This window comes from Macrotis lagotis, chromosome 5, assembly GCF_037893015.1.
Source record: "Macrotis lagotis isolate mMagLag1 chromosome 5, bilby.v1.9.chrom.fasta, whole genome shotgun sequence".
NCBI classification, from domain to species: Eukaryota; Metazoa; Chordata; class Mammalia; order Peramelemorphia; family Peramelidae; genus Macrotis; species Macrotis lagotis.
Genome location: NC_133662.1, coordinates 245,180,640 through 245,323,352, shown reverse-complemented (window position 1 = coordinate 245,323,352; position 142,713 = coordinate 245,180,640). Strand labels below are relative to the sequence as shown.

The 142,713-nt window shown below is 40.4% G+C and overlaps 2 protein-coding genes and 1 pseudogene across 5 annotated transcripts; 2 read left to right on the top strand and 1 right to left on the bottom strand.

Annotated features, from left to right (window-relative positions):
* Positions 1 to 23,389: 23,389 nt before the first annotated feature.
* On the top strand, positions 23,390 to 76,388 carry ALDH3A2 (aldehyde dehydrogenase 3 family member A2). Of its 4 annotated transcripts, XM_074189247.1 has the most exons (13): positions 23,390 to 23,490; positions 23,791 to 23,835; positions 23,908 to 24,048; positions 24,244 to 24,475; positions 25,732 to 25,817; positions 32,436 to 32,644; positions 50,888 to 51,005; positions 54,159 to 54,300; positions 57,293 to 57,459; positions 68,081 to 68,180; positions 70,608 to 70,843; positions 72,145 to 72,268; positions 74,370 to 76,388. In XM_074189247.1, exons 2-12 carry the CDS (start codon positions 23,824 to 23,826, stop codon positions 72,223 to 72,225), a joined length of 1,524 nt encoding a protein of 507 aa, XP_074045348.1. In that variant the 5' UTR covers positions 23,390 to 23,490; positions 23,791 to 23,823; the 3' UTR covers positions 72,226 to 72,268; positions 74,370 to 76,388. The 4 variants fall into 4 exon arrangements, 3 of the variants coding, with proteins under 3 accessions (XP_074045348.1, XP_074045346.1, XP_074045347.1); XM_074189245.1 differs by lacking the exons at positions 23,390 to 23,490; positions 23,791 to 23,835 and having other exon boundaries at positions 23,862 to 24,048; XR_012468804.1 differs by lacking the exons at positions 23,390 to 23,490; positions 23,791 to 23,835 and having other exon boundaries at positions 23,863 to 24,048; positions 72,201 to 72,268.
* LOC141488843 (charged multivesicular body protein 1B2-like) lies at positions 61,828 to 68,071 on the top strand (annotated as a pseudogene).
* A 958-nt stretch (positions 76,389 to 77,346) lies between the features above and the next one.
* On the bottom strand, positions 77,347 to 113,368 carry SLC47A2 (solute carrier family 47 member 2). Its single transcript, XM_074189244.1, has 17 exons — positions 112,940 to 113,368; positions 111,494 to 111,595; positions 110,622 to 110,690; positions 105,661 to 105,809; positions 99,499 to 99,541; positions 98,451 to 98,495; positions 97,390 to 97,487; positions 95,718 to 95,815; positions 93,774 to 93,887; positions 93,138 to 93,205; positions 87,851 to 87,959; positions 85,028 to 85,103; positions 83,020 to 83,089; positions 81,558 to 81,690; positions 81,384 to 81,478; positions 78,957 to 79,047; positions 77,347 to 77,944 (listed from the first exon to the last, which is right to left on the bottom strand). Exons 1-17 carry the CDS (start codon positions 113,087 to 113,089, stop codon positions 77,724 to 77,726), a joined length of 1,731 nt encoding a protein of 576 aa, XP_074045345.1. The 5' UTR covers positions 113,090 to 113,368; the 3' UTR covers positions 77,347 to 77,723.
* Between the last annotated feature and the right edge of the window lie 29,345 nt (positions 113,369 to 142,713).

The following is a 142,713-nucleotide window of genomic DNA, read 5'->3' as shown; positions in this document are numbered from 1 at the left end:
GCTGGGATTAAGACTCATTGTTTTTTTTTTTAATTAAATTTCTGTCCTATAATAAAATCTATTTCCTCTCTCCCCTACTCTAGATATTCACATAAAAGAAAGCAAACTCTTGCACCAAATTTGAGTAGTCTAAGTCCAAGTTTACTGTCCAAGTCCAAAAAAAAAATCTTTCAGTCTAACTGCTGAGTCTCTCTTTTCTCTCTCATGAGATGGTTTTAGTGTGCTTAAACACTGGCCTTCTAAAATTATGGTGGCACATTGTGTTGATCAAACATACTAAGTCTTTCAGAATTGATGATCTTTACAATAGTGTTATCGTATACATATACTTTATTTATAGGTCTTTCCAGGTTTCTCTGAATTCATCCCCTTCATGTTTCTTATAGCATAATAGTATTCCATCACATAACTAATTCAGCCATTCCTTACAGGATGGCTATACCCTCAATGTCTCCAGATAAGTAATTTTGTATAGAGAGATAATTTTCAACTAGATCTCAGTGTTCTTTCTAGGGCTGCCAAGATTGTCTCCAGAGTTATTTACTAGTAAAATGTTCTCCAAAGTGATATTTTCCTTGCAGCCATGAGAAAGGCCTTACTCCTTGGCCATCTGGGGGATAGCCATAGATGTAGAACTGAAGAGATGGCAAAGCAAAAAGTATAGTGAAAAGACTGTGGTACCTCCATTAGCACTGGCTTCTGCCATCTGGAGCTGTGTGACTTTAGAGAAACCCCTTGGCCTTCCAGTGTGGAATATCCTGGCCCTGCCCTCTTCATGGGGCAGTTGCCAGGATCAAATGAAGTCATGAATGTGAAATGACTTTGAAAATTGTAAAGTCCTTATATAAACATGAGTGGTTTTTGAATATCAACAACGCTGACACAGATATGTAGCCTAAGCACTAGTACTGGGGGAGGAGAAGGTGGAAGAAGGAGAGAAGAAGAGAAGATGAAACTTCTAGGATGGTCCCACCACTAGAGAGAAAAGTGAAAGTACTTGGATTTCTTCAGATATGGAGCCCACAAGTGATTTTGTATCTGGACCCTCAAGCAGTAGAAAGTGAAATGATGTTGGTGCTTGCCAGGCTCAGTTGAGGTTTTTCACTTGTTGGCGAATGAGTTTGGGGCCATGGGCAAGTGGTTTTCTCAGTCAATCAATAAGCATTGTGGGGTTCTGTGCTGAGTTTTGGGAATACAAAGACAAAAACAAAAGGCTCTGACCTCAAAGAGCTTACATTCTACATCACGTACAAAAATAGGTACAGGATATACAGGATTAAAACAAAATACACACAAGTGAAACGGGCCAGGAAAGAAGGGGTTGATACTAGATGCTGGAGGGAATAGGAAAGGTCTGTAGAAACCTGCACCTGAGCTGATTTGAGAAAGAAACCAAGGATTCCAGAAGGTACAGGAATGAGAGGGTGGGGGTGGGAGTCAGGGCGAGGGTTTGGAGATGGGAGTCAGGGTGAGGGTTTGGAGATGGGAGATGTGTGAGGAAAGTAGATAAATAGGGCTGAATCCCAGGGTTTGTGGAGGGAATAAATTTTAAGAAGAATGGAAAGGAAGGAAGGGTCTTCCCTACTCCATCCCCACAGCTCCATCCACTATGATGCCTAGGGCCTCTTCAGCAGGGGGATGCCAAGGTCAGAGCTGTACTTTAGGAGCATCATTTTAGAATCTCTGGAGGATGAATTAGAGAAGGGAAGAAACCTGAATGCTTTCCTTACAAGATTGTTGTAAAGACTATATCAATGTTGGGGTGGCTAGGTGGCACAGTGAATAGAGCATCAGCCTTGGAGTCAGGAATACCTGGGTTCAAATCCGACCTCGGACACTTAATAATTACCTAGCTGTGTGGCCTTGGGCAAGCCACTTAACCCCATTGCCTTGAAAAATCTAAAAAAATATTAAAAAAAAAAGACTATATCAATGCAAGTGAGCATTGATGATGATGATGATGATGGAGAAAGCATGAGGAAGATGTGGCTGCCCTGTGGTTTGCAGATAGTAATTTCTAAGAGCTGTTGCCATGGGGATTTTGCTCTTGGTCAGGTGTGCTAAACATATTTTGAATGGGGAGAGAGAAGCCAACTTCATTATTACAGAGGGAGATGCATCCTTCTACCCATCTGGAAAGGATTCTTTATGAGTTCAGCTAGGCTCACAGAGTTATCCTAAAGGCTCTAAAGAGAGGGGCTTGGTTTTTTTCCTGTCTGGTTTTGTTTTGTTTTTTGTTCTTTGTACATTTAATTTTTTCCATGTTATTTCCACCCCCTTTTTAAAAAAATACTCAAAATAAATGGGATAGATAAGATGACTACCTCCATCATCAGGGCTTTATAAATTAGCTCTTTCCCAATAACCCTTTCTAAGCAAAGCTCTTTGAATCATTTAAGTGATTTTATGTATTTTTAGGGGTAGCCAGGTGACAGTAGATAGAGCACCTGATCTGGAGTCAGGAAGACTGAACTTCCTGAGTTCAAATCTGGCCTCCGACACTGACTAGTAGTGTGTGGCAAGTCAAATGACCCTGTTTGCCTCTGTTAAATGAATGGGAAAAGGAAATGGTAAACCACTTTATCTTCCAAGAAAACCCCAAATGGGGTCATGAAGAGTTGAACATGCCTGAAAAATGACTGAACAGCAACAAAATATGTTGGCCGATAGTACTTTGTATATTTAATAGAAACCAAGATCTTCTCAAAGGATAGGAGTGATGGTTTTTCTGAGAGTAGAAGGGGGTTGAAGAAGGAAAAAAGAACAGTTTCTTGGTTCACGGGCAAATCAGGTTCCAAGAAGAAAAATTATGGCTAAGCCCAGGGAGAGGGCTTGGAGGAAGGGATGATGCAGGGTGGCAGTGACAGTACAGTGGGATTGAGAGATTCTGGTTTAATCCCAGATTTTGGATCCGATTGAGATCAGATGCTTTTAGAATCTAGAACTTTGTGAATTGAAGGGTGGAGAGGAAGAAGCAGATAGCCCAGTCCAAGACCTCTTGAGGTTAAATATATGACAACCCTTTTCTCTGAAGGTTTCCTGACTAGCAGTGAATACTCTGCTTTGTAGAATAGAAGCTCACATTCTCTATTATTATCATATTTTTAAAATGCCATCCTTTGTCTTCTGATTCAAGGCCTATTTCACACTCTTGCAAGCTGGGTGACCTTGATCCAGAAGAAGTGATCATTGTTTAGCATCTTTGTGAAGAGAGCCACAAATAAGCGCCCCTCTCAGTAAACCACCTCCAGTATAGATAACTCCTCTGCTTTGCCAAAGAGTCTCTCTAGAAACTCCTAAGGACAGCTGATGATGCCAGCCCTCAGATATAAGAATCTGAAGCAAGTTCCACTGTGGGACTCTCCCCTCATCCCTCGAGGGGTTGCTGGGGTCAGAGTGATGTTGGGATGTTTCTGTCAGGCTCACCATACCAAGTACAAGGGTCCTTGGCACAGTGCCCTGCTTATGGGGCATACTTAATAAATGCTGGATGATAGAGGTCTAAAGAACCCATATGGAGCATTGTGCCAAATGAGGGATACATATATGTATATGCAGAAAGAATACAAGATTGTCCCGGGAAGGAAGGGTTGCAACAGCAAGAAGAGATCTAGGAGGACTTCATGTGAAAGTGGCAAATAGGGCCCCACCCCACCCCAGGGGCAGAGAGCCTTGGGCCTGGAGTCAGGAAAACTCTAGATCAAATCCATTCTCAGACTTTCACTAGCTGTGTAGGTGACCCTGGGCAAATCACTTAGCCTCTCTTGGCCTCAGTTCCTCATCTGAAAAATGTAAATGATAAGGATGCCCATCTCTGAGGGTTGTTATGAAGAACAGATGAGATAATATTTGTAAAGCCCCTGGCATATTTAAATATTATATAATGTTAGCTATTATGATAATTATTATGAGAAAGTGGCATGTGAGGGGGCAGCTAAGTGGTGAAGTGGATAGAACACTGGCTCTGGATCAGGAGGACCTGAGTTCAGATCTATTGGACAAGTCACTTCACTCCATTCTCTTGCCAAAAAAAAAAGTGGCACATAAGAGGTGAATAGGAGAAAAGGATGCATTCCAGATATGGGATGGGGCTGGGGTTAAAGGGCAAAACACAGAACTGACAATCATTTAGGTAGTTAAAATTCCCAATCACATGACTCACTTTCCAAATTCATTGTTCATTTCTATTCTTTTGATATGGTGGGCTATGGTACAGGCCGATTTTCATGCACTTGTTTTTGACTCCTTTGGTCTCCACACAAATGTTCTCTACCAGGCTTCTCATACATTTTCTCAAGTGAAGAGGTTATTCATTTATTATGCTAATCTTCTACCCCTTTTATCTAATTGGTTTGCTTCTTTTGATGAAGGTACACTCATCCATAATTATAATGCAGTTATTAGTCACAGCCTACCTAGTCTCATAGGTACCATTTTCTACTAAAATTTCTAAGTTTCTGTTTTACTACCCATAAACTGTGCAAACATCTGAAAATAATGAACTTCTATTAATTTTTCTCTTCTGGGATAGTGGCTCCTTAGAATCACTTGGTATGTGGATCATATCTTCTACTCTGTGGTATCTGGAGAGGGGGGAGAGAGAGAGAGAGAGAGAGAGAGAGAGAGAGAGAGAGAGAGAGAGAGAGAGAGAGAGAGAGAGAGAGAGAAGAGAAGAGAAGAGAAGAGAAGAGAAGAGAAGAGAAGAGAAGAGAAGAGAAGAGAAGAGAAGAGAAGAGAAGAGAAGAGAAGAGAAGAGAAGAGAAGAGAAGAGAGGAGAGAGAGAGACAGAGAGAGACAGAAAGACAGAGTTGGGGCAGACTACCTCCTCCATTTTTAATAACCTGTCTTTCATGTTTTGCTTTGCAAGTCTTTTGGCAAATATTTTTTCCTGGTCCTTATCAAATGCACTCTGTCTCTAGCCAAACTCTCATCATTCCTATAATTTAAATTATGGTTTAGAAATCTATCTCCTATTTTCGGGCACATCTCCTTAACCTGTTTTTACTTTCTTAATTTTATTTCTCTTCTGTATATCATGAGAAAGGCTTATATTATCATGGTCTTGAGTTCCTGTCTACAATTCCATACTCCATAGTAGTGCTTTCTAAGTTTCTTCTAGTAGTGGTATTGTCTTTGCATAAAACATTAGAAATGAACATTGCTCATAAAATTTTCTAGGTCTCAGGAGACTGTCACCCCCCAAATATACACGCTGGAGAAATCACCTACTTCTCTGTGATTTAGTCTAGATCATTAAATTGCCATTTCATACCCCTGCATGGAGTTGCCTAAGGCCACAGCTTATCTCTTAACTTGTACTGAAGGGCTTCCTCAAAACACAAGAAGTTGCTTTCTCCCTCAGAGAACCCAGGTCCGTCCTCTATTGGGAGAACTCATACCCGTTATATCTTTTCTATCTTTTTTCTCTTCTTTTCTGTGTCATGTTCCCCCTTCCCCCGCCAAACTTCTCCCTTTTTAGATTCTTTTTCTTCTTTTCTTTCCTTTTGCAATATTTCTTTTATTCTTTCAAGAAATACTTTAGGGGGCAGAACGAAGATGCTGGCAGGAGAAGAGGCTCTCTTAGGTGCTCTCTCCAAAATATTTCAAAAACCTTAAAATTATGACTCTAACTAAATTTTTGAGAGACAGAACCTATAGAAGATCCAGTGAGGCAATTCTCCAGCCCAAGGTATCCTGGAAAATAGTGGGAAAATTGTGTTCCACAGGGTTGGAGGAGTGGCACCAGGCCAGAGCACGGAACTTCAGCCTCTAGGGAACAGCCCCAGGGCATCTGAGAGCACTGGCTCCTGGCAGCAGAAGCAGTTTCCTGACCTGCACCCCAGGGAGCACCAAACACAGCTTGGTAACTCAGGGAGACCTCTGCCACAGCAAGTGCAAAGCCCAGGCCCTCAGTGCAGTCGCAGCACTCTGCACATCCCCGGCCCTCAGCATGGCTGGCCCTCAGCACAGCCCATATCCCAGGAAATGCAAGCAAGCCCATGGAGCAGCCCAGCAGGAGCCTCCAGGCAGCTGTGCCCTGAGTGCTTAGCCCACAGAAAGTAAGGAAGTGGAGGGAGACTTCCAAGCTCTGTCCTCTGTCCATGGAACAGGACTCTGGGGCTATGACCACATTCAGACCTTGGTCTCAGTCTAGGCCCTCCATAGAGCAGGGATGCCCCCCCCCCCCAACAGCCTCTGTGGCAGAGGGGTGCGCTTGTGGTCATTCACAGACCTGGAGAGCAGTCAGATCCTCACACACTGAGGTCCTTGGGGGGGGTCCCAATAATACTCAAAAACTCAGGAAGCTCCCCCAAACCAGGCACAGGCAAGGGAAATGCATAAACAGAAAAAAAAGGAACCTGACCATAAACAATTACTTTGGTCCCATGGAAGACTAAACCATACAATCAGAAGATGAGAAAGTCCAAGCTCCTGCCTCTAAAGACTCCAAGAAATATAGAAGTTGGACTCAGGTTTTGAAAGAGCTCAAAAAAGTTTTTGAAAATCAAGTAAGGGAGATAGAAGGAAAATTGGGAAAAGAAATGAGAGAGATGCAGGAAAAACATGAAAATGAAGTCAGCAGCTTAGTGAAGGAGATCCAAAAAAATGCTGAAGAAAATATGTTAAAAACCAGCTTAGGTCAAATGGATAAAGCAGTTAAAAGTTATTGAGAAGAATGCTTTAAAAAGCAGAATTGTCCAGATGGAAAAGGAGATAAAAAAGTTCTCCGAGGAAAACAAATCCTTCAGATGTAGAATGGAGTTAAAGGAAGCTGATGACTTTGTGAGAACTCAAGATACAATACTTCAACACCAAAAGAATGAAAAATTAGAAAACATGAAATATCTCATTGAAAAAACAATTGATCTGGAAAACAGATTCAGGAACGATAATTTAAAAATTATGATCAGGAAAAGAGTCTTGACTTCATTTTATTTTTTAGGCTTTTGCAAGGCAAATGGGGTTAAGTGGTTTGGCCAAGGCCACACAGCTAGGTCATTATTAAGTGTCTGAGACCAGATTTGAACTCAGGTACTCCTGACTCCAGGGCCGGTGCTTTATCCACTACACCACCTAGCCGCCCCCTTGACCTCATTTTTAAAGAATTTCTACAGGAAAATTGCTGATATCCTAGAAGCAGAGGGCAAAATAGAAATTGAGAGAATCCATCAATCTCCCTTGGAAAGAGATCACAAAAAAAAAAAAAACCAACCCCCAGGAATATTATAGCCAAGTTCCAGAACTCCCAAGTCAAAGAGAAAATATTACAAGCAGCCAGAAGGACACAATTCAAATATCATGGAGCTGCAGTTAGGATCACACAGGACTTAGCAGCAACTACATTAAGGGCTCTTAGGGCTTGGAATATAATATTCTGGAAGGCAAAAGAGCAACCGAGAATTAACTACCCAGCAAAACTGAACATCCTTTTCCAGGGGAAAAGATGGACTTTAAATGAAAAGGGAAATTTCAGATGTTCCTGTTGAAATGACCAGAGCTGAACAGAAAGTGTGACCTTCAAATGCAGGGTTCAGGTGAAGAGTAGAGGAGAAGGGTAAAGTATGAGGGACTTAATGATGATGAATTGCATGTATTCCTGCATGGAAAGATGATACTGATAATACTCATATGAACCTTCTTATTTAATAGAGTAGGTAGAAGGAGCTTTTATAGATGAGGCACAGGAGAGAGCTGAATTTAAAGGTATAATATTTGGCAAAAATGGAGTCAATGGGTGAAAGGGAAATATACTGGGAGAAAGAGAAAGGAGAGGTAGAATCGGCTAAGATAGTTCATATAAAAGATATTTCATGTAGCTTTTGCAATGGTATGGAAGCGGGGGAAGGTGAGGGAAATGAGGGAGTCTACATTTTCATTGGAAATGGCTCAGAGAGGAAACAGCATACACACCAATAGGGTATAGACATCCAAAGAAAAAAGGAGAGAAAGGGGACAGGGGAGGGGAGGGGGGCTGTGGGTGATAGAGGAGAGGGTAGATCATAGGAGAGGATAGTCAGCTATAACACATTTTCTCTTTTTTAAAATTTTTTGCAAGGTGGTGGGATTGGGTGGTTTGACCACATGGCTGGGTCGTTGCTAGTTCTTTGGGGTGGGATGTGGGCTTGGGGCATCTTGACCCCAGGGCTAGTGCTCTGTCTGCTGCACCACTCAGATGCCCCACAGCACATTTTTGAAAAGGGACAGAGTGAAAGGAAAGTGAAAATATAATAGATGGTAGTGGGGAGGAATGGATGAAGGGAATAACAACCAGCAACAGCAACTGTAGAAAAATTGGAAGTAACTACTGCTACACATTGGAATGACCCAATCAGGGTCATTATAATAAAGAATGTGATCCACCCGAGACAGAACTGATGGTATTAGAATACAGACTGAAACACATTTTTTCTCTTTCTTTTACTTTATTTCTCATAAGGTTTTAAATTTTTGTGGGGGAGGGGGTATTATGTTTACTCTTAAACAAGAATAAATTAAAGAAAAATAAAAATTATGAAAAAAAGAAACACTTTATTCTTTGACAACATTCTTTCTGCATGTCTCAATAGACTTTTATATGCCTATATCCCAAAGAAAACTCCTGATCTTTTGCCTAAATTTCTACCTTCTTTTTAACTTCCCTTTTTCTGTTGAGAGGTCACTCCAGTTCACAAACATTGGAGACTTCCTCTATTCTAGAGCCTTTCAATCCAAGATCCCATTAAGCCCTTTTCAACACTCACAGATAGTGTTGGCCTTTGTTGGCCCTTGTTGGCCTTTGTTGGCCCTTGTTGGCCCTTGTTGTCTCTTGCCTATGTGCTACAATAGCTTCCTAGCATCCTTTCCTTTTTTGTTTATCTTCTATCTAGATTTCCTAAAGCAAAAGTCTAAACTGTAATGATTCTTTCTTGTCTCTGACTCTTTCAGCTCTGGCACTTCTGCAGGCCTAGCCAAGAGGTTTGTTTTCTGTTCCTTGTGGATTTATATTATTTATATTTTTGTATATTCTCAATGTGGGGCCTTTGTACAGGCCATCTTCCAGATCTGAAAGTTCATCTTATCTGGAAGTTCATCTAATTTGGAAGTTTATCTCTGTTCAAGCCTGTTCCAGTCCTCTAACTGCTAATAACTTCTTCCCTTTCCACTGAAATTATATGATAAAGATTTGCATTTAATTTTTATGCCAATGTTGCCTTTCCCCCTTATGATGGAAGCTGCTTGAGGGAAGGGACTCTTTGATTTTGTATCCTGGCCCAATCTTTGACCAGGCTCTTAAATAATATCTTGTTGAACCTGAAGAACACAAAGGCATTTCTCCAGCTCTACACTCAGAGAAGAGGAAGGGTGATCTATCTGTACACCTTGGTAGGATCATATATACAGCACATTTTACAGGTCACTGGAAAGTCGCCCTTGCCTCGAATATTTACTGGAACTATTATACTCAGTTCCGTACCATTCTTGCCTGGGTGTTTATAGCTACAAGATGACCTGCCAAGACAAGCTGCCTTTTTTCTCTGTGGGGTTTGTAGGTCCTTGAGGAGAGAATATGCCAATATCAAACTTTTCTTGCCTTTTATGCAGGGATTTTCTTTTCCTTCTTTCACTGTTTGAAGCTACTTGCCCTTTTACTCAGCTGGATTAGCTACCCATTTTGTTCTACACAATTCAAAATCCTAATAAAATCAGAAGCTGGCTTCAGTCATTGTTTAAGAAAGTCTTATATAAGAAACCTAGCTTCTGACTTCTCATCTCTTCCTTTCTTTTCCCTCCTCAGAGCTGGTTAGACTTCTGGATGTCTGCCTGAACCTTATTCCAGATTGCCTCTTAGTATATGTCTCAAGCTGCCCCTTGTTCTGAGTTTGAGAGTTTCTTTGTCTGTAGTCTGGAACACTGCAGACTGAGGTTGGAAGGAAAGACTCCATCTCTATTTCTCATTCTAATGGTGGTGCCAGATTGTGAGGGTGAGCAAGGGATGCCAGTTCTGCAAGGAGTAGTGAGGAGGGTTAGGAAGTCCCCAGAACACTGGTTCATCTGTTTTGAAGTCTGGTTGGGCTGCTACACTTGTGGCTGTGTGGAAGGAGGGGTGGTCTACAGTTAGACATAGGGGTGAATATTTATCAAAGAGGTGTCATTGATTTGGAACCTGTCAGTGTTCTAAGTGGAACCAAAAAAGGTGAAAATTTTTGGAGTAGCCTTTGAATGAGAGTCAGTATGGATGAAGGGGAGGTTTCAAGTTCCAGAGAAATGTACACATGGGAATGACCCAATCAGGGAAGGAAAAGGTAAATGCAGAGGTTTGGGACCTATTGGACCTAAAAACATTGCTATGGAATGCTTTCCCTGTAATGGGTATCATAGTGTTTCTGCCCATGGTAAATTAAAGTTTGTGGCCTGGGTGTAAATTACCCTGCTTTCTTCTCTGCCTTTTCCTACCTAGCATATACCTATATGAAATGAATAATGATGAAAGAGCAGAGTTTAGCTAACCTAACCTAACTTTTATGAACTGTGTATAGCTGCGCATACCTCTGGCTTTCCATTTTGGAAATAAATATAAAATGTCCTGAATGGAACCAGCCTTTAAAAAATTTTTTTTATTTTTATTTAAGGCAATGGGGTTAAGTGACTTGCCCAAGCTCACCCAGCTAGGCAATTATTGTCTGAGGCCATATTTGAACTCAGATCCTCCTGACTCCAGGGTCAGTGCTCTATTCACTGTGCCATCTAGCTGCCCATGCCTTTTTTTTAGTCAGCAAGCATTTATTAAGTGCCTATTGAATATCGGCCATCACAAAATCAATCATTTACATTTATACAAGTAAAGCCAGGATTTGGGCCCAATCTGATTATGAGGCCGATGATCTGTCTACTATCCCACTCCAAGTCCCTTGTCATCAGCCAAGTGCAGGTCATGAATCAATCCAGGCTGTTGAGAATAAATCTTTAATAGGAATCTATTACAATAATCCCTTGAATATCTACCTTTTCAAAGGGAGAAGCAGAGGCAAAGGTATTGCCATGTCGAATAGTTGAGGGTTCCTCTGGGTAATGTCAACAAATAATATCTCTTTCCACAGCTATTTTTGACTTCATGACTCCATTTATAGCTCAAATATTTGTTGATCAGAGAGGCCAGCCCAGATTTATACAGCTTTCTTTTTTTTTAAATTTATTTTTTATTCTCATTTTGTACAAATGTTTTTTTTACATTAATAAAATATTCTTGTTTACAAGTAAACCAAATACCCCTCCTCCCCCATGAATATAGATAGACTTGCTTGGGCCATGGCTTTTTTTTAAAAAAAGTAAATTTTATTGATACCTTTTTAAAAAAAATTCATAACTTCTGGATTTGTGCCATGTTCTCCTGTCCCCAGGTTCTGGGATTAAATCTTCCCTTTCACTAAGGAGATATAATTAAAACAGCTTATATAGTGACTGTATCTGTGATACCTTACTTCTCTATTGAAAGGAGGGAAGTGTAGATTTCCTTTCTTGTTTTGGTTTCTTTTTAGTGACTTTTTTTTTGAATTGCTGTAGTTGTATATTTGTTTTGCTAATGCTTATGGCTCTGTTTCTTTTCTTCATATTTATCAATTTGCATGGCGTCATATTAAAGTACATTCTCAGAATCACAGAATTTGAGAGGCAGCTGGGACCTCTGAAGCCCTCAAGTCTACCCTATACGCAAAAGGAACCCCTACTCTCACATGTTCTCTAAGGATAAGGAAGGAGAGCCCATTGCTTCTCACAGCATTCCATTCCACTTCTGAAAAGCAATACCTTGCACTAGTTTGTCCCGGAGGCTTGGGAAAACTTGTTCACAAGGAGCAGGTTGGGGAGTTTATGGAAAAGAATCCTGGTAACAGTTTTCTTTACTGAAAGGATTAATTTAAAACAAGATTATTTCATTTTCAACATTTTTTTTACAAGTCAGTGGGATTAAGTGACTTGCCCAAGGTCATACAGCTAGGTACTTATTAAGTGTCTGAGGCCAAATTGTCTGAGGTCCTCCTGAGTTCAGGGCTGGTACTCTATCCAGTTTGCCACCTAGCTGCTCCTCTTTTCAACATTTTCACCTAGGTTTCCTTATTTTTGAAGGACAAGGGCCAAAGGTGGATCTCTATCTCCTCCATAGGCAGTATACCTACACTTTTCCAAGGTTCTGCTTTTCTAGGATGAAGCTTCAAATGCTTAAGCTTTAATCAGGGCTTTTTTCTTTTTTTTTTTATAGAAAGATTTTATTTTGAGTTTTATAATTTTCCCCCTATTCTTGCTTCCCTCCCCCCAACCCCCACAGAAGGCAATCTGATAGTCTTTACATTGTTTCCATGGTATACATTGATCTCAGTTGAATGTGATGAGGGAGAAATCATATCCTTAAGGAAGAAAAAATAAAGTATGAGATAGCAAAATTACATAAGATAACAGTTTTTTTTTTCTAATTTGAAAGTAATAGTCTTTGGTCTTTGTTCAAACTCCACAGTTCTTTCTCTGGATACAGATGGTATTCTCCATTGCAGATAGCCCAAAATTGTCCCTGGTTGTTGTACTGATGGAATGAGCAAGTCCATCAAGGTTGATCATCACTTCCATATTGCTGTTAGGGTGTACAGTGTTTTTCTGGTTCTGCTCATCTCACTCAGCATCAGTTCATGCAAAATCTTTCCAGGCTTCCTTGAATTCCCATCCTTCCTGGTTTCTAATAGAACAATAGTGTTCCTTGACATACATATACTACAGATTGTTAAGCCATTCCCCAATTGAAGGACATTCACTTAATTTCCAATTCTTTGCCACCAAAAACAGGGCTGCTCTGGGTATTTTTGTACAAGTGATGTTATTACCATTTTTCATAATCTCTTCAGGGTATAGACCCAGTAGTGGTATTGCTGGGTCAAAGGGTATACACATTTTTGTTGCCTTTTGGGAAAAATTCCAAATTGCTTTCCAGAAAGGTTGGATGAGTTCACAGCTCCACCAACAATGTATTTAATCAGTGCTTTTTTCCACTCTAGGATATAATAGCCTTCCACTTAGAATATTTGGGAAGTCCTTTAAATTGCTAGAGTTTTAATCTGGGTCAAGTTCATTCATGCATTGGAAAAATATTGACTCAACCCACCTGGAAAAGGAATAGACAAGAGTTCTTTGGTTTTGTTCTCCTTTTTATAAAGAGGTATTCTTTTGAACATTTTATTTTTTTCCAATCACATGTAAAAACAATTTTTAACATTTATTTGTTTTAAAAAATTTTGAATTCTAAATCCTCTCCTTCCATCTTCTGTCTCTTCCTTGAGGAGGCAAGCAATTTGATATAGATTATACATGTGCAGTTGTCCAAAACACGTTTCCATATATTATTCATGTTGCAAAAGAAAACAGATAAAAAACTTTGAAAAAATAAATTTAAAAAAGTATGCTGAACTCCATCAGCGCTTTCTCTAGAGATAATAACATTTTTTCAATATAAAAATTCTTTGGAATTTTTCAGGGATCATTGTAATATGGAGAAGAGCTAAGTTATTCCCAGTTGATCATCATACAATATAACTGTTACTGTACACAATAACAGTTCTGAAGATCTATTTTTGGACATTTTTCTTCATCTAGATCCAATGTTGAATTCTAGTTGTAACCAATCCACTCATCCCTATTTGGAGCCTTTATCTAAGCCATGTTATGGATATTTGATGACTTTTCATCTTTTAGCTTTTGTAAATCATTCAATATGCATTTTTTGTTTTTAATATTTTATTCATTTTCCCAATTATATGCAAAGATAGTTTTCAACAGTCATTTTTTACAAGGTTTTGAGTTTTACATTTTTCTTCCTTCCTCCCTTCCCTGTCCCTTCCCCTTGATGGAAAACAGTCTAATATGGGTCATATATGTATAACTATGTTAAACATAAATCCATATTAATCTTGTTGTGAAAGAAGAATCAAATCTAAATAGGAAAAAACCACAATACTTAAGGCAACTTTTAAAATTTTTAAGATTGAAGCTTTGGTTTGCATTTAAACTCCATAGTTCCTTCTCTGGATATGAATGGCATTTTCTATCACAAGTCTTTTAGCATTGTCTCTGATTATTGTGCTGCTGAAACAAACAAGTCCATCATAACTGATTATCATCCAATGTTGCTGTTAGTGTGCACAATGTTCTTCTGGTTCTGCTCAATTCATGCAACATCAGTTTATGAGAATCTTTCCAGGCTATTCTGAAGTCCTGTCCCTCATTATTTCTAATAGAACAATGTGTTCATATACCACAATTTGTTCAGCCATTCTCCAATTGATGGGTATCCCCTCAATTTCCAATTCTTTGTCGCTATGAAAGGAGCTGCTATAAATATTTTTGTATATATGGGTTTTTTACCCCTTTTTGCTATATTTTTGGGATATAGATCTAATAGTAGTATTGCTGGGTCAAAGGGTATGCACCATTTTATTGCTTTTTCAGCATAATTCCAAATTGTTCTCTGGAATGGTTGGATCTACCCACAATACATTATTGTCCCAGGCCACATCCCCTCCAACTTTGATCATTTTCCTTTTTTAGACATATTGGCCAATCTGATAGGTGTGAGGTGGTTTAAATTTGCATTTCTCTAATCAGTAATATTTTAAACCATTTTTTGATATGCTATAGATAGCTTTAATTTCTTCATCTGAGAATTGCCTTTTCTTCTCTTGTGACCATTTATAAATTGAGTAATGGCTCATATTCTTATAAATTTGACTCAGTTCTCCATCTATTTTAAAAATGAGTCCTTTATCAGAAACCCTAGTGTTATCTATAAAAGAAACAAATCTGCTGAAGTGAGAGAAGAATTGAACACTTTATTCATGGATCTTGCAAGACAAAGGTGTCCCCCTAGTGTGAAGCACTATAATACTGTCTGCTATTATATAGTTTTTAGAGACTCTTTCCCCTCCTACCTGATTTTTCATAGGCTCTTACCATTCAAGTCACAGTCTAAGAAGTCCACCCATCCCATGACATGTCTCTAATATGACACCCCCCATCATATAATGCATGTCATGTTGATGAACCTCAATCTTCATAGGGGGTGTGCAGGATAATATTTAAGTACCTAACTGCACAAACTCAGTTGCATTAGGCCAAAACCTCTAGGTCACCCTTGACTGGTTGGGGACTGGTTTCTTATAATCTTGGCCTGTCATCTCTGGGATGAGATTAGATCTCTCCCAGTTTTGTGATTGTCTGGGACCAATTCCCCATTTTCCCTTTGTAATGTATTTCTTAGGCAGCCCCCACCCTCTGGAGATAACTACACCCCACATTCCTCACAACTAGCATTACAAATTATTTCCCAACTTACTGCCTTCCTTTTAATCTTGGTTGCATTTGTTTTATTTGTGCAAAGAACTTTTCAATTTAATGTTATTAAAATTATCCATTTTTCATTTTATAATGTTCTCTTCTTTGATAATAAGCTGCTCCTCTTTTACATAGATCTAACAGATAAACTATTCCTTCTCCTAATTGGTTTATGATATCACTTATGTCTAAACCTGTACTCATTCAGACCATATCTTGGTAGAGGGTATGAGATGTTGATCTATGCATAGTTTCAACCATATCATTTTCCAGTTTTCATCAGTTTTTAGCAGAGTAAGTTCTTATCTTAGAAACTGGAGTCTTTGGATTTATTAAATAGCAGATTACTATATTTACTATTGTTTCTTTTGCACCTAATCTATTCCACTGATAGAGCTCTCTATTTCTTAGCCAATGCTAAACAGTTTTGATGACTGATGTTTTTATAATATAATTTTAGATCTGATATGACTAGATTTCCTTCAATAATTCCCTTGATATTCTTGATCTTTTGTTCCTCTACATACATTTGTATGAAAAAAAGTTTTGTGGTTGTTTTTTATATAGTTTTTATTTATAGTTTCTGAGTTTTCCTTGGCAGGTAGACTCCCAAGTATTTTTATATTGTCTACAGTTACTTTAAATGAAATATCTCTATCTCTTGCTGTTGTGACTTACTGAAATATATAGAAATGCTGATGATTTATGTGGGTTTAGTTTATATCCTGCAACTTTGCTAAAGTTGTTAATTGTTTCAAGTAGTTTTTTAGATAATTTTCTAGGATTCTGTCAGCATACCATCATATCAACTGCAATGAGTAAAGTTTTGTTTATTACCTATTCTAATTCCTTTAATTTCTTTTTCTTCTCATAGTACTATAGCTAATATTTCTAAAACCATATTGAATAATAGTGGTTTAATATGCATTTGTTAGACATCCTCTGTGTAATAAGTGCTGGGGAGAGAAGTACAAAAACAAAACAATTCCTACACTTTTGGAGGCCCCAGACTTGTAGCATCAACAGAAGTATGAACTGAGCACTTCATTTCCAACAAATACCACAAGATGGCGGTCAAAGCCCACTTACTTGAAGTCTTAGGTCTTCCTCCCCCCCGCCCCCCCACCCCATATAGATCATTTTACATGAGATTCTTTCATTTAACTTTTCCTCAGCCACCATATAGTTTAAGAAAATGTAAAGTCCTTAGTAAATATTTTTGTTGCTTTGATCACAGATGAAAGTGGATTTTATTTAAATATTTGTTTCATTTGGTTCCATAAAACAGAATAGATGGGAAACTACTTAGGAGTGTTAGGAGGACTTTCCAAACTAGTAGAGTTGCCTGAAAATAGAATGAGTTTCCTTGAAAGGTAGTGAGTTACTTGATTATTTAAGGTGTTCAAGTGGAGATGGTATATTACTTGTTGGATGTTGTCCAGAGAATTCATGCTTCAGATGGGAAGGGTTAAATGACTTTTGAGGTCCATTAAACAGCAGATAAATTGAAATAAATTTCAGCATCTCCACTCTTAAGCTGTCTAGCATTATACATTTATTTTTAAAATACCAGGTCCAGGTTCACATTCCCAGGTTTTTCCAGAATCTATTTATTTAAAAACTTATATTCTGAAAATCAGATTGTCACTTATTTATTCAGTCAATATTTATTAAATAGTTGTTACTGGTAGAGCCAAGATGGTGGCATGAGAGCAGCCTTTCTGAGTAGCCCTATCTAAAATATTTCAAAAACCTTGAAATTATGATGCTAACTAAATTTTCAAGAGACAGAACCCACAGAAAGATCCAGTGAGTCAATTCTCCAGGTCAAGGTAACCTAGAAGATCATGGGAAGGCTGTTTCATGGGGTTGGAAGGGGTGGCAGTGCAGCCAGGATCATCATGCTGGAACAGCCTGCAGGGCTCCTGGGTCCCTGGGAGCACCGGCTGCTGACAGCAGAAGCAGTTTCCTGACCTCCCAACCCAGGGACCACCAAGCACAACTTGGAAGATCAGTGGGGAAACCTCTGCCAGAGTAAGTGGGAGTCAGCATGACCTTTATCACAGCCACAGCCCTCAGGGCAGCCTAGATCCCAGGAAATGGAAGCAGGCCTACAGAGTAGCCCAGCAGGGGCTGCCCGGCAGCTGCTCTCATCCCACAGAAGGTATGGGGGTGGGAGAGACTGTTTGTCTCTGGGACCAGATTCTTGTGCTTTGTCCACATTCAGACCCTGGTTCTAGTCTGGGGCTCCCCATTGCCATAGAGCAGGGACACTCCTCACAACTCAAGGGCAGAGGGGGTGTGCTTGTAGTCATCCACAGACCAAAGCACAGGCTAGGAGAGCAGACCTTGAAGGAACGGAGGTCTTTGTGGGGGTGTCCCAACAATACTAAAAAGCTCAGGAAGCAGGCAGTTAGGTGGTACAGTGGATAGAGCACCGGCCTTGGAGTCAGGAGTACCTGGGTTCAAATCTGACCTCAGACACTTAATAATTATCTAGCCGTGTGGCCTTGGGCAAGCCACTTTAACCCCATTGCCTTGAAAAGAAAAATCTAAAAAAAAACTCAGGAAGCACCCCAAAACAAGGGCACAGTTTGAGGAAATGAGTAAACAGGAAAAAAAAAGGAACTTGACCATGACAATTACTTTTATCTCAGGGAGGATCAATACACAGACTCAGAAGATAACAAAGTCAAAGCTTCTGTATCCAAAACCTCCAAGAAAAATAGTTGGACTCAGGTTATGGCAGAGCTCAAAAAAGATTTTGAAAATCAAGTGGGGGGGGCAGCTAGGTGGCATTGGATAGAGCACCAGCCCTGGAGTCAGGAGTACCTGAGTTCAAATCTGGCCTCAGACACTTAATAATTACCTAGCCGTGTGGCCTTGGGCAAACCACTTAACGCCATTGTCTTGCAAAAAAGAATAAAAGAAAATCAAGTAAGGGAGGTAAAGGAAAAATTGGGAAGAGGAAAGAGAGAGATGCAGGAAAAACATGAAAACCAAGTCAGCAGTTAGTCAAGGAGATCCCAAAAATGCTGAAGAAAACATTAAAAACCTGTTTGGGTCTAATGGAAAAAGGCAGTCCAAAAAGTTAATGGGGAGAAGAATGCCTTAAAAAGCAGACTTGGCCAGATGGAAAAGGAGGTTAAGAAAGCTCTCTGAAGAAAGCAAATCCTTCAAATGTAGAATGTAACTAAAGGAAGCTGATGACTCTAAGAGGAAACAAGAAACAATAAAACAATACCAAAAGAATGAAAAATTAGAAGAAAACATGAAATATCTCATTGAAAAAACAACTGACCTGGAAAACAGATCCGGAAGAGACAATTTAAAAATTATTGAGCTACCTGAAAGTCATGATCAGGAAAAGAACCTTGACCTCATTTTTAAAGGATTTCTACAGAAATTGCCCTGATATCCTAGAAGCAGAGTGCAAAATAGAAATTGAGAGAATCCACCCATCTCCTCCTGAAAGAGATCCCAAAACCCCCCTCAGGAATATTGTAGCCAAGTTCCAGAATGCCCAAGTCAAAGAGAAAATACTGCAAGCAGCCAGGACAAAACAATTCTAATATGATGGAGCTGCAGTCAGTATCACACAAGACTTAGTAGCAGCTACATTAAAGGCTCAGAGGGTTTGGAATATAATATTCCAGAAGGCAAAAGAACTTGGAATGCATCCAAGAATAAAGTACCCAGCAAAACTGAACATCCTCCTCCAGGCGAAAAGATGGACTTTAGATGAAACAGGGAAATTTCAGATGTTCCTTATTAAATACTACTATATGTACATGTTCTAAGAGTAGTGGTCTGGCCAGGGAACTTGGCCTCCTCAAGATTCTTTGGAAGTCAGGTGGTTGATAATGGAATCCTAATCTTCTTCCAGATGAATTAAAATAGCCTTGATTGACTGAAATTCATAAGGATGATTTTATTATATATATTTTGTTTTACAATTATATACAGTAGTAGTTTCTCCCTATTGTTTTTAGTTTTAGTTTTTTGAGTTTTACATTTCCCCCCTTCCCTTTCTTCTGCTCCCCCTGCCACAGACAGCAATCTGATAATCTTTATATTGTTTTCATGCTATGCATTGATCAAAATTGAATGTGTTGAGAGAAAAAACATCCTTGAGGAAAAAATAAAATATTAGAGATAGCAAAATTATGTAGTACATAAGACAACTTTTAAAAAAAATTGAAGGTAATAATAGTCATTGGTCTTTGTTTAAACTCCATAGTTCTTTCTCTGGATACAGATGGTATTCTCCATCACAGATACCCTAAAATTATTCCTGATTTTTGGACTGATGGAATGAGCAAGTCCATCAAGCTTGATCACCCCATATTGCTGTTAGGGTATACAATATTTTTTTGGTTCTGCTTATCAGCTCAGCATCAGTTCATGCAAGTCTTTCCAGGCTTCTCTGAAATCCCATCCCTCCTGGTTTCTAATAGAACAAGTGTTCCATAACATACACATACCACAATTCTCCAGTTGTTGGACATCCTCTTGATTTCCAATTCTTTGCCACCACAGACAGATGCTATGAATATTTTTGTACAAGTGATGTTTTTACCCTTTTTCATGATCTCTTCAGGGTATAGACCCAGTAGAGGTACTGCTGGATCAAAGGACATGCACATTTTTATTGTCCTTTGGGCATAATTCCAATATCTCTCCAGAAAAGTTGGATCAGTTCACAGCTTCACCAACAATACATTGATGTCCCAGATTTCCCACATCCCTTCCAACATTGATCATTGTCCTTTCTGGTCATATTGGTCAATCTAAGAGGTATGAGGTAGTACCTCAAGAGATGCTTTAATTTGCATTTCTCTAATCAGTAATGTTTTAGAGCAATTTTTCATATGACTATGAATAGCTTTGATTTCCTCATCTGCAAATTGCCTTTACATATCCCTTAACTATTTGTCAATTGGGGAATGGCTTTTTTTTTTTATAAATTTGTCTCAGTTCCCTATATATTTTATAAATGAGTCGCAAGGATGATTTTAAATTTGAGAATCAGCACAGGATCCAATGAGAAAGAGAAGCAAAGGTCAAATTGAAATGTCTTAAATGACCTCAGGCTGCTAGGCAGGAGGAGGCAGGAGCTACTGCCAATTTCTGCTCCTGGCCTGTAAATCATGTGATGGCATTTAGACACATTCTTCCTGGCATCCAGACTTGTACTTGTCTTTCCTACACATTAAGGTGTAAACTCCTTGAGAGAAGGAATCACAGAATAACATCTGCTAGATCTAAAACTAAGTGAGTCAGAGGGATACAGAATTAAAAAAAAAACAAAAGCATCTTGGCAGCTTTTGCCTTAATCCTAAATCTGAACATAGAATCATAAGATCAGAAAGTTAGAAATGGAAGGAATACTATCTTGTCCAATCTCCTCTTTTTTCCAGAAAGGATGCCTTCCTGGGGGGCTTAGGGTCTTAACTCAGGTCATTCAAATAGTAAACATTCTAAATGCTTACCTAAGATCCATTCATCCCAAATGGAAATTGTGGACCTACATGACTTTTGAACCTGACCTATCTACAGAGTAAATAAATTATTAGGTTGATGGTGATGAGATAATTAGAGGATGTTTGTGCTGATGCCAGATGGAAGGCTGGGTTGGTGGTTCCAACAGAGAAACATCGTAAATAGCTACAATGGCTTGTACCCTAGAATCCACAAGGAGAAGGAACTAGGAAAGGAAGAGCTAAAGAAGGCTCAAGTTTGGGGGAATAGTCAACATAACCTTGCCAACTACTAGACTCAGTGAATGTTTGCAGATTTGATGTTCTGGAGAACCAAACAGAAGAGAGAATGCCTTGGCAAGCAGAGATGAAAAGGCTCTACCATCTTATCAGAAGAATACGGTACAAAGGTCTTGGGCTTGGGTCCAACTTTCCTGGGAGAGCCTTTATATTAATGCTAAAGCAGAAGAACTTCATTTTGTGTTCCCTGTGGCTGTCAGCTTGACTGGGAAAATCTGTTGAAGGTAATTCCTTTTTCTGATTTTTTTTCTAAGACTTGGTATTGTTGTTAGTCCTTTAAATGAATTCATCGATGTTTGTTTCCTTCCAACAACGTCTGTCTAAAACTTGCCTCCTTCAACTTAAAAGGTCATGAAACAGGAGGTGGTTTTTAATCTAGTTGTGTTCAAACGAGTCCATCCATCCCCTGGATCTTTAACTTCTGTAAGGAGGGAAATGTTGGATGCTTTGCTACAATTATGCTTGCTATCTTGTCATTAGGCTTAAAAATAATGCTGGAAATATTACATAACAGCTGTTGTTTCCAGAATTCCAGAATTCAGGGCTGTCCTTAGATTTTGTTTCCTTGTATGGAATTCTAAGAAAAGTCAGACCTAAGACCTAAGTCTTTTTCATGATATTCTCTGAACACTGTCCTAATTCCTGAAATCTTTTGTAAAGATCAGTGAATTTTCAGTGTATCAGAATCAATCAGTTGATGAACATAGTAGTGGGTTGGGAATAAGAGGTCCAGGGTCCAAATGCCACCTCTGACATTTCTTCTGTACTTAGACAACTCAAATTCTCTGGGCCTCAGTTTCTTTCTCTGTAAAATGGGTTAGACTTAATGACCCTCCCACCTCTAAATCTGTGATCTTGTACTAATTCCAAATCTTTGTTGCTGAAAACAAATATATTCTTCATCCTTTAGTCTCCTGGCTAGACAAAGGAGGTCATTTGCTGCAGTAGGATAGAATTCCTACTTTTGAGACCCTGGTGAAGCCATTTTATCCTTCAAAACCTACTTTTTCTCATCTGTAAAATGAGAGGGTTATCCATTAGAGCTCTGACATCCTTCTTGCTCTAAATTTATGATCTTATGATTTATATAGATGTGCCCTAGCATGAAGCAGTTTGGCATTTATTCATTCAGTAAATATTTATTAAGCACCTCTTACATGTTAGACACCATGCTCTGTATATATCTGTTTGTATATTGTCTCCTCCATTAGATTGTAAGCTCCTTGAGAACAGGGACTGCTTTTTGCCGTTTTTTTTTATCCCCCAGAACCTGGCATGGCAGAGTTGGGGAGTAGGGGAAGATTGGGGAACAGCTGGTCATACTGGAATCTGAAGGGCATCTGTTCTCTCCCAGAAGTTCCCTTTGTATTACATTATCACACAGGGTGTGATGGCTCGGTTATTCCCTTAAGTCACTGATTAGTATCTCCAAATTTCACTTCATTTGTCCCATACCTTCCCCAATCCCTCCTAAGTGACTTAAGGGAATAACCGAGCCTACTCCCCAACTCTGCCTTCCCCAGCCCCAGGGTGCTGATCGTCCTGCAGGTCCAGCGCTAGGGGCAATATCACCAGGAGCCTCCCACCACCCTCTGGCCGTTGTGGGGGGTTCTTTCCCTCCATGTCCACGGCACATCCTCCAGCAAAACAGGCTTCTGGACCTCAGCGGCCGAGTAGTCCGGTGGAAAGGGTCTGAACTCAAATTCTGCTTTCCCACCCTGGCCCCTTTTTCCTGTCTTGAGCAAGGCCCTGAGTGGTCTGCGGGCCGCGGCTTCTCTGAAATGGGCCGGTCCTGCCTTGGGGCCCTTCTGGGCCCGAGGTCCCCGGCTTTGCGTGTGTGCCCAGGAGCCCTGTGAATACGGGGCACAGTTGGCACCTCGCACGCGGAGCCGGTGGCGGAGAGGCCGAATCGCCGGGTGGCTCTGCCTGGGCGTCCCGGGCCGGCCTGGCCGCTGGGGCCCCGCGGGCCGGGCCCAGGGGCAGAGGCGGGGTCCTCGGGGCACGGCGGACCCCCGGGGTCTTGCCGGTGGGGGCTCCGAACCCCAGTTGGGCCTTTCCTCGCCGCGGCATTAGCCGTTAGGCGGCCTGGGGCCTCCCCGGGGGCGCATCTCCGAGAGCGCCGGGCAGGGCTGGGGGGCCACGTCCCCAGAGGCGGGGACCCCGGCCCGAGGTCCGGCCCGCCGCGCGGGGGGGAGGGGCGGCGGGGGTGTGGCCGCTGGGCCACGTGGCCGCGCGCGGCCGGAAGTGGGGGGTGACGAGGCCGGTGCCCCTCCGAGCCGGAAGGGCCTCGGCGTGTCCGGCAAGGGCGCCTCCAGGCGGGGGCACCGCAGCGGGGGGCGCAGCCGGCTCTCCCCCTCCCCAGGTGAGCGTCCTCGGGGGGTGCGGCGGGCGGGGCCCGGGAGGCCGGGGGGCGGGGGCCGGGCGGGGCCCCGGAGGCCGGGGGGCGGGGGCGAGCCCAGCGCCCCGCCCCCACCTCTGGACGGCGCCCAGGGCCGGCGCGCAGGGCGGGGCCGGCGGACTCGCTCGGCACGTGGCCCCCGTGGCCAATAGGAAGGCGCGCCGAGGGCCCGCCCTTGCCTCGCCCCTGCGGCCCGGGCCCGCCCCGCGGGAGCGCGCGGAGGAAGCGGCCCCGCCCTGACGCGGCCGGCTCTGGTCCGTGCAGGGCGGCGCCAGGGAGCCGCAGGTGCAGCGCGGCATGGAGCCGCAGGTGCAGCGCGGCATGGAGCCGCAGGTGCAGCGCGGCATGGAGCCGCAGGTGCAGCGCGGCATGGAGCCGCAGGTGCAGCGGGCCCGGGCCGCCTTCCAGACGGGCCGCTCGCGGCCGCTGGCCTTCCGCCTGCAGCAGCTGCGGGCGCTGCAGAAGATGGTGCAGGAGCGGCAGAAGGAGATCCTGGCGGTGCTGGGCCAGGACCTGCACAAGGTGCGCGGCGGGGCGGGGCGGGGGCCGCGGGGCGGGGCGGGGGGGGCCGCCGGGCGGGGCGGGGGCCGCGGGGCGGGGGGCCGGGCGGGGCGGGGGCTGCGGGGCGGGGGGCCGCGGGGCGGGGGGCCGCGGGGCGGGGGGCCGCGGGGCGGGGGCGCCGGGCCCTGAAGCCCACCTGCCGCTCTGCCCTGGCAGAGCGAGTTCAACGCCTACAGCCAAGAAGTGGTGACGGTCCTGGGGGAGCTGGACCACGTGCTGGAGAAGCTCCCGGGGTGGGTGGCGGCCGAGCCCGCCAAGAAGACCCTCCTGACCATGATGGACGAGGCCTACGTCCACGCCGAGCCCCTGGGCCTGGTCTTGATCATTGGGGCTTGGAACTACCCATTTGTCCTGACGATCCAGCCCTTAATAGGAGCCATCGCAGCAGGTACGGGCTCCCGTAGCTTTTTTTATTTTTTAAACATTTATTCTTTTCTGTTCTTTTGGTTTTTGCAAGACTTTGGTTTAAAGTGACTTGCCCAAGGTCTCACAGCTAGGTGATAATTAAGTGTCTGAAGCTGAATTTGAACTCGGGTCCTCCTGACTCCAGGGCTGGTGCTCTATTCATTGAGCCACCTAGCTGCCCCAATTTTTTAAATTAATTTGTGGATTGAAGGTAAAAGTCATTCAGCAATTTCAAGTTGAATCATTTCTTTCCAGTGACTTTCTCAGGAAGGACTTGGGGAATACAAACACTGATTTAGACCAATGGGATTTGAAAAGTCCCCAAAGGTCAGTCCACACATTAGGAGTGAGCAATCATCAGCCTTGAACACTCAATTCTGGTCCCTTTGGTATACAAGTTATTTCATTAGACATTGTACCATGGTCCAAAAGTACTGATTAATAAACACCAAGAACTTTATGCTGCATTTACATGATATCTCTAAAAAACAACTTACCTATTTAGTGTCAACCAGATCTATTTGGTTGGTATTGTTTGAAAATTCCAGGTCAGAGAGGAAAGTTCACAATCAAGGAGAATGACATCAGAAAAGGAAATTAGGCAAAAACATACTTGTTAGCATCCCTTCTGTCTCCGACAGGCCATATTTACAAAGGAAGTTAATTGGGAATTTATTAGAACTTGTTCCCAGGGAGCATTTTGTAAAAATTGATGAAAAGGCCTGAGGAGCAGAAACAAAAGTTACCTGCCTCTGAAATGACTCCAAGGTTCTCTTAGCAGCCATATTAGAAACATTATCTATAAAGTCAGGTTTGGTAGATAGAAAAGCTGAAATAGGTTAAGTGAACCCACAGCTGAAGGAAAAGCACAGGAAGCTGATTTTTCTGCAGGGAATAGTCAGTATATGTTGCTTGGAGAATTAGAACTTTTCCTAGAAAAGTACCAAAGAAGAAGGAACTAGAATATTACCTTCTCATATTCCTCTTTCCCCCAAACACACACACATATTGGAACCTCTAAACAAGTCTGCATCTACCCTCCAATCCAGGAATGGGAAGGGTCAAGGAAGTAAAAGGGAAAAGGGGGCTTTCTGAAGAATTTGTACTATTTCAGAAAGTGAGTTAGTGAGTGAATAACAGTTACCAAAAAGACAATTGGAGTCTGTCCCCTTTCAACATTGAACTGTAGCTGTTGAAGTTACTCAGGTATTCCATATGATTCTTCCATGCTTTGTCCAGGAAATGCTGTCATAGTCAAACCATCAGAATTATGTGAAAAGACAGCCACATTCTTGGCCAAGATCCTTCCTCAATATTTGGATAAAGTAAGTATTTCTTCCTTGGGTTTTTTTTTTTTTTGGCAAGGCAATGGGGTAAAGTGGCTTGCCCAAGGCCACACAGCTAGGTCATTATTAAGTGTCTGAGGCCGGATTTGAACCCAGGTCCTCCTGACTCCAGGGCGGGTGCTCTATCCACTGCGCCACCTAGCCACCCTTGAACTGAGTTTTAAAGAACAGAGATTCCATGTTAGAAATGAGAAAGGAGGGCATTCTGGGTGTGGGAGACAACTTGTACAAACCCTTGAGACTAGCTGTGTGTGTGTGTGTGTGTGTGTGTGTGTGTGTGTTTTTAAGAAGAAAAGACCCAGCACACAGTCTTGGGGGCTGCCACAGACAGAGATGTATATGAAAATCAAGCAAAGCAGACTGAGAAGGTGTGGAACCAGGAGAGAGCAGTGTCATGAAGACTCCCTAGTCCAGATTTTTTGGGTTTTGCTAGGCTGTGGGATTAAGTGACTTTTCCAAGATCACACAGCTAGGTCATTATTAAATGTCTGAGGAATGGGCGGCTAGGTGGCGTAATGGATAGAGCACCCGCCCTGGAGTCAGGAGTACCTGGGTTCAAATCCGGTCTCAGACACTTAATAATGACCTAGCTGTGTGGCCTTGGGCAAGCCACTTAACCCCATTTGCCTTGCAAAAAAAAAAAACAAACCTAAAAAAAAAGTCTGAGGCTGGATTCTCATGACTCTTGAGCTGATGATCTATTCACTGAGCCACCTTGCTGCCCCTTAAGAGTTATGTTTCTTTTTTTTATTATTTATTATTTTATTTATTTTTTTAGGTTTTTGCAAGGCAAATGGGGTTAAGTAGCTTGCCCAAGGTCACACAGCTAGGTCATTATTAAGTGTCTGAGACCGGATTTGAACCCAGGTACTCCTGACTCCAGGGCCGGTGCTCTATCCACTACGCCACCTAGCTGCCCCGTTATGTTGCTTTTTTTAAGAACTGAGAAGACTTGATGTGTTTATAGACAGCAGAAAAGGAACCAGTAGATAGAAGGGAATGATTAATGGGAGGCAGACTGGAGAAGATGGAAAGGGATAGGATTAAGAATTCACATAGAAGGATTGTTTTTGGCAAACTTCAACAGAGATTGGATTCAAGATGGTGCAAGTTTGAGGAGAAGCAAAATCTCAGCAAAGTGAGAAGTAAGATCCTCATCTGAGAGGGTGAGGGAAAGGAGTGCTGGGGGAAGCTTGAGAAAAGATTTGGTACAGTTTTTGAGATGAGTGATCTAGGGAATCAAGGATAAAAGGCTTGTCTTGATGCATTGAGGACTCAGTTTAGATTAGATAATATAAATTTGTAATGGACCTAGCCAATATTGCTGCTTGATATTGGGTAGCTGTTTAACAGTGTAGGTTAATAGGAATGGAAGGAGGTAGAGGATGATGGGGATAGGGTTTGGCAGAACATAATTGTCATTAGGACAGCAGAGCAAGACGTCAGAGTAGGTGAAAGTGAATGTTCACTAAGGGGTTGAGTGTACAAAGAGTGTAGGCAGAACAGTGGCAGTGACCCAGGCCAAGAACTGAGGAGATGGAGGCTTGGAGGTGAGAATAAAGAACAGGTGTAGAAGGAGGAAAGTGTGGAATGGGGGAATGATGAAACATAAAGGGAGTTCAGAGTTCTTGATCTGAGAAGTGGAACTCTGAATGTAGATGAGGCAGGATGGAGGGGGAAGTCATGGGAATCTAGCAGATTGAAGAAATGGGAGGCTGTATTACTTTAGGTAGAGGGAGACTGAATTAGGCACAGAACTCATTGAGAAAAGGATTTGTCCTGGGATTTGGTAGATAACATCAAAAAGGATCTGAATATTTTGAATGAAGGGAATCTTACAAGAGAGAAAAGTTTAGGGAGAGGTGGCAACCATGAAGGAGTCTAGAACTGACCATGTGCAGCAAGGAGGGATCCTGCTTTCCATCCAGTCCAGGAGTGGGCATCTGAGAGAAGGGACAATGAGTACCCAAAGGATGGACAGGAATGTTATGTCACATTAGGTGTCAGTGAGAACCAGAAGATAGAAGGAGCATGTGAGGAAGTCTTGTCAACCGAAAGGAAGTTTGTTCATCTTGAAGTGGGGTGGTGTAGAGGGTGTGTCAGGGTGCATGGGGATGAACCTAGAGAGGGGGGATTGTTCTGTAAATCATAGGGGTTTGCTAACTCCTGGAAAATTTGACCAGATAGAGGATTGGGGGGTAGAAAGAGCTAAGCTGAGAAATTCAGCCTCATGGTCTCACATTGCTCTTTAGGATTGACTCATCTGCCCTCTGTGTAGCAGAATTATTTTAGAGTAATCTAAATTCTAGATGACACAATTTCAACTTAGCATCCATACCATGAGCTCTTAGAGTCATTTATGTAGTTTGTTCTTACTGATAATTTTAAATATTGTATCCACAGAAATAGAAGCAGTTGGTTGTAGTGGATGAAGGGCTGGCCTGAAAGCCAGGAGGACCTGGGTTCATATTCTACTTCTGGCACATATTTGCAGTGTGTTTTTATGTAAATTGTAGAGAATATGTTATTCTTTAGTAAGAGTTTTATCACCTGGAAAGTAAAATCCATTAGCTCATGTACTCCTTGAGGGCACTGCTGACTTTTGCCCCTTTTTGTAGTCCTGGCACTAAGTCCAGTGCTGGTACTAGTAAGTGCTGAATAATTGTTGACTGATTGATTGGTTGACTGGGAATTCTATATACCAGTGAAATCCCAGATCCTGTCCCTATCCACACTGAGGTAGAAAGGGACTGGACAAAGATTTTTATTTTAGCACTTTTTGTGATATCAAAGAACTAGAATCAAAGAAGATGCCTATTGACTGAGGACCAGTATATGAACATAAGGGAATCTTACTGTGCTATTAAAAAATCCAGATAAGATCTCTATGTGAATTGATGCGGGGTGAAATCAGCAGAATCAGGACAGTAGAAAACAGATGATTATAACAGTATAAATGGACAGAACAATCCTAAATTAGCCCCGAGAGAATATTGTGAGATCACAAAGAAGCCTGGACCCAGAGAAGAGATTGGAGAAGAGACCCTTACCACCCTCTGTGGTTGAGGGAGGGGGATCTACAAGTGTGGAAGGACAACTGCAGATCTTTTCAGACTTGATTTTACTGATCAGCTTTGCTGACTTACTTTATTCTTTAGTCTTTTCAGTCATGTCTGATGCTTTATGAACCTATTTGGGGTTTTCTTGGCAGAGGTACTAGAGCAATTTGCCATTCCTTTTGCCAACTCATTTTACAGATGAGAAAAGGAGGCAAACAGGGTAAGGTGACTTGCCCAGGTCATTCAGCTATTAAGTATCTGAGGACAGATTTGCCCTTGACTTTTTTTACTTCCTCTTTTTTCCTTGAAAAAATATCTGTTAGGGGCAGCTAGGTGGTGCAGTGGATAGAGCACGGGCCTTGGAGTCAGGAGTACCTGAGTTCAAATCTGGCCTCAGACACTTAATAATTACCTAGCCGTGTGGCCTTGGGCAAACCACTTAACCCCATTACCTTGAAAAATCTAAAAAAAAAATCTGTTATATGGAATGACTCTGGGAGAAGGAGAAGGAGCAATACTGGCAGAAACTCTGGCCATGTAAAGGTATAGCTATCAATAAAAATTCATTTTAAGAATTAAAAAAAAAAGAAAAAGCAGTGGAGAACTTCCCTAGTCTAATGAGGTTGAAGCTCACTTTCATTTGGCTCTTGGAAATAATCTCATTGCTCCCTTTGATTGGACTGCCATGCAGAGACCAGGCTTGGTGAGCCCCTTTGAGCCTGCTATTCAGAGGGAACCAGCTTATCGCCAACTCTTTAAATATGGCACCAGTGAAGAGTTGCCATAGATAAGAAACCTGTTATAGGAGCTGACTGATAGTAAATCTCTAAAGTCCATGGGACAAGTGATAGGATTCTGTGAGGTCAAAGCCTGTTGAACCTTACCTTGTCCTTTTCCCTTTCTTTCCCTGGTCCCTGCTGCCTTTGATTTTTGACTTTGTCCCTCCTCTTTCCCTAAACCAGTCATAAAATAGAGACTTAGAGTTGGTTATATTTATGAAATAAGCAGGAAAGTTAAACATCTGATCTCTTTCTTGAAAGGCACAAAGCTTCATTATTGAGATGTTTTTGCTTTTGTTTTGCGTGTTTGAAACTGATCCTTATCCCTGGTCTAGAATAACACTAGCTGGCCTGCACCTAGCCAGTCCTTTGTACCGTTCTTTTCCTTTCAGGACCCCAGAGTTCTTACCACTTCTCTAGGGAATCACTTAATTTTGTTTGTTTCTTACCACAAGGATAATTCCTATTGAACCTGGAGGATTCCACTCATGGAATTTTCCTCCTTATAGTTCTGTAGCTGACTTTTTTGGAAATATCTTTTTAAGAAAGCTTGTATTTAATTAGTGCTATTTTCTAGTATTTTTTGTTTGTTTTTTAAAACTACCCCAGTTTTCCAGAGCCCAGCTTTCTTTTCTCTCCCTCCCAAGCTCAGCTTGGGGACATATAACAATTGTCAGGAGGTCCACTTTTTCCACTTCTGTATAGGCTTTGCTACCACTCCCATACTCTGAAGTACATCTGCCATGGAATAGACCAGTAGACTCTGGCAATTTCTGTGCTTTGACCCAGGCCAGGTTTTTAAAAAATGGTTCCCTTATAAAAATGACTTTTTTGCTCCATACCTTTACATAAGGCACCAGGTAATCCAGTGCCATGATGTCTGAATTTCTGGTTCTTAGTGAATTTCTTTTTTTTTGTTTTTTGGTTTGTTTGGGTCTTTTTGCAAGGCAATGGGGTTAAGTGACTTGCCCAAGGTCACACAGATAGGTAATTATTAAGTGTCTGAGTGCAGATTTGAACTCAATTCTCCTGACTCCAGGGCCAGTGCTCTATCCATTGCACCACCTAGCTGCTCCTGTAAATTTCTTAAAGGAGACTCCCAGAAACATTAGCCTCTCCTTGGCAAGGTTTGCTGCCAGCTTAAGAATCTTCTGACATAGTAGATGCAATCTTGACTGAACCAGAAATAATCAGTTCCATCAGATATGTACATAAGCAACAGAATTTTCAGAGTATCTGGAAGAAGTCTAAATCTCCTCTTGTATCAGGGGCCTCCTCTGCTCTTTTATGAATCTCAGGTAGCCAGGAAGAGTTGGACCCAGATATTAGTTTTCTGGTCCAGGGTGCTTTTTACTACTCACCTATACTGCATCTTGACTTTTTTGTCTCTCATAGCATAATCTGTCTCCATAGCATCACCTTGGAGCAGTGAAAAAGCGTTTTGTAAGGCTCAGAAGAAGATATCTTTATGCACATACTAATGCCGAGGGAAGTGAGCACATTGTACACATTAACAGCAATATTGTGTAATGCTCAACTATTACAGATTTTGATCCTCTTAGCAGTTCAGTGACCAAGGACAACTAAAACATTTTTTAAAACATTTATTTATTTATTTTGAATTTTACAATTTTCCCTTTAATCTTACTTCCCTCCCCCCAACCCCCCCCCCCCCAGAAGGAAGTCTGTTAGTCTTTACATTGTTTCCATGGTATACATTGATCTCAGTTGAATGTGATGAGAGAGAAACTATATCCTTAAGGAAAAAATAAAGTATAAGAGATAGCAAAATTACATAATAAGATATTTTTTTAAATTAAAGGTAATAGTTTTTGGTCTTTGTTCAAACTCCACAATTCTTTCTATGGATACAGTTGGTATTCTCCATTGCAGATAGCCCAAAATTGTCCCTGAATGTTGCACTGATGGAATGAGCAAGTCCATCAAGGTTGATCATCACCCCCATGTTGCTGTTAGGGTGTACAGTGTTTTTCTGGTTCTGCTCATCTCACTCAGCATCAGTTCACGCAAATCCCTCCAGACTTCCCTGAATTCCTGCCCCTCCTGGTTTCTAATAGAACAATAGTGTTCCATGATATACATGTACTACAGTTCATTAAGCCATTCCCCAATTGATGGACATTCACTCAATTTTCAATTCTTCCAAAGGATTTTTTTTGATGAAAAATGTCATTTACATTCAGAGAAAAAAACTGGAGTCTGAATGTATCTAAGCATACTATTTTCACTTTTTAAGGTTTGTTTTGTATTTTTTATTTACTTTCTCATGGTTTTTTACCTCCTTTCATTCTGATTCTAATTTCACAATAACGACTGATATAGAAATATGTTAAACTTGATTGTACATGTATAAACTATATCAGATTACCCGCTGTTGTGGGGATGGAGGAGGGAAGAGAGGGAGAAAAATGTGAAACTCAAAATCTTAAAAAAAAGATAAATGTTGTGGGGTGGCTAGGTGGCACAGTGGATAGAGCACCAGCTCTAAAGTCAGGAGTACCTGAGTTCAAATCCAGCCTCAGACACGTAATAATAACCTAGCTGTGTGGCCTTGGGCAAGCCACTTAACCCCATTTGCCTTGCAAAAACCTTAAAGAGAGAGATAAATGTTGAAAACTTAGTTTGCATGTAATTGGAAAAAATTAAATAACTTTTATTTTTTAAAAAAGGAATGAATGTGGGAATCTTAATGATCATTTTGTAACCCAAGTTTATTCTGCCTTACCTCTTCCTATAAGGAACTGTACTGTGTTATTAATGGTGGCGTTAAGGAGACCACAGAACTCCTGAAGCAAAGATTTGATCATATTCTCTATACTGGAAGCACTGGTGTTGGGAAGATTGTCATGGAAGCTGCTGCCAAGCATTTGACCCCTGTGACTCTGGAGCTTGGAGGGAAGAGTCCATGTTATATTGATAAAGATTGTAATCTTGATGTTGCTTGCAGGTGAGAGTGCATTCTCATTTATTTTCCATCAAGGGAAGTTTGCTCCTCTCTGTGCAGTATATATACTTTGTTCCTAGAATCTTGATCACTGATGAGCTTGGAATTTCACTGCTTACCTGTGAGTATTTCACTACATGAAGAGTATCCGGAGTTCAAAAAAGTTTTCCCTTGCAATTTCTTTTAAATGTATTATATCATTTAGATAAGCATTCAGAAGATATAACAGGTAATATATGGTCTACCTGAAAAATAATCTGTTCTATAGGATTCTTGACAAATGGCCATGAAGTCTCCACATGAAGCCCTCTGGTAAAGGGGAATATATTCCTTCCTGAGCATGTATATATTCAAAAGCTTAAATTTCCTTTTCTCACATTTCTGCCCTTTGATCTTAGAACTAAGCATAACGTTCTTAATTCCTTACCTGTGGCATCTCTCTGCATCCTTAAGGATAACCATTCTGTCTCCCTTGGCTGCCCATAGGGTATAGTTTCAAGCATCCCGGTTGGCCTCCCCTGGACTCTGCAGTGTGTGCCCAGGTTCTGTTTTTTTTCTCCCTCTTTTTTTTTAATAAATTTTGAGATCTAAATTCTCTCTCTTTCATTCCTTCTCTTCCCATTGAGAAGGCAAGAAATGTGATATCAATTATATATGTAAAATTGTGCTAAATAGATTCCCAAATTAGCCATGTTGCAAAAAAAAAAGGCAAGAAAAATAACATGAAAATTTTTTCTTTAATCTGTACTCAGATTCCATCACTTCTTTCTCTGGAGGGGGATATTTTCATCATGTACTTTGGAATTTTCTTAGAATATTGTATTGCTTAGAATGACTAAGGAATTTACAGTTGATTATCATGCAATATTGATGTCACTGTGTACACATTTCTGTTCTACTCATTTCACTTTATAACAGTTCATATAGGTCTTCACATAATTTTCATGTCTTCTAGTACAATAATATTCCATCAAATCATATTCTGTAATTTGTTCAACCATTCTACTGCTTACGGGCACCCCTTCAATTTCCATTTCTTTGCCAACCTAAGAGTTGCTATAAATATTATTGTATATATGGGTCCTTTTTCTTTTTCCTTTGATCTCTTTGGGATACAGACCTAAAAGTAGTATTGCTGGGTCAAAGAATGTGCACATTCCAGAATGGTTGGATTAATTCATAGCTCCACTACCAGTGCATTAGTGTCCCAGTTTTCCCACATCTCTGCAACATATGTCATTTTTCTTTTCTGTTATACTACCAATCTGATAGATTTGAAGTTGTGCCAGAGATTATTTTTAATTTGCATTTCTCTAATCAATAGTGATTTAGAGCATTTTTTCACATACCTATAGTTTTGATTTCTTCATCTGCAGACTGCCTCTTCATCCCCTTCAATCATTTATTAATTGAGGAATGACTTGAATTCTTATAAATTTGGCTCAGTTCTCATATATTTGAGAAATGAGACTTTTATTAGAGACAGCTGCTGCAAAACATTTTTTCCATATTCCTGCATTTTAATTTTGACTGCATTGTTTTTGTTTCTGCAGAAATATTTAATTTAATGTAATCAAAATTATCCATTTTAATTCTCATGATTTTATCTCTTGAATGGTTATAAAGTCTTCCCTATGTGCATAGATCTGACAGGTATATTTTTCTATGCTCCTTTAATTTGCTTATGGTATCACTCTTTTTGTTTAAATCATATACCTATTTTTTCCTCTTGTCTTGGTATATAGAATGAGTTATTGTTCTCCATCTAGTTTCTATTAAATTGCTTTCCAGTTTTCCCAGCATTTTTTGTCAAATAGTGGGTTCTTATCCCAAAAGCTTGGGTCTTTGACTTTATCAAACACTAGATTACTATGATCATTTACTACTTAGTGTTGTGTACCTGATCTATTCCACTGATCCACCACTATTTCTTAGTACCACATTGTTTTGGTGATTAACACTTTGTAGTATAATTTATGTATGACCTGATTCTGCTAAACCACTGTCCTTCACATTTTTTCATTGATTCCACTGATATTCTTGACTTTAGTTTTTCCAGATGAAATTGTAATTATTTTCTCTAGCTCTATAAAATATTTTTTGATAGTTTGATTGGCATGGTACTAAATAAGTAAATTAATTCTGGTAGAATTGTCATTTTTATTTTATTGATTCAGCATACTGATGACTAATTGATATTTTTTCAGTTGATTTGTGTGAAATGTGTGTGTTCATATAGCTTTTGGGTTTGTCGTGGCAGATAAAACTTGCTTAAATGGAATTTTTCTTTCTATCCCTTGCCTTTGGACTTTGTTATAATATATATAAATGCTGGTGATTCATGTGGATTTATATTGTACCCTATAGCTTTGCTATTGCTTTTTGTTTTTAAGTCGATTCTCTAGGTTTCTTTAAGTATACCATCATATTATCTGCAAAGATTGGTAGTTTTATTTCCTCATTGCCTATGCTGATTCCTTCAATTTCTTTCTTATGTCATTGCTGTAGTTAGCATATCTACAATGTTGAATAATAGTGGTGATTAATGGACATCCTTGTTTCACCTCTGATCTTATTGGAAATGCTTCTAGCTTATTCCCATTATAGATAATGCTTGTGAAAATTTTAGATATTGCTTATTTTTTTTAAAAAGCTCCATTTATTCCCGTATTCTTTATTGTTTATTAGGAATGAATGTTGTATTTTGTCAAGAGCTTTTTCTGCAGCTATTGAGATAATCATTTGATTTCTGTTGGTTGTATATTGCTAGTCAGTTATGTTTGAAAGTTTTCCTAATCTTAAACCAACTTTGCATTTCTGATATAAATCCCATAATCATAGCATACAGTACTAATCTCCTTGCAAGTATTCTATTTAAAATTTTTACATCTGTGTCATTAAGGAGATTGGTCTCTGTTATAGTTTGTTTTTTCTGGTTTTTTCCTCTTCCTAGTTTAGGTAACAGCCACATATTTGTGATATAAAGAGGAATTTGGTAGAACTCCATTGCCTTTTTTTCTTTAAACATTTTATATAGTATTTTAATTAATTATTCTTTAAATGTTTAGTAGAGTTTGCTTGGTTTTTTTTTTTTTTAGGTTTTTGCAAGGCAAATGGGGTTAAGTGGCTTGCCCAAGGCCACACAGCTAGGTAATTATTAAGTGTCTGAGACTGGATTTGAACCCAGGTACTCCTGATTCCAATGCCACTGCTTTATCCACTACGCCACCTAGCCGCTCCTAGAGTTTGCTTGTGATACCATCTGGTCTTTAGGGATTCTTTCTTGGGAAGCTAATTCATGGTTAGTTCAATTTCTTTTTCTAAGATAGGTTTATTTAAGTATACTATTTCCTTTTTTTAAATCTAGACATTTTATATTTTTGTTAAGTTTTTATTTCACTTAGACTGTTAGATTTATTAGCATATAATCAGATAAAAAAAGTTCCTAAAAATGCCTTAGTTTCATCTTTGTTGATGATACATTTACCTTTTTGATATTGGTAATTTGGTTTTCTTTTTCCACAAAAATTATCTCTTAGTGGGTTTTTTTAACTTTTAGTTTTATTAATCTCTCCTTTGATTTTCACTATTTTTCAATTTGGTGTTTAATTGGGTATTTAAAATTTTGTTTTTTTTTAATTTGCATACCCTTGCCCTTGTTCTAAAATTGGTTCTTTGAACTGAACACAGTGTCTGATAGAGATATAATCTGATACTGGCAGAGTACAACAAGCGTAATATCTCCTGTGTTTTCGGTGTTATGCCTCTCATTATACATTGTACTCAAGTTTCAATGCCATTTAAAATTGCAATAGCTGAAAACAGATGCCACACAGAGCTCAGAAGGAGAGTATATACATGTTGGTGGAAAAGGTCCACATTCAAAGCATAGAGGTTTGGACTAGCTAAATTTAGGGGCTAATTTAATCAGTTAGTCTTTTAATCACTTAAAACTTCATGAAGACTTAGGACACCCTGTGTAATCCAAGATCACATTAACTGTGCAGTCTACTCTTCATATTGAAGAGAGCATCTGCTAGGACCCCTGCCCCCCCCCCCAACTCAGTTTCAGGAGTAGAGGGCACAGACTGTCCTTTGTCTTGGTGTCCTGAGAGCTTAGCATAGGAGCTGGCACATAGCAGGTGCTTGTGGATTGACTGTTTCTCATTTGTATCAGTGAAGTTGATTATTGAACTTCAGTATACAACTTCAGTATCTTTAAAGTTCCATCTTAATAAATCAGTCCATTATTCTAGTTTGTCCTAATTCTTGAAAGCTGTCTTTTCCCACTAGTATTTGGTCTCCTTCCTAGCTTTGTATGATCTGCATGTTTGATAAGTATACTCTCTACTTAAAATCAATTATCAAAATGTTTCCTAAAACAAAGGCAAAGACAGATCTTTAAGGCACTCCAAGAGACTTACTTCCAAGTTGGCATCCATCCATTGACTCTGAATCTGCTTAACTCTACCACTGTCTCATCCAGGGCTCTGTCTTGTCAAGGAGCACAGGAGAACTTGATCAGATACTTTTTGGGAATTTAGTTAGACTTTGTTTAGAGCATTACCCAGATCTACCTGTCCAAAGACCCTCTCAAAAAGGGTTTATAACTGACTACCTGATAGCCTCCTTCCCAGCTCTCTGATTTCACCCCTGTATCTCAGCCTCCTCATACCCTGAAAGGTCCCCCTCCTCCCATTGACAAGTTTCTCCTGGAGTCCCCAGCCAAGCATCCTGACCTGGCCTGATTCTCTTGGCTTGGCCAGTGTTGTCTTTGATGCAGGCCTTATCTTCCCCTATCCCTTTCACTGAAATCTCCTTGAGGTCTGGCACTGTTTTTCTTTCTTTTCCTTAATATTTATATTTCATGTTCTTAGCACAGTGCTTGGTCCATACACCCTTAATGAATGACCAGTGTGACATGACCTATTCTTTTTTAAAAAATTTATTGACTATTTTATTTTTCCCCAATTACATGTAAAAACAATTTTAACATTCATTTTTAAAATTTTTCCAAATTTTCTCCCGTCTTCCTTCTCCACTCCCTTCATTGAGAAGGCAAGTTATTTGAAATAAGTTGTATATGTGTAAGCATATGAAATATTTCCATAGTAGTTATGTTGTGAAAGAAAACAGACCCCCCCCCAAAAAAAGAAACAAACTCAAGAAAATTACAGAAAGTTAAAAAAGTCTGCTTCAAACTGTATTCAGATACCATCAGTTCTTTGGGGGGGGGGGGGGTGCATAGCATTTTTCATCATGAGTCCTTCAGAGCTGTCTTGGATCTTTGTATTGCTGAGAAAAGCTGAGTCATTCACAGCTAATTATCTTACAGTCTTGTTACTTTGTAGACAGAACATTCACTTTGCATCAGTTCATGGAAGTCATTCCAGGTTTTTGTGAGAGCATTCTGTTCATCATTTCCTATATAGCACAATAGTATTCCATTGCATTCATGAATCGCAGCTTTGTTCAGTTATTCCCCAGTAGTGGCATCCCCTCAATTGCCAATTCTTTGCCACTGGAAAAGAATACTAGAAACAGGTTTGTACATACATTTAAGTCCTTTTACCTTTTGTTAGGAAGCCTAGTTATAAGTTATATCCTCTTTGCTGTGTTATTTCTTTTTCTCTGAGCATTGAACAAAATAACAGTAATGTGCTGTTAAATTCTTTGTCCCTTTCTGATTTCTTCCTTTATCTACTTTATTGGATTTCATTACACTTATTATTTTTCTATAGTCATAGACAGTGTCATGGTATTATTCTCATCATGCTTTTCTCACTACGACATTTCTTTATAAACCTTTACAAATAAATTTCTACGTCTTCTTCATATTTACCATGTTCCGTCAGCCATGCCCATGTCATCGGACATATTCCTACATCTTTTTTTTGGTAAGACAGTGCGGTAAAGTGACTTGTCCAAGGTCACACAGCTAGGTAATTATTAAGTGTCTGAGTTCAGATTTGAACTCAGGTCCTCCTGACTCCAGGGCCAGTACTTTATCCACTGGGCCATCCAGCTGCCCCCTCTTTACCTCTTTTAAATGAATGTGCAGAAGCCACAATTCCTAGTTGAGTAAATATTCTCTGGTGCACTCTTTTCCCTTGATTTTTCTTTTAAATTATCACTGTTCTTTGGTTTGAAATAAAGCGAATTACTTTGAAGAGGGAAAAGAAGTAGGTCTTTAATGTGTAGCTTGGATTGTTGTATTCTTTGGAAAATTTTCCTACTTGAACTATTTTCTGAAGACATTTCACAAAGGTAGAAATAAGCCCATTGCTGATTACATAATCCTCTTACAGGGTGCTAACTAAAAGAATGTAGATTCTTTTGTTTTCCTGTGTCTCTTTTTCCAGGCTAGTAATTGTGCCATCCAGTAAAGTAGCTATTTGGGGTGTGGTTTGACCTCCTAATGTGAAATAGTTTTTGCTTCTTCCTCACCACAAAGAGCATCCCTTGGGTTACTTTTGTCTCTCCATACTTCCGGAAGTTCCCAGTTGCACAGGTCAGTTTCTGTAGAAGATTGGATTAAGTAGGAGGAGACTGCACCCTCAGAGGACCAGCCTGATCTGTGAGTCCAGAGAGCAATGCTGATCTTGCCGCACCTAAAGGAGCCTTGGAGAGAGCAAGGTGGCTTTGCTGTAGTCTTGTCCTGTTGCCTTATTGCTCCCAGGGAGCTAAGAAAGCCATTTCTCTGGGGGCTCTACCTATCTGCCCAAGCAAAACTTCAGCACACTGTACTTTGGAGGGAGTGAAGGGAAAATCCCGGAAGCAGAAACTCACTTTACTTGAATTTGAACTCAGGTACTCCTGACTCCAGGACTGTGCCACCTAGCTGCCCCCCATCTGTAAAGTTTTTAGAAAAGGAAGCCATTAGATTCTTTCCTCAAGCTAGAGGTTTGAGAGCATCTAGTTGTGACATTACCTGGCTCATAGCAAAGCAATGATTTGGAGTATCCTCAGACCAAGTAGGATATACAGTAGACACAACCCCATATAGGCAGCCTGTAAGTCATTTTGTGCCTTTCCCAATGGTTATCCACACTCTGAAGCCAGCTCTCTGATTCTAATTATTCAATCAAAAACAGCATGGTGGAGAGCGGTGGCATCAATCTTAAATAGAAATGGAAGCCACTAAGCTGTATATAAGATACCTCCTAATCTTCTTGAACTTATTATTATCTTAGAGAATAACTGTCCTTCCTTAAAAATTGCCTTGGAATCAGAGAGAAGGTCAGGGCCTAGGTGAGCCCTTAGGGCTTAACATTATGACTCTTGTTGTGAAAGTTGGTTTTTTCCTACTATGTTTGAGAGTCATTTGATTCAGCTGCTCTATTCTGAGCACCCTGTGAGACCTTTATCCAGGAATGTATTTAACATTCTTATTTGCTTAGGGCTTGTCTCTTTGACTCAGTTTCATCAGTTCTCTCTTTAGGATGCAAAATACTTTGCTTTCTTTGACTTTTTACATGATCACCTTCTCTGACTGCTCATTTCTCTTGACATGATCATTATAATGTCAGTTGACTCTTCCTATGTTAAAAATGCTACCTAGATGACTTGGCAGCTAAAAAAATTAATATTATTTTTGGCAACATTTTAATTAGCATGTTATGGAAAAGCACAGACTAGTCTGACAAAAGAGCCAGCTTTGGCTCAGAGTGTAGCCCAGTAATGTCAGATTCTATAGAAAATTATACTGAGGGGCAGCTAGGTAGCGTAGTGGATAAAGCACCGGCCTTGGAGTCAGGAGTACCTGGGTTCAAATCCAGTCTCAGACACTTAATAATTACCTAGCTGTGTGGCCTTGGGCAAGCCACTTAACCCCCATATACCTTGCAAAAACCTAAAAAAAAAAAAAAAAAAGAAAACTATACTGACATAGAAAACCACATTAACATTATTTCTGTTGTAATATAGTTCAGATTATTTTGTTAAACATTTTCCAATTACATTTTAAAATGGTTCAGTCTGTAGCTTTGAGTAAGACCCCTCTGATGTAGACCACCTCCATTACAAATTGGATTGGGAAGCAAAGTAGGAAACAGTGGAGTGATGAAACATCCTTCTAGTATCTTCTAAGTTGGGTCTCTACAGCTTAGCTTCATTATTTGAAGTATAAACTCTTAGAATATCAAGGTCTGCATTTAAATAAAAATATGGAAAACTTAGTTGTTGTGAACAGCTTACTTTAAAAATGCTTACACATTTGAATAGTTGAACTAAGGTGGGAAGGAGTCCTCTCTCCTCAGATATAGCCACACAAGTCACTGAAATCCCACTGGCATGGCCCAGCAGATCTCATGGTCATGTGAGAAGCATTCTTTAAGATGCCAAGGAGCTAGTGATCACATCCCCTCGAGCCACCAACAATCTTTCATCCTGCTTTCTGCCAGGCGGCCAACATGGCTGCTTAAATCAAGTTGTATTTGATGTGGGCTAGCCCTAATGTGAGGCTGGCCCTTTTGATGTGGGAACCTAAATACCTCTTTGTTTCAAAGGGAAAATTTGTGCCAAGTTTCAGAAATGAATTTTGAAAGCATATGCTTTCTGTCAGTTCCCTTGGATGCATTCTTGAAAAAAAGTCATTTTAATAATTTTTTCCTAGTTGAATGTAAAAACAATTTTTAGCATTCATTTTTTAAAAATTTGAGATTCAAATTTTCTCCCTTGCTTCCCCACCCTAATGTGCAGTATAATGGAGGTTATACATTTGCAATCATGCAAAAAGTGTAGTTCTATATTAGTCATGTTATGAAAGAAAACAAGGACACTCTCCTCTCCTTTCCCCAAAAATGAAAAAAATTAAGTGAAAAATAGTATGCTTTGATTAGCATTCAGACTCCATCACTTCTTTCTCTGGAGGTGTATAGCATTTTTCATCATGAGTCCCTTGGAATTATCTTGAATAATGGTTTGCTGAGAGTAACTGAGACATTCATAGTTGATCATCATACAAGTATTTGGCTTTTCCTTTGTAGGATGTTCTGGTTCTGCTCATTTCACCTGATGTTTTATTTTATCTTTCCAATTACATGAGAAGAAAGATTTTCAGCAGTTATCTACTTGGACATTTATGTTACATACTTCTCCCCTGGGAATAGTGTAGTGAGCGTTGTACATACATTTGTTTAACATGTTTACATATTAGTCTGCTCACTTCACTTTATATCAATTTATGTAAGTCCAATTTTTTCTGAAGCCATCCAACTCATCTTTCTTAGATCACAATAGTATTCTATCAGAACTTTTCAGCCACTCCCCTATTTTTTTTTTTTTTTGACGGTAATAGTCTTTAGTCTTTGTTCAAAATCCATAATTCTGTCTCTGGATACAGATGGTATTCTCCATTGCAGATAGCTCAAAATTATCCTTGTTGTTGCACTGAAGGAATGAGCAAATCCATCAGAATTGATCATCACCCCCATGTTGATGTTGGGGTGTACAATGTGTTTTTGATTCTCATCTTGCTCAGCATCAGTTCATACAGATCTTTCCAGGCTTCCCTGAATTCCCATCCCTCCTGGTTTCTTATAGAACAATAGTATTCCATGACATACATATACCACAGTTTATTAAACCATTTCCTCAGTTGAAGGACATTCACTTAATTTCAATTTTTTGCCACCACAAACAGGGCTGCTATAAATATTTTTGTACTAGTGATGTTTTTACCCTTTTTTTTAAATCATCTTTTTCACGGTATAGACCCAGTAGTGGTATTGCTAGGTCAAAGGGTATGCACATTTTTGTTGCCCTTTGGGCATAATCCCAAATTTCTCTGGATGAGTTCACAACTCCACCAAAAATGTATTAGTGTCCCAGATTTCCCGCATCCTTTCCAACATTGATCATTGTCCTTTCTGGTCATATTGGCCAGTCTGAGAGGTGTGAGGTGGTATTTCAGAGATGCCTTAATCATTTCTCTAATAAGTAATGATTTGGAGCAATTTTTCATATGACTATCAGCCACTCCCCTATTGATGAAATTCCCTTCAATTTCAAATTATTTGCCATCACAAATGGTATATCAATATTTTTTACATGTGTCTTTTTCCCTTTTTTTAAATTTCTCTGGGATAGAAGCCTTGTAGTAGTGGTTTTGCTGGGTCAAAGAGTATGTATAGTTTTCTAACCCTTTGAGTAAAGTTCCCAATTGCTCTCCAGAATAATTGAATTAGTTCACAGTTCCATCAGTAGTGCATTAGTCCCAGTTTTCTCACATTCCCTCCAACATCTTTCATTTTTCTTTTCTCTTATATTTGCCAATCTGACAATTGTGAAGTGATTCCTCAGAGTTTTAATATACATTTCTCTAATCAATAGTGATTTAGACTGAATCTAAATGTTAGAGCATTTTTAATATGATCATTTGATAACTTTGACTACTTCAGAAAACTACCTCTTCATCTCCTTTGATCATTTATCAGTTGAAGAAAGATGAATTTTTACAGTTCTCTATATATTTGATAAGTGAGGAATTTATGAGATACTTATTGCAAATTTTTTTCCAGCTCTCTGCTTTTCTTTTGTTCTTGAATGCATTATTTTTGTTTGTGCAAAACCCTTTTAGTTTAATATAATCAAAATTGTCCATTTTGTATCTTATACGCTCTTATTTGATCATAAATTCTTTCCTTATCCACAAATCTGATAAACTATCCTGCTTCCCTAATTTGCCCATGGTATTTATGTCTAAATCCTTATACCCATTTTGACCTTAACTTGGTATATGGTTGTGAGATGTTGATTTGTACCTATTTTCTGCTAAACTGCTTTCCAGTTTTGCCAGTAATTTTTGTCAAATATTAAGTTCTTATCTCAAAAGCTTGGATCTGTGGGTTTATCAAACACTAGTTTACTATATTTCTTTGTATCATCTACTTAATCTTTTCCACTGAACCACCACTCCATCAGTCATTACCAGATTGTTTTTATGATTACCACTTTATAATGCTGTTTGTGTTCTAATACTGCTAAGCCACCTTCTTTGTTTTTCCTTCATAGTTTTTTCATTAATTTCCTTGGTATTCTTGACCTTTTGTTTTTCCAGATAAGTTTTATTATTTCTTCTGGCTCTGTAAAATATTTTTTGATAATTTGATTAGCATGGTATAACCTTAAATTAATTTTGATAGAACTGTCATTTTTATTATATTGGCCTAGCTTGACTGTGAGCAATTGATATTTTTACATCTGTTTAGATAGGCATGTGTGTTTTGTAATTGTGTTCATATAGTTCCTGGTTTTGTCTTGGCAGTTAGAACTTGAAATTTTTTTTTTTATTATCTGCAGTTTCTTTTTGCAAGGCAATGGGGTTAAGTGGCTTGCCCAAGGCCACACAGCTAGGTAATTATTAAGTGTCTGAGGCCGGAGTTGAACTCAGGTCCTCCTGACTCCAAAGCTGGTGCTCTATCTACTGTGCCACCTAGCCACCCCATACAATTATTTTTTTAAAACTCCTTTATTGCTTGCTGCTGGACTTCGTTGATAATATAGAAATGCTTATGATTTATATAAATTTGTTTTATAACCTATAACTTTGCTAAAGTTGTTAATTATTTCAACTAAATTTTTATTTGATTCTCTAGAATTCTCTCAATATCATCTATGAAGAGGAATAGTTTTGTTTTCTCAATTTCTCCAATTTCTTTTTCTTGTTGAATTGCTATAGCTAGTATGCCTAGTACAATATTGAATAATAGTGATGATGATAATGAACATCCTTGCTTCATCCCAATCTTATTGGCAAAGCTTCTAGCTTATTCACTATTACTGATAGTGCTTGCTGGTGATCTTAGATAGATAAGACTTATTATTTTAAGTAAAATTTCATTTATTCCTACACTTTCTAGTATTTTCTTAATAGGAATGGGTACCATATTTTGTCAAAAGGTTGTTTCTGTAGCTTTTGAGATGATCCTTTTTTTTGTTGATTTTGCTATTGATATGTTATTTATGTTGATGGTTTTCCTAAGATTGGACTAACCCTGCATTTCTGACATAAATCCCATCTGGTCCATAGCAAGTGATTGATCCTTGTGATATAGTGCTAATCTCTTCATAAGCATTCCATTGAAAATTTTTGTATCAATATTCATTAGCGAAATTGATCTTTTTTTCCCCCTCTTCCTAGTTTAGTTATAAGCACCCCTTTGTCTATTTTTCCAAGTAGTTTATAAAGTACTAGAATTAATTGTTCTTTAAATATTTGGTAGAAATCATTTGTGGATCCACCTGGTCTTAGGGATTCTTTCTTGGGAGAGCTAATTTATGACTTATTCAATTTCTTTTCCTAAGATGGATTAAGTATTCTATTTCCTCTTCTGTTAATGGGGCATTTATCAGATTTCTTGGCATATGATTGGATAAAATAGCTTCTAATAATTGCTTTAATTTTCTCATTTGTGGTGAATTCACTTTTTTCATTTTTGATATTGGTAATTTGATTTTCTTTCTTTTTTAAGTCAAATTAACCAGTTTATTTTTTTCATAAAGTCAGCTGCCAGTTTTATTTATTCAGTGGTTTTCTTAATTCAGTTTTATTCATTTTTTCTTTGATTTTCACTATTTCCAATTTAGTGTTTTCTTAGGGTGTTTTAATTTATTCTTTTTTCTAGTTTTTTTTTTTTTTAGTTACATGCTCAAATTCATTGATCTGCTTTCTTTTATTGATGTAAGTATTTAGAAGATAGAAATCTTCTCCAAAATACTGCTTTGGCTGCATCTCATAAATTTTAGTATATTGTCTTACTGCTGTCATTCTCTCTCTCTCTCTCTTTTTTTGGTGGGGGGGCAAGGCAATTGGGTTAAGTGACTTGCCCAAGGTCTCACAGCTAGGTAATTAATAAGTGTCTGAGATCAGATTTGAACTCAGGTCCTCCTGATTCCAGGTTTGGTGCTCTATCCACTATGCTACCTAGCCATTCCTGTCATTCTCTGTTAATGAAATTATTCTTTAATTTGTTCTTTGACCCACTCATTCTTTAGGATTGGATTTCTTTACTTTCTGCTTAATTTTTAATCCATTTTTATTACATTCTGATCTGAAAAGGATGAATTTAATATTTCTGCTTTTTTGCATTTGATTGTGAAGTTTTTGTGCCCTAATACACGGTCAATTTTTATGTGGGTGCCATGTACCACTGAAAAAAAAGGTTATATTTTTTCCTCTTCTCATTCATTTTTCTTGAGTTTTTTAAGAAAAGATTTGTTTTAAGAGATCTATCATATCTCACTTTTCTAAAGTTCTATTCCTCTTCTTAATTCCTTTCTCCTTTATTTTGTGCTTTATTTAGTTTTGAGAGGAGAAAGTTGAGGCCCCCCTCTAGTATAGTTTACTATTTCTTCCTGTAACTCATTTAATTGCTTTAAAAGTTTGCTTGTACCATTTGGTGAATATAATGATTCTTTTAGCAAGATTATGTCTTATAAAATTAATGTTATAAAATTATGTCTTATTTTGTCTTTTAATTAGATCTATTTTTACTTTTGCTTTGTCTGAGATCACAAATTATCCCTGCTTTTTTTTTTTTACTTCAACTGAAGCACAATAGGTTCTGCTCCAGCCTTTTTTTTGGGGGGTAGCTAAATTTATTTTGTACAAATGTTTTTTTTTTTACATTAATAAAATATTCTTGTTTACAAGTAAACAAAATACCCCTCCTCCCCTATGAATACAGATAGACCTGCTTGGGCGAAAAAAAGTAAAGGGGAGAGAAAAAAATTAAAATAAGAAAAAATAATAGTAATAATTGTAGGTATGGCCAGGTGGTGCAATGGACGAAGCACCAGCCCTGGAGCCACGAGCACCCGAGCCCATATCCAGCCTCGTAAACCCAACAATCACCCAGCCGTGTGACGTGCAAGCCACTTGATCCCCACTGCCCTGCAAAAACCAAAAAAAGAAAAAAGAAAAAAAAAGACCCAAAATAAAATAAAATAGTAATAATAGTAGGGGTGGCTGGGTGGCAGACAGAGCATTGGCCCTTGAGCCAGGAACACCTGGGTCCAAATCCAGCCCTAGACACCCAAAGATCACCCTGCTATGTGGCCCTAGGCAGGCCATCCAGCCCCACTTGCCCTGTACCCTCCCCTAAATAATAATAACAAAAGATGTGCTTGAGACTTCGTTCCAACCCCAACAACTCTGTCACGGGTGGATCTCATTCTTTATGATAAGTCCATCACAAAAGTTACTTCCATATTTTTCCACCATTGCCATTGCTGATCGCAACTCCCTCCTTTCTTATTTCTCCACTACCATGTACTATATTTTCTCTCTCCTTTCACTCTGACTCTGCTGTAGGGTCGCTGAGTGGCACAGCAGACAGATCCCTGGTCCTGGGGCCAAGAAGCCCTGAGCCCCCATACCACCCCTTAGGCCCAGAATCCACCTGGCCCCATGGTCCTGGGCAGGCCATCCAATCCCAGCCCCTTGCAAGAAGTAAAAAAGAAAATGTGTTATATCTGAACACTGTCCCCCCCATGGTCCATCCTCTCCTCCTTTATTCACATCCCCACCCCTTCCCCCTGCTCCCCCTCCTTCTTACTCCAGATGTCTATAGTCCATTGAGTATATATGCTGTTTCTTCTCCTAGCCACCTCTGATGAGAGCAAAGGTTCCCTCATTCCCCCTTGCCTCCCCCCTTCCATATCATTGCAATAGCTCATTGTAATAAAAAAAATCTTATTATGTGAAATATCTTGGACTATTCCCCCTCTCCTTTCTCTTTCTCCCATTCCATTTCCCTTTTTTTCTATTGACTCCATTTTTACACCATATTTTATCTTCTAATTCAGCTTTCTCCTGTGCTTCAACTATAAAAGCTCCCTCTACCTGCTCTATTAACTGAGATGGTTCATATGAATATTATCAGTATCATTTTTCTATACATGCAGTTGATCCTCATTAAGTCCCTCATATTTCCCCCCTCTCCTCCAATCTCCATGCTTCACCTGAGTCCTGTATCTGAAGATCAAACCTTCTGTTCAGCTCTGGCCATTCCAAAAGGAACCTTTGAAATTCCCCTGGTTCATTGAAAGTCCATCTTTTTCCCCTGGAAGAGGACATTCAGCCTTGCTGGGTAGTTCATTCTTGGCTGCATTCTAAGCTCTCTTGCCTTCCAGTATATTGTATTCCAAGCCCTACGAGCTTCCAATGTAGCTGCTGCTAAGTCCTGTGTGATCCTGACGGCAGCTCCATGATATTTGAACTGTGTCCTTCTGGATGCTTTTAATATTTTCTCTTTGACTTGGGAGTTCTGGAACTTGGCTATAATATTCCTAGGGGTTGGTTTTTTGGGATCTCTTTCTCGGGGGGATCTGTGAATTCTCTCCATTTCTATTTTGCCCTCTGTTTCTAGAATATCAGGGCAGTTTTCCTGTAGTAATTCTTTGAAAATGATATCAAGGCTCTTTTCCTGATCATGACTTTCAGGTATTCCAATAATTTGTAAATTATCTTTCCTAAGTCTGTTTTCCATATCAGTTGTTTTTTTCAATGAGATATTTCACATTTTCTTCTAATTTTTCATTTGTTTTGTTTTGAAATATTGCTTCCTGATTTCTGGTAAATTCAGCAATCTCCCTGAATTCTATTCTTTGTCTGAAGGATTTGTTCTCAGAGAGTTTTCTTATCTCTTTTTCCATCTGGCCAATTTTGCTTTTTAAAGCATTTTTCTCCTCAATAACTTTTTGAACTGTTTTATCCATTTGACCTAAGCTGGTTTTTAGCATGCTATTTTCTTCAGCATTTTTTTGGATTTCCTTGACTAAGCTGTTGACTTCATTTTCATGGTTTTCCTGCATCTCTCTCTTTTCCCAGTTTTTCTTCCAACTCCCTTATTTGATTTTCAAAGTCTTTTCTGAGCTCTGTCATAGCCTGAGCCCAATTTCTGTTTTTCTTGGAGTCTTTAGATGCAGGCTGCTTCAGCCTCTTAATTTACTCTTTGTGTGTCTTCTGCTTTTTAATAGACTAGTGCTTTCATCTCATTCAGACTCAGTTATGATCATTGTGTATTTCCCTCCATCCTGTTTTCTCTCTCACTCCCTCCCTCTGTCTCTTTCTCTTCCCTGACTCATTTTCTCTCCCCTAATCCTGCCTCCCCCAATCTGCGTTTTCTTCTCTCAGTCCTTTCCTTCTTTCTCTTATCTTTCTCCCCATCTACTTCCCTATAGGGTAAGGTATATTTCTATACCCACTAAGTGTAAATGTTATGCCCTCTTTTGACCAATTCTGATTAGAGTAAGGTTCAAGCTTTCTCCCCCATCTTCCTCTCCACTGTAATAGTTCTTTTAAACTATTTTATGTGTGGTACCCCATTTCACTCTCCCTTCTTTTTCACCCCTTATTTGTTTTGGATATCACCCCATCATAGCTGACTTACATTCACACTCTCTTTTAAAGTATACTCTTTCTAACTATCTTCCCATATTTGAATTATTTCTTCCTGGCTTCTTGCAGTATTTTGTCCTTTACTTGGGAGTTCTGGAATGTGGCAATAATATTCCTTGGTGTTCTAATTTTGGAATCTCTTTCAGGAGGTGATAGGTGTGTTCTTTCCACTTCCATTTTACATTCTTGATCTAGGGTATCAGAGGAGTTTTCCTTAATTTTTTTTGGAAGATGCTGTCCATGTTCTTGATCTTGGCTCTCAGTTAGTCCATTAATTCTTAAATTATCTCTCAGGTCAGTTGTTTTCCCAATGAGATATTTCTCATTTTCTTGTATTCTTTTCATTCTTTTGATTTTTGTTTATGTTTCTCAATGTCCCACAGAGTCATCAGTTTATACTTGCCCAATTTTAATTTTTTCAGTGAGTTTTTGTACATCTATTTCCATTTTTTGTGCTTCCTTTAACAAGTTATTGATTCTTTTTTCATGATTCTCTTGCATCACTTTCATTTCTTTTCCCAGTATTTTTTTTTACCTCTCTTACTTGTTTTTTAAAATTCTTATTGAGCTTTTCCAGGAATTTTTTTTTTTTTTTGGTCCTCAGACCAATTCATATTTGTTTATGTGTTTTTGCATGTAGGTATTTTGACATTGTTCTTTTCTGGGTTTGTGCTTTGATCTTCTCTGTTACCATAGTAATTTTCTGTAGTTGGGTTCTCTTTTTGGCTCATTTTCCCAACCTGTTTCTTTACTTAACTATATGTTAAAGTTGAGTTCTGTTCTTGGGGTGGAGAAAACACTCTCCCAAGCTTCAGATTTTCATGTTTTCAGAGCTAATTCTGGGGACCTATAAGTTTTCAGTTCTTCCAGGGTGGTGTGCTCTAAGGAGAGGTGTGGTCACTGCTCTCCTGGGCTGTGCTTTTATCTTTGCACAATCACAAGCACTCATTTCCATCCTGGATCTGTGACTAGGATTCCCTGCAACTGCACTAGCTTTAGTGTGATAGTGTTTTTCCTCACCCTGTGAGTCTGCAGCCCAGGACTGTGACCCAGATCTCCTCTATCCAGTGCCAGCAAAGTAGCCTTTGTAATCTTCTGTTTTGTTTTTTGTTTTTTGTTTTTTGTTTTTTTGCAAGGCAAATGGGGTTAAGTGGCTTGCCCAAGGCCACACAGCTAGGTAATTATTAATTGTCTGAGACCGGATTTGAACCCAGGTACTCCTGACTCCAGGGCCGGTGCTTTATCCACTGTGCCACCTAGCTGCCCCTTTGTAATCTTCTGATCAATTTTCCAGCCCTCTTAACCTTCATGGACTAAAATCTCTGGGAGTCCCTGCTATTGATTCATTCAGCCCCAAGGTCTGCAACTGGTTTTCCTGGGCAGGACTTACGCTGGCATCCAGTAAGACTTAGGCTGAACTGTGCTCCACTCTCACCTCAGTGACCTACTAAGTTGTTTTAGACTGGAAAATTGTTTCACCCAGTCCCTTTGTTAATTCTGAAATTCGTTTTGAATTATATTTTAAAGTTGTTTGAAAGGGAATTTAGGAGAGCTTGAGTTCCTGCTTTACTCTATCATCTTTGATGCAGACATGTTGTGAAGCCAAATAGAACTGATGTGGAGATTATTGGTGGTTTTTTCCATTAAGTGATATTCATTGAGAATTGTCTCCATTCTGTGATAAGGCACAGGATCTGGCTGTGAGGAAGGGATTATTGGTTTATTACTATTTTATTTCTTCCTTCTGTCCAATTAATGAGCAAATTCCTTGACTAGCAGCAAGAACACAACAGTTAAGGGTGACTTTTTAACATAATTGTCGTCTTGTCCTTTGTTTTCTTCAGACGTATCACCTGGGGGAAGTATATGAACTGTGGTCAGACCTGCATTGCTCCAGACTACATTCTCTGTGAGCCCTCCCTCCAAAACCAAATTGTGGAGAAGATAAAGGAAACTGTGAAGGTGGGTTGAAGTTTCAGGGTTCTCAGGGAATTTCTCATCTGGCTTTATTCAAATGTCTAGTTGCTTAAGGTAAACATATCACATAACTAGCTATGGCTTCGGTGTTAATGGTCTACAAGTTCTAGCCACATCCTCAGTGTTTACTGATCCATTTATTCTTTTACTTGCTGTAGATCTTTCTCTTCTGCTGATGTTTAAGTCTCTACCTTTCCCTTCTGCCCTCTGTAAAATTTCATTATTTCCATCTGGTTTATGTAACCAAAACCTATAGAATATAAATTAAGATTACTACTCAGGGCCCACTGATTTTTGTATACAGTGGGTCTATGTGATATATGACATTAATATGCATAGGTGTATATATAATAATCCAGTTTTTGCATGTTTTTATATGCTGATAAGTATGATTGGCAATAGTGCCTCTCAACAAATCTGATGAAATTTGTCACATCAGTCTGTGAATAGAATGGAGGGTGCATGTTGGGCAGGAGGATGAGAAAGGGTGAGTTGCTATGACTGAAGTATTCCTTGTTTTGCAGCAGGCCTGGGGCCAAACGTCTGCATGTTGAACCTTTGACAGCTGGCTTGGCCTCTTTGCCTAGAGAGGCCCTCCTAGGGAGTGTCGTTTATTTATTAAAGTGAATTAAAGATATTAGAGAATTTTAAGAAATTTGGTGATGATTCTTAAGATCATTTGAGAAAATCTGAAATATTATGAAACTGGGAGTGGGAAGGAACCACAGATGTAAACACAGTCTATCTTGGACAGCATCATCAGATGTGTGCAGAATACTGAACCTGCCACTCTGGAGAGTTCATTTATCATTTTGTTAGGAGATATTCAGAATTTGCCTTGTCACTGAAAAAAGCAAAAGAGCATTCTTTCAACAGGAAAGTCACCATGACTGAAGGCAGAAATGAGGGAATCGACAGGAAATATTGAGAGGGGATGCTGAGACTGACCTAACTTGAAAGGAGAACCTGTGTTAGGATCACGTGAAGATAGAATTAGATAAGAAAGTCTCTGAATGGTTTGGACTTTATCTCTAGGTTATATAGCAAGCTTGTAGTTTCCTGATTTGGGAATGAAAGTGATATTTCAGGAAAAATAATGGTAGCAGAGTTCAAGATAGATCATAGACAGAAATGGCTGGGAAGCTGTTGAGTAATCTCGGCCCAAAGTGCTGGGGGCCCAGATTAGGTGGTTAAGGACCTGGAAAGGAGGGAGCAAATGACTTCACTGAAGGAAGTTTCATCTATTTTATGGCTTCAGGATTCACTTCTTTGTAAATTATTCCCAAATCTGTATCTTTCACCCCACCATCTCCTCAGTTTCAGTCTTTCATTACAGCTTTATCTAGGTGACTCATCCAATGCTTCCAACTTGGTACATACAGAAAAATTTCTCTTCCCATCAAAAAATCTAACCTTCCCCAAAACTTCTGTTTCTGTTGATGGTAGAACCATCTTCCCAGCCTGTCAAGGCTTCTAAAATCTCAAAGGTATCTTGGACTCTTCTCTTTCCCTCACCTCCCACTGTCCTATAGCAGTCACATTATTCAGGCAGTTTTACCTCCTCAATACAAACTTGGATCTAGTTTCTCTATGAGGACTTTTTTTCAGATCCTCATCTCTTCATGGTTTCTTGTCTTCCTTCTCTAGGTCAAGGTACTGATTCTTAATTAGTTTTCCATATAATTTTTCTATTGTTTTGATCCTGTCAACACTCTCTATTCAGAAACCTCCAGTGGCTTCCCATTAGTTACTCACTAAAACATAAATTCCTGATTCTGGTAGTTAATACCTTCTAAAATTTAGTTCCAAGCTATCTTTCCAGCCTTAATCTCAACACAGGCACTCTCACACATTCTCTCTCTCTCTCTCTCTCTCTCTCTCTCTCTCTCTCTCTCTGCTTCCCCTCCCCCTTTCCATTTCTGGAAGACTCTCCTTTTCTTTAAAACCTATGTTCTTTCCATCAGGTTTCTCCTAACGCTTGTCTTTGACCTCACCTTTGACTTCTCACCATTTCCCTTGCAGCAGAATTCTTACTGTATGTGTTACCTCTCTCTCAAGAACACTTTCTTTCCTGCATTATCCAATTTCACTCCTCTTCATATATTCTGACCAAAATTACTCCTGTCTGCCCTTTCCTGGCTCTTTCTGAAGTATATGGGGAGCTTGAGGATAGATGCCACTTGAGTCAGATTTGTTATTGTGATTCCATTGGTTTCAACTTGATTCCATGTTTGCATTTCCTATATTGGGGAGGGGGAGGAGGAGGAGAGGGATGTGTCACACCACAACTGATGACTGAAAAATTCACAGAAATAAGCTGTTGTGGAAGTTTGAGTCTGCAGACAATGTGAAGACTTGGGTCATCATTTTATGGCAGTCTTGGGGCATGTATATCACTAAGATTGTAGTTCCCCTGTGCTTATAAGCAAGAAAGGTTCCTTGGGAAACTCTCTTTCCCCATATTTAGGGATTCATAAAATTGTAAGACCCTTGACTTCTGACTTCATGGAGATATTTAAGCCAGAGCTCTTTAGCATCATTGATATCCATGGCCTTTTTTTAGGGTTTTGCAAGGCAGATGGGGTTAAGTGACTTGCCCAAGGCCACACATCTAGGTCATTATGAAGTGTCTGAGACTGGATTTGAACCCAGGTACTCCTGACTCCACGGCCGGTGCTTTATCCACTGTGCCACCTAGCTGCTCCATATCCATGGCCTTTTGATTAGTGTCCTAACTGTCTGATGTAAACAGTGAGAGTAGGAGCTTTGGACTGTGATTGGTGTGTATGGTTGTGTAGGGAAGAACCTAGAAGTTAGTACTGTCTCTTGATTGGCATGTCTTAAATGTCAATCTTTTCTTGAGCATCCTGGTCAAAAGACAATATGTAATAACTGAGTAATATTTACCATCTCTGGACTTTTCCTTTTCTGGCCATGAGACTTGATCTAAAACAATGGTCTTTCAGAACTACACCTACTACAAGCATTTTTCTTGAGATGATATAAAGTAGTATGGAACATTGGGCAGAAATGTAATGATGCTTTAGGAAACAAGGTAAGTTCTTGATTTGAGTATTCAGATTGGTGAAACCATAAGTCTGGACATTAAAACTAAGTATATTTAATTATTTTAAATAGGAATTCTATGGTGAAGAAATAAAAAAGTCTCCTGATTATGAAAGAATCATCAACCTTCGTCATTTTAAAAGGGTGACAAATTTACTTGAAGGACAAAAGATTGCTTTTGGAGGGGAGACGGATGAGGCTACACGATACATAGGTATTTTACTTTTTTATACATATATATTTATATATATATATGATGATGGCTTACTAGTTTATATTCCAATGAATGGTATTTTTAATTTATTTCTTGTTTTTTTTTAGCTTTGACTATAATATCTAATAAAGATTGGTATAAGTGAATCACTCAATTTGTTTGAAAAGAGTCGTGGGGTCTGGACCTGTGGTTTTATCTAGGTGTGAAATTTATGGTGTGGCACTGTTCTCACAGGTGGAGACTAGCACTTGTCTTTGAGTGTTTCCTGCAGTCCAGTTTATGAGACTTCTTCATGGTCAGACAGCCAGTATGTATCAAAGGCAAGACTTGAACACAGGTCTTCCTGACTCCAAGGTTGCTCCTCCCTCCACTGGAACTCTGGTACACACATCTCCTGAGTTCAGCTTCTTCCCTGTGACTACAGCTTATGTTGATTGTATTCACTCAATGTAGGTTTTCCCCCTGCTACCTGGTGTTGGCTTTTCAGCCAACCTGGATGATGGCCCCTACCTTTGATTTTACCTTTGAAGAAATATGTAGCACTTCTGTTTGGCCAAGAGGATGCCAAAATAGCCTTTCTCATTCCCTCTGGAAAGGCTTTCTGAGAGCAGCAAATGATTTGACAAGTAGGAAGTCTTCGGTTTTGATAAGATAAGAATAAATTATTTGAGAAAAATTAGGAAAGCTAGAAAACAGTTTGGCCAGCAATTGGGCATAAACCAGTAACTTATACCAGTTACCAAAATAAAGTCAAAAATAGATTCATGACCTAGATATATTACAAGATTATTTGAAGAACATGAAACATATTACTTATCAGACTTATGAATAGGTGAACAATTTATGAATTATAAACAAGAGATAAGAGTGTATTGGAAAGTGTAAAATGGATAATTTTGATTTCATTGAATTAAAAGGGTTTTCAATAAATAAAATTAATATAGCCTAGATCAAAAGGAAAGAAGGAAATTGGGGGGAAACTTTTTTATAGACAAGTTTCTCAGATAAAGGTCTTATGTTACAAATATGTAAATAAATTTGTCAAATCTATAAGAATACATTCCCCAATTGACAAGTGGTCAGAGATGTGAATAGGCAGTTTTCTGATGAAGAAATCAAAACAATTTTAGTCATATAGAAATATCTTAAATTATTGTTTAGATCAATGCAAATTTAAAAAAATCTTCATATATCATTTTACACCTATCAGATTGGCTAAAATCATGGGATAAAGTGACAAATATTGGAAGGGATATAGAAAAATTGGCATACTGATTCACTGTTGATGGGGTTATGAACTGATCCAACCAGTTTGGAGGGCAATTTGGAATTGTTATATCCAAAGAATTAGACAACTACTTATGCCCTTTAACCCAACTGTGATGACAAAAAAACTGAAAATTATGGGGATGCCTATCAATTGGGGAATGACTTAACAAGTCATGGTACATGATCATGATGGTATACTATTGTGCTATAAGAAATAATGAACTCAGGGTGGCTAGGTGGCACAATGGATAGAGCACCAGCCCTGGAGTCAGGAGCACCCGAGTTCAAATCTGGCCTCAGACACTTAATAATTACCTATCTGTGTATGCTTGGGCAAGCCACTTAATTCCACTGCCTTGCAAAAAAAAAAAAGCCACAAAAAAGAAATAATGAGCTCTATGATTTTAGAAAAACATGGAGACTTACATGAAATAATGAAGAACAAAATGAGTAAACCAGGAAACGTATACAGTAACTGGAATATTGTTTTAAGAACAACTTTGAGTGGCCACGATCATTTTGACTTATAAATATCCAAATTTATTACAAAGAAAGTATGAAGGAAGATGTTTTCTGCATCCAGAGAAAGAATTGACAGATGCATAGGATAGTTTTATCTATGTACATTTTTTGTGTCTAATGGTGGTTGTCTCTAGTGTGATGGGGAGGGGAAATGATGTGATAATTTTTTTTGTATATTTAAAAGAAAAGAAAGTTTTATATAATAGATTTGAGATTTCATTCACAATCCTCTTTTCTATTTTACTTTGTTTTGGAAATGCTTGTTTTATTTCTTAAGTTCAGAATAAAAAAAATAAAGGTCTTTGAGCTAGCTGGTACACTAGCTTGTTGAATGAAGGCATCAGATTTGCTATCAGGATGGTCTGATGAGGGCAGCAAGAACTTATAACAGATGGATGTAGGATGAATCTTGTTCCTTTGTTCCCTTGTGAGGATTTGCTTCATTTTCAGGTTTTTTCATTCTAACTGGTCCCCCACCCCACAGGTGTTGACATTGCTCTTGAGACTCTTTGCAGAGCCTATTCATGTTCAGGGCTATAGACCCTTTCACAGGGTGTGTGGCCTCAGTATTGCCTGGTGTCAGAGCTCAGCAGAATTGAAGTAGATCACAATGTGCATGTTAATGTTTGAAATAAAGATCACACTAAATAAAGTTAGTCCTGCATCACTTGTACGGCATTTAGGTATTTCTTTAAGTAGAATTTGATGGTCCAAGTAGAAAGGAGCTGAATCATCCCTGATTTTACTCTTGAGGAAAAAGATTGACTTACTGTAGGATGTGCCTCCAGGGGAAGTGGGAGTGAGAAGATCTACTCTTCTCTGGCCTTAAGTAGCAGTTACTTAAGCTTTGTTAAATAAGAATGTTCCCTACTTACAGGCTTAAGATGGGATGATGCAAGAGGATTATTGTTGATTTTCAGAGAATGAGGGACCTTTCCCAGAGAAAGAAAGGCACGTATATGTAAAAAGACAGACAGACATCTCTCTCAGAGTGCTTGTTGCACCACGTTACCAATCTTGCCTGTGGTCATTCCCTGCCAGGCACAGACCTTATGTAGATCACTTCTGACCCTTCCTCAGTATGTAGTCACTGAGGAGGCCAGAGAGCAGGTGAGCACAAGCCAAGATGTGGTTGGAATGGAGGAGAGAGGAGGCTGCCTCACTCCTGCAGGCTTATTTAGATTTCTTTTTTTCATTTTAGCTCCAACTGTCCTTACTGATGTGAACCCTAACTCCAAGGTGATGCAAGAAGAGATTTTTGGTCCTGTGCTTCCAATAGTCCCATTGAAAAATGTCGATGAAGCAATACAGTTCATAAACCAGCGAGAAAAACCCCTGGCCCTGTATGTGTTTTCTAATAATAATAAGGTGAGTGTTAAGGGAATGCCCACAGAAAGTCTGGGCTGTGACACATAGGCCTCTTCTGTTTCACTAAGTCAGAATGTATTTGTAGAAATCTAGACTCAACAAGTGGGACTATATGCATAGGATTTCTTTTTGAGATAAAGGGGCCCGTAAGTGTTACTAAGCTGACAAAATGTTCTCACCCTTCCCCAACTTCTCTGACTTACAGTTGAGCCCTAAAAGGGAGACTGTCCCAATGCATGTTACTCACAAATAACCCTGAGCTGAAGTAGGAAAACATCATTTCAAGGGCAGCTTGCCTTTCCATCCCTGATCCATACACCATCCCTGGCTGGGTGGTCGATGGCTTTCTCCTTAGTTAATTGGGGACATGCAGGGGAGCAGAAAATAGACATGAATTGGGGGGAGGATGGGGGTTTTTGAAGTATGAGTCTGATTCCTTATTTCTTCTTTGCTTGAAAAGTTCTTGTGTGAGATCTTACAGGACAAAGAGGTTGTGTTGATGATGGCTTTCTCCTCCTCCTCAGTCTTTGAGAGCCCTGAATTATGAGTAGGAAGAGAAAATTAGCTAGCATAAATCTGTGATCGTTTCTAACTTCATAACAGTAGCTGGGTTGCTTCTACAACTAGCTTCCCAGTCTATATTGTTTGGTGGTTCACCAGGGCAGGTTGACCAGTTGGGAGGAGGAGGAGTAACAGAGAGGAGGAGAGCAGGAACTGCCCAAAGGTGCCAATGACCAGTGGGCCTGAAAGTACCTTCTTGATGGAAAGAAAAAGTGGAGTACTATTATGTTTTTGAAAAGGGCAACTCAGGTTTAATCAGTTCATAAAATGGACTTTTAGGGGGAAAAAAGTTTTATTGAGATCTTTTGTCTTAATATCAGAGTTATTTACCATCCCCAAAATGAATTTTTACCTCACGCGAGAGAAAAGCTGTTGAGTACATGAAATGTCTGGGCAGCTAGATGGCACAGTGGGTAGAGTCCCTGGCCTGGAGTCAAGAAGACTCATCTCCCTGAGTTCAGTCTGGCCTTAGACTCTTGTTAGCTGTGTGACTCTAGACAAGTATGTTAACCTTGTTTACCTCAGTTAAAAGAGCTGGAGAAGAAAATAATAAACCACTCCATTATCTTTGCCAAAAAAAACCCCAAATGGAGTCATGAACAGTCAGACACAACTGTAAAATGAACAAAACATGAAATATCAAAGTTCGAGAGTGTGTCCTTCTCTTGTTGTCAGTCTCTCCACATCTCAGTTGGGCTGCCCTCCCTCTCTTCTGGCAAGGGAACTATGTTTCGTTGTCCCTGACTCGAAAGTTGATTTCTTTTTAGTGATATTTTTATTTATATTGTATTTTAATTGTATTTAAATTTAAATTGTACTTATTCTCTTGGTTCTGCTTATAAGTGACCAGAAATATTTATTGCAGATGTTTGGGGGAGAGGGAGCAGTTAAGAAGGGTACCAGTTTTGAGTGGAAAAATAGAAAGTTGAGTGTCAGCACATCTGTGTGTGTGTGTGTGTGTGTGTGCTGGGTTTTTTGTTTGTTGCTTTTTGAGTTCAATTGGTAAAGCCAGATGGTACACAAAGAAGAATATAGTCATTCATCTGCAGAACAAGTGCTCATCCCTCAGGAAAGATTTGGAGTATCATGCTCCATTCCTTGATGGTTCCATACTACTGCCCGCATTCCTTACTCTCACTTACCCCATATCCTCCATCCTTTGCTAAATCCCAACTTTTCTGGAAGAGACGACATCTCTCCCACAGGTCCCCTTTTCTCCACTCATGGAGAGCCCTTGCTTGGGCTGTGGAAGAGGACCCTTCTAACTGACCGCCCCATTTGACTGCTCTTCAGTGGTCTGACTCAGGAACTCCTCATTATGTTCTGTGGCAAGGACAGAATTCCTGACATATAAAGGTCCTTAACCCCCTGCTCCTTTCCTACATTTTAAACCTTCTGCTTTATTCTCCTCCACACACTCACAGCTCAGCAATACTGACCTGTTTGGTGTCTCTCTGTGGCTCCAGCCTCCTCTGTGCTTGGGACGCGCGGCCTCTTCCACTTACTCCTTCCCTCCTGACCCCAGACTGCCTCTCAGTTTTCCTGGAACCTGAAAGACTGATCAAAGGCTCTTGCACATCTGCCTTCTCCTCCAAGACGACTACATACACCCAGTTATTTATATTTCACCATTAGAACCTGAACTCCTTGAGGCCAGGGCAGTTCTTGCTTTTCTTTGTAGCCTCATTGCTTAACAGAATGTCTGGCACAATAAGCATTTAATAAATGCTTTTTGATAATGATCCATCACCCGCCACCACCCTGGTCCAGGCCCCTTCTCCTTGTCTTATCCAGGACTCTTGCATTCAGTCTCTTCCTTTTCTACTCTATCTTCCCCACAGCTCCTGAAGGGTGAGATTCTTTTTTTTTTTTTATTAAAGATATTATTTGAGCTTTACAATTTTTCCTCCAATCTTACTCCCCCACCCCCATGGAAAGCAGTCTGTCAGTCTTTACTTTGTTTCCATGTTGTACATTGATCCAAATTGAGTGTGATGAGAGAGAAATCATATCCTTAAGGAAGAGACAAAAAGTCAAAGAGATAACAAGATCAGACAATAAGATATGTTTTTTTTTCCTAAATTAAAGGGAATAGTCCTTGAACTTTGTTCAAATTCCACAGCTCTTTATCTGGATACAGATGGCACTCTCCATTGCAGACAGCCCCAAATTGTCCCCAGTTGTTGCACTGATGGAAACAGCAAGTCCTTCAGGGTTGAACATCACTCCCATGTTGCTGTTAGGGTGTACAGTGTTTTTCTGGTTCTGCTCATTTCACTCAGCATCAGTTCATGTAAATCCCTCCAGGCTTCCCTGAAATCCCATCCCTCCTGGTTTCTAATAGAACAGTAGTGTTCCATGACATACATATACCACAGTTGGCTAAGCCATTCCCCAATTGAAGGACATTTATTTGATTTCCAATTCTTTGCCACCACAAACAGGGCTGCTATGAATATTTTTGTACAAGTGATGTTTTTACCCTTTTTCATCATCTCTTCAGGATATAGACCCAGTAGTGGTATTGCTGGGTCAAAGGGTATGCTCATTTTTGTTGCCCTTTGGGTGTAGTTCCAAATTTGTTTCCAGAAAGGTTGGATGAATTCACAGCTCCACTAACAGTGTAATAGTGTCCCAGATTTCCCACAACCCTTCCAAAAATGATCATAATCCTTTCTGGTCATATTGGTCAGTCTGAGAGGTGTGAGATGGTACCTCAGAGAAGCTTTAATTTGCATTTCTCTAAAAATTAATGATTTAGAGCAATTTTTCATATGGCTATGGATTGCTTTGATCTCCTAATCTGTAAATTGCCTTTGCATATCCTTTGACCATTTGTCAATTGGGGAATGGCTTTTTTGTTTTAAAAATATGACTCAGTTCTCTGTATATTTTAGAAATGAGTCCTTTGTCAGAATCATTGGTTGTAAAGATTGTTTCCCAATTTACTACATTTCTTTTGATCTTGGTTACAGTGGCTTTATCTGTGCAAAAGCTTTTTAATTTAATGTAATCAAAATCAACTAGTTGGTTTTTGGTGATGTTCTCCATCTCTTCCTTGGTCATAAACTGCTCCCCTTTCCATAGATCTGACAGGTAGACTAGTCCTTGATCTTCTAATTTGCTTATAGTATTTTTTTTATGTCTAAATCCTGTATCCATTTGGATCTTATCTTGTTATAGGGTGTGAGGTATTGGTCTAATCTAAGTTTCTTCCATACTAACTTCCAATTTTCCCAGCAGTTTTTATCAGAGAGTTTTTATCCCAAATAGCTGGATTCTTTGGGTTTATCAAACAGCAGATTACTGTAATCATTTCCTGCTATTGCACCTAGTCTATTCCACTGGTCCACCACTCTATTTCTTAGCCAATACCAGACAGTTTTGATGACTGATGCTTTACAATATAATTTTAGATCAGGTAGGGCTAAGCCCCCTTCCTTTTGCACTTTTCTTCATTAAATTCCTGGAAATTCTTGACTTTTTATTTCTCCATATGAATTTACTTACAATTTTTTCTAACTCATTAAAGTAATTTTTTGGAATTTTGATTGGTAGGGCACTAAACAGGTAGTTTAGTTTTGGTAGAATTGTCATTTTTATTATATTAGCTCTCCCTATCCATGAGCAGTTGATATTTGCCTAGTTATTTAAATCTGATTTAATTTGTGTGAGAAGTGTTTTATAAGTGTTTTCAAAAAGTTTCTGAATCTGCCTTGGCAAATAGACTCCCAGGTATTTTATATTGTCTGAGGTTACTTGGAATGGGATTTCTCTTTCTAGCTCTTCCTGCTGTATCTTGCTAGACATATATAGAGAAGTTGAGGATTTATGAGGGTTTATTTTATAACCTGCAACTTTGCTAAAATTGCTAATTGTTTCCAGTAGTCTTTTGGATGATTTCTTGGGATTCTCCAGGTAGACCATCATGTCATCTGTAAAGAGTGAGAGTTTTTTCTCTTCCTTACCAATTCTAATTCCTTTAATTTCTTTTTCTTCTCTGATTGCTGAAGCTAACATTTCTAATACGATATTGAATAGTAGTGGTGATAATGGGCACCCTTGTTTCACCCCTGATCTTATTGGGAATGCCTCTAGCGTCTCCCTGTTGAATATAATACTCGTTGATGGTTTCAGATAGATACTGCTAATTATTCTAAGGAACAGTCCATTTATTCCTACACTCTCTAGTGTTTTTAATAGGAATGGGTGCTGTATTTTGTCAAAAGCTTTTTTCAGCATCTAAGGGTGAGATTCTTAAAGCCAGCTCTCACCGTGGAATTCCATACTCAAGCAGTTCCAGATGCACCTTCCTTGTTACAAATTCTTCCCTTTGGCTCTTCCAGCCCTTCTCAGCCTCCCTCTCCAGACTTTTTGCACAGTGGTCTCTTGCACATGGTTAGCATTGCAGCCACATCGGCCTACCTCATTGATCCTCATACATGGCAGCCTGTTTACCATTTCTTTGTCTTTGCCCCAGCTGTCTCCCATGCCTAGAAGCTGTTCTCTCCTTCCTCTTGTTGCATGGATTTCTTATCCTCCTTCAGGCTTCACTTCCTTCCTCCAGAGGAGCCTCTTCAAGATGCCTGTCCTGATTTCTTCCATCTCCCCAGAAATGACTCTGTAATGAGTATTTTCTCCCAGTTGAATGAATGAAGAAACATTTATATGTAGAAGGCTCTGAGCTAAATGCGATGGATACAAAAGAAGAATCAGGAGTTCCTCCTCTCAGGTTCTTGTTCTAATGGGAGCAGCAACACATAGAGGATTCAGTTGTGAGGTAGTTAAAGATTTAGTTGGCTCCATGAAAGGGCAAGTAGGGAACTCTGGTCACTTGCACCCTTCAGCCTACAGCCACCCACTACCATCCCAGGAGGAATGGCAGGACATGTCAAACATGGAAAATCCCCTATTTAATCTGAAATTTGCTGCAAAAGAGCTTATTTGGAATGCCAGAAAATGTGATAAAGAAGAGAGAGCTGAAGAGATCAAGATTAAAAGGTCCACTCAGATAGTACAGAGGTTTCAGGAATACATGCTGAAAATATAATCTACAAGAAAAAAGACTGAAGAAAAACTGTTGAGAATAAATGCTTGGGTAGATTTTTGTAGCAGCTAGGGTTCAGATAGCTGTGACATTGGACAAGGTAACTAATTCAGTGACATGTAGTTAAGTCTGTGGATGCTACATTGAGGATCATGAACCTTGAAAAGATATCTGCTTTAGTGGACAAATTTAAAACAGTAGACATTCAAACACAATAAATAGAAGACTATGAACAGAACCACAACACTAACAACTCCTCAAAACCAAGAAGGTTTTGTGTTCCTTCAAGAAATAGTAGGTGAAGCAGGCCTTGCTCTCATCATGGAGCTCCCAAGGGGTCAGACTGGTTCTGTTGGCCCCAAGGGTTGCTTCAACTATCACAGACTTTGCCTGCCTCTGTGATCAAAGGGAGCACAAAGAACTTGATGCTGTTCACTCTACTTCTGCAATCTCCTATGTGTGTGTGTGTCTGGACTGTGTATGCATAGATATCTATGGAATGTTCAAAGACTTGGTAATATAAGATGCTTTGGGGCTTCTTTACAAATATGGTTAAGAATTTGAAGGGACCTTACATACTTTCTGAACTTTGTAATTCTGAGGATATCGTTTTTTTTTTTAAGATTTTTCAAGGCAATGGGGTTAAGTGGCTTGCCCAAGGCCACATGGCTAGGTAATTATATGGTGTCTGAGGTCGGATTTGAACCCAGGTCCTCCTGACTCCAAGGCCGGTGCTCTATCCACTGTGCCCCCTAGCTGCCCCCTGAGGATATCTCTTACAAGTGTCTTAGGTTGAAAATGAGTTTAACTCATAGTCAGAATTTTAGTATCACAATACTTTATCTCCAACTTAGAATGAGTAATCATTAAGTTGAAACATTCCATGTTTCTTTGACCTGCATAACTGAGATATTATATATATTTTTTAAGAAGTAGGAATGGAACAGGGCAAGGAAATCAGTCTCTCTCTCTCTCTCTCTCTCTCTCTCTCTCTCTCTCTCTCTCTCTCTCTCATATAACCCAGTATGCATCATTCCCCATTTGGGGATGAACAATACCGTGTGCACGTTGTTCTGTTTTTAGTCTGTATTCATATTTTAAGCTTCGATTACTATAGGCATTTTCGTAACACGTTCTGACTTCTTGTGAGGATGTGGAAAGGAGAGTGGGGGAGAATCCTGACCTATTGTTTTGTTTTAAACAAGAATTTCAAGAACAAAGAAATCAGTAGTACTATCCTTGAAACCAAATGCATTGGTTCAGTATGCCTTGAAGCAGCACCTCTTTATGTATTGAGAATCTTTAATGAATTGGGAGATTTTAAGTTGGCCATACAAGCAAGATAAACACTCATCTAGTCAAGTCAAAGTTAAAATAATTTGGGGTTAGTTATTTTGGGTAGAAATGGGAGGAGACTGAGTCTCTGAATTTTGTTGCCTGAGTTTCTATTCAGTCTCTTAGAATGGCCAGTTTCATTCATTAAAATGTGTGATTTTAACACCAAGCTACGATGTTTTAATTTAGAAATCACAAAATGGCAGCCCAGTGAGTTACTAATACAGTGTAGCAAGTATATATACAAATGGCTATTGGATGAGTGAAGTGATTGGGAGAGTAGGGGAAGTTTATCCCCCTTAATGAAAGATTTCCCCATAAAAAATTTTCATAGCTGTGTTTTTGTTTAGTTTATTTCAAATAAGAAAATTTTACTGAGGAATGTGTCTCCCTATTGGGACTCAGAAAGGCATTTGAAGTGCGATAACAAAAGCCTTTTGCCATATCTTTCCTAGTCAAATGTTACCCATTCATCCAAAATATTCTCCATCATGATTGAATTGTTTGAATGAAAGCTATATGGAATGAGGAATAACTATGTGGTTTGGTGAATCTTGGGCCCCTGTGTCTATAAGTTTCTCAGTGTGTAACTAGGGTATCTCTGCCTCCATGTGAACAATCTGCATCTTGTTAAATGAGTGGCACTTTTCTTCTCTGTATCAAAGTATTTGCTTTGTTTGTTTCTATTGAAATATTCTAGCTAGTCAGAGAATTATCTCTGACCAAAATGTCTGTGAAGTAAAAATTCTCATTTTCTTTCCATTGTTAAAGTATGTAACTTGGATCTTTTGTCTTGAATAAAAAGATTATAATTAAAAATAAAAAATAAAAAGGCACTTGTTTGAGCACTGTAAAAACAGGGGAAAAAAAGACAGTCTTTGCCCTCAAAAAGCTTATAATCAAGTAGATAAGACACATACACAAAAGAAACCTGAAAGGGCAGGGAAGAGAAAGTACCTGGTACAGGGACATGGAGGAATGTGGAAAAGCCTAGGAAGTCCAAAGTGAATGCGGTCCTAAGAAATGCAGCCATCCTTTCCACTGATATTCATATTCATTTCTAATATTGGTATTTGATAGTGCTAAAGACTTGGTAGTAAGAACTCTATTTGATTGTTTGTTCAATAAACATTTTTAATCTTCAGTAGTAGAATTCAATGAATGGAAATTAAGTCTCCTATGCTTGCTTGGTACAATGATTAAATACTAAATAGTATTTAAGTAGATGCTTAATCATTGCTTATTAAATGAGTAGCTGCTGGGATGGAGGGCATGGGGAGTGGAGCAGTGAGGGTCTAGGTGAAAATAAATAATTTGAATTCATTAATAGGCCCAGTCAGCTAATTTATGTGACTTCCTCTAGTAACTTGCAATAACTAAGAAGTGGCAGGAGAAAAGGCGGGTGGTGGGTGTGATCCAGGATCCTGATCAGCAGGAAATAAGGCAAGGGGTTGAAGATCAGAGAATCAGAGTAGATCTGGTTGACTAGAAATCAAGACCTAGAGGGAGCAAAGGAGACCAGGCATAAGATAGTAGAATGCAAGAGAGGGAGTGAGGGAGGCTTGGAAGGTTCTATGATGATGAAGAAGAAAGTTCAGAAAAAAAGACAAAGCAGCTATCTTAGAGTCCTGACTTCCCAGGGTGTCTGACAAGCCCAATATGGCTGAGACTGAGAAATTCAGTAAGTTTTTAAATTGAAGAAGACAGAAACATGAGACAAAAATCCACTTTGTTTTCTAAAAGAACCAGAAGCAGGCAGTGAATGGTAATGCCCTACTATTGTGCCAACATCATACATTTGATAAGCACCACCTTCAACTTTGTAAGGTGTAAAGAGTTGGATCAGGTTTAAACACTGTATTTTCCCCTTTCAGCATCAAAAGAAAATCTTTTAATCTGCTCACCTACCTCATTGGAGTCCTAATGGCTTATATTTCTTTGAAAGAAGAGCTTGGGTTGGGCCTGGGCAGGAATAGGTAGCAAAATAAAATGCAAAATTTTGCCGAGGTCCTGACAAGCTATAAAATGCAGGTATTTCAAGGGCCATTTTTAATTGTTTTAAGGATTTTCACTATTATAATGCATAATTTTTAAATTTGTAAACAAAAATATTTTAAACCTGAAAAAGAAAGTATTCAGAGGAGTGAGGCAAAGGAAAAAGTTATGATCAGAAAAGGGAATTTTGAAATCCTTAGATCATGAAGGTGGCATGATTTTTAATGATAAAGATCTAGGCAGGGTATAACCAATTGTGGATGGTTTGAGGTAGAAGAGAGATGGTAGCCATGGGAGTTAAAAAGATTGATGAACTGAGAGGCCAAGGGGTTCCCAGAAACATAATTAATATTGATGTCCTTGGGGTTGGTTGAAGTAGAGAACACCAAACCCTTTAAAAAAGAATGACCAGTAAATGAGTGTGATATTAAGAGAGTGATTGAGATTGTTAAAGTCAGTCTCAGAGGAAGAAAGTTTGCTAAATGGTAACCATGGAATTAGGGTCTGGAAAGGACAGGAAGGAGCATAGAGGTGGCAGGCTTCTGCTTTGGGAGCTAGGGATTAAAAAAGAGAGATTTAGTACCATCAGGGCTGGGCCAGGAACTAGGCTCAACAAGCACAGGAAGAGATGGAGTGATGAAGTGAGAGATTTTTAAGGAGAAAGGGATTTGGGGAATGAGGAAGGAGCAATGTGAACCGATTAAAGATGAAGAAGATGGTTAATGGTTGCAAGAGAAAGGATTTTTTTTTCCTATCCCAGAATACAGCTAATCCAGGACTGTAGGCATTAGGAGAGCAAGAGGTTGGGATCTGCTTGCCATAGGAAAGGAGTGTTTCCACTTGATGCTCAGTTGTCTACTGAAAGGGGGGACAGGAGTGGCATTGGGTGAAGGGGGCTTAGAAGGCTTGAACAGTCTTCTGCTGGGGCTTGACTCTTGAGTTGACTCTTTTTTATTCCCTTCTCTCATGGTCATTGAGATAGGCTGTTGTTGGGACTAGGAGGTCTGTGGTAGTGAAGTCAAGAAGGATCATGTTAGTCTGAAATGAATCTAGATGGAGACGATCCTTGAAATTAAAAATAAATCATTGAAAAGATGAAAATAATGGATTTCCAACTCTTATCTATCTAGGTGATCCCCATTTTGTATTTTTACCTAAACTTAGCACAGGGTTTGGCACAAACCAAATGCTTTTTCATTCATTAATTCCTAGATGCCAAGCTAATAGATGACAATCTCTGAGCAAAATCTTCTATTGTTAACGCAGGTGTATTTCACGTTAGGTAAGAGATGTTTCTGAAAAGTTTTATATCAGATCCATGTCGTGTCAAAGCAGGCTGCATTTTATTTTTTTAATTGAAATTTTATTTTCCTAATTTCCTGTAATGGTAGTTTTTCAACATTCATCCATTTGCAAATTTGGGAATTCCACATTTTTCTGCCATCCTCCCTTCCCTCCCTCCCCTTCCCATAAACAGCATGACTGTGGGCATAATGCACTGAACCTGCTGGAGAACGTTGTGAACAATTAATTTGCTTGGTCAATTAACAAGTAGGTTTTCTGAAAGCCAAACATTCAGTGTCTGAGAATGTGCAGTTGGTTACAGGTGGTGAGGCTCTGCACCCAAGGAATCTTTGGGGATTGGCAGGCCAGTAAGATCAGAATGTCTTATTTGTCTTTCAGCTGATTAAAAGGATGATAGAGGAAACTTCCAGTGGTGGGGTTACTGTAAATGATGTCATCATGCATTTCACTCTCAACTCTTTGCCCTTTGGAGGAGTTGGTAAGTATTAAATATATTTTACCCTATGTATTTTAATAGTACCCCAAATTTTTGGTTTTCCAGGGTTTTTATCCCCTAAAACTCATTGATGCAAAGGCTAGCTTGTATATGAGATTTCTAAAATATGGTCCCTTGGTGCCAGCTACTAGAAATAGAATCCTAACCTCAGTGGAGCATTGAACTGTACCAGAGTGACAACAGCCTAAACCATTTTTAGCATTAAGTCTGCTCCACCATATTATGTAATGCCTCACATTTGTTGCAATTAAATCTACTTCTCAGTTATCTTATTCATAGATTTATCAAACAGGAAGAGGAAGGTGTCATTTTCTTCTCTGAAAAGTAGAGGATTAGTCTTTAGTGGCCTTGGAAGGTCCCTTCCAGCTCTACATCCAAGATCTGAATATAGGTTGTCCAGCCTTCTCCTTTTATGGATGAGGAAAATGAGTCCTAAAGAAGGGCAGTCACTCCCCCAACCTCCTCTGGCTAGTTTTCATATCACTATTACTTGTCTTCTTAATCAGTTTTCCTGTTAAAGTCATTTCCTCTTCCTCTCTGTTTCCCTTATTTCTCTGATATTCGATTTGAATTTATCTGTTATTTTTGTGAAGGTTGTAAGAAGGAATGGGCATGTTACAAACCTTCAGTCAATGACAAAGGGAATCAAAGTGGTAAAGTAATAGGAAGAAGTATGGGGAACTCCACCTCCAAACTCCTCCAAGCAGATATGGGAAACCCAACCAAATTTATCTGTTGCCCAACCCTCTGATTTTGCAGATGAGGCCACTGAGGCCAAACAGGAGAGGTGACTTGTTCACTGTCACCTAGATAGTGAGTGTCCAAGTTGGGGGGAATGGGAGGATGGAGAGCCAGGTTGAAATAGAGCATGCATGAGACTCCCACAGATTGCCTCCTGCCTTAATACTAATAGCTCCAGGTTCCTGTTACAGAGTTTTTCTTGTAACAACCTGACGAGGGTAGGATATGAAATTTTTATTCAGTTATTAGCTCCATTTTACAGATTGGAAAACATTGTTCCTGGTTTTTAAATGGCTGGCCTAGCCTCCTATGGCAGAGCTGAGAACTCTGTTGTGTGCCTTCTCTTCACTCAAAACATCCATTCCAAAAGATTATCTGAGAGATTATATCCAGGAATAGGGGACTGCTCTCCTAGTATCCCTTCTGGGTCTCCTTTTTATTTCCTCCTACCCCATCATCATCCTATTCATTTTGGGTGTGCAGGGGAGACCCTAGGCACAAATCGGACTTAATCTTATGCTTTTCTTCTGCTCTTTGTTTAATTTATTTTTAAAACAAATGTATTGATGATTTCCATTTTCATATTCAAGTAATTAATGTCTGTAAATAACTCAAAACACTCTGAAATTGAGACTTACACTTTGTAACCAAAAACCTCCAATACACAGCTAAGCCAAAATGCCCAGTAGAGTAACTATTTTGCCTCAGTAGGCTTCCCTCCTTTAATAATAACCCTTTATAATTATTATCTAGATGCCAGTATGATCCCCATTTTATAGCCTAGGGAACTGAGGCAGACAGAGGCTAAGTGATTGCTGGTAACATAGCTGGGAAGTGTCAAAGGCAGAATTTGAATCCAGATCTTCCTGACCTGAGGCACAGCACTCTGTCTACTGTGCCGTCTAACTGCCTAAGTGATAGGAAAAAAGATATCAATAAAAAATAATGTTACTGGAGAACAGATAGACTGTTAACTGTTGGCAGTCAGCCTCACTTGAGTAATTCTGTCATCATCAGATAGGAGAAAAGTGTCACCCGCCTGCCTCGATTAGTGCTGGCACTGGGGCTTTTAATGAATTGGTGCAGTGAAGATAAGCATGTATTTGTTAATTGTTATTGTACCCTCTGACTCTGACATGGCTCCATTTACTGAAGAGATTTGATAGCATCTTTAAATTGAAGAGTGTCTCTTGTGACTGGCCCCTTCCTCCTAGGAGTTTCTTCATGGCTGAAACTTGATCTCCAACTGGAGTGACCTGAGTCTAACTTGATCCTACAGAAAAACCACTTCAAGCCAAGTTTTCTGAGAGATGTGAATTAAGGTCTCCATTAGTAATTTCCTCTGGGCCCTTGAGAAAACTATCTCAATAATGATGATTCCATTTGCCATTTGTTTTTTGAATTCTGGATCTCATTCTCATAGACTATCTCAGTCAATTCTTAATACGGTCTTATGAAGTCAGTAGAAGAGATTTGAAACATAGGAATTCTTTGCATATGATTTCTTCTCAAGTTGCCTCATTACAACTCAATCCAGTCATAATCTAAGCCCCCACAATGCAGGGGTCACATCCTTTCTTGTGTATTGTGCTCAAGACTGAATTTTGCTCATAGTGGAGGCTCAGGACCTGCTTGTTGGTTCATAGTTGTTTTTTCCTTGTATTCTAGGTAGCAGTGGGATGGGTGCATATCACGGGAAACATAGTTTTGACACCTTCTCCCATCACCGGTCGTGCCTGATAAAGAGTTTAAAGATGGAAAGTGCCAACAAGCTCAGATACCCACCAAATAGCCAGTCCAAGATAGACTGGACAAACTTATTCCTCTTGAAACGCTTCAACAAAGGCAAAATTGGTCTCTTCTTAATGGCTTTTCTGGGGATCCTAGTAGCCATAACTGTAAAAGTGAGTATTCTTTCCTTGTTTAAAAAGTCTCATTTTTGCTCTTCAAATGGCTGGTGAATCTCTTACTTTTTCTATTTTAGGGTGGTTCTTTTTTGGACTTTGTTTCATGTTTTCTTTTTTGTAGGCCTATGAAACGTTGAAAACTTCAAAAAAAATTGGCAGAGGTTGAAATTCTGAGCCTTTTGCTCTCAGGTGAATTGAAATCTGAGTCAAATCGAGGCTTTAAGGATAAGCATTAGTCAATTAACAGACACTTGTTGAAGGCTCTTTTTTTTTGTGCTCAGTGATCAAGCTATAAAGGACCAATGGAGGAGATCCAGGAGGATCACAGTCAGAAAGGCTGTAGCTGCACAGCGAGCACTTGAGCTGAGTCTGGAAGAAATTAGGATACCAGGGAGATTGGGCCAGGTTGTGAAGAGCTCTTATGCCAAATTAGTCCTAGGGGTAACTAGACCAGCTGGAGTCCAAGGCAGAATTGGGGGGGGGGGGGCAAGAACACAGCCAGATCCCAACTTAGGATCAGGGAAAGTGTGAGACAGCTCAGGTGGAAGGGATAAGGACCCATGCCAAGGAATTTAGAAGAGATCGTAGACAACTTTCTCCAGGTGTTTGACTAAGAAGGGGAGGAAATCCACCATGTGACAGCAGAGGATGCTTGGTAAATAACCGTAATTTTTATATGTGGCGAAGTCCTGAGCTGGGTAGGGTGAGGGGAGGCACATCTGAATTAGCTGAATGGGTAGTGATGCTCCCATCATTGCCAGTTTTCATTTTGACATTTGAAATAGAAAAATAAACTTTCAGATGGGTAGGATTAGCACAGGAATCATGTAAAAACATAAAATGGCTTGGCAAGTGGATTTGGTGAAAGATGTCTGATCTTTTCAAGCATGTGACTTGTTTAAATTTCTATAATTTTCTTTGTCTCTCTTGGTAAAACTTGATTTGGATCACAATCTTTGTGACTGTAGTGACAGTGCCAGAAGTCTCACTGGCTAGCTAAACCGCGCCACTCTGTGAATGTGAGGGCTTAACAGGGGTGGCTGGTTGGAGGAAAGCAGACCTGGAGCTGTGTAAAAGGGTCTTCTTCTCAGTCAAGTGAGGGCAGGGAGAAGCATGTCTATGAACCCCTGGTGGAGAAGATAATCATTTCCGTGATTTCAATGTTTAATAGATTTCTATTTCTCTGTGTGTATGTGTGTTTCTTTAATTCTGAAAGGATTTTGACTTCCCTCACCCCATCATACCTTTTTGGGAGTGAGGGATGCAAGTTGCATTTTGAATCATTTGGGTCTTCTCAGAAATACCAAGCTGTGCTGAGGAGAAAGGCCCTGTTGATTTTTCTGGTAATTCACAGACTTCATTGGTCCAATAAACAGTGAGGAACAGCGGATTGCCAAAGGCAGCACTGTCTGTTAAAGCGAGGTAGGAGTTTCTTGTTCCTTTTACCCATGTTGGGCGGGGAGAGGCCTCCACTTAGCTCTAGATTCATTGTGTTGGGACCTGGCCCCTTAGATCAGATTTTCAACTTAATTACAGGCTTTTTTTTTTTTTTAACAACAAAGAAAATTAAAAAAATTAGATTTACAGAGGTAATGTAGAATATGTGCACAGGAATATCATTGGGCAGAGAATGAGGAATTGCTGCCTCCAGGTTCAGGGGTCAGAAGAGCTCTGGGGCAGCAGCCTGGAGGCAGGCTGCCCATCCATTGACCTTTACAGGAAGATGAATGTACACATAGGAACTGACATTTATGTTTACTGTTATTTTTCATTTCCTTCTCTTGCCTTACCTTTTTAAATTTGTGCTGTGATGTGGATTGCAACTGGGACTGATGACTTAGAATATCTCGGGGGTGTGTTCATTTGGGAAACTGCAATGATGAAGGCTCCAGGGTGTGTTTGGTGACTGAAGAGTAGCTGCTATCTTGTCCCCTTGGGTTTCAGGCCATTTCTGAGTCTTATTCTAGACTGTTTTTCAGTCTCTTGTGTAATTTGCTGACCACTCTAATTCCAGAGGAGAGTTCCCACCCTTCTGTTGCCTTCAAACTGATCTGCATCCACTGCAGCTGCTCTGTGGACACCAGTCTAGACCTCACCTGGGTTTGGCAGATTGATTTCTTTCCCAGAGAGATGCAGTGATTTAGTGAAAAAATCTTGGGCAGGTGATCTGAGTGCTGATTCTGGCTCAGCTTCCACCCTACTTTGGGATTCTGAGCAAGTCCTTTCACTTTCTAACTGTCATGTTCTTTCTTGTGCTATGAGGGGCCTAACCTGGATGATCCTTCCAAGATCTCTTACCACCTTAGTATCTTGTATTTCTGTTAAAATCACCTATCATTTGGCTTGCTAAGGGCTGGAAGCTGGTTCATAAGAGTTGTGCTTTCTTCAACCTTGGATCTTTGATTTTTCACCTTTTTTTTCCCCCTTTACTCACCTTAAACAAATGAGTTGGACTCAGAAATTATATCTACTTTATTTCCTCTTCTACAGGTTGGCATTTATGGTGGTTTCTTATTTTTCCATAATTGTTTTTCTGGAGTTCATCACTTTCACCTGTTTAAGCACATACTTTGATGGCTTTAACTTCCCTTTTCAGTTAGTATTATAGTTGAGTACTCTGAATAAGAAATGTAAAACTTATAGACTATGGGATGACTATAGTCAGATTTTAGAGCACCAGCCCTGGAGTCAGGAGGACCTGAGTTCAAATCGGGCCTCAGACAGTTAATACTTACCTAGCTGTGTGACCTTGGGCAAATCACTTAACCCCATTGTCTAAGGCTGGATTTGACCTCAGGTCCTCCTGACTCCAGGGCCTGTGCTCTATCCACTATGCCACCTAGCCACCCTCTATTTTGATTTTTTAAAACAAAAATTGATCATTTAAAAATGTTTCAATTGAGAGGAAAAGAGAGTTTTTCAGTTTCTGGAATAGACTAGTTCAGAGAAGCAAAAATCCTGGGATTTTTTTCCCCACTGGGATTGACTCCTGTTGACAGGAAACTTAGCTTTGGGTTTTACTTAAAAACATAAAACCAGGGGTGGCTAGGTGTTGCAGTGGGTAGAGCACCCGCCCTGGAGTCAGGAGGACCTGAGTTCAAAACGACCTCAGCCACTTAATAATTACCTAGTTGTGTGACCTTGGGTAAGTCACTTAACCCCATTGCCTTGTTAAAAAAAAACCAAGAAAAACAAAAACATAGAACCAACAGATTTTCTAGAGATTTTTGGCCTTGGCTGGGGCAGAATATATTATGTTTTAACTGAAGTGAAAAAAGCAGGGGTAATGATCCTTACCTCAGAACAGTTGCAAAAATAGAATTCATTAAAAGGGATAAACTACATCATCCTAAAGGTACCATAGAGATATTTTGATCTTACTTGAAAAATGTTTTTAGATCCTCTTGTGAAAACCATTATGGGGTAGAATTATTGATAAATCCTTGTTTTGAGATTACTAATCAAGAAGTTTATTTCCTTATTCAAAGCAATAAATTAACTCTCTTCTCTTTTCTCTCTACAGTTTCAATAATACTAAGGATAACTCAAATTCAACTTGGAAGTTGTCTTTACTGGATTTCTACTTTTGTTATTTTGATTCATGAACAAATTGATTCCTGTTTAAAAATATTAATATATTAACCTTAAAATAGACTGCTATTTTACTCTTCTAAAAAGCCTGCCATTTCAATCACATCTCCAAACTCTTCTAGCAACAGGGCTATTTGAGGTGAATGTTCCAGACTGAGTGTGTTATAGATTGAGATAGGTATAAAAGGATTGAAGAGAAAGGGATGCTTTAGGTGGGACTCCTTGGCTCTCTTGGAACCTAAGAGGGGGCAAGGTGTAGGATGGTTTTTGAAAAAATTCCTCAGTTGTTGCAAGTCCCTCATGGCTTTGAGGCCTTTAATCCTGACATGGAAGCTGGTCTTCCTCAGGCAAGCTCAGGAGAGAAGCAACGTTAGACTAGTGCCTTGTAATTCTCCAAGAAGCCAGGGTAGATGAGGGCCCAGGATCTTCCCATTTGCCACCTCAGTTCTGAGGCCTTAGGCCTAGGGGAATGCAGATAGCTTTAAAACTTGGCCAGAATCAAGGAGCACAGTCCCTGCCCTATTTGTAAACACAGGTCCCCTTTATAAAGTCAACAAGTCTTCAGAGAGCTTTGTTGCCCATGATTTATCTCCTGTCATGGTTTGTGTTTCACCTGTGAGCAGTTTGTCCTAGCTTCTGGCAGCCAGAGTTTGTTCATGTGGCGTTCATGAGGCTGCTAGTTCCCCTGGAGGGGTCACAGCACCCCCCCCCCCCCGGGGCAGCTTTTAGAGTGATCTGGCCATAGTGGAGTCCCCAGTGGAAATGCTTTTTGATGCTATTAAAAAAGCCTCCTTCACTCAGATCCCCAAGGCTGACGTTTGGGAACAGGGGTCTGTTTGCCACAAGGACAAACTAAGACAAATTTAATATCTATTTTCAAATGATGTATGCCAAAATGCAAGTAACTTGTGCTTCATACTGTATTTTAAAGCCAAATTTCCAACTTTCTAAATAAATTCAAAATGTAAAATTTGAAATTTGAATAAAATAGGGCATAAATCATTTTACTGAAACTGATGCCCTCTATAGAAGAAATGTTTTGACTGGAGATCATCTCATTCATGGAGGATGAGCCCAAGTCAGAGAGTGCTTAGTGTTGGAGTGTCCTGACTCTCCTGGACACCATCACTAACCAGCCCAGTCAGTGAGGAGAGGATCATTCCAGCAGTCAGCAGGGCGAGATATGAATCATTAGGCATGAGGGGAAGTGTGGGTTGAGGGTTCATGTGTGTGTGTGTGTGTGTGTGTGTGTGTGTCTGTGTCTGTGTCTGTGTCTGTGTCTCTGTCTGTGTGTGTTGTCGGGAGATGAAGAGAGACCCAGGGATCAAGGAGAGAAGCAAAGAAGAAAAGGGAAACCCCTCGCCATAGTGACTCTGTGTCTACCAGTGGACCAGATTGTATGGGCATGCAGGGGGACTAAGCATGCCAAGCCTGCACGGCAAGCATCTGGCAACTCAGGATCCTGGCACTAGCCACCCATGAAATACCAGCTCTTGATGTTTAGGAGCTATGTAAGCCCTTGCATGCTTAAAAAAAAATCTGAATTCATTGAGTTTCTCTCCATCTGAATACTTCTTAAGCTTTAAAATGTTAAGTTAATGGTGACCCCAGGGGAGGAATGAAATATCCCTTAAAAGCTTCATTGACAGCTTTGCTGGATTAAATTTATTCAGGTGTAGATATAATGTGCTGGTAAAGCTTCATGTACAAGTAATCATTAGCTTGCTTCAGGGAATGGAATTTGTTATAACTAAATGTTGACTCAGTGGAGACACTTTGCTAATTACCTTAACTAGTACATGAACTTTTAAAACTGTTTTGAATTAGCTTATCAAAACTCTGTATGGCATTGGCCTTTGTGGTCAAACTAAACAGCTGCCTGGTTATTAATTAAAAATCTTTTTTATGATCAATAAAATTGAGATGACTTTTAAATAATACTTGATATCTTTGTTTTTTTTCTCTTTAGCTAGGAAGGCTAAGGAAGCACTGAAACTTTATATCCCTAAATGTCTCCTAGCTTCAGTCTTATTTATTAATCATACCTAACCCAAGTATTTCTATTTTCAGCAAAGTAACTGTTCACTGTATGGCAGGACATCATAGTAATGTATCTGTCACAGGGCAAGGAGAATTGGTATCTTTTAAAACTCTGTAAGACTGTGGACATGGGAACATTGCTTAATTTGTGGTATTAAATTTTTTTCCCCATAAAAGCTGTATGCTGTAGAGTATGTCCCCAAAATCTGCTGTTACAACTTAAAACTCTACCAAGACCTTTGAGGCATTCTATATTTGTTTTTATTCTGCTTGTTTGCATGTGCTTCTAGCTGAAATCTGGGAGTAAATGTGTAGCAGTTATGATTTAAAGTTGGGCAGGTTTCTACTTCATCTTGGGCACGTCACATCTTTTCTCTGGACTTCAGGAACTTTTTGGATGGGGTGTGGGGCAGAAGCCACAGGGAAAGGGGACTTGAAGGGACTTCCCTAAGCTGCCCTAGATTCAGCTAAAAGGTAATGTCTGTCTTTCATTGTGTTCTTTGTATCCCAAGACAATGGATAAACCCAGCACTTTAAACAAGCAAAGCCTATCCTGAAATAGGACTCTCATGTATGCAGATGACCGACAAGTCCTTGCTGCCCTGACGTGCAGTATTGCTATAAGGTGAAAAAGATGGTGGCAAAGACTTTGGAGTACTTCTAATGGACTGGATGACGAGAGTACTTGGGAATGTGATTTCTGAAGAACACATTTCCACATCTACCCCATTCCCCTAAGAGGGTAGTTGTATGGAACAAAGAATCATGAACAACCATAGTGGTATGCCAAGGTTGACTTAGGAAATGTAGCCCAGGAACACATAAACAGCCCTAAAAAGGGTTTAAGGATGAATCCAAATAGTAGAGCATGTCTCTCAAAAGGTCTTTTTAACCTGGTAACTAGTGCGTTCTGGTACAAAACATTTACATTTGAACCCATTGATACTTGGAAATAGCTCCAACAGTCCTCAGGATTTTGGTTAAAGTTTGTGAAGTATTTCAAATGAGCGATCCAAGTTTGAGGGAGAGAAGTAGTTTCACCTTGATGTTCCTTCTGACCATGGCAGACCTACTTGGAAGCCCAGCCTCCTGTAAGCCAGAAGTAAAGTTGTGAAGGGTTCCCATGACACACTCATGGGCACATCAGTGTTTACAGAGAAGAGGTTTTCATTCAGGACACCACCCGTACTCCTTAGAATGGACCCATTCTTCCAAGATGGCTCAGTTTCCAATGGAGTAAACCTTGCTAGTGCTTGGTAGTCATGAACCTGACCAAGACCCCTAGAATCAGCACTATGACAGCCACCAGAAGAGAAATCCCCCGGCGAAAAACCAACTGCCTTAGTGACAACACATTGCAGGGAGGAGAAAAGGTGGACGTTGATTCCAGAGGTGGTAAGAGATCTGCCTGGCTCTCGGTTTTTGAATACTTCGTCAAAATAATTCCAGGGTTGCTACCTGTAGCCACTGGGGAAATCAACAGTCCAAAGAGAGGGTCATTAGTAGGGCACAGTGGAAAAGGCATTGAACTTAGAATTGAAATACCAGCTCTTAATGTTTAAAGCTAGTGACCCTGGGCAAATGAATTCACCTCTGAGCCTCAAACACCTCATCCAAAAAAGGAAATGATAAGTACAAGGATCCATGGCTTCTTAACTTTTCTTTTTAAACCAGTGGAAAAAATCCTAGTTCCTTCCATGCTTTGATGGTCAGTCATTATAACTGAAAAACATCAAACCTCGATAGCCAGCTCTCTGGGTCATGAGCATCTATGCATTGAGCTCTGTTGGTCATTGAGTGACAGATCTAGTTACCCATGCTCCAAAGCTTTCCAGACTGGGTAGGACTCACAGGAGCATGCACTTAGTTGGCATAATTGTCAAGAGCCCACAGTCATATTCTCAAGAACATGGAAGGGAGGACTTTCCTGGAAGGTGGACGTGACAGGTGGCCATCAAAGGATATTACTTGATTTGAAAAACAAAAGCAGGTGACAAATTGAAAGATTCCTAGTTTCAGAGACAAAAGAAATCCCGGAGGCCTCCTGGTCCATCGTACTCCCTTTAGAGTTGAGGAAACAGCCTCATTGAGGTGAACTGACTTGTTTAAGGTCACAGGTATTGTTATTAAGTAGTTTGTGTCTGAACAAGGCACTGAAATGGAATTCACATGAAAGGGCCTTGGTTTCATTCCTGTGAACAATTCCCTCCCTCACTGCTACCTATTGAGAGATACTATTGAACCAGTAGGGTCCAAAAAAAAGCAGTGAGGGAGACCCTAACTCCTGACAGTGCCACAGGAAAGTCAGCTTATTCTAAAACACTGACCATCTCAAACTTAGGCATGCATGTACACACATGCACGAAGATAGCCAAGAGTTAATGGTCACTCTCAATTGGCTCGGCATGCTTGTCTGGCAAAAGGTAAAGAAACATTGGTGACATTGTTCTGTTTGAGAATAAGAAGCACTGACTGTTACCTGAGGAAAAGGTCTCCTTCCCTGGCCCTTGCCTGGGGCTGGTGGTGGTGCTCTGGGACTCAGGCTGGTGAAACCCAGTACGTTTCTGAGCCTGATGATTAAAATGCACCAGGGTTAGTCAGCTAGCGCCCTCTGGCTACCCCGCTCCATCCCAGAACAGTCACCAGAGATGAGGTTCTTGGCGCTTATCTTAAAATGTATGAGGCAGGTGGCATAGGTATCATTCTTCCCTGTTTGTAGATGAAGATGGAGACTCAGCTTGAGCAACTCATCTGATCACCCAACTGTTAATACAGAAAGTACCAAAGGACCCAAAAGAGATTGGGATGGGACTTGTGCTGGGGAAGTAAGGTGGGGCTCAACGTTTAGAGAGATGAATTTGGCTGAAGCTGTTGGGAGTCCTTGCACCCACCATTACATCTTTGCCAGAGACCATAGACTCAAGCCATGTGGATACCTTCAGGTTTCCTCCTGGGTCTTCCAGTGACCCTTGTAGGCTCCACATCTGGACAAGAGAGTCCCAGAGGTAACAGAAACCAAAGCATGTGAAACTTGCAGCCACCTTGGGAGGTCATTTCTTTCCTCCTGCCTTTAGATAGAACTTTTTTTTTAAGGTTTTTGCAAAGCAAATGGGGTTAAGTGGCTCGCCCAAGGCCACACAGCTAAGTAATTCAGTGTCTGAGGCCAGATTTGAACTCAGGTACTCCTGACTCCAGGGCCGGGGCTCTATCCACTGGGCTGGGGCTCTATCCACTGCGCCACGACCTAGCCACCTTGATAGAACTCTTCTTAAATCTTATTTAACAAGTGCCTATACTTGCTTAAACTTGTGGAAATGATTCTCATGTGATCACTTCTTCAGTGCTGAGGGTCACAGCATCCTGGACCTCAAACTGGAAAGGACCTAGTCCAACTGACTCCTAGATTCTGATCCTTCCTGAGGGCAGGGACTGGGTCTTAGCTCTAATTTGTAGCTCCTCTAAAGGTTCTCAAGGAACTTAAGGAGGGGGGAGGCAAGTCAGTGCAAAGAGCAGTGAACTTGTGTTCAGGGGAGGATTTGTGTCCCAACGATGTGACCCTGGGTGAGTGACTCAACTTTTCCGGGCCTCAATTTCCTTATCTGTAGAATGAGGTTGAGGTAGGTGCTTTCTGAGGCCCTTTCTAGCTTTAGCTTAAGGTCATTAAATATTTATTAAAATGGAAGCTGTTGCTGATTAAAATTTGTAGGATAAGATAATGATAAAAGAAACCCAAATAGTGAGCAGTTAATTGGCTTCTGCCAAACTTCCTTATCTAATTTATTCCTAATTAATTTAAATTTAACTTTTGAATACCGCTATTAAGTGCCTTCTGTAGGCCGATCCCTCCACTAGGAACTAGGGGACTTTGATGTTAGCTAAGATGCAAGAGGCAATTCCTGCCCTGAAGGGGCTCCCCGTCTTGAAGCAGACCTAATAAATCTATTTGAGGGGTGCAGAAAAAGTACAAAGTGACTCTATGAGACCTGATGGAGAAATGTAAGGATCAGGGGAACTTCCTGAAGAAGAGAAAGACTCCTTCTGAGTTGGCTTTTTAAGACTGGAGAGGAATTTAATAAGTGAAAGAACCTGCACCATGTGCTCAGTTTGCACTTTGATTGGATTATAGAGGCCATGAAAGGATGCTCATCTGACAAGGCTAGAAAAATGATGGGGTGCCAGATAACATGATTTCCAAGGTCAAACAGAGGAAGTTAAACTTTTCCCAGCAGGCAATGGGGAGCCATTGAAGATTTTTGAGCCAAAGGGTGACATGGCTAAGTCTATGCATTCAGGAAGGTTAATCTAGATTATAGATTGGCTAGAATGTAGTTCTGCTGCCATATTTGTTTCAGGAGAAAACCTCTTTGACCTCTTCCTTAGGGGATGTCATTGTCTTCACATCTCTTCCCAAGGGAAGAACCCATGGCCACCTCCCCAACCCTCATGTTCCCTCTCTGATCCCTGCTAGGATCTACTATGCCTGTCTGGGAAAATAATTTATATCCTCCTATTCTGTACATTAACTGTTTCCTCCACCCAAAACACACCAGGTATGTTTCCTCATGGAACCCATTCCTCTACCCCATAGTGGAGTCAGTAGACAGGAGATAATTCATCTATACTCACTATGAAATACGATAGATAGATAATATTTAGAACGTGACCAACTGGAGGCCTTAATCAGTTTTCTGAAGGGTCTGAAGGGACTTAAGTAACCCACTGGGAAGAACAGAACCCGTTGACCCTGAAATGGCCTATGATGGGTTGGGAGTTCCATGGGCTCTCCACCGGACTGCCAAGCCATGGAGACAGCAACTCACTGATGCCCACAAAGTCACTAATTGTTTCTCTTTCCCCCTTCTAAAAACAGAACATTGTGTTGTGATTCAAAGAGCCCCCTGATTACCTCCTCTGCAGCCAGCTTCCAGTTAATCCTGGAGGTATAGATGATGAACGTAATGGTTGCCAGGATAACACAGACCAGCATTCCCAGCCAGAGTCCTGCAAGAGAAAAAATGGGGAACGGCACCTCATGGGCCCTGCCCCTCTACCTCCTTGCTACATCAACTGTTTCTCTTACCTATGACTCCAATTTTAATCACAAATACCAACACGGCCCCAAGTGGAAGACCGATACCATAATAGCCAATGGCGTTCACAGTAGCCCCAAAGACAAGCCTGCCGGTTCCTCTCAACACCGCGCCGCAGACACACTGTTGGGGAAAACAAAAGGGAAGGAGTACAGGATTAACAACAACGGACTAGTCCTCCTTTTGTAGATAAGGAAACTGAGGCCCAGGGAGTTTGGGGGGATTGAATGGAGTTCAGCAACACCTGCCATCATCCATCCCTATCATCTTACGAGTGAGAATACCAAATCCCAGTGAGATCAAGGCTGAAATCACACACATAATAAATAATAGCTGGAAAATGTAGTGTCTTGGTTCTAACTGATAAACTTCTCCACTGCTCCAGAAAAGGACAAATGAAGCCTCAGAATGAGCCCCAGGGAAGCAATTATAATGATGATGATGATGATGATGGTAGCAATCAGAGGCAGGCATTATAAGACTCCACCTACAATAACTTGTTTGAATCTTACATCCAGTTTTGTATCCATTTGTACCCAAGAGAAAAATGGAGACTGAGGGATGATGTAGCTTAGCTAGTGTTGGGGCTGGACTTGAACCCTGGTCTTCTGACCTTGAGACAAGCCTTCAGACAACTGTCACACATGGCTGTCTCACCTTGACTCTGATCGTGCCCTTCCTAATTGGTATCTGGAAGAGAGGGATTGTGGTATAAACAATAGAAGGTTAAATCAGATGGGCTTGGAGTCAACTGAACTCAGATGCAGGGCCGGGCTCCCTCGTCATCTAAGATAGAAAAGAGCACATTGACTGGCTCTGGAGGTGATCCTAGGCAGCTCGGCGGTAATAGGACAGGCAGATCTGAGTTCGAGTGCTACCTCAGACATGAGACACTAGCTCTGTGAGAACATTACCAACACTTTTCTCATGGGAGTATCCAATGAGATCGCCTGGATAAAGTACTTTGCAAACCTTATGGCACTATCAGTGAATGGAATCATGTATAAACAAAGTATTTCTGCCTCAGTTTTCTCATCTGTCATCATAATGACAGGGTTAGACTAGACAACCTGTAGGATCCCTTAGGATCCTATGCCTCTCAGGATAGATTGATTATTCCTTCAGTCATTGACCAGGATCCCTGGGCAAGAGGGTTGGGCATAATTTTGAGTTAATTGGTGGTTTTCCTCAGCAGGGGAGAAGGCTTCCATCCTCCCTGGCCCTTGATATGGAGGAGTCAAGGAGAAGGGGCTTTCTTTCAGTATACACACTTTCTCCATGTGGTTTGGGGGAACAAAAAAAGAAGCCAAGCTAAGGAGGTGGGGTGGGTTTGAAATGCTTCCCAGAGGAGGCCTCGGGCTGGGTCACATGTGGGGGAGACAGGGAGAAGTTGCCAGCCTGGGGATGGTTTGGGAGGGAGGGAAGTGACCTAGAGCTCAGGAATATACTTACACAGAGTGACTCAAACAGGTTATAGACAATATAGACAGGCATGACCCAGCTTACCAGGGCGTTGACTTCTCTGCAAGAGGAATGCATGGAAGAGATCATTCATTCAGAGCTAGCAAAGTGCCAGGTTACACCTGCCCTGCCCACTGAGAAGCATTGATGATTCCATGTGAGACATTCCACACACACACACACACGCACGCACACACACACACACACACACCCCACCTTCCTTCCTGTCCTTATACATTATTTTTTTAGGGTTTTTTTTTGCAAGGAAAATGGGGTTAAGTGGCTTGCCCAAGGCCACACATCTAGGTCATTATGAAGTGTCTGAGACCGGATTTGAACCCAGGTCCTCCTGACTCCAGGGCCAGTGCTTTATCCACTGCGCCACCTAGCTGCCCCAGTTCATACATTTCTAAGTCAGATCTCAACAGGACAAACTTAGGTCAGTTAGAGGCCCTTGTCCACAAGACTCCTAGGAAATGGGATTCCATCCCCCTTCCATTCTCAACACTGTTAAGAGACAGGAGGACATCTGGAGTCCAACCTGAGGACACTGAGGCCAATGGAGAAGAAGTGATTTTGTCCAAGGCCCCTCAGATGGTCTGCAGCAAAGCCCAGGTCTGAACTTTGGGTTCTTGATCTCTCCATCCTCTCTCTCTCTCTCTCCATACCGATTTATCTCTTTATCCATTTCTCTGTATATCTATTTATCTATGATGTGTGTAGCAAGTGTATATATGACTAGATGTATATTGCATATACATGAACATGTGTGTGTTGTATCTATTCATACATATATGTGTGTTCAGGGCATGTATATATTATATATTATATTCTGCATCTAATCTAATCTAATCTAATATATATTCAGTTTCCTCAACTGTAAAATATTGGATTTTGAGTTGCTAGCCATGTAGACACATATATTTGTATGTGTGAATATTTGTTTGTCTATTTATATCTGATAGCTATCCCTGCCAGGGAAAGGAGGGGACCTGAAAAATTTGGCTTCATGTCAGTGTGTGTGCATGCTGCCCTTGAGTTGATGGAGAGGAAAGCTTTTCTCCATCCCTATGAACAGCTTCTCCTGCTCCTGCCCCCAAAGTGGCCTCAAGTTGGGTTTATATCAGGTGACTCTCCTTCCTCAAGGCCTTCTCTTGGAGTCCCCAACTCTCTTCAAGACCTCTCTCGATTCACCCAGTTGCTAGTGTCCCAAGCTCTGCAATTGGGGGGGGGGTGAGAGGGGGCAGTTATGTCATATACACACATACATACAAACACATATGTTCAAGAGAGAGGAAAAGCTAACTTTCAACCAGGAAGACTAGGATTGAATGCCAACTGACATACCCTGGCTTTAGGAGGCTGGCCAAATCCCATCACTTTTCAGCTATCTAGAGAATCTTGTAAGAAGGGGTTTTTTAAGCCAGACTCCCTGGATAATTTCCAGGGGTCCAGGAAACTATTAAGTGTCTGAGGCCCGATTGGAAGAAAAGCAATGACATTTATTTCAATATAATCAGCTTCCTTTGTAATCTTATGTATTTTATTTCACATCATCATAGACGTTGTCCTAAGAAGGGATCCACAGGCTGTCTCAGTCTTCCACAGAGACTCCGTGACCCAGAAAAGTCTCTTAAGACTGGACATTGCATCGGCAAGAGGACTTTCCCTACCTAGAAGTTATTATAACAATGGCATCCAGGTCAGCCCCTTTCCCTAACATATCCCCAGCATGTTTCACTTTGCCAAGCTTAAAGGAAGGACTTAATAAAATGCTTGCTGATTGATTGACTGCACTTGTGCCCCCCAGAGCTTAACAGAACCTGGAGCTTGTTGGACTTGTTGAATGTTTGGTGAACTGAGGCCTCGATTCCCACCCCACAGCAGCCACTTTAAAATGTCTGCTTCTCTAAGATGTATACATGAGGAACCCTCTCAGGACTAAGTAGGGACCCATGGGGGTTGTTTGCCCAGGTGTGTAGGGATATCGATTACCTACTCATCATTGGTAAAAATCCATCCCAGGACATTTTTGAAGATGCTTAGCAGGGAGCCAATAACCAAAAAGATGCCAACTGAAAAAGAAACGTGAGAAAAGAAGCATTAGAAATGGTCCTGCCAGTCTCTGCCTCCCTTTTTACTACCTGCAGAACCTGGGGCATTCTCTTCTTTGACCTAGCTTTTCATCAGGTCATTTGACATTACAAAGAGATAAAATGGCGCTTTAGTATATGTGACTAGGATGTTCCTCCAGTAGCATTTTCTTTTCTTTTTGTTTCTTTTTTTGATTTTTCCAAGGCATTGGGGTTAAGTGACTTACCTAAGGTCACAAGGCTAAGAAAATATTAAGTGTTTGAAGTCTGATTTGAACTCAGGTCCTCTTAACTCCAAGGCCGGTGCCCTATCCACTGCACCACCTGGCTGCCCCATGCACATTTTCACTGTGCATTGTTTGCCCCCAAAGGGAGGGAAAGATAGCTAAGATACTACCAACTCCATGAAACCTTCCATGATTGTTTCCCTACTCTGATTTTGCTATGGCTAGACAACAGTTCCTTTGAAAAAATCTGGGAGGGGGCATCTAGGTGGCGTAGTGGATAAAGCACCAATCTTGGAGTCAGGAGTACCTGGGTTCAAATCCGGTCTCAGACACTTAATGACCTAGCTGTGTGGCCTTGGGCAAGCCACTTAACCTCATTTGCCTTGCAAAAACCTAAAAAAAAAAATCTGGGAGGTCTGCAAAGTCAATGACATGGTGGCCTAAAAAAAGATAACCTGCTCTTAGATGGCATTAATAGAGCTTGGAAGGGACTTTAAAGACCATTGAGTCCAATCTCCTTATTTTACATTCAATAAGACTGAGGCCTGGTTAACCAAGTTCATGTAGATATTAAGTATCAGTATTTGAACTCAGGTCTTTGGCTACAAAGCCAGATCACCTCTATCTATGGGTCTCTCCTATCCCAGGGAAGTGGCCTGGGCATTGTGTTGGAAAGGATCTTCGATCTGAGTTCAAAAACCCAGCTCAGCTTCTTTCAGTCTTGGACAAGTCACAAGCTTCAGGGGCTTCACTTTCTTCAGGAAATGGCTCTAGAGCCAGAAGGACCTGGAGAGGCCGCCTCAGCCACCTCCCCCACATAGATGTGGAAACTTCAGCACAGGTTAGCTAAGTGACTGGCTCCAGGTCAACTGAACTAGGAACAGAACAGATGAACTGGGGATAGAAAACAATGAACCAGAGATAGAAAAAGATGAACCAGAGACTGAGTGAGATGAGCCTTGGAGATCTCTTTCCGTTTTAATCTGATGATCTTAGATTATAAAGTCCTTGAGGGAATTTTTGCCTTTGCACTCACAGTGATGAATAAATGTGAATTGAAAGGTAGAAAGGATGGCTGAGTCCCCATTGCCTAAGTAGGCATAGGGAATTGCTGAAATGTTTGCTAAATTCTGGTTCAAGAGGAAATCAGCCTATCATGGAGATTAAAGCTTCCAGTCATGGGGTAAAATAAAGGTACTGTGTTTCTGTGATTACCAAACCTGATACCTGAGGCAAACTCAGGTGAGTATAGAGGGGAAAGAGTGTGTGTGTGTGTGTGTGTGTGTGTGTGTGTGTGTGTGTGTGTGTCCAAGAATAGTTTTGCCCCTGGTAGAGCAGATGTTTCTCCATCAGTAGTGCCATCTTTGCTTTTCTGGGGAATGACAAATGACAAAGAAGAGAGAGGCAAACTCCAGAGGAAGTGCTGGGTCTACTACCCTCTTTGGATAGAAACTTGCTATCTCCCTCCTTCCCTCCCATTGATCTTCCCCACCCCCAATTATTAGTAGGCTGAGTCAAAATCTTAGGGGGCTTGTGGTTCCAGCTCTGAGAGGGGAAACTACTCCATAACAAAATACTTTCTGGGAAAGATAGCACATCATTTTTCTGTATGAGTTTCCCCTGATGAACCAGTGTCAGGAAAGGGGTTGGATTCAGGATGTGAAATATGAATATTTCTGATGGTGAAAAGAGAGAAGGTCATTTAGGTAAGGTTCAGAGCTTTTGTTGTCACTTGGAGGGGAGAGGGACAGGTTCTCAATGAGATATAGTAGTAAGTACCTGGCCTCAGTTTCCTCATCTGTAAAATAACAAATTTTGACTTGATGGCTTCTAAGGTCCTTTTTAGTTCAGTGCCTATGACTATATGTCTTCATTGGGTCTCTGCTTTCTCAAAGGTTCACATGATCCTCTGAAGTCCTTTCCATCTCTCTATTCTCAAAGAATGAACATTGGTGCCCTGGAGAGGGGGAGGGGAGAAGTGTTCTTAAATAAAACTGACTCATTTCACAAATCTTTCCAATGGGAATCTTGGTGGAGAAACAGAATAGTGCATAGAGGATAGAATCACAACTTCAGGGACAGAACTAGTTGCAGTCTCACTTCAGACACATATTTGTGGGCCTAGTCAAGGTCCTTAGCCTCTGAATGCTTCAGGTGACCCTCTAAGAAAGGCTACAGAGCAGTGATGAATTGGGTTTTTGTAGAGGAGTTCCCTACACTAATGAAATCACAAATTCTGATTTCCCTCCTTTGTGGGAGGCATCAGTTCCTCCAAAATGGTGACTCTTGAATAGGTTAGGAGCACAGTGAGAGGTTTGAATCTGGAGCATAGGGATAAATCGTAAAAATCCATCATGTAACATGGGGAAATCTAGGGAAGTCCCTGTTCCATTAAGAAGCACTTGGCTAGGTCTACATAGGTCTTTGCCCAATGATGATTAAAAAGACATATCTTGTGCCATCGCCCAGAGGCAAAGGCTAGGAGAGTGCCTGTTTACATACCAGTGCACAGCACACCAGTAATAGAAGATCTTTTAGCTGCCTGGGTGTCCCCAGCACCTAGTGCATTCCCCACTCTGACACAGACAGCGGAGCCAAATCCAAGAGGAATCTAGAATCAAAGAGGTAAAAGTGAAATTAAATGTGCCTGTATGTCCTCTATCCTTTCTTTGCAGAAGTATTTATGGATATGGATCATTTTTTGGGGGGGGGGGTTGCAAGGCAATGGGGTTAAGTGACTTGCCTAAGATCACACAGTTAGGTAATTATTAAATGTCTGAGGTTGGATTTGAACTCAGGTCCTCCTGACTCCAGGGCCAGTACTCTATTTACTGTATCATCTAGTTGCTCAGTTGCTCATGGATATGGATTATGGATTGTATAAACTGTCAGGCTCAACTATTGTGTTGATTAGTTTTATGAGATGCTTCCTCTCCCCCTTCTTTTTTCTTCTGTGTAAAAGGACTGGGAAAGGAAAGTGATATATTTGGGGATGAGAGTGATATGAAAACAGAACTTATCAATAAAAATATATAAAAGCAAAATTATCTATATGAGCATGTGTCTTTAGGAAGACACACAAAATTGCTGTTAGAGCAGAGTTCTTAAGATACTTTGCCCCTCTGGGAAAGACTGTATGTTTGAACTAAAGTGAAGAATTGATAACAAGAAGACCCAGGATGTGAAGCCAGGTGAAAAGTCAAATGTTTCTGTAGAAGAGAAAAGAGATCTCTGGAAAGGAGCTAAGAGAGCAATTGGTGGTAGACCACCAACTGCAAAAATGATGATTGATGCAAGATGGCGACAGAAGAGTCTCTCTTAGGTGCTCTCTCTCAAAACTTATAAAATAAGGGCTCTAACTAAATTTTTGAGAGACAGAACCCACAGAGGGAGGCACTTCTCCAGCCCAAGGTAACCTGGAAAATAGCAGAAAGGCTCAGCTCTACAGCCTTTCTTAGAAGGTCACCTGAAGCATTCAGAGGCTAAGGACCTTGACTAGGCCCACAAATATGTGTCTGAAGTGAGACTGCAACTAGTTCTGTCCCTGAAGTTGTGATTCTATCCTCTATGCACTATTCTGTTTCTCCAGAGTGCCTGGGAGCCACAGTTCACAGCAGTGGGAGCAGTTTCCTGACCTACTCAAGAAGCACTGGGCACAACTTAGGAGATGGGGGCGTGGGCCCTCTGCAAGTGCGAGTTGAGAAAACCAGCCCTCAGGGCTCTCTGTGAGCAGCCTGGCCCAGGCAGCCCAGATCCAGAAAAGGGAAGCAGGCAGAGCTGGTAAGCAGGAGCCCCCAGGCAACTGAACCTTGAGTGCTCAGCCTAGGTAAGGGAGTAGAGAGAGACTTCCGAGGTCTGTCCTCTGTCCCTAGAACAGGACTCTGGGGCTCTGACCACATTCAGATCCTGATTGCAGTCTAGGCCCCCCATAGAACAGCAGGCCCCCCCACCTCAGCCCTGTGCCAGAGGGGGGCACTTATGGTCATTCACAGACCAGGAGGGAGGACAGCTTCACACACTGAGATCCTTGTGGGGGGGGGGGTGTACAATAATACTCAAAAACTCAGGAAGCACCCCAAGACCAGGCACAGACTGGGGAAATGAGTAAACAGAGAAAAAAGAGGAACACCATTGAGAAATACTTTGTCTATGATCCCAAGAAGGATCAAAATACTCAGTCAGAAGATGAGGAAGTCCAAGCTTCTGCATTTAAAGACGCCAAGAAAAACAGAAATTGGGCTCAGGCCATGACAGAGCTCAAAAAAAGGTTTTGAAAATCAAATGAGGGAGATAGAAGAAAAATTGGGAAAAGAAATGAGAGAGATGCAGGGAAAACATGAAAAAGAAGTCAGCAGCTTAGTCAGGGAGATCCAAAAGAATGCTGAAGAAAATAACATGTTAAAAACCAGCTTAGACCAAATGGATAAAAATAGTTCAAAAAGTTATTGAGAGGGGGCAGCTAGGTGGCATAGTGGATAGAGCACTGGCCTTGGAGTCAGGAGTACCTGGGTTCGAATCTGGTCTCAGGCACTTAATAATTACCTAGCTGTGTGGCCTTGGGCAAGCCACTTAACCCCATTGCCTTGCAAAAACTAAAAAAAAAAAAAACAAACCCTAAAAAAAAGTTATTGAGGAGAAGAATGCTTTAAAAAGCTGAATTGGCCAGATGGAAAAAGAGATAAGAAAGCTCTCTGAGGAAAACAAAGCCTTCAGAAGTAGAATGGAGCTGAAGGAAGCTGTTGACTTTACAAGAAGTCAGGACTCAATACTTCAAAAACCAAAAGAATGAAAAATTTGAAGAAAATGTGAAACATCTCTTTGAAAAAACAACTGATATGGAAAACAGATTCAGGAAAGATGATTTAAAAATTATTGGGATATCTGAAAGTCATGATCAAGAAAAGAGCCTTGACATCATTTTCAAAGAATTATTACAGGAAAATTGCCCTGATATCCTAGAAGCAGAGGGCAAAATAGAAATAGAGAGAATCCACCTATCTACCCGAGAAAGAGATTCAAAAAAAACATCCCCCAAGAATATTATAGCCAAGTTCCAGAACTCCCAAGTCAAAGAGAAAATATTACAAGCAGCCAGAAGGACACAATTCAAATATCATGGAGCTGCAGTTAGAATCACACAGGACTTAGCAGCAACTACATTAAAAGCTCATAGGGCTTGGAATATAATATTCCAGAAGGCAAAAGAATGTGGAATGCAACAGAGAACCAACTACCCAGAAAAACTGAATGTCCTCTTCCAGGGAAAAAGATGGACTTTCAATGAACCAGGGGAATTTCAAATATTCCTGTTGGAATGACCAGAGCTGAACAGAAGGTTTAATCTTCAGGTACACAACTCAGGTGAAGCATAGAGAGTAGAGGAGAAGGATAAAATATGAGGGACTTAATGATGATGAACTGCATGTATTCCTGCATAGAAAAATGATACTGATAATACTCATAGGAAACTTCTCATTTAATAGAGCAGGTAGAGGGAGCTTTTATGGATGAAGCACAGGAGAGAGCTGAGTTTGAAGATATAATATATTGTAAAAATGGAGTCAATGTCTAAAAGGGAAATGTAATGGGAGTAAGAGAAAGGAGAGGTAGAATAGGCTGAGATATTTCATATAACAAGATTTTTCTTTATTACAATGAGCTATTGCAATGATATGGAAGGGTAGAAGGTGAGGGGGAATTGAGGGAACCTTCGCTCTCATCAGAGGTGGCTCGGAGAGGAAACAGCATATATACTCAATGGGGTATAGACATCTAGAATAAGGAGAGAAGAGGGACAGGGGGATGGGGGTTGTGAGTGATGGAGGAGAGGGTGGACCACAGGGGAGAGTGGTCAGATATAGCACATTTTCTTTTTTACTTCTTGCAAGGTGCTGGTATTGGATGGCCTGTATGGGACCACAGGGATGGATGGTTGCTGGGCCTTAGGGGGTGGTAGGTGGGCTAGGGGCCTCTTGGCCCCAGGGCTGGTGATTAGTCTGATGTGCCACTCAGCTACCCTACAGCACATTTAAGAAGAGGGACAGAGTGAAAGGAGAGAGAAAATATAGTGTATGGTAGTGGGGAAGTATGAATGGAGGGAGTTGCGATCAGCAACAACAGTGGAAAATTATGGAAGTAGCTTTTGTTATGGACTTATCCTAAAGAATGTGATCCACCCGCAACAGAACACAGACTGAAGCACATTTTTTAAAATTATTATTATTGTTATTTTTTTTGGGGGGGGGGTTGAGGGCAGATGGGGTTAGGTGGCTTGCCTGGGGTCACACAGCTGGGTGATTGTTGGGTGTCTGGGGCAGGATTTGGGCTCAGATGCTCCTGATTCCAGGGCCAGTGCTCCATCAAATGTGTCACTTAGCTGCCCCATTATTATTATTTTAATTTTAATTTTAATTTTTTCCTCTATTGCTCATGAGGGTCTATATTTTGGGGGAGGGGTATTATGTTTACTCTTAAACAAGAACATTTTAATAATGTATAAAAATCATTTGTACAAAAATAAAAAATATAAATATAAAAAAAGAATGGTGATTGATGTCAACTTAGGTCCCTAATAGAATGTTTTGGGGATCTGTCCATGGTATTTTTCTATTGAATGGTTTTCTCCCACTGTGAATGGATAAAGGCATAGATGACATGTTTATCAAGTGCTTTGATGAGAGAAAGCTAGGGGAGAGGCAGAGAGAGTCAGAAACAGAGATAAAGGGATAGAGTCAGACAGAGACAGAGATGGAGAGAAAAGGACAGAGAGAGAGAGACATAGAGAAAGAGAGAGGAAAGGAGAGGGAAAGGGCTCATGTAGACAAAATTTATGGATATTACACCTGTAAATTCATCCATCATTGTCAGTCTTAGAAATGCACTCAATTTCATTATAAGTAGGATAATATTTTAACCAATTTGAGCAAAGATTTAAATTGGAAAACAATGCAGCATGATTTCTTAGTGCCTTTTTTTAAAATGTCCTGAACCCCTTTAGCAGGGTAATCAAGCCTATGGGCCCTTTCTCAAAGCAAAATTCTCAAATGCATAAAATCAAATACAAAGGAAGCCAATTATTTTGAAACAGTTTTTAAAAATATCTGCTAACATGGGGAGTGATGATCAACCTTGATGGACTTGCTCATCCCTGCAGAGGAACAATCAGGGACAATTTGGGGCTCTCTGCAATGGAGAATACTATCTGTAGCCAGAGAAAGAATCATGGACTCTGAACAAAGACCAAAGACTATTACCATCAAATTAGAAAAAAAAAACCTGATCTTGTTATGTAATTTTACTATCTCATACTTTAGTTTTCTTCCTTAAGGATATGATTTCTCTGTCATCACATTCAACTGAGATCAATGTATACCAGGGAACCAATGTAAAGACTAACAGACTGCCTTCTGGGGGGGGAGGGAAGTAAGAATGGGGGGAAAATTGTAAAACTCAAAATAAAATCTTTTTTTAAAAAAATAAAAAAATAACTGCTAAACAAATTTCACATTGCTCTAAAGATAGGAGGGTTTGTGCACTTTCTAATCAAGTCCCATCTTGAGAAGGACACCCCTGGTGTCCTCAAGTAACTTCTTTGGGCCTCAGTTTTCTTTTCTGTAAAAGAAGGGGTTGGACCAGATAGTTTGGAAGTTTTCCCTGTGGTCTTAAAGTCTCCATATATGATCAATAGGAGCTCAATGGGAAAGTTTACAAGGGGAAGGGGGAGAGATCATTCTTGAGCTCTCTTGTCTCTTTCCTCTAAACCCAAAAGTGATTAGAGGATTGTACTTACCATATACATAACAGTTGACACCTCATAAATGATGGACTGAGCAGACAGTTCCACCACACTGAGCAGACCTAGGAGGAAACAAAATGTTGAAGAACATGGTATGGTCTTTAGATACCAGGCAACCACCTCCAGAATAGGGGAAGGAGAGGGAAAATGTACTGAAATCTCAAATAATGGATAGAGCTCTGGGCCTGGAGTTAGGAAGACCTGAATTCAAATTCAACTTTAGACACTAACCGCATGATCCTAGACAAATCACAACTTCTGTTTGTCTAGGGTTCCTCATCTAAAGAATGAGGATAGTAACAGTACCTGACTTTGGGGTTGTTATGAGGATCCAATGAGATAATATTTGTAAGGCGATTTGCAAACATTAAAGGGACAGTTTCTTGGTAGCTATTATACTGGGATTCTGGATCACTTCCCCAGGAAGCGCATCCTGCTCATGGACAGCTCTTATGAGGATGTTTTCCCTGATCTCAAGACTAAACCTACCTCTCCCTCTCTTCCACTGCTTCAGCCCACCGAGGATAAGCAGAACAAAGTTAATCTATTTGCCACCCGGTAGCTACCCAAGTAGATGACGACAGCTCTCCTATCCCTCTTCCAATGACTCTATGAATGCCAAGGGCTTACCTATGAGGAGGCTCCCAATCTCATAGGCCCACCATTCAATACATATCATGAACATTCCTGGAATGGCCAGAGACAAAAAACCTTCCCAGTCCTGTAGGCACTCGAGGGACCAACCTGAGAAGAGAAAGGTCAGGGAGCTAGAGCGATGTCATGCAGCATCGCCAGGCCAGGTCTCCCATCCCCGTTCCCTGCCTCCAATATCAGCCACACCCAGTAGTTTAAATCCATTGTGGGGTCAACCTGGGGACTTCTTGGACAGTCTCAGCAAAATCAGCCTTAAATGGAAGTAGCTAAGATCACCTCAGGGTCTCTAATGAAGGAATATAGCACAATGGAAAGTGCCAAGGTCATTAGATCCAGTACTGTAATTGGGGTGGGAATGGGGGTTCAGGCCTAATAGCTGGAACAAGTCAGTTGAGACAATGAGACTCAAAGGCATGAATATTTCCTGTGCATGCATTACTAAGGTAGGTGAGGCATGGGTCTCCATAGGAGAAGAGGAGGCTGAGTAACTGGGAAATCAGGGTGATGGGTCATAGGATCATAGACTTAAGAGTTGGAAGGCATTTTGGAGGCCAATGAAACCTCACTTGACAGATGAGGAAACTGAGGCATAGAGAGACCAGACATAGCCAGGATCACACATCTGACATGGTCATCACTTTTATCTCCTGTGATAATAAGCAGTCCTGAAACTGCTGGGGAAGAGGTGAAGTGACCTTTGGGTGGGCTGGATGACAGCAATAAGGAACTGAATAGATGGTCCACTTGAGAAGAGTCAGAATGGCAAGCAGCTGTCCTGATCCCCAGCTTCCCCAATCCTCAAGCCTCAGCCCTAACCTTTCTCCAATCATGTTTCCTCTGATCTCTCTGCTGGATCCTCTGGAACCTTCCTCAGTAGTTGTCCGATGGGATTTGACCTGAGTTTGAATCCCAGCTCTGTTGCCTCCTACCTATGTGACCACAGGTAAGTTCTTTTTCACCTCTCTCAGACTCAGTGGTTGACTTCAAAGTTCCCTTCCAGTTCTGTCTATGAACTTGAAAGGAGAGGTGATTTATGAATAATAGTGATAGAGGGAGGGTCTGGAGGTGAGGGCCTGGTAGGTCCTCTTCTTGGCCTTGCCTAGCTGGGGAAGGAGCAACCATCCATAGAGGGAGGTGCCAAGAACTGATGAAAAAGTTAGCATGGAAGGATCAATGGAAGGATAGATCTAAAAATGGTAGAAGTCAATGGAGGGATTCAAACCTAGGGCCAAGCTGAATTTGCAACCGGGAGGGAAGAGTAGCCAATGACTGCTGCCCATGGGGCTGGTAACCAGCGTTGCCATGGATCCCCCCTGCTCTGCCAGCAGATCCCACATTGTCCCAGGCATCTTGGGACAGGGCAGCATTCAAACACCCCAGAGAAGAAGTAATGCCACCTTAGAGGTCAGCACCTTGGTTAGTTTTCAGCTTTGGTAGGATCTCTTCCATCCCCTACCAAAGAGACCTGAGCCACTAGCTTATTCTGGGACCTTGACCAAGTCACTTTTAACTTCTTTTAACCATTTAATCTTGGGTTTCTCATATATAAAATGAAGAGAATCATCCCAATAAATCTCTCAGAGCACTATTGTAGAGATTAAATAAGAGAAAAGTTCTGGAAGATGTTGAAAGGTCACAATGCCTCAGTAGGAGGCATCAATTTAGGGGAAGGAACATTGACCGTAAAATCAAAGGGTCTGGGCTCAGTACCCATCTCTGACACTTACTACCTGGGGGAACTTGGTCCTCAGTTTCCACATCTGTAAAGCCTCATGCCCAGATACAACTTATGGCTCTTGTCCCAAGAAGCTGTGTACTACAGAACTGGCTGGCAGGTCACCCCCAGGAGAGAGATGGGGGTGAACAGACAGAGAGCCATTTGAATGGGTGTAGCCAGAAGAGAAAAAGACAACACTGTACCTCCCCATGTTTCCAGGTGGAGCTTTCTCACCACGATATATAGGAAAAGGACGATGGCCTGAATGATCTGGGAGATGGTATTGGCGCAAGCAGAGCCCCTAGGGAAAAAAAGGGAAGGGAAGGAAAGGACGGTCCCAGGTAAGGAAGGTTTTCTTGGAATGATCTATTTCTACTCTCCACCTTTGAGCCCATATGACACAATGAGGAGTCAGAGTAGGGGAAGTGCTGCCTAGAACAACTCCTTGGGAGGAAGGCAGAGAACATCTCCCCCATCAGGGGCATTCTCAGAACAAAGTCAATTGCCCACACATGGAAATCACAGGCCAGGTTCCTGAGTTGGTTGCATTAGCTTAGGTAATATGGTGCAATACAAAGAGTCAGAAGAACTTAATTCAAATCCTGAATCTTGTCTTCACTGTGACCTTGGGTAAGTCAATTCCCTTCTCTGGGCCTCCATTTCCTTTCAAGAAGTTGAACGAGGTCATAGGAGCATAGGATCTTAGCTAAAAGTTAGAAGGGACCTTAGGGGTCATTAAGTCCAAGTGCTCGTTTTGCAAATGAGAAAACTGAGATCCAGAGAAGAAAATTGAAAAAACTGGAGTCTTTTAAAATATTAAAGGGCAGCTAGGTGGTTCAGTGGATAGAGAATCAGTTCTGGAGTTAGGAGGACCAGAGTTCAAATCTGACCTCAGACAATAATGACCTAGCTATGTAACCTTGGGCAAGTCACTTCACCCCATTGCCTTGAGAAGACCAAAATAAAATATAAGAAAATATTAAGGGCCTGAAGCAAGATTTGAACTTAGAGCTTCCTAACAGACCTGGTTGATTTATCCACTAAGTCCCAGTTCAAAATCTATCTCCGTTGCTTATTTCCTGTATGGTACAAATCACTCTCTGGACCTCCGTTTCCTCATTTGTAAAATGCAGAAGTCGAACCAGAGTTCCTCTTGATTCTCTTTCAAACCTATGTTTTCTGAGTTCCTTTCCTTCTCTAGGTCTCTTGATCTTAGGAATCCTTCCTGTTATTTGTGGGTGACTCACCTGCCCTTTCCCCTCCTCTGTCTTCTTTTGAAATGCCCCTGCCCCATTTGTCCCTTCCAAGAATCTCTACTCCAAGCAGGAGGGTCTGAGCTCTTGGGGATACACCCAGGAGGGAAGTCAGGACTCTATCATACTTTATATTATATTTGTGGTGAGGTTTTCCATGTCCTGAGAGGTATCCCCATCACTTCCTGCCCTGTCTTTCCTATTGGAAACTTTTTCCCCTCTCTCTCCTTCCTTCTGCCTCAGGTTCTGTTCCTAAGTGCTCCAAATTAGAGACCGTCCCCTCTATCCCTGACTCCACAGACTTCAGTTCAAATCTACCGCAGACACTTACTAGCTGTGTGACTTTGAGGAAGTCACTTAGCCTTTGTCTGCCCCAGTTTACTCATCTGTAAATCAATAAGCAGTCATTTAAAAACCTACTATGTGTGAGGTGCTATTCTAAGTAGGTAATACCTGCCTCCCAGAGTTGTTTGAGGATTAAATGAGAATGTTTGTGGAATGCTTTATATAGCAATAAACATTTTATATAGCAATAAATATAGCTATTATTATCATTATTTTTGTTGTCGTCACTGTACCAGAAAGATTCTCCCTGCCTTTGTGATGCCCAGTTGCTACTTACGGAACTCCCAGATTCAAAATGTAGACAAAGATGTAATTAGCCAACCCATTGACACCATTTCCCAGGATGCTGCTGAGAACCTGAGGCCAGACAATGCCCTGAAATACAAGAAAACAGGAACCTAGCTACAAAATACTCAGACCCCTTGCTCTTCTTCTTTGAATCTTTGTTGGCACCAAGACTTTTGTGAATGCCCCTTCTGCAGCTATGTTATTAGAGAAGGAGGATCTAAGACAGTTGTCTAAGGTTTGTGTGTCTTCATCCCTGTCCGTGATTGTGTCTGGGTAGGAATATCTCATGTGTCTATGTGACTTTGTCTTTGTGAGTGTGTCTGGCAAGATATGACAACAGAGGGATGAGGTACCATAGAATGTATCCCCTGGTACTACTGTCAATTTGTTTGCCTGTGTATGTTGATGAATGGGTCTTTATGTCTTTGATGTGACTCTGTGACTTAATGAAGGCAGTAGTGATGAAGGAGGGGACGAATTTGGGGAAGGTAGAGAAGCCCTGAGTTCAATGACCTGTTCTCCTGCCTACTAGTGAGACTTCCTTCCAAATCTGGACCCCTATGTCCAGTTCTCCTATAATGAGGATCTCCAACACCCCTTGTACAATTGAGACTCTATGATTTAGTGATCCTGGTGTGCCCACCCCAACCCAGAGTACCAGGCTTAGGAGCCTGGATTGAGAAGCCTATACCCTTCCATGACCACATCAGGTAGCTAGCCACCCCTCAACCTGAGCCCCTTTTTACCGATTGTGAGAGATCACTAGAGGATCCGTTGCCCAATTTGAGAAGCAACAGAGAGCAAGCATGTACCTTAAGTAAGGGTAGGGGAATGGGTCTTCCCCTTGGATGGCTAAGAAGAGACTCTACTGTCTTCTACAAGCCAATTTTTCCCCCTTTTTTCTAGCCCAGATGGACCCACATTTGAGAATCACATTTCAGATTGGCCCTTGAAACCATACCAGCACCAGGAGAGGGCAGGACTGGTAGGAGGGCAGCTATGTGAACTATATCACCCAAGGGCCTAGATAAGCTAAGAATGTCACCATACCTGATTTTGTAGATATTTCACTTCCAAAATATACAGGAAAACTGCCTGGAGAGAAACATACACATTAGGACTGATCTTGGTTGACAAAAGTCCAAGAGGTGGGACCCCGTCTGCTTCATCCAAGAATTCCTCCTCTTTCCCACACAGCAGGTGCCAGGTTAATCTCGCTCAGATAGCACCTGTGTGTCTCAAGTCTCTCCCCACTTCAAGTCATACTGTCCACTCGGCTACCAAAGTGATTTTCCCAAAGAGACAATCTGATCTTGTCATCTCCCTTTTCAATAAGCCTCAGTGGCTCCCTAGTATCTCCAGGGGTTTTCAAAATCCTTCATAATCTGCCCCTTCTTACCTTTCCAGTCTTCTTGCACTTTATTCCCCAACACATAGTCTGGCGTTCAGTGATGCTGGCCTCCTGGGTGTTCCATAAACAAGACCCTCCATGTCTTGACTCCAGACCATCCCTAATGACTACCTTGCTGTCTTTTTTTTTTTAGTTTTTGCAAGGCAATGGGGTTAAGTGGCTTGCCCAAGGCCACATGGCCAGGTAATTATTAAGTGTTTGAGACCAGACTCTCATGTTACCGGGGCCGTGCAGCAGCTGCACACCATCTGCACACCCACCCAAGGAGACCACCAGTCTCTCAAGTCACTCTCAGGTCCTCCTGACTCCAGGGCCGGTGCTCTATTCACTGGGCCACCTAGCCGCCCCCTTGCTGTCCTTTTTGAATTTCACCAAGGCCCACATTCCATTCCAACTTCCTTTTAGCTCCCCTACCAGCACCTAACTGCATGATAGGATTGAGGGGTTGAGATCTGCACACGGACACCTTTTCCCTCCCCTCGTGGTTGAGATTCAGATGCCTATTGCACAGACACAATCTGATCAACCATCACATTGAGACCACCGAATTTCCAGGTGAATGAGAACAACCCAGGATAAATCCAGTAAAATAGGAACAACTAGAATCTGGGTGGTTCCTTTCCATTGTATGGGAGAATAGCAAAATAACTACCCCCCTTTAGAGTTTGAGACATAAGGGGAACCTACCGGAAGAGCAGGAAGGAAGATCATCACATATTCCTGGGTTATCCTACAAGGAGTGGGAAGAAAGAAACGATATTTAACAGAATTCTAAAATAATTGGCAGATCCCTCTCCTGGTTCCATCTTCCTAACTATGACCTGTCAATCAGGGAATAAGCATTTATTAAGTGCCTACTGTATACTAGGCAGTGTGTGAAGCTCTGGTTGTACACTTACAAAGAATGGAACAATCCTTACTCTTTTTTTTTTAGGTTTTTTGCAAGGCAAATGGAGTTAAGTGGCTTGCCCAAGGCCACACAGCTAGGTCATTATTAAGTGTCTGAGACCAGATTTGAACTTAGATCCTACTGACTCCAAGGCTGGTGCTCTATCCACTGTACCACCCAGCCACCCCAACAATCCTTACTCTTAAGAAGCTTGCATTCCAAAGAGGAAGATATCAAAGCATATATAAATATACACAGCATGAATAAAAAAATTTGTAAAAATAAAAATATAAATATAAAAAGATTATATAAAATATTTAATATAAAATGGATATATCATTGTGAAATGCAAACAAAGGACACGAATGGATAATTTTGAAGAAAATAAACTCGAATTGTTAATATTCATTTGAAAAAATGCTTAACTTCACTGATGATCATTGGTCTAGAGAGGAAAAGGACTTCTTTGGGCCATTTCATCCAACTTTGATCATTTTCGAGGATGAAACTGAGGTCCTCAAAGATGAACAACTTGCCCAAGATATAGAAAGCAAACAAAAGAGGAAAGATTTGAACCGGGGGCAGCCAGGAGGTGCAATGAATAGAGCACTGACCCTGGAGTCCAGAGAACCTGAGTTCAAATCTAGCCTCAGACACTGAATAGTTGCCTAGCTCTGTGACCTTGGGCAAGTCACTTAATCTTATTACCTTAAATAAATAAAAATTAAAAAAAAAGATTTGAACTAGGTCTTCCAACTCAGAGTCAGTACTTCCCCCAAAATGCAATTAAAATGACAACATGAGGAACTGCCTCATATCAGTCAAACTGGCAAAAATAATTAAAAGAAATCAAATTCAGTGTTGATTGATTGTAGAGATACATCATTACTGGTGGAATTTGCAAATTCATAGGATTTTTTTTTTTGGAGAATATTCTCATAATGTTTCCCTAAAAGTTACAAAACTAAAACTAAACATACACTTTGTCCCATTGGTTCATCTGTTCAAAGCTTTTTCTGGTGGCTGAGTGGTACAATGGTTAGAGATGTCATTTCTGAAGGGCTGAGAGAATCCTGTAAGAATCTAACAGACAGAGGAGGTAGTGATTTGCATTGGGGGAGGAATTTTCTTCATCTGAGTGTTACCAAGACCAAAACAATCACTGACCCAGCTGTATTTGCTGTTACCTGTGATTGTGAAGCAAAGAAAAAGCAAAATTGGAAGTCACCTAAATGTCTAACAGGGAAAGGGGTAAATCGATTGTGATGATGTAATTCATGTAATGAAATATGACATAGTTAAGGCTAAAAAGCATGAAGAATGCAAAGAAAATCTAGAAAGATTTTTATGAATTTCTGAATAAAAAAAGACCAACTAGAATGAGGTTAAGAACAATGAATTAATGTGACCTTGGGCAAGACACTTAACCCCACTGCCTTACAAAAACTTTTAAAAAAAGAACAATGAATTAGATCCTGAGAAGGATGTCAAAGAATCCCTAGAGAAGATTCTTCCCAAAGAGACTCAGGGAGAAGAAGTGAAGTAGGATTATGACAGTTTATGCATTGAAATTAATTTCTTTAAATGTAAAGGTCAAACAACTTCCATGTGTACATTTAAGGGGGTGAAGCAGACCAGACCATGTGGGGGCAGTAATTAGGACATCTATCAAATGTCATCTGCTGCCAATCCACATAGAAGCTTAGTGATCCTGCTGCCCTAAAGGCAGGATGAAGGATATTGGGGGTCCTCCACTCTGTGGGAATGAAAAGCCTTTGAATTAACAACACATAAGGCTTGAATAAATGACAGCTCTCTCTGTCTCTGTATGTCTTTCTCTGTCTCTGTCTCTCTCTCTTTCTCTACCTTTGCCTCTGTTTATATCGTCTGGCTCTGTCTCTCTATCTCTGAATCTCCCTGCCTCTTTTCTCTGTCTCTGAATCTTTGTCTCTTTCTGTCTTTGTCGTTTTTTCTTTATGTATCTGTCTGTCTGCCTTGTCTCTGCCTCTTTTTCTGAAAGGCTCTCTTTCTGCCTCTTTTTTTTTGGGGGGTCTATCTCTATCTCTTTCTTTGTCTTTCCATACTGTTGCTCAGTGGTAAATTTCTTTTTTTATTAGTTTTTTTTTTTAATTTAGGGCAATGGGGCTAAGTGACTTGCCCAAGTTTACACAGCTAGGCAATTATAAAGTTTCTGAGGTCAAATTTGAATTCAGGTCCTCCTGACTCCAGGGTCATGCTCTACCCTCTGCACCACCCAGCTGCCCCTCAGTGGTAAATTTCCAAGAAGAATCCCAAACCATGATATCTTTTCCATATGGTCTTCAAGAACTGTTTATGGCTAAAACAATCATCTCCCTGGGTTCCACCTGGGGAGGAGGCGCCCGCCACAGGCACACCCCACGGTCTATCTCCATTCAGACTTGTTCTCAAAGTCTTTCCAGTGTGGCAGGACCAACTACCACAGCTAGTTTTCTTGTGCTACAGCCTCTAAGCACTCAGGATCACGTCCGCCCAGGCTCATCTGAGTTATCAGAGGAGGACTCACCTGCAAGTGCCCTCCTCACTGTCACTGTTTTGAGGGTCTGAAGAATGTAAGCTTCTTGAGGACAGGGATCATTCTGGTGAGTTATTTTTCTTTGCCTGTCCTTGTATCCTCGGTGCTTACACTCAACTCATACTTGTTAAGTATAGATAGGAAGATCTGAGTTCAAATTTCACTTCATAATCTTAGTAATGGAGTGACTCTGGGCAAGTCACTTAACTTGCCTCAGTTTCCTCATCTCTAAAACAAGCTGGAGAAAGAAATGACAAAATGCCAAGATGGGTCATGAGGCAGACATGACTAAAATGACCAAACAACAACAAAGATACCATAATAATAAAACTATCCTTTATCTAATGCCTCTTATGTGTCAGACACTTTGCTAAAAGTTTTACAAACATTATCTCATCTGAACTTCACAATAACCCTGGGAGACTGGTGCTATTTTTAGAAAGCACCAAGTATTTGGTAGACTGAGACTTGGCAGCTTGGGAGACTGGGCAGAGCTGGGTGTCCCAAAAGGGCCGGTTTTAAACTTTGTTTAAATCAGAGATAATATTCACAAGGATGCTTGTAAATTATAAACAAAAGACAAATTATACAATTAAAACCCATTAACAGAGTGAAACATAACCATTATGGCAAAATGTTTTAATGGAAAATTAGTGTCTATTTGCATCTGAGATATCATCTCTGAGAAACCAGCCTAGCTGGTCTCTCTCTCTCTCTCTCTCTCTCTCTCTGTCAGTTGTCATTATTGCTTCATAATGTAATTGCTACCAGGTGTTAGTTGTTTGGACAAACATTAGGTTGTTGCTCTCAAGTTAAAATTCCCATTAAGAGTTAGTCCTGAACATAGACATAAAAAACAATACTATAAGCAAATTAGAAGATCAAGGACTAGTCTACCTGTCAGATCTATGGAAAGGGGAACAGTTTATGACCAAGGAAGAGATGGAGAACATCACCAAAAACCAACTAGATGATCTCTATTACATTAAATTAAATAGCTTTTGCACAGATAAAACCACTGTAACCAAGATCAAAAGAAATGTGGTAAATTGGGAAACAATCTTTACAACTAATGATTCTGACAAAGGACTCATTTCTAAAATATACAGAGAACTGAGTCATATTTTTAAAACAAAAAGCCATTCCCCAATTGACAAATGGTCAAAGGATATGCAAAGGCAATTTACAGATGAGGAGATCCAAGTAATCCATAGCCATATGAAAAAATGCTCTAAATCATTAATTATTAGAGAAATGAAAATTAAAGCTTCCCTGAGGTACCACCTCACACCTCTCAGATTGGCCAGTATGACCAGGAAGGATAATGATTATTGTTGGAAGGGATGTGGGAAATCTGGGACACTATTACACTGTTGGTGGAGCTGTGAACTCATCCAACCCTTCTGGAGAGCTATTTGGAACTATGCCCAAAGGGCAACAAAAATGTGCATACCCTTTGACCCAGCAATACCACTACTGGGTCTATACCCCGAAGAGATGAGGAAAAAGGGTAAAAACTTTACTTGTACAAAAATATTTATAGCAGCCCTGTTTATGGTGGCAAAGAATTGGAAATCCAGTAAATGTCCTTCAATTGTGGAATGGCTTAGCAAACTGTGGTATATGTATGTCATGGAACACAATTGTTCTATTAGAAACCAGGAGGGACGGGATTTCAGGGAAACCTGGAGGGATTTGCATGAACTGATGCTGAGTGAGATGAGCAGAACCAGAAAAACACTGTACACCCTAACAGCAACATGGAAGTGATGTTCAACCTTGAAGGACTTGCTCATTCCATCAGTGCAACAATTGGGAACAATTTGGGGCTGTCTGCAAAGGAGAGTATCATCTGAAGTGCAAGGACTATTCCCTTTAATTTAGAAAAAAACAGATATCTTATTGTCTGATCTTGTTACCTCTTAGAATTCTCTTCTCTTTAAAGATATGATTTCTCTCTCATCACACCCAATTTGGATCAAGGTACAACATGGAAACAAAGTAAAGACTGACAGAGTGCTATCTGTGGGGGGGGAGGGAAGCAAGATTGGGGGAAAATTGTAAAACCCAAATAATATCTTTAATAAAAATAAATTTAAAAAAAAGAGTTAGTCCTGAGGTATCATCCTCTTACATTTAAAATTAGCCTCTCTTGTGTAGAGGTAGTCTGTCTTTCAGAGAGAGTGTTATTCTTTAAAGTTCTTATGGGGATGACATTCCTTAATAAATGTTCAGTCAGTCAGCTATCTATTCATTTATTCATCTATCCATCCATTCATCCATTCCTTCATTTATTCATCCATTCATCCATCCATCTATCCATCCAGTCACCATCTATCCATTTAACCATTCATCCATTCATCCATCCTCCATTCTTTCATCTATTCATCCATCCATCCATCCATCCATCCATCCATCCATTTATCCATTCATTCTCCTAGCCTCCTTGTAGCTAACAAAAGAAAGCAACATCTTAGCCTGAAAAATCCCATAAAGGGTCATAATCATACAAATTACTTTTCCTTCCTTACGTTTCAGTGATCTATGATTTCATTGCTATGGGTTAACCCTTCACTCATATGCACCCCAGTTCTTGTAGTAACTGATTAAACAATGTTGTTACTAGGGTCAAAAATTCATCCTCTTGTGGCCAACCTCATGATGGTCCCCACCTAAGCCAGAATTCTAGAATGAGAACTGGAAGTAACCAGGTCATTCACTACAATACTCTCACTGCATTCAAAAATCAGGAAACCAAAGTCCATAGCAGTGAAATGACTTGCCCGAGGTTGCATGGGTAGTAAATGGCATTCAAAATTTGATGCTAGTTTGGTGGTGCAATGAATAGAACACTGGGTCTGGAATCAGGAAGACCTCAGTTCAAGTCCAACCTCAGGCACTTACTAGCTGTGTGATTCGTGGATGAGCCACTTAATCTTTGTTTGCCTCAGTTTCCTCACCTGTAAAATGGGAATAATAATAGCACCTACCTCCCAGGGTTGTTTTCAGAATCAAATGAGTTAGTACTTGTAAAGTATCTGGCATAGAATAAGGATTATATTTAAATGTGTTATTATTATTATTATTATTATAATTCCCCTGACCCATTGCCATGATGCTAGGTTGGCCTTTGGATCACAAACTTTGCCTACCCTAATTACACCTGCTAGGACTTGCTCTTAGCAAGCATGACCTTCAAGCAGCCAAGACCACTTCGAGTGTTCAGAAAACACCACAATATCTGCCATATATTGTGGCACAGTGTGGAATACCATGTACGTGAAAGATGACAAATTAAAAAAAAATTAAAGCCCACTCTATAAGGTTTGGGTCTGGGAATAGCCCACAGTGTGTCTCCCATCTAGCCCAGTTGGGACCTTGGAGATCTCGAGGTCATGGACCTCACCTGGACACGTCAGGGTCTTGTCTGAGGAGGAGAAGAATCTGCTCAGTGTTAATGAAGAGGGCCCAGCAGGGAAAGCAGCACAGTAACAGAATCAAGATTCCCCTTTGAAGGATGATCCCCACATGCTTCTTGTTGGTACTTCCGTAAGTCTGGAAAACAGCATGATAGAACAAAGAGCAGGAAGTTAAAATTCTGCCTTTGATGCTTTCCTCCTTGGGTAAACTTGGCCAAGTCACTAATCTGCCTGGCCTCAGTTTCCCCATCTGTAAAATGAAGGGGCTGACTTCTAAGGTCCTTTTCACACTCTAATTAATTTTGGGGGGGTTATTTCTTAAGAGTATATGCACATGGAAACAATGTAAAGATTATCAGACTCCCCTCTGTGTGTGGGGGGGAGGGGGGGAAGTGTAAAATTCAAAACTTTACAAAACATGATAGGTAGAAACTACTATTATATTTATAATTGGAAACAAATACAATATTTTTTAAAAAAAAGAAAAACTTTAAGCACTATTCAAAGTGAATTTGCAAAAGTGAAATTCAGAAGTGAAATTCTCTGTTATAAGTGATGGCCGGCTTCTCCATATTTTATTGAAGGCCCTCAAGGTGTGCTAGAACCAGCTTCAACCAGATCAGCGAATGGTTAAATTTTCAGACTGAGTATTTATATCTTGGAAATAGACAAATACTACAATTTAGGGTTTGATTTATTCATGTTTTGATTGTTTTGACTTAAGAAAGTGATGGAGACAGTTTTAATATTGTTAATACAACTTAAAAGTGTGGCATGAATACATTTTTCTTCCTGAAAAAAAAAAAAGAGTATATGCACAGCAAATGCTAGGACTTATTTTGACTGAAAAGACAGTGAACAATGTTTCAAGTCCCATGTTGGAGATGCCACTAGGGGAGATGCCAACTTCAGCCCCAGAGTCTCATGGAATGTGATAGGGGAATGGAAGATTCTAGATCCTTTTAATTAAGAGATTGGTTTGTGAGCACATAGAAAGGGACATGCTAATTACAAAGAGACAGAATGGCTTCATCCAGAACAAGTCATGACCTGACCTTGGAGTTAAAGGAGAAAGATGAACAGGAATCTTCTTAGCTTCTTTGTGAAGACATAGATGTAAAGTCATATTTTTTTTATTTATGTTAGTGAGTTTTATTCCCTTTTTAAAAAATTCAGTTACCAACTCTCTCTCTCTCTCTCTCTGTCCCCTTTCCTCCCTTCTTTTCTGAAGGAGAAAGAGAAGGAATACACTAAAAAATGGAGAGGTAAAAAAAGAATGATTTCAATTTAAATTCATTTTTAGGAAAAGGACAGGTCATGGTATGAATTTCCTTCTTTCCTTCCTTCCTCCTTCCTTCCCCTTCTCTTTCCTTCCCTCCTCCTCCCTTCTTCTCTTCCTTCCTTCCTTCCTCCCTCCCTCCCTTCCTTCCTTCCTTCCTTCCTTCCTTCCTTCCTTCCTTCCTTCCTCCCTCCCTCCCTCCCTCCCTCCCTTCCTTCCTTCCTTCCTTCCTTCCTTCCTTCCTTCCTTCCTTCCTTCCTTCCTTCCTTCCTTCCTTCCCTAAAGGAAATCAAGGAATGGATGAACACAGAGTCAGCTTTGGAGGCAAGAAGGCCAAGGTTCCAATTCCATCTCCTGACTGGATGGCCCTTGGCAAGTCACTTCTCTCAATGTTCTTAGATAACATCATAAGACTATAAATTGCAAAGCAGATGCTGATCTGCATTGGCAGAGGGAGTTTCCTCACCAGGAGTGGTTTTTATTTGCTGTCATGTTATTTAGTTTAATTATTTATTATTTCTATATTTAATTATATTTTACTTTATAATTTATAACTTTATTATTACTGTATTTATTATCTCTCATTTGTTGATTTATTATCTTATTTGATCATTATTTACCATTTTTGTCAAACTTCGATAAAGGCCTAGAAGGCACATTCATCATATTTGCAAATAATATAAATTGGGGGAGGGGGATAAGAAGTATTTGTAAAATGTCTACCAAGTCAGGCACTGGGAAAAGTTTTTTTTACAAATAATATCTCTAGCAAAGACCCTACAAGCTAGATGCGACTATTACTCCCATTTTACAGTTGTAGAAACAGAGGCAGACAGAGGTAAAGTGACTTGTCCAGGGTCACACAGCTAGTAAATTCCTGAAGTCATATTTGAACTTGGGTCTTCCTGACTCCAGGTCCAGAACTCTATCCACTAAGCCATCTAGCTCATATATTAGATGACAGTTGAAATTTAAAGAAATCTGGAACTTTAGGTTAATCTAATAAGATAGAATTTATTATAAGGATAAATGTAAAACCTGTTGGTGTTCAGAAACCTATTTTACAAATAAAAAATAGGGTGGGTGTAGCTTGCCTGCAGTTCATCTGGAAAAGATCTGAGTGAAGGCAAGCTCCGTATACAGAAGGCACTTTATAAATGTTGAATTGAATGGAAATGGGGAGACATTTTGATGAAGAAGTTTAAAGCATTGTGGTCCTCTATTCTCAGTGAAATAAGCGGACAAGTATATGGGGGTGTAAATATAGTTGAGGGGCCTAAGAAGGAGAGAAAGAGAATGGAACAGCCTCTGGGAAGTGAAATATGGAGATAGAGTGGAACTAGTGAGCAGTGGCAAAAGCTTCAACCAGAGATAGTTGGTGACTCAGCAGACAGAGCAGGAAGACCTAAGTTCAAATCCAATCTGAAAAACTTATTAGCTGTGTGGCCTTGGGCAAGTCACTTTACCTCTGTCTCAGTTTCATTATCTATAAAATGGGAGTGGTAATAGCACCCACCTTCCAGGGTGGTTCTAAGGATCAGATCAGATCAGATAATAATTATAAAGCATATAACATAGTATCTGGCACATATTATTCCCTTTCCAACTCAAGTAGACATCCTAAACAATTCTACCAGCTCCAATCTGGATCTGGCAAAGTAGGCAAAATCCCTTTGGGGGGGGTGGCATCCAGGGGAGCAGTGCCCTCATGCTTCCTCATCCCACATGTTCTGGGTTCTGTCTTCCTTTACTCCATTATATCTGTGAAAACAAACTCATTCTCTTCCATGTTCTGTTCCCTCATGGTTCAAGCTTCTAAAATGAGCCTTCATTCATTCATTCATTCATTCATTCATTCATCTATGAACACTCATTAAGCACCACCTATATACAAAGCAAGATGCTAACTCTAGGGTAGGAATAGATATCCCCCTTGGGATAGATAAGAAGCTAGTAGGGAGGAATATTTGGTATTTGCCAAATTTACTTTTCACTATCCTATTGAAATGTCCCCAAAGTTATTTTGATCATGAAAAATTTTACATCAAATAGCTTTATGATATTAAAAAATGTTACCTACGGAGTAGGTTTTTTTATGAAAATTAATGTTTTTGTTTTACTTCTTAGGTGTATATGCACAGCAAAAACTAGAATTTCTTTCCTTCCATATTTCATATTGAATAGGGGGCAGAGGGTAATTTTACTGGAAGCTGAAGAGATCAGGAACCTTCTCTAGAAATACAAAGATAAAAGCCAAAAATAACTCCTACCCTCCAAGAGCCTACATTCTACTGGTGTGTGCTGATGCCTTTCTGAGTATTGAAGGGCAAATGTATTCTCTCCATTTATCAAACAACCTATTTGGGTTCAGCCTTCTAGAGACTTAGTATCTCAGACTAAAGAAATATCTCAAATGGGAATCTCAGTCCCCTGATGGAGAAAATGCTTTGGAGCGGGGTGGAGGGTAGAACAGAGCAGATGGCCATGGACAGTCGAGTATCTGTGTGACTACCCAAAAGAACAGGATCCAAGGATAATGAAATGAGAACTGAACCCTCCTACACAAGGACTTTCTCCCTGTTAGGGCTCTCTCGGCCTCCTGAAATTCCTAAGCAGAGACTAATTGTTAAGAAATTTTCTGTGGTCAAGCCTGAAGTGGCCTTTTGATCACTTGTAAACACTGCTCCACATATGAGGTAATGCCTGCTGGCCCAGAGCAAAACAAAATGAATCCCTCTTTTTACCAAAGTCCTTTTGAAATACTCTAAGAAGTCTCCAATGCATTTTAAGCCTTCTTTTTTTCAAATATCTCTAGCTTCTTGATACCCAGAGGTATCAAGCTACTCTTCGGTCAACACTCTGCAGTGAGACCTGAACCAGATTAAAAAGGTATTGGGAAATACTGAATAAAACAATTAAAAAATACAGTAAAACATAGATACTGTTATGCTGTGGTTATTTAAGTCAATAAGCCAAGGGATCCTTATGACTAGTTTCTATTTGTGTTTGACATTCTTGGTCTGCTCAACAATCCCTTAAGTCCTTGGAAACAGTTTCCCTTCCCACCTCCCCAATTCTTCTTTCCTCCAGAATCTTAGTTTCCTTCTCACATGACCCAGACTCTTGTTCTATCGCTATGAATGTTCTTCTAGTGCTTCCTGAAATGTGGTGACCAAAGTTGACCATAGTTTTGATCTGACCAGGGGAGAAGATGGTTGGACAGCCCCCTCCTGAGTTCTGGTGGCCTGTTTCTATTTGTCAGATAGGCCTGTGGTTTTATTCATCAAGGAAACTGTCAACAAAGAAATTCAGATCACTCCGAGAACCTCCTGGGAGTTTGAGAAGTGGGTGACAGGACCAGGGTGTATCTGAGATGGGACTTCCTGACTCTGAGTTCAGCAGCCTTCATTTTCCAATCCTCAACCTCTCTCTAAGTAGCCTAAAAAGGCATTAGTGGTCTATTATCCACACCAATCTTCTAATTTGTGGACGAATTCATTTCTAGGGGGCCTGGATTCATGTCACAGGTATCTAATTAACTCGATTCTGAACATTTAAATCAAGAGAGGTGAGCAGTAGACGACTTCTCTGGTTCTTCCCTGAGACAAATGAGAGGTATAATCCTCAGTGTCCACTAAAGTGAAGCCAGGTCCAGAAACCGTCTCCTACCTGAGACATCAGTGTGTCGCAAGCTGAGGCCATGCCATAACCAACTGAAACACCACAAATATTGACAAACTAGAATGAGAAAACATAAAGTTCATCAATCAGTCAAGAGATCAACACTTGTTTATTAATCCCTAGGTACTGGGAGGAAGAAAAAAAAAGAAAAAAGGGACTATTGCCTGTCCTCAAGGAGCTTATATTCTAGCATGGAAATATATATCTATATATCTATATCTATCTATCTATCTATCTAATCTGTATATAAATATAATGATGCTTGTCCTTTGTTCTCAAAGAAGACCATAACATCAGGGAGGTGATGTCATGACAAGCATATGAATTGTATTTGAGTGAGGAGGGGGCTGTACTAAATCACCAGTCTCACTTTCTCCTCCATGCTATGGATCAGGATGACTGGAGATGACCCTGGATGTGAGGCAATCAGGGTTAAGTGACTTGCCTAAGGTCACATAGCTAGTAAGTATTTAAGTTCAGATTTGAACTCTGGTCCTCTTGACTTCAGGGTCAGCTCTCTATCTACTTCCCCATATAGCTACCCCACACGGATATAATAATAAATAAATAAATTAATTAATTAATTAATTAATACTTGGGGGATGGAGGCATTAGGGGCTGAAGGGATGGGAAAGTCTCATGAAAGAGTAAATTAGGACTTCTAAGAGGAAGTTGGGCAGATGCCCCTTGTCCCTGGTCCTCAGTCCTATGTAGTAGGTCTTCTCAGGCTAGATCTGGATAGATGTTTCAGGGCCAGGTCCCTTGAGGACTAGGGGTGTCCCTTGATGGATGCTGAGGAATGAGAGCCTCTCTCTAAGAAGGGACGTTCTCCCCTCAAGTGACCAGGGCAGAGCACTCACCGCGACCGCCAGCGTCACCGAGGCCAATTCCAACTTTCCCAGATGCCCACAGAACACAGTGCTCACCACAAAGATCATGAAGATCAACAGTTGGTACAGGAACTAGAGGGAAGGGGGAAGACAATGAGCGCGGGTCAAAAAAAGTCTGGGAGACACTGGGCACACCCCAAATATGATCTCATTTGGACTAAGAGACAAGTCAAGAGTTCCCTGAGTCCTGGGGGGAAGAGTCATCAGACTTAGGGCTAGAGGGGACTGTAGAGATCGTCATCCTCTCATTTTTAAGAAGAGAACATTGAGGCAGAGAGAAGGGAAATCACTTGTCCAAGCAAAGGCAAAATTCCACTTCCACTATACTAAGTGGGCCTGATGGATGCTCCCAGATAGATTCCTCCCTGGGCACTTCCAACAGGTCTGGGCTCCACTCACTTCAATTACCAACACTTATTAAACACCTACTAGGTACCATAGCTCAAACTAGACAGTGGGGGGGGGGGGTCATGGAGACAAAAATGAGATTCAGGGAGGGCTCTCCACCAGCTTTGGGAGAACCCATTTCCCCTCCCGGAACTTGAGATACAGACACAGAATGAATGTCATCCACTGGTGACTGAGGAAAAAAAAATCAGTAGAGATAATAGAAAGGAGAAGAAAAGATCCTAGGATAAAGGGTCCCTGATGACTTGGAATTCTTTTTATAATCACAAGCACAATCATAGCCAGGACTTATACAGTGTAGACTTTCTAATCTACAAAGTCCTTTGCAAATAGCATCTCATTGGATCCTCACAGCACAGGTAGGTGTCCATTGTACAGCTAAAGAAACTGAGGCTGATGAGTAAAGTCCTGCAGCTAGGAAGGCTCTGAGGCTGGATCAGGTCTTTCTGCTTTTAAATCTGAACCTCTGTTCCCCCGTCCCTTAGGTGCCCTGCTCTACTGTATGGTGATAAATTCAGTCCCTTGGGAAGGCTTAGTTGGAGAGGTCCTGCTCACAACACCAGAGTGATGATAGGGACTTTGGGAGAGAGACTGGCTGGAGGATGCTGAAGATCTTCTCCTTTCCCAAGGACGCAGGTGAATGCATTGTGACACAGACCCTCTCTGATGCCACTATAGAAAGTGGTGGGAAGGGGCATCTAGGTTGGGAGTAGGGGAGTGATGGACTCCATCCCTGCCTTCCTTCCTCTCCTTTTGTCTCCCACCTCATTTAGGGGTTGTCCCTGGGAGGAAAGCTTCTCCCCTTTTGATATTTACCATCCTGTGACTTCAAAGACCTTTCTCAGCCTCAGTTTCCCCATATGGAAAATTAAAGAGTTGGATTAAATGATTTCTAAGGTCTCCACTCAACTCTAATGGTCTATTTATATCCAGGTCAGAATATCATGAGGTGATGGGAGATGGGGATTCCAACGTCCTCTTCCCCCCTCCCCAGCTTTGTCCTCTTACCAGGGGTCCTGAAAGTTTGAAGAGACTCGAGACTTCTGCCAAAAAGCCTTCTGGTAGGATCTTCCATAGTCCCTTCAGTCGGGGGGCTTCCCCATTACTCTTGTTTTCTCCAGAAGGGCCCTCAGCAGTTATTCCTGGGCCCTGGTCCATTCTGACCCCAGGCTCTAGGGCCTCTTAGTGCAGATGGAAAACTTCCCCAAATCAGGCAAGAACTGTACCTCGGACTCTGCAATTAAAACTCATAGAGCCAAATCCGGGAGCTGGAGAAGAGATCTGAGCCGGATCTGAGAAGAAGGAATCTTTAGCCCTTCTTTCTCTTTCACTAGAGTCACATGGGAATCATTTGAAGCCAGGGTAGTGAATAAATAAAAGAGGGCAGTCAACCAACGGGTGGGGTCTTATGGGGAGGGCAGAGCCAAGGGGGAACTGGACAATTCCAGCTGAACGGAGCAGCAAGACCTAAGGGAACAGACCAAGACCTCTGAACTGTTCCTCCCACCCAACCCCCAACCCCCATTTCACCTGACTTTGACTAGAAGGATGTTCATTGGCCCTTCCTCCTAGAGACTGGCCCCTCCTGTATCAGGCTAAGCCCCGGTGACCAGTCTAGTGTAGCCCAGCTGTTCTGACCTGCCCCAAACAGGGAAGCCACATACAGAGGTCCTAACTGTGCCCAAGTCATAAGCATAGCATTGCTTCATAGGATAGTCTCTTTGTCTTTGGAGGGAAACACCCTTAGTCCACCCCCTTTATTTTACAGACAAGGAAACTGAGGCCAAGGAAGTGATGTGCCCAAGGTCATGCCCAGGACTCTCTCCACTCTTCTTTGGGTCCAGGGATTCCTTCGTGGTCTCACAGTCAGTGAATATCAGAAGCAGGGCCACCTTTGAGGTATGGGCAAATTTGGGGGGCGAGGCTGTCTATTTGAACCTTAAAACATAGAGTTAAAATAACATAAAAATTGATTAGACAGGAAATTTTATTCTCTTGGATTACCCAACACCGATAGGTAATGGAGACCATCTAAAAATGAGCTCCTTAAACTGAAGGAGATCAGAAAATTTACACAGCAACTAGGGGAGGGGAAATAAAATATACAAAACAAGAGTGGACAAAAACCTTAAAGAGACTATTCTATTATTTAATATCAGAGATATTTAATATCAGAGAACTAACCTCTACAATGCTCTTTTCCCTGAGGGAGATAACATTTTTTTGAGTTTAAGTACCAGGAGGGCAAGGCCAGTGCTTGTTTTTGAAGTCTAAAGAAAGACACATTCCATTCGCTATAATAGCTAAGAAATATCAACTTTTGACCAGGAATAGTTATAAAAACATATATTAAATTATACTTTGACAATAAATAATTTAATTTAAAAATGTATTATAAGAAACTGTAGGGGCGGCTAGGTGACATAGTGGATAGAGCACTGGCCCTGGAGCCAGGAGTACATGAGTTCAAATCCACCCTCAGACACTTAATAATTACCTAGCCGTGGGGCCTTGGGCAAGTCACTTTTGCCTTGCAAAAACTAAAAAAAAACAAAAAACAAAAAAACAAAAAAACTTTACACAGGCCCATGTGACAGATTCTGATTTCTCTATGAAAATTTAGTATAACTAGCTTAAAACATTTACCTTTTCAAAAGAAGTATTAGAATTTAAATGGGACAGCAGGGTGGTACAGTGGTTTGAAGACCAGGCCTGGAGTCAAGATCTGAGTTCAAATTTAAGCTCAGACACTTAACTAGCTGTGTGATCCTGGGCAAGTCACTTTATTCTGTTTGCCTCAGTTCCCACATCTGAAAAATGAACCAGAAATGGAAATGGCAAAACTCCAGTATCTGTCAAGAAAACCCCAAAGGCGAGCACAGATCTGACTAAAATGACTGAACAATTGTAAATATACAAAGTGCATCAAAATTACAATTTAAGAAAACAAAATTAAGTGGAACTCACATTTCAATTGTTAACCCAAACATATAACAAAATTTTTATATGAAAAATTCCACCAGGCCTTGGAGGTGGGGTTTACAAGATGGTTGATGACAGTTTAAACACAGCCAGACACAAAAAGTACAAAATGCAAGTTTCCCAGTCTATTCACAAGCAATCCAGTCTGTAAAGGAATGTTACATAACAGAAGATATATGGAGTTAACCTCCCTATAGCTGGCACCTGTTAATCTGCTACTTCTTTAAATGAGAGAATTTTAAAATTTAAGCTTATTTACACTTTCAGGTATAATATTAATGAGGGAGATATATATATATATATATATATATATATATATATATATATATATATATATATATATATTAGATTTTTGCAGGGCAAATGGGGTTAAGTGACTTGCCCAAGGCCACACAGCTAGGTAACTATTAAGTGTCTGAGGCCGGATTTGAACTCAGGTTCTCCTGACTCCAGGGCTGGTGCTCTATCCACTGCGCCACCTAGCCGCCCCCGGCAATATCTTTTAAAAATAGATTTGAAGAAATAGTAGCTTATTAAGATTTCAGGTATAGAATTTTTGAGTAGACAGCTGGAGGACAGAGAAATTCTAAGAAATGAATACAGGATATCCAAACCTGCCCAGAACATGGAGTGTGTACTATAAATATCAATAAAAATCAATTTCAGGGTTTTGTACATTAATAAATATATTAGGGGGTGGCTAGGTGGCTCAGTAGATAGAGCACCAGCCCTGGAGTCAGGAGTACCTGGGTTCAAATCCGGTCTCAGACACTTCATAATGACCTAACTGTGTGGCCTTGGGCAAGCCACTGAACCCCATTGCCTTGCAAAAAAAAAAAAAAAACTAAAAAAATTGTTTAATAAATATATTATAAAATTGTTTACTTCACCTTTCCTTTTTAATGTCCATTTTCAACGTGTCTCATAAAGTAACATTTTAGTAGAGTTTTGTTTGTTGTTAACCACGTCTGACTCTTTGTTTTGTTTGTTGTTGTCAGCTGTGTCTGACTCTTTGTGATGCCACTTGGGATTGTCTTGGCAGAGATACTGGAGTGGTTTGCCATTTCCTTCTTCAACTCATTTGACAGGTGAAAAAAACCAAGGCAAATGGATGAAGTAAGTTGCCTGGATCACAGAGTCAGTGAACATCTGAAGCCAGATTTAGGAAGATATCTCTCCCTGATTCCAGGCTCAGCTCTAACCCTTGGACCACCTAGCTGACCAAGCATACAAACAATTTGCAAATAAAGAGAGTTTTACATTTTTAAAATTTTTTTTTACTGATAGAGGTTCATGGTCCAAACCATTTGGAGAACAGTGACCTAGGGCAGTGAGAGTGACTTACCCGTGGTCATATAACAAGCATATATTATGAACTGCCTCCTCCAGAGCTTCTCCCACTGAGTTGAACTCTGCTTGCAGTCCCTACTCCCTCCCCCAACAAAGCAACAGAGAATGAAAAGGCATATTTCTAAATTCAATTTTTTTTTAATTTCTGAGTTTTCAAAATGAGTGACTAAGATGTCTGACTGATATGAGATGAGAACATGTTTTATACCTTTGGGCTGCATGAGTTTGCTCTGTGACAAAAAAAAAGGTATTTTTGAAGAAGAGCCCCCTCCATTGCTAAGGCAGACCCCTTTCCTCTGAAAAGCATGGAAGACTCCTAGGACAGCTGAAAAAGGAAAAAATCTCCCTGACTTTTCATGCCAGGGCATGGGATTGGCACCTTGTTGGGTGCTGCAACAACAGGGTAGCTAGAGGAAGGATACTCAGAAGGGGCCCATGTCCAACCTGGCCTGGTCTAAGGGTTCCCCTCCCTCATTCCCAGGGATCCAGTGGAAGCAACTCCTGCTTCTGGAATGGTAGCAACTACCCAATAATCAGCAACTTTCTCCTTGGGACAGTATTCCACCACTGATCCACCCTTCTCCATTTCCACCACCTTTGCATTGGCTAACTTAATTTAGATGTATTCAGTTGTTCCATATCCCATAAAATTTTCAGTGTCATTCAAAATTGTTTTGTTTTATTCTTCATATTTCATTTTTATTTTCATAATTCTTGGGCCACTGATGAGTTGGGGTCCTCTAAAACTCAAGGACCCCCAAGGCTCAGAATGAGATGGGGGTTCCATTTCCCCAGGTCTAAGGGCATTATGAATCAAATCAGTGCTCCCTGATCCAAACCTGGAACACTTTCTATTGTGCCCCATATCCCCCAATAACATTGCATGTGTTTACCAAAAAAAAAAAAAAAAAAAGACAACTGAAAAAGGATATGTGCCCAATGTTTTGAAAAGGGTTGAAAAATTGTGCTGTGCTATTGCCATAGAATGTTATTGTACTGCAAAGAATGACCAGTATGAAGAAATCAAAAAAATGTGAGACAATTCATAGGAAGTAATACAGAGTGAAACAGCCATCGAAAGAATTACAAACCCATTGCCTTCAACTCCAAAAACTTGAGTCAATCTGAACAAGACTCTAATCAATCATGGTATCATATTGCCAAAGAGAAAGGGTTCATCCCTTCCTTTTCTAAATAACTGCTGATTTCTACTTCATAAACTCCACTGGCTTCCTATCGCCTTCAGGATCACTATGGAACTTTCTATTTGGTGCTCCAAACCCTCTGTGATACAATGACTCTGGTCTCTTGGCTCTTCCCAGAACAAGACATTTGGTCTTTATTGGTTTCTTTATTGACTGTGCTTTTTGTCTGGAATGCTCTCCCTCCTTATTGCCTCTTCTTGGTGTCCCTTACTTCCTTCAAAACCTAGCTCAAATACCATCTCTCATAGAAAGCCTTTTCTGAGCCCCTTTAATTCTCCAATTTATTCCATTTATAGTGTGTACATAGTTTATGCCTGCTTTGTCCCCACTAGATTGTAAGCTCCTTGAGGGGAGGACCAGTCTTTTACCTTTCTTGGTCTATTCCCAGAACTTAGTTCAGATGATTAAGATGATGATGTTTCTCCTTTATTCTTGAAGACGACCATGACAGTTGGTTCAGAACAAGATTTAGAACAGTAAATGTTTTTCAGCTAACTATTTGGTTGTTGCTTTTTGAGGGGGGAGTTGGTAGGCACTTTGCTTACATGTAATTCTATTCAATCCTGGCCTGGGTCATCTCCCACTGGCATTTCCAGGTCAAGGAATATGCACTGTTGATATGATGAAGTAGACAGTCTACCCAACTATGTCATCCTCTGGGCAATAGTCATTCTTCTTCATCCACTTGGTTTTTCCAAGTGTGGATTGCTGATTTCTTTTGACAGATTATAAATTCCATTGAGGAGACCAGCCATTGTTACAGATTTTCTGGAAACCAGTTTTTCTACAAACAAAAGCATTTGATCTGAAACCAAAGATTCAGAGCAGGAAGAAACCTTAGAAGGAGAAGGAGAAGGGAAGAGAACAAGCAAATATTAAGTATCTACAGTGTGTTAGACAATAGACAACAATCCTGTCAAGTTTGGCTTTTGCCATTTTTTTGCCTATTTTATTTTTTGCCATTTTGCCAATATTATTGTCATTTTATAGTTGAGGAAACTGAGGTAAGCAGAAATAAAGGGTCTTCCTCAGAGTCACCCAGCTATTAAGTAATTTTGAAGCTGAATTTGAACTCCTGATCCAGACCCAATGCTCTGTTGAAGGTACCACCTAGCTGTCTCTTAGAGGACATTGAGTTCCTTCAGTTTTGCAGATGAGGAAACTGAGGCTCAGAGAGGCTAAATAACTCTCCCAGAATCATCAATTAATAAATGACACAGCTGGGATTTGAACTTAGGTCCAATAGCTTCATGTTCAGCTTTCCAAATTTAGGAGTGGTTCCATTGTATCACTCTTGCCTCCTGAGGAAGCATACTGTAAAAAAACCCAAACAAACCTCTGTGTTTGTTTCTCTAAAAATAATAAAAATTAATATTTCTCTAACCTAAAAAGCTTTCCAGACTTTTCCTTTAAGGAAAGTGGGGAGAACAAAGCTAAGACCTTTCCTAGGAAATGGCTTCATGGTTGCATTTAAACTGTAACCCAATTAAAATCATTGTCTCCAAGGGAGGAACCCCAGAACCACCTCAGGTCAGGGATGTCTGCCTCTAGTGCTCTTCCTTCATTTTCAAAGAGGACCAATGACATCAAGAAAGATATCTTGACTTGCTCCTGAATTGAATTGGGGGTGGGGGGGCAGAGTCACCCCGAGTTGCAACCTCACTCTCTCCTCCAGAGTCATAAAAGTCCAATGGCAAGATAAGTCAGGACCACTTGGCAATGGTCAAGAGTGCAGTAGATGACCTTGGCATCTTCATGTGCTTGGGGTAGGCTTCCCCCCAGCTCACTAATAGGTTTGAGGCTCCTCAATTATGTTCAACTTGGTTCAGCCCATCTGCCAAGATGGTTTTACTGAGGTGAGACCTCGGTCCATGCTACCACTTCTTGGAGCCACATGTGAGAGTTGGGTGACAGATGGATGCCAAATGTGGACGAGCAGCCTTGAAAAGACTTGGTAGCCCGAAGGTACTGCTTCTCTCGGAACACCCCGAGCTTTTATCATTCAGAAGTTGCTCATAGAAAAGAATTCTTTTCAACCATTAAGGGGAATGACCTCTGAAGAAACTGAGGGTTCGAATATTACTTTTTTTTTTTACATTTAACATTTTTTTTTTAGGTTTTTACCAGGCCATGGGGTTAAGTGGCTTGCCCAAGGCCACACAGCTAGGTAATTATTAAGTGTCTGAGGCCGGATTTGAACTCAGGTCCTCCTGACTCCAGGACCGGTGCTCTATGCACTACACTACCTAGTCACCCCTCATTTAACATATTTCATTTATTTATTTATTTATTTTAAGGGGTTTTTTGCAAGGCAAATGGGGTTAAGTGGCTTGCCCAAGGCAGCTAGGCAATTATTAAGTGTCTGAGGCTGGATTTGAACTCAGGTACTCCTGACTCCAGGGCTGGTTCTCTATCCACTGTGCCACCTAGCCGCCCCTCATTTAACATATTTTAACATAAATATCTTTTCCTTGTTTAAGATTATTCAATGTTGTCTGAAATGTTCTTCAAATCAAATCCAGGTGGAAGGCATGGGGGAAAGAGAGCAGTGTAAGCATTTTTCTCTTAGTTGGTAACCTTAGTTATAGATTAATGTGCAATTAAATAAAGGGTTCCTGGCATACTTGAGCCTACCTTGCATTATTAGTATTTTTTTTTCAATATTTCAGACTAAAGAACTCTACAGTCTACAGATCATTCTTCTTCCAACCAGAAAGGACGGCCTGCAGGAGAGAAAAGGACAACTCAGGAGAGCAAACATCTCTGTTTTATACCTCAAAGGAGCATAGATTGAGAATGGAAGGAGCCTTGGAGACCATTAAGACCAATCTCATTTTATAAATAAGGAAACTGAGGAAATGACTTGCTCAGGATTACATAGCTGTGCAGGCAAGATTTGAATCCAGGTCTTCCTAATGCTATATCCAGAGTTCTATCCACTGGACAGGGGATGAAGAACTTTGCTTGGTAAACCCTGTCCCTTGACCCTCCTTGACCCTGTGACAATTGGCGTGAGTGTTGGCAGAGTCTGAACATTAAACTGCTCCAGTCTGGGGCGTTGGGAGTGGGAAGAGGATGAGATCGTGTTTCCTTGGGAGATGAAGTTGGTTTTCTATGACCTTCCTTTGGATTCCTCTTCCAATTCAAGTCAATAAACTTGTATTTAATCCAGCCTCAGACACTTAATAATGACCTAGCTGTGTGGCCTTGGGCAAGTCACTTAACCCCATTTGCCTTGCAAAAACCTAAAAAAACAAAAAACAAAAAACTTGTATTTAGTAAATGGCTACTGTGGGCAAAGCAACATGAGACAAGCTGAGGGTAAAAAGAAAGGAACAAAACAATCACTGACCTCAAGGAATTTATATCTGACTGCAGTGAGGGATGAATGACATGGACAAAGTGATATGCATACATGCAACTACATGTATAATTATTTCTCTGCACACACATTTATGTACGAGTGTGTGTTGCATGACCCTGGGAAATCACTTAACCCTTGCCTCAGTTTCCTCATCTGTCAAATGAGCTGGAGAAGGAAATGGCAAACCACTCCAGTACCTTTGCCAAGAAAACTCCAAATGAGGTCTCAAAGAGTTGGACGTGACTGAAACAAGTAAACAACAACAAAAAAGTGTGGATATACAAATATATAAATATAGGCACAAAACAAATATAAAATTATCTTGTGGTGGGTGACACTTAACAGTTGGGGGAAACTTGAAGGGGTCGTGAGTAATAAAGAGTCTTGAAACTTTGGGGTATTTTAAGAAAGGGGTGGGGAACATGTCTGGCATAGTGACAAGCTGAATAAACCATGGAGATAAGAGATGAACAGCAAGTGACCCGATTTTATTACTTCAATTCATGCCCTTTGCCTGGTTTGTTAGCATGGGGAAGGACGGGCTCCGAGACCAACTTAGCAGTAGAAGTTCCCAGTCTCACGTAGTGTGGGCACCCAACAAGATAAGGCGATTTCTGGCTCACAAGTATGACGTCAATGGTGGATGGGTCAGATCTGTGTGAAACGCAAACTAGATTTGAAACATTTGTTGTGCTTCTGAGTCAACAGACTGGGTGCATTTGGAGCTATTGTGAGTCATCCAGAGTCCTTTCATCATTATCCTTCTTCAAATGGGATGTTAAAGTTTGACAATTGTCCTAAATAGTCAACTGTCTGGCTATCCACGGAGGGCTGATTTGGAAATGATTTCCATGTCCCAAAGCAATTGTTTCCTGTCTGTTAAGAAATAATTAAGAAGGAGCTTGGAATGGTGGAGAGAGAAACTAGGCTTCAGCATAGGGAAGACCTGGGTTCAAGTTCCCCTCTAACACATATTGGGCAAGTCACTTCAATTATGAGTGCCTCAAGGCAACTCTGGGACCATAATGGGCAAAACAGGTGCCCGTCTTCCTTAGCTTAGAGTCATAATTTTAAGATTTTTGAAATATTATGGAGAGAGCACCTAAGAAATACTCTTCTCCTGTCGCCATCTTGGCTCTACCCCGCCCCCCAGGATGTTGTTCTTAATGTGTATGTTCTCTTGATTTTGTTCCCTTCCCTCAGCATCAGTTCATGTAATTTTTTCCATGCTTCTCTAAAGTCCAACCACTTATGGTTTCTTATCGAACAATAAGAGTCATATACCAGAACTTGTTCAGCCTATTTCCCAATTGATGTGCAATCCCTCAATTTCCAATTCTTTGCTACTACATAAAAAGCCACTATAAATATCCTTGAACATATGAGACTCTTCCCATTTTTATGATTTCTTTTGGATATAGGCCTAGTATTTTCCTCACATTCTCTCTAACACTGATCATTTTTCTTTTTGTCATATTAGCCAATATATATATATATATATATATATATATATATAGATATAGATATAGATATAGATATAGATATAGATATATATATATATCTTTAATTTCTTCATCTGAAAACTGCCTGTTCATATCCTTTGACCCTTTATCAATTGGGAAATGACTTGGTATCTTATAAATTTGATCCAATTCTCTATATATATTTTAGAAATGAGACTTTTATCAGAGACAATTGTGAAAATTGTTTCCCAGCTTTCTGTTCTCTTCTAATCTTGGCTGCATTGGTTTCATTAGTGCAAAAATTTTTAAATTTAATATAGTCAAAATCATCCATTTTACAATTTGTAATGTTCTCTAATTCTTGTTTGATCATAAATTGCTCTCTTTTCCATTGATTCGACAATGTATTTCTTAATTGGTCTACAATATGGCCCTTCATGTCTAAATCCTGTACCCATTTTGGTTTTATTTTGGTACAGGGAGTGAGATGTGGGATTATGCTTAGTTTTTGCATATTATTTTCCAGTTTTCCCAGCAGTTTTTGTGGAATAATGAGTTCTTATCCTAGAAGCTAATGTCTTTGGGTTTGTCAAACAGTAGATTACAATAGGCATTTACTACTGGGTTTATTTTTTTGTACTTCCTCTAAACCACTGGTCCATTCCTCTATTTCTTACCTAGAACCAGGCAGTTTTGATGACTGCCACTTTATTAGAGCTGGTAAAGCTAGATCACCTTCCTTTGCAATTTTTTTTCATCAATTTCCTTGATATTCTGGACCTTTTCTTGCTCCACATGAATTTTGTTCCTAAATAGTCTTTTGGTAAGATCTGGGTTTAATACTTACTTCTGACCCACCAAGGCTATATGACCCCAGTGTATGAGGGAGTTCTCTAAGCAATTATGTAAAGACTATAGATTGCATGATAAAGATTAGTATACACTGGCAGAAGGAGTTTCTTCACTGGGAATTCTATATGGAAGATCAATGAAATCTCAAATTTGTCTAACCTCCCCCCCCAATAAAACAAAAAATATATTTGAGGGCACTTTTGTCTTGTTTTAGTATGTTGTTTGTCTTGAATTGAAAATGCTAATTGCTTGACTAATATGGAACTATTTCACATGATTACATATGTATAACCTAGATCTGATTGCTTACCTTTATAGGGAGGAGGGAGGGGAGGGAGAGAGTAAAGGAGGGAGAGAATTAGAACAGAAAACTTTTTTTTAAATATTAAAACATATTTAACATATCACTAGGGATTATATATATACATATATATATATATAATATGTTTTATTTTAAAGATGGCTAATAACAGCAGTCGGTAGGAACCATATTTGCCTTGGAGCTCTAGTTAAGATTTGTTTGGAGGAACTTCACTGGGGTGGGATCAAGAGCCATCCTTTAAGTCCTGCCTCTATAAACCCAAGGCCACCAACAATCATTTTCAAACAATGGCCAAATCCTTTGCCAAATCAGTGTATTTTCCCTTGTGGACAAGCGAGGATGATATTAAATGAGAGTCACACCAAGACTGGATGGCCTTCCTGAGAATCTCAATTCCCCCCTCTGCTCAGTCATATACTATAATATGTTGGAAGTTTCGATTTATAAACTAGGGAAAAGTGACTGTGTCTCTTCAATAATAGGTAAGAGCACTGTACCTGGACTCAGGCAGTTCCAAGTTCAAATCTGAATTTAGATACTTATTAGCTATGTGACCCTTGACAAGTTACTTAACTTTTTCAGTCTCAATTTACTCATCTGTAAAATGGATATAATAATAGCAATTTCTTCCCAGGGTTGTTGTGAAAACTGAATGATATAATATTTGTAAATTGTTTTCAACATCTTAAGTCTTATATAAATACTACTTAAGAATGAATCTTTTTTGCTAGGATACAGACACCAATGATCTTTACTTTAAGATAAATGCATCAGTAAACATGAATATCAGAAACTTTTTTAAAGCCTATTAAGTGAACCAAATGTGTGTCCTTTAAATTTTCTTACTGAGAATTTAAACTTGGGCCCCAAATGCTTCTCTCTAAGAGGTCTCCTCTGAACCCTGTGGGAAGTAGAGATTGGAGTGTGGAGCTGGGAAGCAAGAGAGGACTGGGAGGAAAGGAAGATGTATTCCCAACCCCCAAAGCATTTGCCCTTTGGGCCTGTGGCACCATCCTTTGGGCTGACTGGAGCAAATATGCTGACCCTGGCTACCCAGTAACCTATTAGTCTTTTTGGTCTGACCCAAAGGCCAACCACAGGGGTAATCTCTGTTAATTTTTCTTCATTCAGTTATACTTTACTGGAACTGAAGGCTTATTCTGCCTGACCTTTGACCCTTCTTCATCCACAAGCTCACCAAGAGGGTGAGAGGTAATTACCTTCAAATCACCAATCCTCCCCTCCCATGGTCTAACATTCTATTCTTCTGGTCAGCTGGAAAGGTGACAATTGATCCTTAGAACTTTAGTTGATTGTGCCATCCCTTGCTTTGAACTTTCTTCTCCTTTAGATCTCTCCTACTTCTCCTTACACATTTATAGAGTAAAGCTCACTTCAGGTGCTGGTTCATCTTCTGTCTCCAATTCTAGCTCCAGAGATCATCATGTTTAGTAATAACCAAAGCCTCCCATCCTTGACCTATTGAGAATAACTGAAACTGTCCCTTTTCCCCCAACAATGAGTGGCATTGGGGTGGGTGATAGAGAATGCAAAAAAAACAAAACCACAAAACAAAACAACTCAGGCCCTGCCAAAGGAAGGGGGAAGGCAGCCCTGCTTTGCCTGACAAAAACAAGAAAGTCAGCTAGGTGGCTAGTTGCTCTCTCCTAGGCTCAGAATTAGGAGGACTCCTCTTAATGAGTTCAAATCCATCCTTAGACAAGGCACTTCATCCTATTTGCTCCAATTTCCTCATCTGTAAAAGGAGCTGGAGAAGGAAATGGCAAAACACTCTAGTCCTCTGCCAAGGAAAACCCCAAATGAGATCATGAAACATCAGACACTGAAAATGAATCAGCAGAAAAGTCTTGGATCATTGCTTTGATTGCAGTAGCCAAGTTTTTCATAATTGATCATCTTTACAAAATTATTTCAACAAGAATTTCTTAACCATTACTACTTATTTAAAAAAAGTTAATTATTTAACACTTTATTAAATACTTAGGAGATTTTCAGAGGAGAGGTGATAACCAAGCACTGTGCTAAGGGCTGGGAATACATATATAAGCAAATGAACGACTGAATGACAACAACAAAATCCCAAGGGAATACTTTTGCGGGGAGAGGGGAGTAAGTCAGGATGTCCCCATCACTCAATTTTGCCCAAGTCCAACTGAAAAAAGGAAAAAGAAGGGAAAAGTTACAGGGATACAAAGTGTCCTATTGTTAAATGAAATACAAGGTTCTGTGTGTATATTGTTCCCTTTCAGGATTGTGAAACAGATAAAATGTTTAGCAATATATTAAAACATACATGAAAAATGTCTCCTGAGTCCTTGCACCCACTCTCTTCTCTAGGTTCTTTTCACAATCTCCCTTCTGTTTTCTTGATTGCCCACTCTCATTTTCAGTATCTTAGATCGCTAGCCCTCTAATACCATGAGCATGGGACATCTACTTTGGATTCTGCCTTTCCAACTTCAGTGCCTTCCCCACTTTCAGGTTGCAGGTTGGTTCCTCCAGGTTGGGGTATCAGTTACCTAGAGCTGAAGAAATCATAATTCTTTTTTGTGCCTCCAGCAGTGTGGATCATCAGCATTTCCTTGGTAAGCTCATAAGCAGGAGAGAATCCAATATCTTCTCAAGAACTTTCTGGAAATTTAGTTTGGACAAATTTAGCTAGGCCAGTCTTCAGACAAACAGAAATAGACTGCTGGTAGACCCATAACTCAAATACTTCAGCTTGGTAGAACCTTCCATAGTTCACACTCTTGGAACAACTTTTGGAAATCCAGAATCACTTGAATGCCTTGAGGGAGCATCTTAGTAGAAGATTATACACATTCTCTATGATTCAGTGACTTCATCAATAATAATTCCAGGGAGGCTAGGTGGTGAAGTGGATAGAGCACCAACCCTGGACTCAGGAGGACCTGAGTTCAAATCAGGCCTCAGACACTTAATAATTACCCAGCCGTGTGGCCTTGGGCAAGTCACTTACCCCCATTGCCTTGCAAAATAATAAAATAATAATAATAATAATAATAATTTAATCACTAAGCATTGATTAAGTACTTATGTGTGGCAGACACAGTGTTAAATGCTGGAAATACAAAAAGAGGCAAAAGAATCCAACAGGGAGAGGGAACAGCAATAGCTAGCATTCATATTAGTACCTTACAGTGGCAAGTTCTATTATTGTTCCTATTTTACAGAAGAGGAAACTGAAGAAAACAGAGATTTCAAAGCAGACTTGCCCACCGTCACATAGTTAGTAAGTGCCTGAAACTATATTTGAACTCAGGCTTCCTGCCTTGTATCACCTGCCTACTGTTACTCCCTCAAATGGCAGAAGACTCGATCCATTTGGACTAGCCATTCCTGAAATATTCTGGTATTTGATCTCTTTTAAATCCTCTCTTTTGTGTCTAATGAAAGAGTCAGACATCTTCTTTTAATTGGAATATTCCTGATATTGATCAGTTATGCCCCACGCATACAAACCTGACTTACCTTCTTTTTTATCCATTCATCCATTCACTTATCTTGCACAATTCTCCATGGGTGATGTGTTGTAACCTGCTCATGATCATCACATACCTCTGCCTTTTGTCTTAAGTGATCTGAAATTTCACTCCCTAGAGATTTGGGGGATCTGTAACTTAGCCCTGTAGCAGCTCCAGAAGAATGTTTGAGCTTTACTTTTGTCTGGATCTTCATTTTCTTCAGTGTAGGAAAGACTAATGTTAAGACTTCTACCACCCAAGCAAATTAGTATCTCCTTTATAACATTGTCTTAAGACAATGGGGTACCGAGAGCTTTGTGGTTTGTATCAGAATTCTGGTCTTACTGACCCCAAACCTGGTCCTTTGTCCATTATCTTTCATTGATGTTATTGTTCAATTGTTCAGTCATGTCTGATTCTTCATGACTCCATGCTCCATAGTTTCCCCTCTATCCTCTATTACTCAAAGCCTGTCCAAGATTCATGACACTATCTATCCATCGTATCCTTTACCTTCTCTTTTCCCTTTTACTTTCAACCTTTTCAAAATCAGGGTCTTTTCCTGTGAGTCCTTATGTGGTCAAAGTAGTTAAGCTTAAACGTCAATCTTTGGTCTTCCAGGGAATAACCTGAATTAATTTAACTATTGACTGATTTGATCTCCTTGCTGTCCTAGGGATTCTCACAAGTCTTCTCCTCTGCCACAATTCAAAAGTGTTGATTCTGTCACACACAATTTTTCTTCTAAACCAACTCTTCCAGACATTCCTTGCTACTGGTAAAACCATAGCTTTGATTTTACGGATCTTTGTTGGTAAGGGGATGTCTCTGGTTTTTAGTATGCCTCCCAGATTGGCCATAGTTTTCCTTTCAAGGAGCAAATGTCTTTTAATTTCATGGTTACAGTCTCCATTTGCAGTGATCTTTGGGTCCAAGAAAATTAAATCCGACATTTCTTTCCCCTCTTTTTGCCAGAAAGTAACAGAACCAGTTGCCAAAATCTTAGGGTATTTTGTTTTTTATGTTAAGCTTCAAACCAACCTTTATACTCTCCTCTTTCACCATCATCAAAAGATTTCTTAATCCCTCTTCACTTTCTGCCATCAGAGTGGTATCAGCTGCATATCTGAGCTTATTGAAATTTGGCAACCGTAATTTTGATTTCATTCTTTCAGCCTGGTATTCTGCATGTATTCTGCAGAAAAGTTAAATAAATAAGGTGAAAGTATACAGCCATATAATACTCCTTTTCCAATCTTAAACCAATCAATTGTTCCATGTTCTATTCTAACTATTGCTTCTTAGCCCACATACAGGTTTCTCAGGAGACAAGTAAGATGTTGGGGTAATCCCATCTCTTTGAGGACTTGCCACATTTTCTTGTGATCCACACAGTCAAAGACTTTAGTATAGTCAATGAAGCAGAAGTAACTGTTTTTCTGGAACTCCTTTGCTTTCTCCATAATACAGTGAAAGTTTTTTTTTTTTTTAATAATAGGTCTTTGTGGCAAGGAGACAGTTAGGTGCTACAATGGGTAGAATGCCAGACCTATAGTCAGGAAAATCTGAGTTCAAAATGTGATCTCAGTCATCGACTAGGTGTATGACCCTGAGCAAGTCACTTAACCGTATTTGGCCCAGTTTTCTTTTCTGTCAAATGAGCTGGAGAAAGAAATGATAGGATCTCTGCCAAGAAATCCTCCAAAGGAGTCCCAATGAGTCCGACATGACTGAAAACCCATAACTATCCAGAGTAGATGGAAAGTGATCTTGGAGGGTTAGGCAGGAGACTGGAGAAGAAGAGAAAGAGAAGAGAAGAAAATGATGTAATATCAAAAGATCAATAAACTTTTTTTTTGAAATAGTTACATTTTTAAAAAGCATTCTACAGTTTGTTAAAGGCAATCTAGTCTGCTGTCCTCCTCCTGTTCAATTCTGGTCTTAGCTCATTGCTCATAAGGAGCACCTGTCTATGGTACGAGACCTGATAGACCAATTCTATGGCTTTTTCATCCACCCATACATTTGTTCGTTTATTCCTTTATCCAACAAGTGTTTAGAATGGATCTACTGTGAGCAGAACGATAGGCTAGGGGCTGTAGACACAGATAAGTTGAAATAAGATCCGGTCCTTTATCAAGCACAATCTGGTAGAGAGAATATGATACCAACTATATGTATAACAATAATATACAGTGTAGACTGCAAATCAATCCTTTCCCAACATACAGTGTTGAGGGGATTCATATATCGCTTGCCTTATCCTAGACATTTCTGGATTATCTGAAAAAATCATATCCAACTCACAATAGCGAGAAAGATAATTAGCAAGAGAGGAGAATGATATAGTTTACTTCCTGGACATTTACCTTTAATAACTTACTCCCTCTAGAATTCCACCCTTTTTTCCTGTACGCCCTCATCAGACACAGCAATAACAACACACAATTGAAGGATCCAAGCCAAAGGACAACATGGGCCTGCAGCTGTTCATGAATGAGCTGAGGACCTACAGCAAAAGAATATGACCATCAAGGGAGAGGGCTACTCTGAATGTGTGGGGAGGGGTATATGGTTACATTTTGAAAGAAATACATAATGAAATATTATTGCACCATGAAAGATGACAAAGCAGCTGGTTTCTTTTTCAAATTATCTTTTTTTCAATAAGCAAAAATTTTCCTTCCTTCTCATATCCCACTAATTAAAAAAAAGAAAGAAAACAAAACCCCAGTTATTATAGTCAGTCAAAAGAAATTTCCATGTCTCATGCTGCCCTCCAAGTATTTCACCTCTCTATTAGGAGGTAGATAGCAGTATGTTTTATCATCCGTCTTCTGGAATCATGACAGATCCTTAATGCTCATCAAAGCTTCTAAGTTTTTCAAAGTACTTTTTCTTTATTATGTTGTTGTTACATTGTTCTCCAGATTCTGCTCAATTCACTCTGTATCAGTTCATAAAAGTCTTTTCAAGTTTCTTTGAAATGATCTCTTTCATTCTTTCTATAGCACAATAGTATTCGATGACATTTGTATATTATAATGAGCTTGCCTATTCCACAACTCATGGTCATTTCCTGATAACAAAATATGACTGAAATTCTGTGGATCTTACTTTTATGAAATGACTGGACCGGTAAAGTATGACAGATGAACAGCCCAAGTGATGCATTGGTATTCATGAAAGTGAAAAAAGTACCTAATGCAGATATATATACAGATATAGATATAGATGATATAGATATAGATGATATAGATATAGATGATATAGATATAGATATAGATGATATAGATATAGATGATATAGATATAGATGATATAGATATAGATATAGATATAGATATAGATATAGATATAGATATAGATATAGATATAGATATAGATATAGATATAGATATAGATGATATAGATATATCCTGGAGGATGCATGCATATATAAGACTCGTAGATGTAGGAGAATGTGTGCAGGTTTATGTGAGTATACAGGTGTAAGGATAATTATATTGAAACTTAGAGTTGTGTGTAGGGCTATGTGTCTAGGTGGGTGTGCATTGAGGCAGGTATATATAAGTTTCAGAGTATGTGTATGTTGTGTATATAGGTGTAGGAGTATGTGTGGCTATTAGGGACAGATTTATATATAAATATAGTTGGTGGTATGCTGGTAAATATTTAACAACTGGCTCAGACAAATATATATGCATACATTTTTGTTTAACTGGCAGGATTAGCATTTTCTCCATCCCTTTCTTAAGTCTAGAAAGCAATAAAACAATAAATCAACACTTGATTTCCATTGTTGACTTTTTTTTGGTAAGGCAATGGGCAGTTGAGTAGATGTGTGTTGGCTCAAGCACAGCCCTAGGTGGAGGGGTATATGTGTATGCTAGGTGTCATGGTGGATAGAGCACTGGCCTTGGAGTCAGGAGGACAGGAGTTCGAATTTAGCCTCAGATGCTTTACTCTTACTAGCTGTGTGACCTTGGATGAGTAATTTAACCCTGATCACCTCCTATCCAGGGCCATCTCCAGTGGTCCTGATTCCTACCTGGCCACTGGACCCAGATGACTCCAGAGGAGAAAATGAGGCTGGTGACCTAGCCCAGCCCCCCTCACTCAAATCCACTTCACCTGCTTGTCATGGCAGCCCCTCCCTGATGTTGTGGTCTTCGAAATGAAGGACAAAAAACATTTTAAGTGTAGGACAAATATGTGTGTGTGTGTGTGTGTGTGTGTGTGTGTGTGTGTGTGTGTGTGTGTAGAAAGATTACTGTAGGCCCAGGTCTAGCTATACCCTGGGAAAGTGACAATGCGGGTTCCAGGTTCCTCCCATACTCCCCTCAGAGAGGCAGCCTGGAATTCTGCTTCAACACTTCTCTGCTGATATCTCACTCTTTACCACCTGGGGCATCTGGCCTGGCTCTAGTCAGAGGAAGTCTGAGCTTTCCCTCATGCCACATTGCCAGTAGAGGGTGCTCCTGCCATGCCTAAATAGCAATGACCAATTCCTCTGATAAAGCAACCCATGTCTTCTGATGCCAGATTCACGCAATTTCCACTGAGCCTCACTGCTTCTTTCTGAGAAGGTTATAGGATTCCTGAGGCCACACTTGATGATGCCCAAAGTCAAAGACACTTCATGAATTCAGACAGTGGCAGGACACAGGATGGCAGTTCAGATTCCTTATTAATGATGCCATGTATAAGGGCAATGCCAGTATTCTCTGAAAGGCAGGGAACGCGAGAGGTCACCAGTCATGATCCCATGTTCCAGCTAGACCCTACTCCCAACTTTGACTGGGAGATCTAAGGTCTGTAGCAAGACTGAAAAGAACCAATGAAAAATGTACAGTTCAAAGAAAATGGAAGGGCAGGTAGGTGGGGCAGTGGATAGAGCACTAGCTCAGGAGTTGGGAGGATCTAAATTCAATCTGATCTCAGAACATAATACTTACTTAGCTGTGTGACCTTGGGCAAGTCACTTAACCTCAATAAAAAAAACAAAAAAAACAAAGAGAAAATGGAACCACTGAATGCAGCCCTCATGTTATAAAGGACTCTTGATCAAATTGACCTGTTCCACTCCTCTAAAAAAATTACTCAAGGAAACATCAGTCCCACTGTTTGTAAATACACTAGCCAGGGTGTATCAAAAAGAATTTTATTAGCAACTTCCAAACTGTTAGGCATTAATTATGTAAGCAGGCAAATCTCACTGTTACCACAATCAGAGAAGCACCACAATTTGGGCTGTGGGGTCAGGAAGGCCTACTGAGTAAGGGCACCAGCTCCTCTCATTCTGAGGTTGACTCAAAATAGCATTAGAAAGACAGGAGAGCTAGAATCTCTGAGATGGTGCTCTCGCCTGGGCAGTTATGAGTGGTATTTATAGAGAGGATTATTCTTCAAAGAAAAGATATGGGGGAAGAGAATGGGGAAGGAAAGAGAAGAGGGATTGACAGGATGGAAAGAAGAGAGAAGAAGGAGGGAGAAGGAGCCAGTTCATTGGTTTAGAGACAGAATCGGAAGAGCTATAGTCCTACCTCTACATTTTAGAGACGAAGAACCTTCTGATCTTCATCCATATTTACTTCTTCTTTTCCTCTTCCTTCATCATCATCATCATCATCTCCTCCTCCTCCTCCTCCTCCTCCTCATTCTTCCCTGTCCCTGAAGGAGGTTCTGTTTGTCCAGGGGCCTTTGTCATGCCTACTCAATCCAGTAGTATTGCTGTACTACTGCCCTCTGCTGGCCAAGGCGCTGTCCTAGGTCCTAGTCCTGAATCAGATCTTATGGCAAAGCGGTGCAGTGGCCTCCTGCGCCTGCTTTTGCTTAAACTAGAACCCAGCTCTTCTGTCATGGCCTCTGTTCTTCCACTAAGGTTTCTAAGTCTGGAGAGCTCCTTATAGTACTAACTCTGGAGTCAAGAGGATCTGAGTTCCAATCTAGTCTCAGGGACCTTGCTAACCATGAGATCCTAAGCAAGTCACTTAGCTTCTGTTTGCTTCAATTCCTTACCTGTAAAATAAGCTGGAGAAAAAAATGGCAAGTTACACCAATATCTTTGCCAGGAAAGCCTTTGTTACATTTTTTTCAAATTGTATTGACATTATTCTTTCCTGTTTGTCTTACTAGCCAGACCTCTCCTCAGTTTTCTTATCTGGTTCATCATTTATATCAGACCGCCTTATTGTGGGTGTTCCTGGGTGCTTTAATCTGGACCCTCTTATCTTCTCTCTCAAGATTCTCTTATTAACTTCAGGAGGTCCAACCTCATTCTTTAAAGATGACTCACAGATATGTATTTCCTCTCCCCTGAGCTTTAGTTCTGCATTGACCTATTGAACATTTCACTTCGGACTTCCCAGTGACATCTCCAGTGCAGCATATCCAAAACTGAACTCATTGCCATCTCTTCCCTTCTTCCAAACTTCTGTGTTTCTGTCAAAGACATTACCATATTTTCAGTTTTCCATGTTTGTAACTTCAGGCTTATATTGAACTCCTCTTTTCCTTACTCCACAAAGCCAATCAGTTCAAGTCTTTTTTTTTTTAGGTTTTTGCAAGGCAATGGGGTCAAGTGGCTTGCCCAAGGCCACACAGCTAGGTAATTATTAAGTCTCTGAGGCAGGATATGAACTCAGGTCCTCCTGACTCCAGGGCTGGTGCTCTATCCATTGTGCCACCTAGCCATCCCCTGTCCTTCATTCTTAAAGAAGACCATGACATCAGTGGAGGTGCCTCACTTTCTCCTCCAGAGTCATCTGGATCCCGTGGCCAGATAGGAATCAGGATGACTGGAGATGGCTCTGGATGTGAGGCAATCAGGGTTAAATGACTTGCTGAAGGTCACACAGCTATTAAGAATCAAGTGCCTGAGACTGGACTCGAATTCCCATTCTCTTGACTCCAAGACTAGTGCTCTATGCACTGTGCCATATAGCTATTCCCTTGATATCATAAGGCTTTTATTTGAAAGAAGTTTCTCTTTTTACTGAGACTTGATTATTGGTATTCAGTCATATATGGCCCTTTATGACCCCATTTGGGGCTTCTTGGCAAAGATAATTCAGTGATTTGCTACTTCCTTCTCCAGCTCATTTTACAGATGAAGAAATTAAGACAAACAGGGTGACGTGTCTTTACCAGACTCACACAGCTAACAAATGGCTGAGGCCAGATTTGAACTTATGTACATGAGCCTTCCTGACTCCAGGCCCAGCCCTCTAGCCACTGCACCACCAAGCTGTCCTAGGATTTGATGGTTTGGGATAAATCATGACTGACCTAAAAGGGATGAAAATCAGTGGGTGGTTGGGAGCTTTGAGCATCCTTGTGAGTAATTTTGAGTACAAACCCCAGAAAGATTCTCAGTGCAGGGAGAGGGAAATGTTATAGATGTGAAACAACTCTATAGGAGCACCTGGGGTGAATTAATATGGTGTCCTGTGATGGACCTGGAATTGGAAGAGCTGGTTAAGTCTCAGTTCTGCCATTTAACAGTTGTGTGCCCTTGGACAAGTTACTACCTTTCTCTGGGCCTTAGTTTCTCCATCTATAAAATAGGGCTTTGGCCTAGATGGTTTTTGAGATCTTTTCTACCTCTGACACCCAATGCTTCTTTCTCATCTCCCCCCAGGGAAGATCTCAACTAATCAAAGAATAAATGGGATCCAAATGAAAGGGCTCTTTGGAAGGGGCAATGTGTGGAGGGAACTGGCCAGATAGAAAACTCTCAACCCCGGTAGCTCAACTCAAAGTGTAGGCTCTAAGTCCATTCCAGGCTTTTACTGTTTAAAAGGAAACATCTAGGGTGCAGCAGGGCCCTTAACAAGACCGGAGATGTTTGTTATAGTTAGAGTTTAGAGCAGAGGGTGGTGTGGGGGTAGACAGTGGAGTTGGAGAGTTGCATAATATTCTTCCTCTTGGTAAATAAAACCAGACATTTTCCACCTTCTCTTCCCCATAAGCCAAGGGCCAGGAGCCAACAAGCAAGCGTGCAAATCTGAAAATTGCTACAGGGGCCTGGCTATTTACTGGACTGCCTTACAAAGAAGCTCCTTGGACACCATAAATCCCTTTGGTTCCAGTTGGTTTCCTGCTTCTCCCCAGAACTATGGACCTGGACCAGTCACTTTGGAAACCTTCCTTGTTCTGCCCCATCCAACAGATGGAAGAGCCTACAAAGTCATTCCAGGACCCCAACCCTGGATTTCTTCCTCCCTGCTTAGCCCACAGCACAGAAATATCGACTGGTCATAATAACAATGCACATTTGAGGTGCATTGTCTTTCCACCAACTATGCTAAGAGTAGAGATTATTGACTTAAGGCCAATCAACACTCCTCTATGCCTTGGTTTCCTTATCTGCAAAATGGGGATGATAATATCTACCAGTAAATGAGATAATATCTATAAAATGCCTTGCAACTCTTAAAGTCTTCTAAAATGCTATTATTGTTATTATATTATTATTCACCTATTTAACAGATGAAGAAACTGGAGTTGGAGCTCGGAGAATAAGAACTATTTCTTTAAAGGGGACAGGTCAATCAAAACGCATTTGTTTAACTGCTTTGGTACATCCTATACTGTGCCAGATGCTGAAGATACAAAGCCAAAAACCAAAGAGTCACTGCCCTCCGGTAGCTTCCAATCTAGCTGAGAAACTGCTCAGGACACCCACATGAGGTTCACTTCACACCACTCCTTAAGCCTACTGTGTTTGAGCGAAACCCTCCTATCTGTGTTCTTGTAGGGTACCAAGGGATTTCTCTCATGTCTGAAACACTTGAAATTTCTGAAGTAAAGCATCCGTGGCTTCTTCAAGTTTTGGCCCACAAGCTACTCCTCTAAACAGGCTTAAAAAAAAGTTTCCTCTTACGTATCAGTCTTGTGTCTCACACCCATGCACACCCACCACCAAAACCAAAAGAATCACTTTGTCTGAGAGTATACTTATCTAAGTATGGTGTCCCCCCCCCAAAGCTCACTGAAGGTACAACTGGTCACGTGGGAGAAGATTAAAAAATGTATGTTTGTTCTTGAGTAAGATAAGTAATGCAAATATTCCTCCTCTTTTCTTAGATTTCATTAGGAAGTAGTTGCTGTAATTATTCCTGTTTTTACAGATGAGGAAACTAAGGGAGACAGAGAATAACAACTAGTAAGTATTTGAGGCAGAATTTGAACTCAGGGTATCATGACTCCCTTTCTAGAGCTCTAAGTATGGAGTGAATTCCTTTCCAACACTATCATGCCTCTCTTCATTCCATTTTACAGATGAGAAAGGAAAAGTAATTGGATTCTTCCCTCTTTGGTAAATGGAATGAGTAACCTCTAGGCTTCCCTACCCCTCAGGCATAAGGTGAGGAGCAGTTGAGATAATTGTTGAAAAGATCATCAGAAAAGCATAGTGCCATGGAAACAAGCATGATCTGAGCTATTAATGTCGGATTTTGGCTTCTACCCCCAAGGGATTGCTCCTTGCTGATCAGGAATGTGGAGGGACTGGCTCCCCATCTGTCTTAAGAGCTTCTAGAGGCTGCTTGTGAGTCAGGGAGAGTCAAGGAGAGACAGAAACACATACAAGAAAACACACAAACACACACACATCACAATTTTCTAAAATTCTGTCTATCACATAGGGATATATGCTGTATCACCTTCAAGAATATAAGCTCCATGAAGGTAAGGACAGCCTCATTTTTTTCTTTTTAGCCAGGTTCCTAACACTGCCAAATACATCACTGACCCTTGAAAAATGTTTCTTAGCTCATTCATTCATTCATTCACTCATTTACAAATATGGATTCCAATACATTAGCACTAAGATAAGAAAGGAGATGGGAAGAGACCACCCAGTTGACCTTAATGAATGAAAGTCACCTGGGCCAGGTGGGCTCAACCCTCAAGTGGTGAAAGAACTGGTAGATGGATTTGCTGAGTCACTGTCAGTGATGAACTGGAGAGGGGACAAGAAATGAGAGAGGATTCTGCAGTCTGGAGACTACAGTGAACTTGTGTACTTGGCATTGATTCCTGGGACAGTTCTGGAATGGATGATTCAACGATGATTGGTGCATACCTTCAAACAAAGTCAATGTGGCATCATCCTGCACAAGTCATATCAGACTACCCTTTTTATTTTTTTCACAGAGTTAGATAAAAGGGATCTTTAATTTAATTTACCCAGATTTTAGCAAAACTTTTGCCTACTCTTATGAAGAAGATGGAGAGATGTGGATTAGAGTATGATATACTTTGTATTAAATTAAATTAAATTTTATTTTCCATTCAAAATTTTTTCTCTCCCCCTCCACCAACCACTGAGAAGTCTTGTTATAGATGTGTGTCATCATGCAAAACACTTGTCCCTTCAATAGTCATATCGAAAAAACCAAAAAGAAAGCAGACTTCAATTTGCCATCTGAGTCCATCATTTTTGTATCTGGAGTATGTTTCAAGAAGACAATATATTAGATGAATTCAGAACTGGATGGAAGGTGTCATTCAAAGACCTGTCATTAGTGGTTCAATTTGGCAAGAGGTCTCCAGTGATCTGTGCTTGACCTTATTCTTTTCTTTTAATTTTTATTTATTTAAAACGATTCTTAGCTATTTTACCAACCCCTGGATCCTGGAGAACTGGGCTAAATCTAATAAGGTGAAAGTTAATAGGGACAAATGTCATGAGTCCAAAGGACTCATTTATACCCTTCTGGAGATAAGTGAACCAATTTCCCAGTACAAGATGGGAAGGGTTTGGTTAGAAAGTAGTTTATCTGAAAAAAGATCTCAGAATTTCAGTGGACTCTAGGACTATAATATGAGTCAGCAGTCTGATATAGCAGCTAAAAAAAATGAAACAAAGCTAAGGTAACTTTGGGTTACTTTCAGAGAGACTTGACTTCCAGAAATAAAGAGATGTTCAGCCTTCAGTGGTCTGTCCTCCTCACACCTCATCTGGAGTAGTGTGTCCAGACTTAAGAAGGACACTGATTAGTGAGAAAAGAGGACAGAGGAAGACAGCTGGAATGGTGAAGGATCTTGAATCTTTGTCGTAAGAGGATCAGTCAAGGGAACTAAGGATGTTTAGCTTAGAGAAGAATCATTTGTGGGTAAGAATCACAGCTAATTTCAAGTTTTGGAAGGGTTTTCATGAGAAGAAAGAATCGCCCTTGTTCTGCTTGGCTCCCAGATGCAGAAACTGAACCAATGAGGGAAAGGGGCAATGAGAAAGATTTAAGCTTGATGTCAAGCAACAGGACAGGGACTGGATCTTTGATTTTTTTCAATTTTTTCTTTGATATCTATCAATCCAGGCAATGCACTTTCCCTGCCATCCACTGTCTAGAGATTTGCCTGAAGAGTGAAGAAGCTAGGTGACTTGTCTAGGGTAATTCATCCAGTATGACTTAGAAGTGGCACTTAGCAGAGAAAAGACTTAAACCCAGATCATGGTTCTTGGCTAAAACTTCAGCTCAATTGGATCATAATTCTAAGGCATCTACTCCGACCCTTCACCAAGAGGATTCTCTGCTATCAAATGAAACCAGAAGTATTTAGAGTTTGAAAAATGCTCTCTTACTATTGTTTAGGAAAATGCACATTTTAACAGCTCTGAGGTACCACCTCGTGTCTATCAGATTGTCTAACATGATGGAAAAGGAAAATGACAAGTGTTAAAGATGTGGGAGAACTGGGAGACATGTGTTGTTTGTTGGTGGCATTGTGAACTGATCCAATCATTGTGGTGAATAATTTGGAATTACACTCAAAGGGTTACTTTATTTTTTTTAGTTTTATTTGCAAGGCAGATGGGGTTAAGTGGCTTGCCCAAGGCTACACAGCTAGGTAATTTATAGGTGTCTCAGACCAGATTTGAACCCAGGTACTCCTGACTCCAGGGCCCATGCTTTATACACTGCGCCACCTAGGCGCCCCTACCCAAAGGGTTACAAAACTGTTCATGACCTTTGACCTACCAATAACACAACTAAGTCTGCAACACAAAGAGATTGAAAGAAAAAAGGGAGAAAGACCTATATGTGCAAAAATATTTATATCAGTATTTTTTATGATGGCTAAGAATTGGAATTTGAGGGAATGCCTATGATTTGGGCATTGACTGAACAAGTCATAATGGATGAATGTAATGGAATATTATTGTATTATAAGAAATGAAAGGAGGCAAAACCTAGAAAGACTTGCACAAAAGGATGCAAAGTGAACAGACTTAGGAGCACATTGTCCATAGTAAGAGCAACAATGTTTGATGATCTACTGGGAAAGATTTAGCTCTTTTCAGCAACACAATGATCCAAGACAACTCTGATAGCTGGTAGATGGATTTGCTGAGTCACTGTCAGTGATGCCCTGGAGAGCGGACAAGAAATGAGAGAGAATTCTGCAGTCTGGAGACTACAGTGAACTTGTGTACTTGGCATTGATTCCTGGGACAGTTCTAGAATGGATGATTCAATGATGATTGGTGCATACCTTCAACCAAAGTCAATGTGGCATCATCCTGCACAAGTCATATCAGACTACCCTTTTTATTTTTTTCACAGAGTTAGATAAAAGGGATCTTTAATTTAATTTACCCAGATTTTAGCAAAACTTTTGCCTACTCTTATGAAGAAGATAGAGAGATGTGGATTAGAGTATGATATACTTTGCATTAAATTAAATTAAATTTTGTTTTCAGTTCCATAAGTTTTCTCTCCCCCTCCACCAACCACTGAGAAGTCTTGTTATAGATGTGTGTCATCATGCAAAACACTTGTCCCTTCAATAGTCATATCAGAAAAAACCAAAAAGAAAGCAGACTTCAATTTGCCATCTGCGTTCATCTGGAGGTAATAATATGTTTCAAGAAGACAATATATTAGATGAATTCAGAACTGAATGGAAGGTGTCATTCAAAGACCTGTCATTAGTGGTTCAATTTGGCAAGAGGTCTCCAGTGATCTGTGCTTGACCTTATTCTTTTTTTTTTAATTTTTATTTATTTAAAAAATGGGATTAAATGACTTGCCCAAGGCCACATATTATTACTTGTCTGAGGTCACATTTGAACTCAGATCCTCCTGACTCCAGGACCTGTGCTCTCTCCACTGCATCACCCAGCTGTCACTGTTTGACATTCTTTTCAGTGACTTGGACAAAGGCATAGATAACATGCTCACCAGATTTGCAGATGATTCCAAGTTGGAAGTCACAGTTTCAACAAAGATTAGGAGGCCACACTTCCTAATAGAGTCTAGATCCAAAAAACATCTTGACAGATTAGAACAGGGGTTGGGCAGACTATGGCCTGAGGACGTAATCAGGCCCACAGCCAGATTTTGTATCACTGGTGAGCTAAGAATGATTTTTATATTTTAAAATTCAATGAAACTTTCTTTCAAAAAGTGAAAACCAATTGCATATAATTGGAAAAATAAATAAATATTTTTTTAAAGAAAAAAAAAACCATTCTTACCTATTTTACCAACCCCTGGATCCTGGAGAACTGGGCTAAACTAAGGTGAAAGGTAACAGGGACAAATGTCATGAGTTCAAAGTACTCATAATGAAAAATGTTATACCCTTCTGGAGATAAGTTCAACCAATTTCCCAGTACAAGATGGGAAGGGTTTGGTTAGAAAGTAGTTTATCTGAAAAAAAGATCTCAGAATTTCAGTGGACTCTAGGACTATAATATGAGTCAGCAGTCTGATATAGCAACTAAAAAAAATGAAACAAAGCTAAGGTAACTTTGGGTTACTTTCAGAGAGACTTGACTTCCAGAAATAAAGAGATGTTCAGCCTTCAGTGGTCTGTCCTCCTCACACCTCATCTGGAGTAGTGTGTCCAGACTTAGGAAGGACACTGATTAATGAGAAAAGAGGACAGAGGAAGACAGCTGGAATGGTGAAGGATCTTGAATCTTTGTCGTAAGAGGATCAGTCAAGGGAACTAAGGATGTTTAGCTTAGAGAAGAATCATTTGTGGGTAAGAATCACAGCTAATTTCAAGTTTTGGAAGGGTTTTCATGAGAAGAAAGAATCGCCCTTGTTCTGCTTGGCGCCCAGATGCAGAAACTGAACAAATAAGGGAAAAGGGCAATGAGAAAGATTTAAGCTTGATGTCAAGCAACAGGACAGGGACTGGATCTTTGATTTTTTTTCAATTTTTTCTTTGATATCTATCAATCCAGGCAATGCACTTTCCCTGCCATCCACTGTCTAGAGATTTGCCTGAAGAGTGAAGAAGCTAGGTGACTTGTCTAGGGTAATTCATCCAGTATGACTTAGAAGTGGCACTTAGCAGAGAAAAGACTTAAACCCAGAACATGGTTCTTGGCTAAAACTTCAGCTTAATTGGATCATAATTCTAAGGCATCTACTCTGACCTTTCACCAAGAGGATTCTCTGCTATCAAATGAAACCAGAAGTATTTAGAGTTTGAAAAATGCTCTCTTACTATTGTTTAGGAAAATGCACATTTTAACAGCTCTGAGGTACCACCTCGTGTCTATCAGATTGTCTAACATGATGGAAAAGGAAAATGACAAGTGTTAAAGATGTGGGAGAACTGGGAGACATGTGTTGTTTGTTGGTGGCATTGTGAACTGATCCAATCATTGTGCTGAATAATTTAGAACTACACACAAAGGGTTATAAAACTGTGCATGCCCTTTGACCTACCAGTAACACAACTAAGTCTACAATGGAAAGAGACTGGAAGAAAAAAGGGAGAAAGATTTATATGTGCAAAAATATTTATATCAGTATTTTTTATGACGGTTAAGAACTGGAATTTGAGGGAATGCCCATGATTTGGGCATTGACTGAACAAGTCTTAATAGATGAATATAATGGAATACTATTGTATTATGAGAAATAAAAAGGACAAACTTAAAAGGCTTGCACAAAAGGATGCAATGTGAACAGGCTTAGGAGCACATTGTCCATGGTAAGAGCAACAATGTTTGATGATCTACTGGGAAAGATTTAGCTCTTTTCAGCAACACAATGATCCAAGACAACTCTGCTGGTAGATGGATTTGCTGAGTCACTGTCAGTGATGCCCTGGAGAGGGGACATTTCATTACGAGTCCAAAGGACTCATGATGCACAATGTTATACCCTTCTGGAGAAAGAACTGTGGAAGTCTGAATCCAGATCACAGCATTTCTTTCATTTTTTTAAATTTTTCTTGGTCTGTGTTTTCTTTCGCAACATAATATGGAAATGTGTTTTGCATGCCTGTATGTGTATAACATATATCAGGTTATTTATCTTCTCAATGAGGGAAGGAGAGCATTCAAAACTCAAAATTTAAAAAAAAATGTTAAAAATTGTTTTTACATGTAAGTAGAATTTGTTTTTTTAAAGAAAAGAGTATCGTCTTTGCTCCACTCTCCAATGTCCTCTCTCAGAGCACTGAGCCTGGCTCAGGAAATCAACCAGGAAACCCAGCTGTCACATTAATTCCATCAAGTGGATTTCCCCAGAACATCCAATTTCCTTTGAGCATTTGAAGAACCAGTCATCCTGTCTGACCCAATAAAGAATGCATGGGCAGCAGCATCTGTGATATGTGCAGGGGAATCACCGGACTGGAGGATTTCAGAGCAGGAAGATACCTTAGAGATCCTCAAGTTCAAGGGAGGAAACTGAGATCCAGAGAGATCACATGGTTCGTCCAAGATCTGCAGTTATTGGAAGAAACTAGGTCCTGTTATTTT

Coding starts and splice junctions, on each gene's coding strand:
- SLC47A2 (XM_074189244.1), bottom strand. CDS start 113,089: ATGGACCAGGGCCCAGGAATAACTGCTGAGGGCCCTTCTGGAGAAAAC. Junction 95,816..97,389: donor ATTTTGAATCTGGGAGTTCC/GTAAGTAGCAAC, acceptor TTTTTTCCCTAG/GGGCTCTGCTTGCGCCAATA. Junction 93,888..95,717: donor CCACCTGGAAACATGGGGAG/GTACAGTGTTGT, acceptor TTCTCTTCTCAG/GTTGGTCCCTCGAGTGCCTA.
- ALDH3A2 (XM_074189245.1), top strand. CDS start 23,872: ATGGAGCCGCAGGTGCAGCGCGGCATGGAGCCGCAGGTGCAGCGGGCC. Junction 24,476..25,731: donor AATAGGAGCCATCGCAGCAG/GTACGGGCTCCC, acceptor TGCTTTGTCCAG/GAAATGCTGTCATAGTCAAA. Junction 51,006..54,158: donor AGATAAAGGAAACTGTGAAG/GTGGGTTGAAGT, acceptor TATTTTAAATAG/GAATTCTATGGTGAAGAAAT.